The sequence below is a fragment of the Pinus tabuliformis genome, chromosome 9 (assembly GCF_031772625.1).
Source record: "Pinus tabuliformis cultivar Carrire ecotype Pingquan chromosome 9, CPIR1, whole genome shotgun sequence".
Lineage (NCBI taxonomy): Eukaryota > Viridiplantae > Streptophyta > Pinopsida > Pinales > Pinaceae > Pinus > Pinus tabuliformis.
In genome coordinates, this window is record NC_142307.1 from 1,477,430,334 (window position 1) to 1,477,565,012 (window position 134,679).

General features: G+C 37.0%; 1 protein-coding gene across 1 annotated transcript; it reads left to right on the forward strand.

The window, feature by feature from the left end:
- The first annotated feature begins 1,393 nt into the window (after positions 1 to 1,393).
- LOC149154203 (LOB domain-containing protein 1-like) lies at positions 1,394 to 105,975 on the forward strand. Its single transcript, XM_089444075.1, has 4 exons — positions 1,394 to 1,546; positions 104,634 to 104,696; positions 104,803 to 104,979; positions 105,599 to 105,975. Exons 1-4 carry the CDS (start codon positions 1,394 to 1,396, stop codon positions 105,929 to 105,931), a joined length of 726 nt encoding a protein of 241 aa, XP_089300201.1. The 3' UTR covers positions 105,932 to 105,975.
- Positions 105,976 to 134,679: the final 28,704 nt, after the last annotated feature.

Below are 134,679 nucleotides of genomic sequence, written 5' to 3' on the forward strand. Positions count from 1 at the left end.
TTCCATGTTATAGCATTTAGATTCAGATGTACATTAAAGATTGTGGAAAAACTTTAATAAAGATAACAACAACATGAGAAAATACTTGTCTGCACTTCGCTCTACACAAGAATCCTATGAAATATCTTGTCTTTATTCATCAATCTAGCTTGCTGGTCCAATCAGTGATACAATAGATTTACTATCTTTTGATCAAGAAGTCTATAGAAATGTCTAAGAATCCACCCTACATACATAGAACTGTGAAGTATTTATACAAAAGTTTATTACAAAATATCTCAAACTAACTTGAGATTTAATCTAGGAAATACAAATATCTTCTTGCAAGAAGATAGAGACAACTATTGAACTGCTTTCATGTTGTCCCATTTATTTTGGTGTTGCTAGCCTTTATGGTTTGGTTTGTAGCCCTTTATGCTCTTTTTTGTTTGAACTTTCACACTGGAGGCTTTAGTTACTTTTGGCTTTCATCTTATACTCTTTGGCACTGATACTCTTTGACCATGCTGACCTGCCTTTACCTTTTACCCTGCTAACTGTACATTAACCTTTTACTACATTTTACTATAGTAAATCAGTCAATTTTTCCCATGACTCAGTGTTAGGTAACTTGATTTTCAACATCCTTCTATATATCTCATCTGCCTCGGTATACTTAGCAAAATTAGGCCTAGTGATGAATAGGTGTTTCACCTCATGCTGGAGGAAAAACAGGTTTTCAAATGTCTGGTAAAGAACTTTGCCTGTTGGCAATGCTTTTATCGATGATGTACTGGCCTGTTCTTTAGCTAGCTCTCTAATTTTGTTGTTATAATCCTGTTGTGTCATGAGCTTGTCATTTATGACCAAGGGACTGGGTAACCCTTTCTCTCTCAAAATTTGAAACTTGGTCATAAATCTATCAACTATTACTTGCATATTTTGACATTTGTCATTCAAGTTTATCATTAAGTTTCTCTTGGAAAGGACCTTTCTTACCTCCAAAATTGTTTCTATCCTATCCTCTATATCCAATTATTGAATTTCATAATTTTTTTTACTATTGAGGAAGTGGATAAGTCTGCTTGCATCTTCAGGCATGTCTCCTAATTCTTCCTTGACTTTTTGGATATCTTCTGTAGCTACCTTTATCAAGCCTATCTGTTCAAAAACCACTTGAATGGATGGCCAAATATCATTGACTGAGTCAATGATATTGGCCCATAATAGTTCCTTGGCTTGCCCAAGGGGTTGTGTTAGATCTTTCACCATGGCCTTTAATCTTTCATTCATTCTGGCATCTTTCTGCACTTCTTCCTTGTGCATGATCTTGGCAAGCTTGCAATCTGTTTCCAAGCTTGTCACCTGTTCTTTTAGTTTTTTCATTTCTTTAGCCTGCATAGACATTTCCTCCATGGCTCAAACCAACTCTGCTGCTTTTTCTCCTGATGCACCTGCTGCTGATGTAGACTCTGTTGAAACTAGTTGTGCTGTAGGCATGGGAGCCAATGAGGCTGCCAATGTTGAAGGGACTGCTATTGAGACCGTTGGGATGACATTTGGAGATGTAGTGATAATATCACTTTACTTCAATTGAATTAAAGTTTCTTATTATTTCTCTATCTCCTTCAACTAATCATTAAGTTTTAGGACCAAGTCCATCAACTCTTCATGTCTAGTTTGGCTCTCTAATACCTCCTGTGTTTGCAGATGTTGCAATGGAGGTATCTTCAATTGTTTTTTTAGTGCTGCAATGTCTTCGTTCTTCTTCTTTATCAGTTGTTCAGTGGCTTTAATATCTTTGGGATAATGTCCCAATTCAATCACTAAGTCTTCCAAAGACTTGATTCTAGTATCCTTGGCATGTGAGGAGTCCTTCTCTAATTTATATTGAGATGAGATATTACTCAATGAATTTTGCAACTGATGAGTAGCTATGGATTTACCTGTGAGGGTGGAGTATATCATCTCTCCAGCTTGTTTGTGTAGTTCAATTTGGTCTATGGGATGAATATCCCTTGCCATCACTTCAAAATCAACTCTCTTGAAATATGTTGATGTCCTTGGCTATCGTGCAGTTGGTTTTATGAAGGACATCTGTAATTTTCCCTCTTTGATGTCGAAAGAAGACATCAACCTTACTTGATTGGTAGGTGTGAGTTTCAAATATTGAGCATAAGTTTGGGCCTTTAGTTTCTCATTTCTCATTTTGATCTCTTTATATCTGTCTTTTATATCCTTATCCTTATCAGCAGGCCTACTGAATGAGGATGCTTCTACACTTAGCTATCTTTCCAAAATCTGGGTCTGTGATGTATATGGCCCCTGTGTTTCCTTAGATAGAGTTGTGCCTTTACTTCTGTCTAGCCCAGTATCAATTATTTCTATTAAGCCTTTTGTGTCTTCCTTCTCTGTAAAAGGATTTAGCCTAGGCCTTTTGCTCTGACTGGTCTCATACTGTATATTTGATGTGCCTATTCTTGAACTTGAGGGTTCCTCCCTGGTCCTTTTTGGGGTTCTTTTCCTCATTCTAAGGAGTCTGCATGATAGGAGGGGTGCTCATGGCTGGCTCTTGTTGTTCAGGTACCTGCAAAAACAAGCTCTCATCAAACTATCTTTCTAAGTCACATAAGGCATTCTCTACATCTACCTTTGTACTGTCTCTGTCTACAAGAGTGTTTTCCACCCACTCAGATTGATTTGCATATCTTTCTATCTCTCGTATGGGGTGGTGAATATAAGGTGCGAACTTGGCCTTCTTTCTCAATTTGGTCATAAATTCTTGAGGATCATACCTCCACATGAAACTCTTTTGGAACTTCATTTGCTGCAAAATTTGGTCTGCCTCCTTCCCTGTCTCTCTAGAATTGCAGATGAAGGGGCCTAACTGGTTTTTTACTTTGAATTGTGATATTTTCTTGGCCGAGAAAAAATTTATCTCATCATAGTTCATTATTTGTCTATAGTACTCTAGAGCAAATAACATCATGGGGAGGTATTTGGGTAGTTTATATGGTGCAAGCTGGCAACCATAAATCCTTATCTCTATGTGGTTTTGGTAAAGGTACCAATATCCCACTTTTCTTTGTTTAGACAACTAAAGGACCCTTTTGATCTCTGGACTTATCCTGGGTGGAGGGCTCCCTTTTAGCATAGTCATGACTGAATGAACAAAATAATCTATGAAATCTGAATAGGTATATGGTGACTCAAACTTATGGAATAGTGGGGTCCAGAAAATGATAGACTTGCATTGGCCTCTGGTATCAAGCTTCTGGAGAGTGAAAGGAAAGCTGTTTGATTGATAATACAAAAATAGGTGGTATAATACAGATGAGTATTTGAATACTCTCTCATTTCTTATTCTAGTAAACTACTCATGCATTCTATCAGCTACGAACTAGGCATAATCATACATGGTTGCAGGAGGCTATCATGGGGTGTAAATGGATATGAAGGCAAGTATAAGCTCATTAATGTATTCACTTGTAGTGTAGCCCAATATACATGATATCATGGTCACAATATGCTTGCCCCTTGTAGAGAAAATAGCTGACATATATGGAGGGGGATCTTTAGGAATGTGTTATTATTCTACAATGAAGGTTTGAAACAACTGGGTCAATCTTGATGGACTTAACTTGGTGTAATGGTTTATCAAATATCTAATTGAGAGTGGGTTTAGGTTTGGTCCTGGTTGGAAATGTAATATTTCATTGATGGATTCAGTTATGATAGTAAACAAAACCTTTTGGTCATGAGACATTATGGCTCTATGGCTAGGGACGTAGCATGCATGGCACATATGGACAATTTTTGGGAAGATATGTACTTGGGGGAACTGATATCTGGGTAAACTAGATTCCCAAAGGCCAATGTCATCTAAATGGTTCAGGTATCTGTCTTTTCTCAAACAATGAATTTTGAGCAGGAGCTCTGATGCACTTGTATCTTTAATTTGGAAATCCCTGTCAGCCAAGGGAAGGTGGTCTAGGTCCAAATGTGGAGTTGTAATAGGTCTGACATTCATGGCGACAGGGGCAGCCATTATTCAGTTCTTATGGATTTGAATTAGGCACTGGGGGTTTATTCAAAGGTTTTAAATGGAAATTGGAAACTTTCAGAGGGTTCAACTACAGGTTTTTAAATTTAAAGTATTTTTCAATTAATTTTACTTAATGAAAATACTTGACAGGCTGAACATTTCCAAATTTGAACGGGGAGTAGTAATTCTTGGTAAAATACCTGGAATTGGGTGAATTATCTGCAAATCTGGAGTTCATGGTGGTTGCAGAGGTTCGATTGGAACTGGTACAGACTGACAAGTCAACTGGGATTTTTGCGGCTTCTTCAGGAGTGAATTCAGGGTTCAAATGGTGAAATCAGATTTTGCAGCTGTTGAATTGGCTTGCCGAGGTTAACAGAGGAAATGAGTGAAAAAAATGAGAAAAGGGGCTTCTTTGCCTTTTATGGCACAACGGTTACTTTTTGGCAGCAATTTTATGAATGAACAGTAGGTGGTTTGGCAGGTTGAGCGAGGAGGCGGTATTGGACGACCATCGCACCGCTTTTGTGGTGTGGGAAGTTCTTAGGAGGGGTCACCCGATATACTTTAGAGCGCGACACATAGCATTCAGGGGGTTAGGGAAAACTGCCTTATCGGGTGGGTAAAGGTTGGCTATCGGGCTCAGCCGATATGGCTGTGGTCTATTAGATTTGGGTGCTTGTGATTTGATGGTAGTCGGGTGGAGAAGATGCACGGAGGAAATGAACGGGAGTTGAGGGGGGGCCCAGGGGTTTTAATCACAGTGGTTTGGGATTAATTTAGGAATTAATCCTAGGTTAAGCGATCAAGCGGGGCTTAATCACGGGATTATGGAATCGGGTGAGGTTAATGACCAGATTAACTTAGGTTTACTGGGATATGGGTAATTTATATAGTTTTTATTAAAATTAAGGGTTGGGGGTATTTAATTTAGGGGTTTAATTGATATACGAGAAAAGGGTAATTATGGGGGGATTATATAATAAAATTAGAAATTAATATGAAATGAGCAGAGTGACTATTTCTTAAGCCTAAATGTAAAATATGTGCCTTTCATTTGATACATTTAGCATTGAGGATAAAGTGCTTTTTGTGGGTTTTGGAATGAAATAAAATTTACATGTTGGTTTTTACTTTCCCTAGGCAAATGAAATTTTTCTTTAGGAAAAGTGGTTTTATTAAGCTAATGAGGGGAAATGAAGGGATATGAATTTTATGAAGGGGATTCTAGCACTTGTGTCCATAAATCATTAAGCAGAGGGTCCGGTCCCTCCAAAAGTCAGAGAAATGCTCCGAGCCTCTTTGACTTGAAGGATTTAAAGTACTAGAACATAATTGTGGATAGGAAATTAGTAAGTAAAGAGGAAATATGAATGAGGGGGAATTAATCACATGAACTTGTAAACCTTTGCTTTTGCCTTCATAATTGATCATACATGTTGAAATATGTATCTAAGCATGATGCATGTGTTTTGATCCAATCATCTTTGTAGTTCAGCAACCTTTCTTCTACTTACCCATTTCTTACCCTAACATTTTTTCTTCATTTATTTGGGTGCATTTAGGCTAGCAAACCCTTATTCTATATTTTCTTTAATAAAACAACTAAATTTTTCTAACCTTATATCATCCAAGGGCTGAAATTAAGCTTATGAGATCCTTCTATTTTCTCTACCTATCTAATGATCTGCGAAGATTAAACTGTTTGGTCAGATTTTATTCTCTAACTATAGACATAAAATTCAAAGCATGATATAATCAAGATTAAACAGTTTGATTACCATGGATTTGTGGCATGAATAACAAGCTGCACACAATCATTACCATGCATAAAAGTAAATAGTAGTGGGATTTTGACTTGCTCACTTTCATGGTCTCTTTTTGTATTTTGGGGTTCATATATTTTCATTTTTTGACCTTTTATCATTCTTTTTGCCCTTTTATTTTTCTTTTAGGACATACCCTCTTTATATTTTTTAATTTTTTAATATGGAAAACATTTGCAAAAAGCAAAGGTATGTACAATATTACAAGGCTTAACCTTAGTCATTCAAAATTATGACTCCTATTGGTATAGGAACCTAACAAGAAGGAAGAGAAAGAAAGAAAGTACTGGGAGGAGATAGAAAGGAAGGCACGATTCTATGCACAAGAAGAAGAGACCATAACAGAAGCATGGGATGTCAGGGAGGCCACCAGGGCTATGAAAGATATGGATATTGATTGAGTTGCTCAGAGGATGAGCAACACTTTCAGTAGGGGGGTGATGATGAGCCTCATCATTGGGTAACTATATGGACCTTGATTCACCTCCTATCTTAGTCAAGTCAACTCTTCTCATAATTTATTACATTTTTTTATTATATTTTGTTTAATGAGATGAGTCAGAGTGAGATATTATGCCTAGTGGACTAATGTGCATTGAATGCAGGTTTGTGAGAGAAAATCAAGGAATTTTGGCAAGATTAAAGGCTGAAACTCAAATCGGACAAGGAAGAGAGATTGTAGGAGGTAAATCCTCCACATTTACTCCTCCCTCATTCGAATATTCCTCCATCAATCACACTAGCTCAGAGTACAAGCAACCAAGTCATGAAGATCAAAAGGCAACCGAGCAAGTGACAGTCAAAGAGTTTGTTTATGTCGAGCTTGGGAGACGAGCCTCCCTAGATTTAAGGAAGTCATTAGGGACAGTAGTTGTATAAATAAAGTGGCCTAGAGCCTCATTAGGATTCGAATTTTTGTGGTAAAAACACTAGTTATTTGTGAGCTCCAGACTTGTGGAAGACATTTCTTTGTAATCTTCTGTTTTGATAATGAGAATGAAATTTTTCTTAATCCAGTACTAAGTTAACTCATAGGGTTGAAGCTCTTAGGTTTGGACCCAACCCTAGAAGCAAAGGCTCCTCTTCTTGTATCTGTATGATTTGAGGAAAGGACCCCCATGCAGCCCCAAAAAGACAGAATTCTACTTTCTCATAGAATTTAGAGTTTATTGTGCTTAAGCCAGCATTTGATCAGTTTGCAAGTGTAGGATTTAGCTATCATTTCTTCCATATTTAGTCTTACATTGGATCTCATCAATTATTTCATCTTATTTTGCAAATTTTCCTCATACATGAAGCAGAAAGCTAGCTCATTAAACTTTGTTTTTCTAGCTTCTTGAAATTCTTCTTGGTTACATGATTTTTGGGCAAATATCATTATTTGATGCAGTGCAGGAGTTTTAGAAGTATAGATAGATATCATAGCAAGCAACCTCCTTCCAACTTCATCCATCCATGATCATTCCTCACTTTCACTAAGATCCTCACTAATTTCATCATTTTTCAAGGAAACTTCTCCAAACATGTTGAGAAAATCAACCATGTCACAACCTTGGTTTTGAGTTCTGAGTGATCCTAGGAATTTTCTAACTCCATTCCATCCACCAATCACCTTCCCTAAGTTTTCCATCACCTTCATTGCCCAGGGTTTTGCTCTCGACTGTATCCTGTAGAAATACAGGGAATCCTGTAGGTTTTTAGGACATCTTGTAGCGGCCTGTTTGAGGCCAAATTGAGGGAAAACCTCTAGGAAGCCACACAAGGTCACCTAAAGGTATCCCAAACCTTCCAACCATCCACCAGCATCTGTAAGACACCTACCACATCACCAAAAGAGATTAGTTTTCACTTGTTTTTCCATAAAAAGATAAAAAGAAAAAAATTGTTGAAGCTATTTACATGGACAGTAGTAGAATGTTGATGCTTTGAATTTACACGCTTAAGATAGTTGAATTTCATACATGTTAATCTAGCCTTCTTTCTTAAACATAGCCTCTTAGCAATTAGGCGGGAAATGGTGTGTTTTAGCATTGGATTTCAGTCTTTTTCCTTACTGCAGTAGACAAGATTTCTCTTAGAGTAGATTTCTCTTTCCCTCATCAGTAATCAAGCTTCTTCTGAATCCATATAAGTCTAGCTTCAAAACCCTACTGGTCTCTCGCCAGCTGAACAGTGATAAAAGGAAGAACCATCACTTTTACTTGTGTATACAACACTGTCACCTCCAAGTTTGTACAAACCCCGGGTTGATAAAGTAAATTTGATAGCCCCAGGAGTTGCAACATTCTTGCTACAATATTGGTTCTCATCAATAAGGTATCCAAATAGAGCATCAAAGGTAAAAAAGATAATATTTCCAACAATTTTCATTTTTCAATTTTTATCTTGGACATAAGTAGTCCCCCCTTATCATTGACATCAATGAAAACAATATTACCAACATAGTAGTGATTAATTCATGTGCTTTAACATATTTGAATAGAGTATATGTATTACAATGTGTCATAGGGAACTTTGTGTTTTTGTTGGTATGGGAGACATAATATCATATTGGAATAATCATGAGGAAAAATTTCACAATTGAAGGTGTCTTTAAAGGGTCTAATGGAAAATGTTACTACGCATCTTTGATTAATATGATATGGAGAGGGATTGGATTTGTGCGGGAAGGGAGTTGAAGAGTTGTATATGTTGCACAAAGTCATGAGAGATGGGGTTGTTTTGGATTCTATTATCAAATATGATAGAGTCTAGCTAGTCTTGAGTTTGGAAATTGTGAGTGAAGAGGAAGTTACGAGAAGGAATGGTGTTGTGCTAGGTTGGAAGGAGAAATCCATCTACTATTGTAATAACCACAATAGTTGAACAATTCTAGTGGTGAGGAAGACATATCCACAACATTGAATATATTGGAAAACAAATGCATTTATAATATCATATATATATACGTTTCTATTGAACCAACAAAAAAAATATTATTTATAAACACTCGAAACAATTGGAATCTAGTAATCCAAACTAAAGGCTAGGTTAGTTTGGATACTCAATTCCAATTGTCACAATAATAACTAGGGATTTTTATTTTCCTCCTTTCAATAAATTCCATGCAACATACATATACATGGAATGGTTGGTGACAGTTAACATATATTTTCTATGACATCTTCTTCCCTTTCTTCTTGCTAACGTTTCGTTGTTATATCACATAGAACCATTTTGAATCCACTACATAGAAACACATCAATGGCTAATAAAGAAACTATATTTTCAAAAATCAAATACCCCGCAACATATCTTAGGTGCTATATGTCAAAGCTCGAATCCAAAATGGGAAAAGGAAAAGATAAAAATAATGAAGCCAAGTTCATGGAGGGGCATGGCTAGGGAACTCCCTTACTAGTGTTCCACAAATTAAAATTTAAACATGATGAGGATTGGATGAGTGAGGCATAATAATTAAATCTAGAGGGAACAAAAGGTTGACATTTTATCGATCTCTCTCTTGTATATATATGAAGAGAAAATCAGCACACCAAAATATTTGAATAGAAATTATTGTAACTCTCTTGTACCATATATTAGATTTATTTCGACTTTTCATATGTGAGTGGTACAATGGTCAATATATATTTGACGGCACAAATGAAAATCACCTTTTTTTTCCTCATTCTAGTCAAACTTACATCTTGAATTATTGTTGATTTAGATCTTATTTCCACATGTTTCTTCTGAGGTTTTCCATAGGTATTTTCATGGTGGAAAGTTTGGTACTTAAATTTGATGGTAAGGTAAATATTGTCCTTTATATAAGAAAATTTCTTATAAGAGGTAGTCAAGAATTAGGAGATATACAATTTCAACTTTCAAGAACATTGTTAAGTTATTGAACCTCAATCTTCCATATTTAATATTTGAACTACAAAACATTTATTTGATTTTTATCCTATCATCTAAATTCATTTCATGGTATTCTTGATAAATATACAACTTTGTAAAAGTATTGATGAAGGAAATACAACATACATTTCATCAAGCATGTTCTAAGAAATTATTTCAACGAACATATTATGTGGAAATTATTACTCCTTTAATGTAGCCATGAGAGAAATTTTAAGGTCTAAAATGGGTCTCAAAAGAAAAATGTGCAACCAAAAATCAACTTTATAAGAACGAATAGGATTTATGATGATGATGCTAACCATGGGGGATGATTCGACCTTTTTGGAGTAAAAAAGTAAAAAGATTAAAAATAAATAAATAAATAAAAACTAAGTATGGGGGATTTACGCAGTGCATTATATTAGATATCATTTTTTTGGGATTCAACTGCGTTAAGTAAGTCATTCAAACGTATGACCATTTCCATGAGAGGTAGTCGTAAAGCGACTAATTTCTCATGATTTTTGAATAGTTCACTTAGCACTCATTGCATCGGGTGATGCTCATAGGGGTGAAGAAGTGGGATTGAAACTAGTGAAATGTGGAGAACGAATCACATAGCATCAATCATCACTTCCGGGGCTTGCACTCGGTAACCAGGACTTCCCAGGAGGTCACCCATCCCAGAACTCCTCTGGCTCAAGCGCGCTTAACTGTGGAGTTTTTCCCCACAATCAAGCCCACTTAGCTTGCTACCCCATTTGCAAAACCTTAGCAAGTATTGTGCCTCATGAACCATTCAAGTAGAGATCCCTTGACTCTTTTTGAATTTGGGATTTACGCAGTTAAGCGCGCTTGAGCCAGAGGAGTTCTGGGATGGGTGACCTCCTGGGAAGTCCTGGTTACCGGGTGCAAGCCCCGGAAGTGATGATTGATGCTATGTGATTCGTTCTCCACATTTCACTAGTTTCAATCCCACTTCTTCACCCCTGTGAGCATCACCCGATGCAATGAGTGCTAAGTGAACTATTCAAAAATCATGAGAAATTAGTCGCTTTACGACTACCTCTCATGGAAATGGTCATACGTTTGAATGACTTACTTAACGCAGTTGAATCCCAAAAAAATGATATCTAATATAATGCACTGCGTAAATCCCAAATTCAAAAAGAGTCAAGGGATCTCTACTTGAATGGTTCATGAGGCACAATACTTGCTAAGGTTTTGCAAATGGGGTAGCAAGCTAAGTGGGCTTGATTGTGGGGAAAAACTCCACAGTTAAGCGCGCTTGAGCCAGAGGAGTTCTGGGATGGGTGACCTCCTGGGAAGTCCTGGTTACCGGGTGCAAGCCCCGGAAGTGATGATTGATGCTATGTGATTCGTTCTCCACATTTCACTAGTTTCAATCCCACTTCTTCACCCCTGTGAGCATCACCCGATGCAATGAGTGCTAAGTGAACTATTCAAAAATCATGAGAAATTAGTCGCTTTACGACTACCTCTCATGGAAATGGTCATACGTTTGAATGACTTACTTAACGCAGTTGAATCCCAAAAAAATGATATCTAATATAATGCACTGCGTAAATCCCAAATTCAAAAAGAGTCAAGGGATCTCTACTTGAATGGTTCATGAGGCACAATACTTGCTAAGGTTTTGCAAATGGGGTAGCAAGCTAAGTGGGCTTGATTGTGGGGAAAAACTCCACAGTTAAGCGCGCTTGAGCCAGAGGAGTTCTGGGATGGGTGACCTCCTGGGAAGTCCTGGTTACCGAGTGCAAGCCCCGGAAGTGATGATTGATGCTATGTGATTCGTTCTCCACATTTCACTAGTTTCAATCCCACTTCTTCACCCCTGTGAGCATCACCCGATGCAATGAGTGCTAAGTGAACTATTCAAAAATCATGAGAAATTAGTCGCTTTACGACTACCTCTCATGGAAATGGTCATACGTTTGAATGACTTACTTAACGCAGTTGAATCCCAAAAAAATGATATCTAATATAATGCACTGCGTAAATCCCAAATTCAAAAAGAGTCAAGGGATCTCTACTTGAATGGTTCATGAGGCACAATACTTGCTAAGGTTTTGCAAATGGGGTAGCAAGCTAAGTGGGCTTGATTGTGGGGAAAAACTCCACAGTTAAGCGCGCTTGAGCCAGAGGAGTTCTGGGATGGGTGACCTCCTGGGAAGTCCTGGTTACCGGGTGCAAGCCCCGGAAGTGATGATTGATGCTATGTGATTCGTTCTCCACATTTCACTAGTTTCAATCCCACTTCTTCACCCCTGTGAGCATCACCCGATGCAATGAGTGCTAAGTGAACTATTCAAAAATCATGAGAAATTAGTCGCTTTACGACTACCTCTCATGGAAATGGTCATACGTTTGAATGACTTACTTAACGCAGTTGAATCCCAAAAAAATGATATCAAATAAAAACTAATTTTTCAACGTATCTCCTTACGGTTTTACTCAAATTTCCAGTGAGAACACTAATTAGATGTGGAATTTGATTCCTCATCCAAGGAGTACCCATGTTGCATACTTTCAATGGACCGAAAATTGAGAAATAGATGAAAAACATGATTGCAATCATGTTTTTCATGTATTTATCATTTTTCATGTAGAAATGTCTATCAAAACTATGCAACATGGGTACTCCTTGGATGAGGAATTAAATTTGTCATCCAATGTGTTCTCCCACTCAAAATTTGAGTAAAATCGTAGGGAGATAAGTTGAAAATACGAGTTAAAAAAGTAGTTTTTTCTATTTTCCCTCTAAAATTTGATGATGTAATCTAATCTTATTTTATTTTTTCTAGTATTATTTTATAATATTCCTTAGGAGGCCCATGTTATACCTCAAAATTTCTCTAATGTACCCCTACAATATTATATTTATCTTGTGAAAAAAATGCAATAATATTCTCATGCTAACACCCAATTTGGTATCATACATAATTTAATCGCATAGACATGTCTGATTATGACTAGATTAGAAAATATCCAAAATAAAACTAATCAAGATTATTCCTTACCCATGTGTTTTACCTCTCTCCTACAATGCACCTTTTCACTAGACCTATGCCATGGCTACTTGATTGTTTCTTTCCTTCTAAGCATACTTAGGAAAAACTTCTTTTCCTAAGACCCCTATATATGTGGCTCATAACTAGTTTTTTTGTGTTGCAAAATGTATCTTACATGGAGTTTACCATCCACTAATAAATATCCAAATCCATACTATGAGATTCTTTTTGAAGTTCAATTATTATTTAGGTAGGATATGTGTTGACACAGTTTCTACATCATATCCATACTCTTCTAATTTAACCTAAAACCTATGACCCCCTGTCTTGATTTCCCACACCCACACCCTAAACCATGAGTTTCACCTCCATTTATAATCTTGGTGATTTGGAATTTATATAGGATAAATAATGAAAGGTATTACAAACTCATGTGCATGGAGGTGCTTATGTTACTTATGCAACGGATCGATAAGATTGCTAGAATACATAGACACTGAGGCAATCAGAGAAAACATAATAGTCAAACATGTAAACAAAACAAGTTTAATAAGGAGTTCACCCAATGCTCCTGGGCTACGTCTCCTGGTCCAACCTTTCAGTGGTGGCCTCTCTATTATGTTTTCAAGCAGAGTTTTTACAACAGTGAGCTCGATTCGAGTCTCACTAACAGAATGAAGTTAGTAGGAATGGAGTGCACAAACTCTCCTTACTGAAACTCGACCTCTGAGGGTCACAGTAGTATGACAGGCCTATGCTGAGGAGCTTGCTTGAACCTCTCAAGCCTTCAATGGAGTACACAGACTCTCTGACTCTCTCTAGCTCTATCTGGCTCAATGCTGCCTTCAAGTGAGCTCAGCTTCTATTCTCTGTTCTCTACTATTGGCTTTCTGTGTCTCTATGTGTTGCCCCCTTCTCTGCTTCTATCAGTTCATGGATTTAAAGCTAGTCTGCTCTTTGACTGCTCGTTTCTGCTTCCCGACATTCTGGTTTCCTTTCCTCTGTCCATTCGAATTCCTCTGCTCTGCGTCATCATCACTAGGTAATTCCTCGCAGGGAGGTGGCCACCTGTTTGCTAACGAACTGGGTGTCAGATCCCCTGAATCATACTCGAATGGCTGTTAAATCTGTTAGGTTCAAGATTGCCCGCGAACACGAATCTTGCCAATTCATCATCCACGTCAGATGTTAAATTCCCGTCATCTTGCTTTTTGACCTGTCAAATCCAGTCATTCATAGGGACGTATTTCTGCCGTCAATCTGGACCCCCCAGATCCTACGGTCGTCCTTCATATCAGGCGGACAAGTCGCACTACGTTTACCCATCCGATGCAGGTGGTTTTCTCTCTCTTCCGTCGAACGTGTGTTGCTAGATGTGTGGCATCGGGCGGGACTCAGTCAAAACTGCTTACCACCTCGAAGCCTTCTAATATCCTGCCGGTTTTGGGGAATCCGTGCTACGGAACCGAAACAATTACTTTTTCGAGTTTTATAGCATTTTTGGGTCCGAGTGTTCTGGGGCTTTCCAACACTGAGGGGGATGCCCTGCGATACGTGATTAGCACTTAGCGCTAATCGCGTATCAGAATCCACCTCCGTTTCTTGATCTGGGTTCTGGTTTTTCCAATTTTGTGTCATTGCGCTTTACCATGGGGCAACGGTCTGCGCACTCTACCGAGGGTCCTCGTTGCTCCACTCTAGCCACAACTACAATTGTTATGAGGATTCCTTCTGATAGCTTCAATCTTTTCTAGGACTTGAATCTTTTAGCATAACTGAAATAGTCATAAAAACTTAGAGAGTTTTAGGATCCAATTAGGATCACGGCCTTCCAACTGAAAAAGCTTTTGGACCACAAAAAGTTGGTTTTCTTTCAAACATCAATCAAGTGAGGGTATTGCTTTCTCACTTGCTCAATTTCTATCCATTTTACACTGCTTGGCTTTGAACCTTCGTGTCCGATCCTGAGGTACTCAACGCCACCTATGCGTGTAGTTCTTACCTTCCTGTCTAGAACTACATCTTCCTGCAACTCACTAAGATATTGAGGTAACAGATCATTAATAGAAGGCAATTGATTCTGCTCTTCGGGATCTTCAATTAATGAAGGTTCAAATAGTCTCAAGCTGTCTACATTAACAACTGAGTAGATGTGCATGTAAGTTGGTAGATCAAGGTGAAAAGCATTCTCACCAATTTTCTCAAGTATCTTGAAAGGTCCATACCTTATTGGCTTTAGCTTCTTACCTTCACCTTGCATCCTATCTTTGCTAATATACAGCTATACTTGGTCACCAACTTGGAAACTATGTTCCATCTGATGCTTTTCATGCCTTGCCTTGTACTTGGCTTAGCTCTTTTCCAGTTGTTCCTGTACTGCATGGTGAATCTCTTGGATTTGTTCAATGAACTTGGTTGCCTTGTCCACATCACTGTGTTCATCAACTGCTATGTCTTTACCAAAGACAAAATCCAAGGGAGACCTTGGTGTGAAACCAAAACAGGTATCGAAAGGAGATCTTTGTGTAGAAGAATGTTTAGCTCAGTTGTAAGCATGCTGCACATAGCATAAATGTTCATCCCAAAGTTTGGGATGCTTGCTGCAATAGCCTCTGAGTAACTAGATCACAGTCTTGTTGACCACTTCTATTTGGCCATCTATTTGCGGATGAAAGTTATGCTTTTCTTCAACCTGGTGTCCATCAATTCCCACAAGTTTGACCAAAATTTCCCAACAAATCAGGTATCTCGATCAGATATTATGGAAGTGGGTAATCCAAAATGAACCCATACATGTTGAAAGAACAACTTTGTAGTTTGTTCAGCTATAATCTGTTTGTTACAAGGTATTAAAATACACATTTTGCTGAACCTATCCACAACAACATATAAATAGTCATGACCTTTCCTAGATTTAGGCAGTCCTCCAACAAAGTCCATGGAAACACTTTCCCAAGGATGAGAAGGAACTGGTAGTGGAGTGTACAAGCCTAGTTTTCTATTGCTGGGCTTGCTTTTAGCACACATGGTACACCCTCTTACATATCTAGAAACTGTCTCATTCATTTTCGGCCAATAACAAAATCTTTGCAGTTGTGCAACCATTTTACTTACACCAAAGTGACCTGATATTAGAGAAGTGTGTGCTTCTCGAATTATCTTTACCGTTTTAGTTTGTGGAATGCATAGCTTCCCACAATCATACAAGAGTTGGTCCTTAATACGATAATCCAATTCTTCTACTTGTTTTCCTTGAGTTAAAGTTGCATATACATATTTAAAATCTATATCTTGAGCATATTCTTCAATTTAGCTCTGATGCAATACTGAATTATGCTTAAGTATAGTAGATGCATTTATAATTGGTCTAGATAACATATCTGCAACTTTATTGTGTATGCCTTTTTTATATCTGATGACTAAATGAAACTGTTGTAGAAAACCCATCCATCTATAGTATCTTGATTGTTGCAACATAGTTTGGGAGTGTAGATATTGAAGTGGTTGATGATCAGTATGTATAACTGTCTCTTTTCCCATTAAGTAATGTTTCCACTTTTTCACACTCTGTACTAATGCATACAATTCTTTATCATATGTAGGATAGTTAACTACTGCAAAATTAAATGTCTTAGAATGATAACATATGGGTTTGCCGTGCTGCATCAACACTGCTCCCATGGCATAGTCACTGGCATCTGTTTCAATCTCAAATGGTCTTTGAAGATCAGGCAATGCTAGTACTGGTGCTGTACCAATCTTTTCTTTGAATGTGTTGAAGGCTTTTTGCTCTTTGCCTCCCCAGTGAAACACCTTGTTCAATCCTGTTAAAGCATGTAAGGGAGCTACAATTAAGGAAAAGAAGTAAACTTTCTCCAATGTTGTGCTGCTCCTAAGAATCTTCTAAGCTCTATAGTAGATTTGGGTTTAGGACAATTTACAATGATTGCAAGCTAAGAGGGATCTATCTTCAATTCACCACCCCCTACTATATGTCCCAAATAATTCAAAGATGTTTTTCCAAATTCACATTTTGAGAGTTTAACATAAAGTTTTTCTCTTTTCAAAACATCTAATGTCTGCTTAACATGCTTTAAATGTTCTTCCCACGTTTTGCTAAATATAAGAATGTCAGCCAGATATACAATAAAAAAATCATCAAGAAAATGTCTGAGTACATCATTCATTACTCTCATGAAAGTAGCAGGAGCATTAGTTAAGCCAAAAGGAATAACCAGCCACTCATACAATCCCTGCTTTGTTTTGAAAGTATTCTTCCATGCATCTTGCTCTGCAACTCTGACTTGATGATAGCCACTATGATAAGTCTAAATTGGGAAAATAAACAGCTTCATTTAATTGATCTAATAGATCATCTATGCGAGGAAGGGGATAACGATTTTTTATCGTTATCTTATTCAGTGCTCGGTAATCAATGCACATTCTCCATGAGGCATATTTATTTTTCACCAAAACGATTGGAGACCCACATGGTGATGTACTAGGTCTGAGGAACCCCTTCTCGAGCAACTCCTGTACCTGCCTCTTGATTTCTGCATTCTCTAAAGTGGAAAACCTGTACATTCCGATGTTAGGCAATGGAGCATCTTGCTGCAAATTAATATCATGCACTATTTCCTATTTGGGTGGCAGACCTTTAGGTTCTTGAAACAATACATCATATTCTGAAACAACTTTTTCTAGATCATCTTGCTGTTTAGCATGACAGCCCTCAAATACATTGGTTTTATTAAGTTTCCTTTCCTTTACAACCATCAGTAAAAATTGTTTGCATGAATTTATAATTCGTTTCATTTTCCCTGAGTTTATGAGAGTATAATTATTCTTGAGCTTATGAGCTCTTTCAATATATTCGATTCCATCTTTAACGAGTAGATACTTGTTCTTAGCTCTATAGAAAATAGCTTTTCTCTCATACAAGTAAGGACTTCCTAAAACAATTCCACATATATCCAAAGGAACTGTATCTAAATCAACCTCATCTACAAATTATGACCCAAAAGAAAACTTAAGTTTACATTGTCTAGTCACTTATAGCTTTGCTTTATCACATAGCCAACCTAATGGATATGGTTTCTTGTGAGGTGTGGTTAGTAATCCCAACTTATTTACAATTGCTTCAGAAATTAAATTTACTTGCGAGCCACTATCAGACAAAGTATCAATCTTTTGATGATTGGAAATAACTCAAATATGAAAAAGCTCACATCTTTTTCTCTCATTTTCTTCATTATCAGTAGATTGTGCAGAATTACTAGTAGATGCTTTAGAATTTTTACCTTTTATACCTGTGGCTACGATTGTTGCTTCATCTCCTGAGTCTGACCCCAAATCTTTTTGAATAGCTGCAACAGTCTTCTTCTTCTTGCCCTCAAACTTCTTAGGTTTCAACTCCAGATGCAGAATCCAACAGTGTTTGTCGTCATGCCCATCCTTCTTATAGTGAGTGCATGAGGACTTTCTCTTCTGTACAATTTTTGTCTTCCTCTCTTTCCAGTTTTGTTTTCCTGTCTCCTTATTTTTGCTTGCAGTGGGTTGGGATGATCCCCCAACTTCTGGGTTCCCATTCTTACCTCTAGCTTCTAGATGCGTAGCCTAAACGGATACCTCATCTATGCTAGTGGGATTAAACATGAGGATAGTGTGCCTCATGTAGCTGTGTAGACCACCTATGTACTTCAACAGAGTCTCAAGTGAGTCTAAAGAAATTCCTAGAATCAAAGCTCTTTTCCTAAATTCTTGAGTGTAACCTTGTACAATTTTCCCTTTTAGTTGTTGAAGAGTTTGCCAGCTCATCATGTCTTTCTACATGTAGGCTAGTGGATATAATTGCTTTTTAATTGTAGAAACAAATTCACTCCAGACAGAAAGAATCTTACCATGTTTCTTCATGTCAGCTTGTGTCCTGCCTTCCCACCATACCAAGGCAGTGCCTCCGAGGTGTAGGTTGGCCAGCTGAATCTTACTCTTGTCTGAGTCGATGCTCTGCACTCTGTAATAAACATCAATCTGTCTGATCCAATTATCCAGCTTCTCTACATTCAACTCTCCATCACATATTGGTAATTCAAATTTAACATCTAATTTCATCAAAGATGTCTTCATTTTATGTTCAGGGCTATTAGGAGGCATGAGGAATTTTTCTTCTCTCCCTTTGCCTTTGGAGTGGTCATGGAGGAGAGGTTCTTCTACTCCTTTGTCTTTTTTGGAGCTTGATGCATCTTCATCTCTATGTTTCTTATAGTCCCTATACATTTTTTCCACCATGGATTTTAGGGTCATAAAACTATCCATTAACTGGGGGTATGATTCCAAGGGATTTTCTTTTGACATTTTCCTCTTAGAATAGAATCTTCCAATTTCCAGGTTAGTTTCAGCCAATTCTCCTTCTCCTAATTTTAAGCTTTGATCTAGTTAGCATTCAACAACAAAATCCAGCACAAGCTTGTGTAACCTTAATAACTCTATGCTCTGATACCACTTGATCTGGAATTTATCCAGGATAAATAATGAAAGGTATTACAGACTCATGTGCATGGAGGTGCCTGTGTTACTTACCCAACAGATCAATAAGATTGCTATAATACATAGACACTGAGGCAATCAAAGAAAACATAACAGTCAAACATGTAAACAAAACAAGTTTAATAAGGAGTTCACCTAATGCTCCCGAGCTACGTTTCCTGGTCCAGCCTTTCAGTGGTGGCCTCTCTATTATGTTTTCAAGTAGAACTTTTACAATAGTGAGCTCGATTCGAGTCTCACTAACAGAATGAAGTTAGTAGGAATGGAGTGCACAAACTCTCCTTACTGAAACTCGACCTCTGAGGGTCACAGTAGTATGACAGGCCTATGCCGAGGAGCTTGCTTGAACCTCTCAAGCCTTCAATGGAGTACACAGACTCTTTGACTCTCTCTGGCTCTATCTGGCTCAATGTTGCCTTCAGGTCAGCTCGGCTTCTACTCTCTGTTCTCTACTATTGGCTTTCTACATCTCTGTGTGTTGCTCCCTTCTCTGCTTCTATCAGTTCATGGCTTTAAAGCCAGTCTGCTATTTCACTGCTCATTTCTGCTTCCCAGCCTTCTAGTTTCCTTTCCTCTATCTATTTGAATTCCTCTGCGCTGTGTCATCATCGCTGGGTAATGCCTCGCACGAAGGTGGCCACTGGTTTGCTAACGAACTGGGTGTCAGATCCCCTGAATCATACTCGAATGGTCATTAAATATGTTAGCTTCAAGATCGCCTGCGAACACGAATCATTTCCCAATTCATCATCCACGTAGGACATCAAATCCCTATCATCTTGCTTTTTGACTTGTCAAATCCGGTCAGTCATCGGGATGTATCTCCGCCGCCGATCTGGACCCCCCCCCCCCCACCCCGATCCTATAGTCGTCCTTCATATCGAGCAAACAAGTCGCTCAAAGTTTACCCGTCTGATGCAGGTGGTTTTCTCTCTCTTCTACCAAACGTGTGTTGCTCGATGTGTGGCATCGGGCGGGACTCAGTCAAAACTGCTTACCACCTCGAAGCCTTCCGATATCCTGCCGATTTTGGGGAATCTATGCTATGGAACCGAAACAGTTACTTTTCATAGTTTTATAGCGTTTTCAGGTCCGAGCATTCTGGGGGTTTCCTTCACTGAGGGGGATGCCCTGCAATAATCGCATATCAGAATCCACCTCCGTTTCTTGATTTTGCCTCCGGTTTTGCCATTTTTGTGCCATTGCGCTTTACCATGGGCCAACAGTCTCCACGCTCTACTGAGGGTCCTCATTTCTCTGCTCTAGCCACAACTGCAGTTCTTATGAGGATTCCTTCTGATAGCTTCAATCTTTTCTAGGACTTGAATCTTTTAGCATAATTGAAACAGACATGAAAACTTAGAGAGTTTTAGGATCCAATTCGGATCACTTAGTGAGGCTAACAACCTCACCCCTTCATGCAAAATGGCCTTATTTTCCTTTCCTTTTTAATATTAAATCCCTATTATTCATTAATTATTCACTTCGCTTCCCCTCCTTTTAATCGCTAAGAATTCACCATTTGAATCACTAATAATATTTTCAAAAGTCCCTTGAAATTGGGTAAATAATTTCTGAATTAAATCAACTATGACGTCTTTGTCAATTTTCCCTTGGCTTAATTCAATATTCAGAAGGATTGGTTATAAGGGGTTAAGGTCATCACATATTATTTTTCCATTAGAAATATCTAAATATTCTATACGAGGAATATACTTGTTTTGGTATGTGAGGGATTGTTTAGACTCAAGAACAAGGCTCAAATTCCATTAAAACAAAGCTCATCATGTCACTTGCTGGAATTGACCCTAGGTGGGGAGGATAATAATTATTTATCCCAACAATTGTAGATAAAAAAACTGGTTAAATTCATCATACCTTATTGTGCCCCCTAGTCCCAAACATTCTATAATGAGATACTTTAAACATCAATTGAAACTACGTGCTTCTATTAAGTTTTCAATGGTTACAGATCACATCAATTTGTTGGAAATTTGGAGATTATTTTCCTGGTGCCCTTCACAAATATGTAGTGACACATATCAAATACATTAAAGTGTAATATAATTGAATCAAATTCATATGACATGTTACCCATGACAAGTCTATAGGTTTATAGGTGTACTTCCATATTCTTTACATGTTTAGATAGAATAATTTGTAATTTAGGAGTATATTCTCTTCATCCTAGATGGTTCATAATCTCATCACTTAGATTACCTGTTACATAGACCACTAAAATTAAATAGAATTATATCATGGCACATGCTCATAAATATACGTTGTAGTCAAATATATCATGGAATACAAATTTTCTTACTCCCTTAGTCTTCTATATCATTTATTTTGGATTCCACAACATTCCACTTATTTAGTCAACACTAGGTCATATAGTTCACACTTCGTTACTATGAAAGCATTCATTTCATGACCAATACATATATCTAGCATATGTACATGGTTATCAATTCAATGATCAAGAATATCAATTACCATCCCAACAAAAAGGTACTTTCTACAACTTATATTCCTACAACATAATAAAAAAACATCATCACCAATCTCTTAAGTTCATTCTTGAATTTACCTCCTAATCCTTCTTAGAGAATAATTAGGCAGGGGGCGGAATTACGACTATGATATGGTTTGTTTAAATAAAAGATTATAATTTTGGTAGAGAGCATGGTTGTGATGGGAGCATATTTTAATGCTTTAGATATAACTTGACACTTTAAATGTTGGGAATCAAGAATTACTAAATAGGGGGGAGGGGTGGTCGAATTAGTAATTACAAATTTTCTTTGTTTTATATTAATCACTTAAAATTTTGATTGAAAAAATTCAATCAACACATGAGAGACCAAAAATCACATAACAATTGAACAAAAATGATATAACATGGAAACCCTTCCAGGAGAAAATTTACCAAAGCTTGTTTTTGTGTTATGATGTGAATTGAAAGCACCTACTCAAATGAAATCACTATTTTGTGAGAACCTACTGAATGGAGGCCCCAATCCACTAAAAATTAGCAAGCCCCAACTTTCCTAGAGGTGCCAACATCTTATAATTACAGGCCCCTACCTGCTTTAGCCACGTGCTCTACTTTTCATCGAATTTTCAAACTGAGAATAATGACCTACGTCTGTAATACAAAAGGAAACAATGACCCTACCTACAACTCTCTCTTCTCTTCTTCGTAAACACACTCAAATTTATTTGTCTCAATTGTTTTAGTTCACCTGCTCCCTTTGCTCCACACTACTCACGCTCAACAATGGCTTACAACCATACATATTCTTCTATGTAGCTCACTTTGTTGTTCCACTCTATTTTAGTTCATATGTAACTCACTCACACACAACCCCATCACAATTTATACCATCAAAACTCCCCTATACAAGAGTATCCTCTAACTTTTTCATGTATAAATGATTTATAGCTTAAAGTGAAGTATAGAGTGGAGAACAAAACCAATAATCATAACCACACAGTATGGTTTCTTGCATGATACTAGTGATCCTTGAATTCTCAATATGATTTTCCTTGCCAATTGATTTAACACAATACCTTATCATAGTTTTCAACAGAGATTGTATTCTCATTCTGAATTTATGAAGCTTGTCCTCTATTATCATTTTCCCTAGATCAAAAGAAACCCAATGTGCTACACCAACCGCATTAACTGTGATATTCTACATTCAATCAATGCAATTCAATTCCATGTATTTTTTTCTATTACGGAATCAAATTATGAAACAATATGATTGATTTAACATTTATGGTATATCACAAGCTTTTTAGTAGTTCCTGTAGCTATAAATCGAAAATTACCTAGCCACCAAATTTAGAGAATGCCATCAAATATGGCATTCTATGTCCCTAATTGCTTGGAATCATATGCCCATGGGGATAGGACCAAAGTCCTAACTAAAGAGTGCATAAGTCCACATCTCGAGGGTCATGAGGTCTTTTAGTTTACAGGTTGTCTGACTGCCCCTTCGCCAACTAGCCAACATATCATAAACTTGTGCCTTCTTATGATAGGTCCCACACTGGTTGAGAGTTCGGTGGTCGACCCACTTCCTTTCTGTGCACCAACACTTTCTCTCAACTAGCCTAAAGGATCGAGTAGCTTAGGACACTCAACTTTAGGCCATTTTTCTAATTTGGTCCCAAACAAAGATTCATTGTCAAAATTCATAACATGGGAAACCTCACCAAAACACGCCCTTGGTTTGAACCTTAAAGTATTTTCCACACCATCATGTTGGAATCATCTATCAATGTGTCACCCAAAAGTAAGCCACTTAGGCAGCAATAAAAGTCCAAATTTGCATGCCACATGTCCCATGCCTTGGGTGCCATGTCAACCTGTGTGAACACCATCTAACCACCACGGTTATTAGAAATTAATTAACAGAGCAATGAAATACACAAAATATTGCAGAAACACAAACACATAAACACATTAAATAGGAGAGACACAAATATATGTGGTTCACCCAATTTGGGCTACATCCACAAAGAAACAACCAATCCTTCCTTTTATATTATCAAACAGAATTAAGATATGCAACCTATAGCATATCCATTGTAACTCCCTCTTCACTCTCATACAACCTCCTCTCTCTCTCTCTCACTTAGAATAACAATACATGGCTAAATTAACATAACTTCTAATCTCATATTATCTACCTAATGAACAACTCATATTGACTATGAAATTAAAATATTTTACAAGGAAAATTTTCATCTATTTTTAGCTTCAGGGGTGCTTCTCCTGAACCCCTGCTAGCCCCTGGACTCCCCATCCAGGGGGGATGGTCCCCCATGAATGGATGGGTGTACAGTTGTCCTAGGGTATACACCCGAATGAAATAAGACCTAAGAATTAGGAAGATAATCAAGCTCCACACCCAACAATGGCTTATGCGTGGAACCCTGAGTTATCGACTGTTTAACCTATGGGACTTTGACTAGCCATAACTTTTGATCCCTTAGGATTTTTTCAAGATTCCTTATACCATTAGAAAAGGATATCCAAGATATATCCATATGAGCACATTGTAAAAGAAAATTAGTAGATCCATTAATACATAAATTCCTGCAAATCCTGGGCCATCCAACCATCATAATTAAAATATTTTTTAGCTTCCTCACTTAGTCTGCTATTATGTTGGTTCTCTATTAAAAACTATAGCTACAAGAAAACTACCCCCAAACTTGACACTTCTTGGAAAGCTCCATGGAACCACCACCTTTAAGATCAACGACAAGATTTTCCCCAACAATATCCCCCTTTAGCATTGATGGGAACATTGGAAAACATTGTTGTAACCTTGACGGCCCTAACAAATAGAAGACCTTCACCTCATATCTGTTAGACTCTTCTATTATTGAAAACACCCACCTGAACTGTTATACTTACATTTTTATGTTGTCAAATCATAATGTTTGGGCCATTTCTCCCCCTTTGACATCAATGATAAATGGTAGTGCCAACTCCCCCTCAAAGAATGCCAAAATTTGATGCCCTTCTCATGTAGCCTATTTGTTATATTAATCACCAACATAAGTAGTAGTAGAGAATTACCTGAGATGAGCCAATTGTTTGTCAGGGACATTGCTCTGAGTTTTTTCCTGATATATTCAATGGTTCCCATGGTAGGGACTTTGTAAATATATTTTCAACATGATCATCAATGGCCACATAATCAAGGAAAAAATATTAGTAGCAACCTGTTCTCTCAAGAAATGATATTTGATCGAATTGTGTTTTTTCTTTGAATGCATAACAAGGTTCTTGGAGATGTTGATGGAATATCATTGTCACACAATATTAGGATTGGGTCATTTATGTCAACCTTGATTTCTTTTAGGGTCTTCTTCATCTGAAGAATTTGAGTGCATCAAGAGGCTGCATCTATGTTTTCAATTTATGTTGTAGATAGATAGATTGAGTCTTATTTTTTTCTTACCCAAGGTACAAGACAATCCCCCAAGAAAAAATGTCTCACCAGAGGTACTTTTCTTGTCATCAATGCTACCAACCCAATTAGCATCAATATAAGATTTTAATTTGAAATATCTATCTATAGAACCCAATATATTTCTCAAACGCCCACCTAAAGGAAGCACCAACTCCATGATGTGTGGAAACAAACCTATTGAACCATGCAGATCCTGTTTTCATCCAACATCAAAATCAGATATACATGTGCTTTATTCATATTACACTTGTTTCTCTTTGCTACAACTCTCACTCAGCTTGATATTTCATAATACAAGTCAACATCATCTAACTCTACCTCTACTATGAAGCTCTCCTCACACTCATATCTAATCACCACTTTTCAAATCTGCTCCATCAACTCAATATTTCACATTCCCAACCCTTTCAACATTTATCTTTCATAGCTCTTGGCCTTCTTAACATGTTTTTCCTTCTCATACCTTTAGCCTTTTTAGTCTCTTGGCCTCCTTAGCCACTTCAAACACAAATTCACTACTCTATTTTAAGATAGAACCATCTTAGATACCTCAAACCAAATACATTCATTCTAATGTTGCTATTGTTTATATAGATTTTAGAGCAATTTCTGTATTTAGCTACCTTGTGAATTTTGGCTTTAACAAATAGTTTTACATTAGTTTAATTCTTTAAATTAATTGGTGTTTATTATGTTGTTTAGATTCTCTTTTCTCCAACTTGAACTAGTTTTTCACCTTTGTTTCAATATCAAGAATTAATTTCAATTTAACTCAACTATATTGATACTTCATTGTGTTTATGTGCACTATTATGATTTCCAGTATATCAGTCTGCTTTATTTTTGGCAATAGAATGCCAAATTTACAAGTCATAACAACAAGTTTACAAACAGTACCACTCCCTTATCTCCAGTTCTCTTCATCATGCGACCGCATGAGACCATGATCAGGAACGATGTGCTAACTAATAAAGAGTACCAAAATTCCTTGGCAGATAGTGTTCTACCCACATGGCCTTGAGTCAAGACCAATAGTTAAGTGTGGAGAGGGCTTATCTATTCCACTGTGATTTAAACCTATGCTCTCTTAACCTTTAGCCTCCTCAACCTCGCGTGTTTGAAATATTAAAACCATTCCCTATCATGAATGAATAAAGTCCAATGGAAATCTAAACCATTAGATCAAATCAATATCAACCGTTGGCTCTATCATGTTTAGTTAGGTATAGTAAAAATCACACATGTTGTGCACCAAATATTAATCTTGGGTATCAGATCAAGTCACTATCATCCATTGGATCCATTGGGTTGTGGATGATCCCTTGTCCTTTATGCTTATTGGTGTATGATATCAGGTCTAGACTATCCATACCAAACATACTTGGTCACTTAAAAATTCCCTTCCCTGGACCACCTATCGTCCATGTCACCTACCATCTCACTTTCCATGTCATTCGCTAATGTCATTTGTACCATGTGGAAGTCTTTAAGTGGTGCCACATGTCATATGGAAATACACCACTTAAGGACGAAAAAACCTGCAACATCACACGTGTGGCATTCCATGTCATCATATGCTGCCATGTCACCTACCACCTGCCATGTGTCCTCTTATGATTGGGCCACAATGTCTTCCTTGCTACATCATTGCCAACAATCATCTACTTGTCACCAGTACAGAGGGGGTCTCGGGTTCTACGTTTTGAAACATTTTTCTTTGTTAATTAAAATTTCCTTGGAGCATGAAATTCATGTTATTTGTTGTGTCAGGAAGGATTTCCATCTCCTAGAGTCTTTCTACCACGAAATTTATTCAACCTTGAAATCCCACAAACCTTTCTACTTTTTCTCTACGGTGGGATGGGAATTTTCATGTTACCTATTGGAGACATTCCCTTCTCTCAGGGTCCATCCACCATGCCATACTCCAAGTTTGTACCTCAACTGAAACCTCCACATTAGGATGTGAATTTTCTCATTTCCTAATGGAAAATTTATGGTTCCACACCTTTTATCAATCGTGTCATTATCTAGTAGTAAAACCTCCATGAACCTTTTTACTCCCACATTGTGATGACACATCATGCTATGTCATCAACATGCCACATGTCACTTGACTAGTGGTGCCATGTGTCACTTGGATTTGGCCCACTTGGGTACCTAAAAATGCCAAATACCCATGTTGCATGTCACCCTTCAAGTCATGCCATGTGTCATCATGTTGACATGTCCTGCTAACTCACTACAAACTCATCCTCGGCATCCAATCATATTATTCCATATATACCAAATCACTAGGTATGGAAGGACATGTTGACATGTCCTCACATTTTATGCAAACACCTCACAAAATATAGACCAACGACTAAAAAATTATCCTCTTTGAGGAGAAAGACTCCTTTACATTACATAAATGAACAATTCTTAGATGATAGAAATGACAAAACCTCCTTTGTATATATAGGAGTATAAGGGGTCATAATATAATCAAAGCCTACATAAAAATAATAATGTAAGTGCACAATAATAACAATAGTGGGCTTCTATGGGGCACAACAATAACAGTATGGTGGCTATGGGCACAACAATAATAATAAGGGGGATACACTAGTATTATAGAGACCTAACATGACCCTCTCCTTCAAAAAAGTATTGTTCTCAATACTTGAGTAGTTCTTGATGCTTCTGTATAAAATTATCATCCTCCCATGTGGAATATTCACCGGTTAAGTTATTCCACTTAATGAGAAACTCTAAAATTAATCAATTTCGTAGTTGTCAGGTTCTTGTTTCTATGACTGCTTTAGGCTCAAATATGATTTTTCCTTCTTCATCAAGTTCTGCCAGCATTGTTTGAACTGGAAGCTTGTCATTGATAACCTTCTTTAAGCATGAAACATGGAAAATTGGGGGTACTCGGGAATATGCAAGCGGCTCCAATTTGTATGCCATAGTACTAATGTTTTGTAACACCTTTTAAGGACCATAGTACTTGGATGATAATTTATTATCCTTATTAGCTTTCTTGAGAGACATTCGTTTATATGGTTGGAGCCATACAATTACGCAGTCACCTACATAAAAATTTATTTCACTGCGATGCCGATATGCCTCTTGTTTCTTTTGATTATGCACTAGAGTGAGGTTGTCCATTAAGAGTTGGAAAACTTGTTGTTGATGCTCGATGTGATCTTCCACTTCTTGAACCTTAGAATTTTATCTTAAAGATGATGTGATGGATGGTGGATGATATCCATAAAGTGCCATAAATGGGGTCATTTTTGTTTCAGTATGGAAGTGTTATACCACCATTCACCTAGAGGTAACCACTTGACCATTGTGTTTGTTGATCAGATACAAAGTTGCAATGAAGATATCTTTCCAAACATTTTTTCAATATCCCATTTTTCCCATCACATTGAGGATGATAAGATGAGTTATGAGCTAATTGAGTACCAAGACAAGAAAATAATTTCGGCCAAAAATTTCTAGTGAAAATGGGATCTCTGTCACTTTCTATAATATTTGAATTTCCATGAAGCTTTTGAATTTTTTCTATAAATACAGTAGCAATTGTATTGGCTTTAAAAGGATGAGATAATGTACAGAAGCGTTCATACTTGGTAAGTCTATCAGCTACCACCATGCTGACACTCTTTGCTTAAAAGTTGGGTAAAACTATGATAAAATCCATTAAGACCTCCTCCCAACGCTGACTTGGAATGGCTAAAGGTTGTAACAGACTTGGCGTCTTAAGTTTCTCAACTTTATTTTGTTGGAAAAGCAAAAATTCTACCACAAACTTCTAAAAATATTATATAAGTCCATCCCATAATGTTCCTTCTTTAACCTATGGTAAGTTTTTTAAAATCCTGAGTGGCCTCCTAAGGTAGAGGTGTCCAATTCCCAAAGAATATTTTGTTTGAGTTGGTAATTCTTATAAAGATATAAGTGATATTTGTACCATAATGAATCATTTTTCCAGCTAATTGTATCATATGCACTGGGATCTTGCTACAACAATTGAATGAGTGACCATACCTCTTCATCATTCTTCCATTCATCCCTTGCTTTGGTTATCCACTTAGGTTGGATAATAGAAATGGAACTTAGAAATTCTTCTGCATCCTCATCCTTTCTTGAGAGTGCATATGCAACAACATTTTTCTTCCCTTTTTTGTAGATGATTTTAACCCAACATCTTTGTCACCCATTTTTTCTTCTCTTATAAAGATAATCCTTTTTCCAAAAAGTATTTAAGGTATTTAAGACTATCATGATTTATTATTACCTTGAAGTGTCTTCCAATTAGGTAAGGTCACCATTTCTTTAGTTCATGTAGTTCTACCAACATTTACTTCTCATAAATAGGTTTCTGTAAATACTTTCTTTGATTGGACGACTTTCAAAAGCAATGTGTGTTCCTTCTTGCATTAAAACAACAACAATTCCATTTCCTGAAGCATCACATTCTAGAATATTTTTTTTGAATTTTGGCGTAGATAAGAGTAGTGTTTGTCACATTTCCTCTTTAATATGTTCAAAGGCTTTTGTTGCTTATGGAGTCCAAGAAAATGCATCTTTCTTCAGTAATGATGTTAGAGTTGCTGCTCTTCTCCCATAATTCTTAACAAACTTGTGATAATACTCTGTCAACTGGAGAAATCGTCGAAGATTCTTTATGATTGTTTGGATTTTCCATTCCTTAATGGATTTAATTTTGTTAGGATCTACCTTAAAACCCTCATGAGATACAATATTACCCAAATATTCCACCTCATGTACTCGAAATAAGTTTTTGGAGGTTTTTGCATATAATTACTTCTCCTCCAATAGTTTGAGAACCCTTTCAACATGTTGAACATGATCCTTCCAAGACTTGTTGTAGATTAGTATATCATCAAAAAATACTAACACAAATTTTCTAAGGAAGGGTTTGAAAATGGAATTAATCAAACCTTGAAATATGGAAGGTGTATTAGTAAGGCCAAAAGACATGCCCAAAAATTCATAATGACCCTCATGAGTTCTAAATGGTGTTTTCAAAATTCTCTTAGTCTTCATTCTAATTTGATGATATCCTAAATGAAGATCTAGCTTGGCGAATTAAATTGCTCCATCTAATTCATCTAACATTTCATTAACGATAAGAATGGAAAATTTATCTTTAATAGTGAGCTTATTGAGAACCATATAATATGGACACATATGCCATGATCCATCCTTCTTGCGCACTAATACTACTAGAGAAGAGAAAGAACTTTGAATAGGTTGAATTATACCAACCTCTAGCATTTCTGCAACCATACATTCAATTTCACTATTTTGGGCATAAGGATATATGTAAGGCCTGATGTTTGGAGGAACACTTCTTGGAATCAAGTGAATAGCATGATCATGACCACAAATAGGTGGGAGGCCTTTGGGAGTCTCAAAAAACATGGAATGATTGTCCAATACATTTTGGAGATCTGGAGAAATAGATGGTTTCAATGTTTGAACCTCTGGTGAGCATAATTGTGCAATTACACCCCGTTGTTCTTTATTCAGAAGTTTTATCATGCCATTAGATCTTATTATCTATCCTGGTTTCCCTACGATACCCCTTAATTCAATTTCCTTTCCTTCCTAAAAAATTTCAAGAAAAGTTCTTGAAAATTGAAATCTATTGTCCCCAAAGATTGTAACCATTGGACTCCTAGTACAACATCGACACCACTCGTTAGAATGGAAATCATTGAACTATTCAATACACATTCACCCATGGTTAGTTTGATATTATGGCACTTTCCAAAGAAATTTATAGTTCCTCCATTTGCAGCCTTCACTTGACACTATGGTGCTGGATATAGGAAGCGATTCAATTCCTTGGCTATCTTACAATGAATAAAATTATGAGCACTACCTCAATCAATCACCACTACTACCTTTTTCTTCTTGATATATCCTTTTATCATGAGAGTTTGAGGAGTGGTAATTCCATCCAATGCATTACAAGATAAGGTTGGATTAATTTATTCTTTCCCTGGGGTTGGTTCCTGGTGTATATCCTCCTCTTTTGATGTTTCTTGTTCTTCTTGTTCCTCCTCTTCACAATCTATGTAGAATAATTTATTATCGGCACACTTATGACCTTTAGTGTATTTTCTATCACAAATGTAACACAGCTCTTTTTCTCTTTTTTCCTTCACATTGCAATCTTCACAAATAAAATTCTATGGAAAATAAATAGCACTGGAAACTGAGAAAATAATATCACACACACAATAAAATGACACCTCTATTTTGGACAAATGTCCCCGAAAAAAACCCAACTTGGGAAAACTGGTGCAAAAACTGAGGGTTTTAATTATTATGCAACAATGATAAATTCAGAGTACAATAATTTGGATGCCGAAATTAGACAATCCTACAGAGAAAAATATTGGAAAAATTACTAGAGGGAAATTACCCTCACTCCAGGAAATTCTGGCGCTAAATTGGTTCTGAAAAGCAAGTTGTCCAACTAGGCGTGTGCAGGCTCTGCATCAACCTGATGATTCATGCGAAAACTACTGCCTGAACCGCTCGCTAATTTAAATATCTTTCCTATTGCTAGCTCAGAAAATGTCTCTCTGGCACTCTGGGACTCCTTCCCGACATCTGGAACTGAAAACATCTTCCCTCTTCAACAAATCAAATTGCCTTCTTAAGGCTTTGTGCTACCTTTATGCAGCCTCCTAGAGAAATATTTCCCTCTCTATAAATGTACTTGTTGTATCTGGAAAACTTCCTCTAGCCTCAGTGTCCCTACCCCTCACTGTCTCTGCTTCCTCACTGAAGCTCGAACTCTCCGACAACTAACTACTGCTACTCTGGATATTTGAATTCTCCAAGTGACTCTGGTGTATTCTCCATCACCACATCGATCCCTTATTATATCTTCATTTTGGGACTCCAACGGCAAAGATTAAATCTTAATCGATGGCTCAGATCATTTTGGGATCAATCCATGTGAGTTTCTAGAGAATTCACACCTTCACTTAATTAATTATGATTAATTAACCAGTTTTCCTAAGTTTAGACTTAGTAAAAATTAAAAATTTTGTTAAGAATCTAAACGATTTAAGGGTTTTTGAGATCACATGCATTTTAGCCTCTCCACCAAATTTCCTGGCTAGAACACATCCGATGCTACATAAACTAACATGGCTTTATCAGTGCTACACTAAGTTGGGATTGAATTTTTTTTTTATAGTTTTTAAAAATAGTAATATATTATTTGAAATATTCTTATAATAATAGTAATTAAAATGTAATTAATATAAAATTTTCTTTTGATCAGGGTGTTGTAATTCAAGGCAATGAAGGATGGGAACCCATCACCTTGCCACCACCCATCGCATTTAAGAGAGAGTATGGTATGACCAACCCACCTGATGTATTCACACATGCAAAAAACTATTCCTCCTTTTATAATCCCATGGCAGATTACTCTTTATTTGAGCTCTATTGGTTGGGCAAGAAGTTGGTTCCATATTTAATTGGTGCACCTACGACATATCCTCACCATAGGTGGGACAATCCCCCTATGGAACAAGATGTTTATGGCTCAAAACTAGCTACCATGGCTCAATGTTGTGTGACAATCTATGTGTTTCTGCTCTAGTGTAGAGAATGGTGTATTTTCCAAGGCTTGGTATCCATGCTAATTCTAGGAGGTTCTATCTCTAGGGATCTTAACCTCCAATGGATGTGCTGGACAATGAGCAGATATGAGGAGAGAATGTTAGGTCCCTTTCCTACTAGTGTAGCCCTTTATTGTTATTAGTGCAACCCCCTTATTGTATTTTTGTGCCCATGTAGTCCCCATGTTGCTATTATTGTGCCCCATAGAAGCCCACTATTGTTATTTTTGTGCCCCTATAATATTATTGTTATGTAGGCTCTGATTATGTTCAGACCACTTAGACTCCTATATATAGAAAGGAGGTATTGTCATTTGTATCATCCAAGAATTGTTCATTTGTGTAAAGTAAAGGAGGTTCCCCCTCAAAGAGGCTGATTTTGAAGTCGTTGATCTATATTTTCTTCTATTTTGTGAGCTGGTTACATAACATTTGGTATCAGAGCTTTGGATTCTAGGGTTTCGCTACTCCAAATAGGCCATCATGGAATTTTCACTATAACTTTTTCTCTACTAAGTTTCAGATGCTAACAAAAAAAACCCATTTGAGATGAAATCATTATAAACTTCGGGCCCAAATTTCAGATCTTGTATCACTATATTTTCGGAGATATGATCTCATGAAGCTAGGGTTTTTGCAAGCTCTAAAATTCCATCACAAATAGTTCATCGTGGCATGTTCACTGTAACTCTTTTCTATGAAGGTTCAGACTATGAAATTAAAACCCATTTTATCCGAAATCGTGATGAACCTCGGGTCTGAATTTCAGATCTTTTATCGCTATATTTTCAGATATATAATCCAAGTAATTTAGGGTTTTTGCAAGCTCCCAAATTACATCCCAAATAGGTGACCTTGGAAACATTATCATAACTTGCTCTCTGAGTATCAGATTGAAACTTCATAAAAATTCACTAAAAGAGGACAGACTTTAGTTTTCTGTGCATCATTTTCAGGTCTAAAGGTTGAAACAGTGACATGTGGCACTTCGTACAAGTTCGCTCTACTGAAAAAGTGTATAATCAAGTCATCTTGGGAGATTGGGCATAACGCTCTCTTGGAGAATCCAATTTTTATCAGACTGGTGGAATTGGAAAGAGGACTCATAGGTCTACCATAATTGACAATTTTAGACCTTAGAGATCTGAAATTTGAGAGAGACATCAGATTCAATATCGAGCTCCTACAAAGTGAAAAAAGTGTGTAGTTTTTTTATTTTATTTTGAAGAAGTTTGGTTTGAAAAATTAGTTTGAAGGAATTAAAAGGGCATAGTGAAGCATAATTATCATTAATTAATGCCCCGAAGAAAGAAAATGGAAACACCTAGTATGCAACCTAAAAGTGCTAGCATGACTCATGAAGAAGAGGAAGAAATGCAACATGATATATCAAAATTACGAGACCAAGTGCAACATATTTCACTCTCACAAAAAGTAACAGAAGCTAAGATGGATGGTTTAAAGAAAGACATGGAAGATAAGATGGATGGTATGAAAGATAATATTGAATATTGGAAGAAATATATGGAAGGCTGGAAGGAAGGTTTGGAAAAGTTACTGCAAGAAAGTCTTCGTAATGGCGAAAAGGTAGTAGAGAAAACACATAATGAGAAGAAAAGAAATGTTAATCATGATTCGAAGAATGAAAACATTGAATATTTGAAGAAATACGTGGAATGTTTGAAGGAAGGTTTGACAAAGTTGCTACAAGAAAGGCTTCCTAATGGCGAAAAGGTAGTAGAGAAAACACATGATGAGAACAAAAAAAATGTTAATCATGATTTCACAAACTCTAACATTGGAATAAAGACCCACCACATTCGAAAGATTGATATGAGGAAGTTTGATGGCAAGGATCCTGTAACATGGATACTACAGATGGAGCAATATTTCGATCTCCATAATGCGCAAAACACATAAAAGGTATGCATTGCAACTTTATATTTGGAACCCAATCAGTTTGTATCGTATCGATGGTTTTTCTCTCGTAAACAAATTGTCACTTGGCCAATTTTTAGGGAAGAAATGATAGCACATTATGAGGATACAAAAAGCAACACTTTTTTAGTCAGTGGAGGAGACCTCTGGGATGTTGTTGGTAATTAAGGAAACAAGTCGAGCAAGGGAGGAGAGTGACAAGAAATTATTTTTCCTTATGGCGACGTAGATTCAAGACCAGTGGGATGACCAATATAGGGGAATTCATCCCATGTCCAATTCCTCCTACTTTCTTAACACTTTCAATGGTTTAGATTTTGTTTGGTAGTTTTCGTTTTGTAGTGTTTGAAGCACAATGGGGTGACCATTAATTTTGATCACTATGTTTCTTTATTGCTATTGAACCCTACCCAAATCCCCTTACTCTCTTCCCCTTAGTCGCTCCATCTCATAAGAAGCCGTTGTGAAATCCCCTGTAAATTTGAGTTTTCAGGTGATTTATTTCTACTCAGAATTCTATTTTATAGTCCCTTTGGTTTCTTGGTTTTCTGGGAGATATTTTTATGTTCATATTTAATCACACGAGTGGGGGAATTTAGACATATTTTGAATTGATAAATAAGACTGTTGTGGAAGTATGTCTATAAGATTTATTTCTTGCAGTGAAAGATGCATATTTTTTTCTCAAGCATGAAACAAATCATATTACAAAAATTTGAGGGATGGATTGCTTTAAAAATTCACATTTTAGCCTACCTTTGGGATGGGTCAGTTACTATGGAATCATAAAGCACCTAAATATTGATTGTATGTAGGCCAACAAAAATAAATGTATACCAAGCTAGAGAAATCAAAGCTACAAGTACAATGTTGAGATTTGGATTTGAAACACCTTTGGACTATATAAGTTTTCAAGTAATTTCTGGAAAGGAAAAATCGTAGTCTTTTAGTTGTAGAACCAAGATATTATTGATTGTTTTCATAAAATTATAAAATTTGGAGAATCTAAATCTAAATTAAAGTTAAAGGTGCTTGATCTTCATACAAGTTTCGTTTTCATCATTATTATCCTCAAGATGTTTGGAGTACCGAACACATCACCTGGATTCCAATAGTTACCTAATACAAAATCAAATAGTAATTTAAGTCATGAAAGTTCATAATGTAAAGTCTGTCATGATACTCTCAGCAATGGTGCATGCAACATACCTCTTCCTTGACATGGCTTTTGTGGTCTCCATACAACTGCAATGCCTCCTCAATAGGGGTACCAGTGTATACAAGATATGCACATTACCATCAACCTATGTAGCCTTTACCTTCCTATTAGAATATCATAAAATGGGATCACACATCAGACATCAAAATTTTAATGCAGAATAGTGGACATAACTTACCAAGCACAAGACTCAATATTGAATATATTCATATATTGAGAGTACTAAACCAGATTGTCTTCAGGAATCTAGAGATGATCTTGTCCCAATAACTGAAGGTAATTAGACTAGAAGCAGCTTCAACGAATCTGAAAATGGCATACTTTTTGTGTGTGAACTAGTTGAGCCATGTTACAATGCCTATTTTTGCTTGTATTTAAGTATGTTTAGGTGATATGATTTAAAGATATGTTTTTTAATAGACTCAAGCTAAATATATAGACAAACTAAATATACACTATAAATTTATGATTTTTTCAGAAACTTGACAAGTTTAAGTAGGATATATTTAAACAACAATCTGTTGAACAAATCCACTAGTTGGAGATTGTGTAATGATATATTGGGTTCCCAAAAAATCACCAACTTGTCATTCTATAACACCAGCCTTAAGAGGGAAATTCCCTCATTTTTTGGGAGTTTGGGAAGCTTGTAGGTTCTCAGTTTGCCCTATAATTATCTATTATCTAGGGGGACTATTCCTAGTAACCCTAGTGACACAAATTTGCAAGTATTCATTGCTAATTTCCAGTAGCACACCTTGCAGCCGAGTTCTAGTCTAGATGTGCTTGCAGAGAATATAACCCCAACTTAGGTTTGGTTTCATTCCAATAATTTTCCTAGCGAAAACCCTGAGGACTTTGATAATGTAGGAGGATTTCATGAGGTTCGGTTGAGTAACAACCAACTTACTGCACCCACCCTCTTCAATCAATTCCAAACTATACAACATCTGGAAACTTTTCATAACCCTTGCAGAGCTTCCCAAAGTATTTATTAGTAACTACAGCTGACCCAGGGTCTTGTTCTGTTTGTTAGTAGTGAATTTGGAGTTACAAAAGAATAAGATTGATTTTTTTTGGATTTTTTCTTGGGTCTAATTTGTAATACTCTCACCAGGGTATTTATTAGTAACTGCACCTGACCCAGGTTCTTGTTCCGTTTTCTAGTGGTGAAATTTGAAGTTACAAAAGAATAAGTTTGAATTTTTTTCGATTTTTTCTTAGGTCTAATTTGTAATGCATTTAAGGCTGCACCATAATTGAATTCTTTTATCTCCCAAGATATGGTGAGAATGTAGGTACCTATAAGCATGCAGTTATATTGGAACCCTGAGGCATCTCTCCAAAGCAATTATTGGCATATTTGAGTCAAAGAAATATTTTCCACCTGGCTTATACATGTCTGGAAATGAAGCTACTGGGAATTGAGCGAGCAAAGAAGTGAGATAGGCTTAAGCAGGTAGATCAAGTCCTGTTGAGATAAACCAACATTAGATTAGTGTACCAATAATAATGCAGAAAAGACCAACGTTTCCTTGACGGGACAAATCTAAAATGCGTAGAGTGGATTAAGAGTTCCAGAATGGTAACTTGTGTAACATAACTCCAAATGAAGAAGTACAGTGATCAAGTGGCATTGTATCTAACGAATAGGTGAGAATTCGATTAAGCTAGTAAGATAGATGTCGGGTGATTTTTTATGACAACCCAAAGAGAAAAGTGATTGGTAATAATATGTTTATTGTATTAAGGAAACTTGCATGCTTTGATGCTACAAGGTAGGATGTAAATAGGAGAGGATGTCAACATGTTATCCAAAAAAATGTTGAGTGGAAGAGATAGTGCTTAGAGTTGTCAGAGGATTCCCTCTATTATTTTCCATCTAACCAATAAGTGTGGAGTGTGTACTCTAAAGTGTGCTTTTTAGTTGGTTAAATATCCTTTGGGGAATTATCCTCATTGGCCATAAACTTTTGGTTGAGGAGCTGTATTTGAGGGATTTTTATTCCAACAAAAGCACCCAGGGCTTGCACTTGGTCTTGTCTTCCTACATAGGACAAACCCCCAAGGCTCAGTTGACTATGAGGTATCACAAGATAGCACAAAAAATTGGCTGTGTTAGCAGAGCAATGTGTTTTTGGTGGGGTTGAACCCAAGTCTTTGTAAAGAAGACTCACTTGATTTACTGCTTGACCACAACCTACATGACAATGACTTGAGTATTTTGTTATATTTGTAATGTGTAAGGAATTTCATCCCTGGTAAAGTAAGGAATTTGATCCCTGGAAAAGTCTTGTGTTAACTAATTATCTAGACCTTGAGTCTTACTAGCTTCAGAGTGTACTTTTCTAGTGAAACTAGTTTTTCCAATTATTCTGATTACTTTCTTTACTAGCTAGAGTTTTTCTAGTTATTCTGATTACTTTCTTTACCAGCTAGAGTATTGTAAGTCTGACGATTGTAATGGTTGTTGAGAATTCCAATATTCTAGATATTGTATATGTAGATAATGGATCTTAAGGTTTGCTAGAAATGGTGTGGAACTTATATATTGGGCTCATTTCTTTTAGTACTCTTTTTATTTTTCTTCAGTACAATGACCAACAATAAAATGGTTGTCAAACACTTCAATATTCTATGAATTCGACAAGCACTCTAAATGCTCTCATTGATTTTCCCAATGGTAATTCTGTTTTTCTAGTTATTCTAATTACTTTCTTTACCAACTAGAGTATTGTAAGTCCAACGATTGTAATGGTTGTTGAGAATTCCAATATTCTATATATTGTATATGTAGATAATGGATCTTAAGGTTTGCTAGAAATGGCATTGGAACTTATATATTGGGCTCCTTTCTTTCAATACTCTTTTTAGTTTTCTTCAGTACAATGACCAACAATAAAATGGTTGTCGAACACTTCAATATTCTGTGAATTCGACAAGCACTCTGAATGCTCTCATTGATTTTCCCAATGGTAGTCTTGTAGTGGATTAAAAAATAAAATCCAAAAACAATACTCATGAATGATTGGTGTTATGAGGTGGCTTTAGGACCATACACTTTGATGGGATTAATCACTAATTAAATCTCTGGTAATTTGCACGATTTGTTAGAATTAGAATATTGGGTAAAAACCATTCGTATTTCACTAGATGTGTGCTTGTCTGATGTGGCTTTTAGGAGATGTAAAATCAATGTTGTAAGTTTTTGTTTGGTTGGACATGAGATGAATGAGATGGGGATTTCATAGCAACCGATGAAGTTTGTGCATTTGAGATGGGGATTTCATAGTACCATGAAGTTTTACTTCATGGTACTAATTGGAATTTGGATCAAGGACACACCACTCTAATAGTGTGACAAAAGTTAGACAACAAAGAGAAGTGCATTGAGGAATCATTGAGCATGGGGAAAGACTACTTAAGCAAACAAATAAACTATCAATCTCGTAAAAGAACTATTTTCAAGAGAGCATAGAGAAGTAATAGTCGATGGTTTGCCAAAGATGAAAAATGTAGAAACCCAAATATATTCCCAAGTTGAAGAGGCCATTAATCCCCGTGTGCACATGATCTTGAGTTTGACAAATAACTAACTCACCTGATCGATTGGATGAACTGAACTTGTTTTTGGGGATTAGCTGCTTGTTACATGGATTCTGTTGGACTTACCATGAAAGTGTAACACTAATTAAGGAAGAGTGGATAATTGTTTAAGTGGGAGAGAAATGGGTGTTCAATTAACCGATGGCATCATTGAAAAGGATAGGGCATTTTAAAGATTTTAACTTTGAATATGAGCACAAGGTTTCCTTGCAAAAGGAGTAGAATAACGAGGAGCTTAGACAAATAAAGTATAATAAGATAGAAGTGGTTGTAGAGGAGAAACAAGTAGGATTTTCTAGGTTTTATTCCATAGTAGCTATTGTCATCAGGTAATGCTTGAGGGACTTTGAGATTTTCTTTCAAACAAGGCTTCGTAGATGTTATGGATGCAATATGCCAAGTAAGTGCTCAGGGGATGAATAATGATCAAATTTCCATTGTGAACAAAATTGATGAAGGAATTGCCTTAAAGATGTATAAACTTATAGCCATGGAAACTTGGCTATAGAACTTCTCTGAGAGTGAAGAAAAGCTTGGGATTAAGGCCAAATGCTAACCTATATAGGCATAAAATTGTGTAATTATACCTAAGAGTTTTTGTGTCTTGCAATTTTTTAACTTTTTAGTTGTATATTTGAACCTGAAAAATCTCGGATTTTTGACTGGTTGGTTAATATGCAATCATAAACTGAGTACAAGGAAGATTGAACCAGGATTGAGATAGATAAGCACATAGTATAAGAGAGTGACGACTACATGCAGGTCACAGTGACTAATGCCAGTATAGGATGACATTATACAAGTATATATTATAATCTATTATTAACATAGGTTGTCATCAAACAAGTAGATTGAAAACTCTTGGAGCTAGAGTGTTTTATGCTGATTGGATTGACTATAGATTGAAGTGTGGAGATGCAGATTGACATTGTATTGTACTGTCTCGATGTAAGCATAAAGTTTGACTTAGAAGCTCAGGTCAGTGGCTTAACAAAGCTTATAAATTTTTGATTAAGAGTTGGGAGAGTGGATTGAGGTGTGATATGCTTGTGTCGGTATCATTAATAGTAATTAACTATTGTAAATTATGGATTAAGTAAACATATATAAGACGAATGGGTTTGTACCATGAAGAGTTGAATTCGTTTATGTGATAAAGAGATGATGTGAGAACAAAATGGAGATGGTATGAATATGTTAGGTTATGAGAAATAGACTACAAAAAATAATGGTTAGATCTGTCAGAAGATTCTGAGTATTATGATTTATCTAATATGTTAGTGATGGAGTAAACAGATTATGCCCTAGATGATATCTATATTTTGTTCTATTTTGTGTACAGACTCTATATTTATGGTGAAATCTCTATACTAACCAGTCGACAAACATCAATGTTAAGGGTTAAGTAAATTCGTGTTGGGGTCTTAACTGGTCAAGGAAGACTCCATCCTAATCCAAAATGAACTTGATGTTATTCTAACCTGAACCTAAGCAAAGATTTGGGAAATATGATGGAACTAAATGGTAGAAGGAAGGAAAGAGGATTAAATTTGTCGTTGGATTATGTTATGCTCTTAACCTGCAAGAAGATACAAGAATACCAAATATGCGAAGAAATATACCCAAAACACAGAACAATAAGAAATAACAGCATGTCTTTTATTATTCAGAAAGGAAAGCAATGTTTAGTTGCCTCTTAGAAGGGGCAACCTCCAATAGAGCTGGGTTCAATTACAAAATAAGACACAACCCTCCTTAAGTGGAGCATTTATCCTTTATATAGGATTCATACATGTAATACCATGGGTCAGTACCATGGTTCTTATTAATACCATCTATCTAATACCATGGCCCATTTGCAACTAAATGTGGTCCCTTCTTTAAATGCAGGTCAACCACTTACAATTATTAATATGGGCTTTATTGACACTTTAACTAACTATAACTATGACTCGACCCTATTACATAAATAATGGGGTTAGGGTTGGACCCTAACATGCCCTCCCCCATAAAAATAGCCTTGTCCTCAAGGCTAAAGCTGTGGAAACTGCTGAAGAACAATGGTTGGTTCCTAGGACGCATCTTCTAGAGAGCTGTATTTCCACTTGATGAGGACTTCCTTGATCGTGTGGGAGCGTAGGTGCCATTCTCGCGTGTCAAGAACCTGTTCAGGTTGGAGCCAAATTGAGCCTTCTTCATCCAATTCCAGTAGTCTATTGGTTTGAATTCTGCAATGGTTCCCAACCACTTTCTCGAGGCATGAGACATGGAAGACGAAATGGATTTTTGCAATTGGTGGCAAGGCTAGCTTGTAGACTACTTCTTCGATGCGCTAAAGTATTTGATACAATCCGTAGAATTTTGGAGATAATTTTTGACAACCCTTTTCATTGAGTGATGTTTGCTTATATGGTTGCAGCCTTAAGAATACCTGATCCCCTTCTTGAAATTTGTGCTTTAAACGATGTTGGTCTACCTATTGCTTCATGTGATTTTGAGCTTGATGGAGATTCTCTTTAAGGTCGGCCAGCATGGTTGCACGGTTCTGTAGGAGTTGATCCACTACGTGTACCTTCGAGCATCCTTGGATATAAGAAGTAGGTGAAGGAGGGAGTTGATCATAAACTACTTCATATGGAGTCATTTTGGTGGTGGCATGATAGTTAGTATTATACTACCATTTGGCTAGAGGTAACCACTGTACCAATAGATGTTTCTTTTCTGAAGTGAAACACCTGAGGCATGTCTCCAAACATTTTTTGACTGCTTCAATTTGACCATCAGTTTGGGGATGATAGGAAGTATTGAGTTGTAGTTGGGTACCTTGTAGCCTGAAGAGTTCCTGCCAAAAGTTACTGGTGAAGATTGGGTCATGATCAAACAAAATGGAAGTGAGCATGCCATGCAATTTGAAGATCTGGTCCGTGAAAGATTGAGCCACCAAAGTTGGTGTAAAAGGGTGGGGTAGGGCACAAAAATGAGCATACTTAGAAAGTCTTCCACAACCACCATGATGAATGACTTTTTGCCTGACTTTGGAAGACTTGTAATGCAATCCATAGAAACCTCTGTCCAGATTGAGGCAAGGATGGGAAATGGCTATAATGTGCCTCGGGATTTGACTGTTTCTCCCTTGTGGCACTGACACACATAACACTCAGCTACAAAGTTAAGAATGTCCTTTTTCATGCCTGTCCAAAAGAATGAACGTTGAGTGCGAGCATAAGTCTTCTAAAAGCCTTAATGTCCTGCAGTGGGAGATGAGTGCAACTCTGCCAAAATGCGGCTTTTGAGGGTGGATGTTGGTGATATCACTACTTTGTCCTTGTAGCAAAGAATCTCATCCTGCCAAGAGTAGCCCGCTGTCGAATTTGGATCCGCCTACAATTTATTAATGAGTGGGAGAGAAAAGGATGTGAAAACCATTCCTTGCGAGCCTCTTCAATCCAATTTGGAATGGGAAGAGGGATTGCTAGCTGGGTTCTTTCCTCCTCAAATTGGCATGATAAAGCATCTGCTACGACATTTTCTCACCCTTTCTTGTAAATTGTCACATAATCATATCCCAACATTTTGGCTAGCCATTTATTTTGTTGTGGCGAGGATAGGTGTTGCTCCAAAAAATATTTAAGGCTTTGATGGTCTGTGCGGACTTGGAAACACTGCCCCAATAAGTATGGTTGCCAGGTATCCATTGCATGTAAGATGGCCATCATATCCTTCTCATAGGTAGATTGTCCCAGATTTGTCCCACTTAGTTGTTGGCTAGTGAAGGCCAAGGGTCAACCTTCCTACATTAAGACAACCCCAATACTCAAACCTGAAGCATCACATTCAATAACAAAAGATTTGGTGAAGTTAGGTAGTGCCAATACGGGAGTGGAACACATGGCATGTTTGACAACTATAAATGCTTGTTGCGCTTCATCATTCTAGAGGAATGAATTTTTCTTGAGAAGGTGAGTGATGGGTCTAGCAATGTGACCATAATTGCGGAAAAATTTGCGATAGTAGCCGGTGAGACCCAAAAATCCTCTCAAGCTCTTCAAAGTCTTTGGTTGAGGCCAATCCTGCATTGCCTGGATCTTTTTGGGATCCACCCTGACACCTTCACGCCCCACAATGTGGCCCAAATACTCAACTTCATCCATGCCAAAAGAGCACTTGGAAAATTTGACAAACAATTATGCTTCCAGAGCAGTTGCAAGAGTAGATCTACATGCTGAAGATGTTTTTCCCAGGTGAGACTCTAGATGAGGATGTCATCAAAGAAAATAAGGACTAATTTTCTAAGATATGGTTTGAGCAGGTGATTCATGAGGCTCTGAAAAGTGGATGGGGCATTATCGAGACCAAGTGGCATTGACCAAGAATTCATAATGGCCTTCATGAGTTCGGAAAGCACTCTTTGGAATGTTTACTTCTTTCATGTGAATTTGGTGATAGCCTGAGCGAAGGTCAACCTTAGCAAAGAATTGAGCCCCATTTTTTTCATCCAGCAAATCATCAATAACCAAGATGGGAAATTTATCTTTCATCGTCAGCTTGTTGAGGGCCCTGAATTCTGGACACATACGCCATTCCCCATCTTTCTTGAGCACCATGACCACAGGCGATGAATAAGGACTAATGCTAGGACGAATGACACCGGCTTCCAGGAGTTCCTTCATGATTTTTTCAATTTCATTCTTTTGGGCGAAAGGATATCTATATGGGTGCACATTTGGTGGTTGTGCCTCTGGGACCAGAGTAATGCTATGATCATGTTCCCCTCTAGAGGGTGGAAGCTCATGAGGCTTGTCAAAGACTTGCAGATGGTTGTTTAAGACCTATTTCATCTTAGGATGAATATGAAGAGAAGTGGGTTCGAAGGCCTGGATGGCATTAAATTGGGCTATAACTCCATGGTGGCCCTCTTTTAACAAATTTTCCATCCTATGCGAGTTGATGATAGAAGGAGCACCTACCTGGAGTCCTCGGAGGGTATGTGTGTGGTTATTCTGCTTGAAGCTCATATATAACTCCTAGAAATCCATTGTGATTAGGTCGAGTGAGCGGAGCCATTCAACACCCAAGACAATGTCACACCCACCCATGTTGATGGCAAACATGTGGGTCTTTAGGTGATAATCCCCCATTTGAAATTTGACATTTCCACAAAATCCTTCACATTTCATTGTCCCCCCATCAGCAATCTAGACCTGGAAATTAGAGACTGCTCTGACAAAACAATGCACTACTTCAGCGAGTCTTTGATGGATAAAGTTATGCGTACTGCCACTATCAATCAACGCTACTATAGGGCGATGCTTAATAAAACCTCTGATTTTGAGAGTTTTGGGAGACGAAATTCCTGCCAAAGCATGAAGCGAGATAACTGGTTCTTCAGGTGTAACTGGGAGCTCATTATTCGGCTGGTTGTCCTCATCTTCCTCCTCTAGTCCCTCAAATTGGGGGGCTTCCTTAGATGAATTGTGATCAGTAGCATCCATTTGAAAGAATTTTGGTTCCTTGCATTTATGCCCTAGGGAGTATTTCTCATCACAGTAGTAACACAACCCTTTCTTTCTTCTTTCTGCCATTTCCGCTGCTGACACCTCTTGAACCTTAAGTGTTTGGGTAGTGCTCAAAGCCTAGGTGGGGTGTCCCTTGGCTATGAATTTTGGACAAGTCGACTGGGCCACTAACGTGCATTCTATTTCATGAGCTATCTTGCAAGATGCCAGCCATGAGACTGGGTGTTGTAGTTGGACGTTGTCTTGTATGGCATCTTTGAGACCACTGATAAAACATTCCAAGTAGAATTCATCTGCTAGACCTCTTGCGTGGAAGGCTAATTCTTCAAAGGCTTTAATATATTCTTGCACTGTGCCTGTCTGTCAGAGCTTAGTAAGATGATCCAAAAAGTTAGATTCATGGTCAAGGTGATCAGAAAGGGCTTTTGAGAATATGTGCCAAGTCAGTGGCATTACATAGTAGCATTGATGTCACTTCCAACATTGTAATCTTTCTTGGTCCAAGTACAGGCTTCCCACGCTTAACTTAGTCACATCATCTTTGATGTAATTCAATGTGAAATATTGCTCCATTTTTTCTAGCCATATGGCTAGATGAGAGCCATCAAATTTATACATGTCCAGCCTGGGTGGTCAAAGCTGGGACTGTTGGTGGTTTCCATAGAAGTGAAGAGAACGGCTAGACTCGCCCTCAAGGGTTTCATTAAAATTATATGCCTCCGATTGTTCCCCTAACTTTTCGTTTGTGATTATGTCAGCTAAGGTTTGGATCTGCTTCGTTAATGCCTCCAACATTTTTTCAAGGGTGTCAATCTTCTCATTGACCATAGCTTGAGCTCTGGTTTGTACCATGCACCGATTTGGTGCGCTTGTCATTACTGTGAAAAAAAATTGGGACCACCCAAAATTTTAACACTGACAAGTGAATGGTACCACCTTTCTCAGCCCATCGTCCTGATTCTTATGGGCTAAGTCTCCTATAAGCGTCTCGGGAGGGTCTTAGATTTTTATTTTATTTTATTTTTTCTTTACTCCAAAAGGAGTTTAACTCCTCACTTAGGAATACTACAGTAGCCAATTCCTAGAAAAGTTAATTCTGCCCAATGTCTTGCGAGAATCATGCCCAAGTATAGGAGCCACACAAATAGTCAGATCTGTCAGTGAAACCCTCAACTGTAAAGCATGAGTAGGAATGTGGCAGTGATTGAACCCCTGCTGCTAGATCTCAATGGCAAATCTGATGTTGTGAATGCTACAGAACCCAAACTGCTAGATCTGAATGGCGGATTTGATAGATCTGATTGGTGGATCTTATAGATCTGAATGGTGGATCTGAGAGATCTAAATGGCAGAACTGATTGTTGCGGCTGCCACAGAACCCAACCTGCTAGATGTAATTTGGCAAAGATGATGCATGATCTAGGGAGAGATAAGGGAACTATGGTCTCAAGGAGTGTCAGGTGCTACAGATCAAAATATACATAAGGGTCTGATGGTAGTACTTGGCCTAATATTTTAGGTCACTAACGAAGGAGGATCAACCATACCCTTAGCCGTACAACCCGACTAGCCTATTGTACATGCGAGTAATCTCCCCAAGTGCTGTTCTCGGTGTACTATAGCAGCAAGATGGCCGACGGTTTATCTATGGCGAGGTTTCAAGAGATCCTAGGGGGCTTCCAATATACCCAAAGGGTACTTTGGAAGACAATGAGTGCACGGTTCTGTCTAATGCACTACTACTCGAAGGGGTACCCACAGGGGTTCCAAGGGAGTCAAACAAGCTTGACCACCTCTTGTATTTCCTGCGTGCATGCCTCCCCAAATCTGCATGTTTATGCGCTCAACGACAGATCCCGTGGTTTAAAGATGCTGGAACATGTCTCTAGCCAAAAAAAATTCTGCTAAAAATGGAGATCCCACCGGCCCTGGAAAGTGATTTGATACCACTTGTTATGCTCTTGACCTATGAGAAGATACCAGAATACCAAATATGCGAAGAAATATACCCAGAACACAGAACAATAAGAAATAACAGCATGTATTTTATTATTCAGAAAGGAAAGAAATGTTTACTTGCCTCTTCGAGGGGGCAACCTCCAATAGAGCTGGGGTCAATTACAAAATAAGACATGACCCTCCTCAAGGGGAGTCTCTATCCTTTATATAAGATTCATACATGCAATACCATGGGTCAGTACCATGGTTCTTATTAATACCATCTATCTAATACCATGGCCCATTTGCAACTAACTATGATCCCTTCTTTAAATGTGGGTCAACCACTTACAATTATTAATATGGGCTTTATTGACTCTTTAACTAACTATAGCTATGACTCAACACTATTACATAAATAAGGGGGTTAGGGTTGGACCCTAACAGATTATTTGAAATTTGTACCAAATTAAATGTTTTGGCCTTTAGTATTTTATACTTTTGCACAATATACACTGTAGAAAAGACAAATAAAGAACACCTTGTTTGATAATTTTCACTCTCCTCACTCCATCCCCATAGGGGCCTAGTCTCTTATATTGTCTTTGACAATCCCTGGTTTGAGAAAATAGTTACATTTGATGCCCACATCCACTGAGGCAATGAAGTCTCCAAGCATCCATGACCAACAACCAACGTTGTAGTTGACTCTAAATCCAACAGAGGACTATACATGGAATCATCTTCATCTTCACAACTGAGAGGAATAGTACTTCTAGGGAAAGACTGCATGGGTTTCATTGACTCCCACTTGAATCCTAGTTTTCGCAATTCAAACACTTCGTGAATCAAACACCCTTGTACCAAATCCTGAAAATGATGCAGATGAAGATCTTTGTCAAATTATCACAATCTTCTACAGTAGCCATCACAGCCATGGAAGATGAAGCCTAGAATTCATAGAAGTAATGGCTACCTGTAATATCAACATTCGGCATGGATCTTGACTCTTGAGCCTTTCTTACTAGTGAAGAGAGTGGGGACACGATTTCACTGGTCTACCGCTTAGTCAGTGACCAACAGAGATGGTAGTTTACATTGTCCATATGCCACGTGGCCATTTTTTATTAGACAGAGGATGACGAAAATAAACACTGGCCATTGGTTGGGGTGAACAATGTCTCCTCACCCTAACCCTGTAGTGAAAAATGTCTTCATCATAATTATCATGGACACCATAAATAACAAGCACAAACCAAAGAGGGCCTACAAGGGATAACACTAAAACCATTGATGATGTTAATAACAGAGTGGAGAAGGATGCCATCACATCATACCGAGAACTTCCAGATTAGCAAAACTTAATAAATAAAATCAGCCTAAGACAGTGACTAAGAGTAAGACCTAAGAACTGTAATTATCATGGACACCATAAATAACAAGCACAAACCAAAGAGGGCTTACAAGGCATAACACTAAAACCATTGATGATGTTAATAACAGAGTGCAGGAGGATGCCATCACATCATATCAAGAACTTCCATATTGGCAAAATTTTGGGCACATGTAATGCCTTATAAACCACTTCGTCCACACACACATGATTAAAAGGAGAGTCTTAATGTGGAATCAAATCCCAACATAAATATAAGCCACTATATGGATGTGGAATTAGATGTCCAACCATGGATTCTTAAGATAAATCCAAATGAGGTTTTAGTAGTCAACTTTGCATTCCAACTGCATCACATGCCTAATGAAAGTGTGTCTAGAAAGAACCCATGTGATTGGCTTCTGAGGATGCTGAAGTCTCTCAACCCTAAAGTAGTCACAATAGTAGAACAAGAGGTTAACACTAATACTACATCTTTCTTCCCTCGGTTCATGGAAGCATTAAACTATTACTCATTAGTGTTTGATTCTCTAGATGTTACACTTAAAAGGGATAGCAAAGATTGTATGAATGTTGAAAAACAATGCCTTGCCTGAGACACAGTGAACATAATTTCTTGTGAGAGAAAATAAAGGATTGAGAGGTATGAAGTTAAAGGAAAATGGAGGGCTAGAATGAATATGGAAGGATTTAGTGTGTATCATCTCAGTGCTAATGTTAAGGACACAACTAAACCTTTTTTTTGTTAATCATACTGCAGTAGTTACAAAACTAAGGAGTAGCTATGTATTTATTATTTTGGATGGTTGGACAAAATTCATATTGCAACATCTCCTTAGAATTGAGAAGCAAGGACTGCACGAATGTTCTTGTGACATGAGAAATTCTTACAATTTGTCAATACCATTGAACAAATTGCATCTGACTTTCATGTGTGTTAGGGAAGAGTTCAGAAACCTCACACAATAACTTATTATAGGTGTAAACCATGAAACTAATTTAAGGAAATAGTGGTTTTTACCTGTCATGTTCAACCAGGAATAATAGTGACAATTATTCGTTTGTATTTTTCTTCCTTATCTAGGTAGAGAGGAAAATGATAAGGCTTGCTAATTAACTAAAAAGTATTGGACTTTTTTTCTTACGGCCTTGAGTATAATCAACTGGATGAGAAATCAAGTCTATCTTTCAAATGCTTGAAACAGGACTATATCATGGATATTACAACAATAAATGAAATAATTTCAGGCTATAGAAAGGTAGCATAGTAGTAACATACCTGAGTTTTCGAGGTGCTTTAGACAATCTTGTCCTAAAGATAGGATTCTAGGTCTTTTGCAGTTTTTAATTGGTGAAGTTGGATCTAATTTTGGAACTGCAGGTATCATTTCGCACCAAATATTCGCCAGGCCTTTTCGTTGGACTCACTAAAGGAGTCTCATTTTCTACATCTAGTAGGGGATAATTAGGAAAGATCTGGGTAAAGCATCCCAGTTGGTGATAAATATTGGAGAGATTTAATGGATTATGCTTACAATTCAAGCATTCTATTCATCCTTTTGGCCAATATGATGTCAAAGGGGATGAATTGGCTGAAACGAATAGCCTCCTGTGCTTGGGAGGGGCACGGGGATGTAACGAGAAAGCAACAAGGTGGGGCCTCTCGAACACTGGCGTGAAATCTTTGTGCATCAACCGAAGCATCAACACCTACTCGATGGGATGCAAATGATCACACATAGCTGGATCAATAACACTGATTTTCCAGTAGTTCAGAGTAGGTTATAAGACCTCCTTCTATAGCAGACAGAGGTAACCCCAGAATGTGGAAAAATTTCTCCACTTCAGCCGACGCTAAATAAAACAAAGAGCTTCTCTCTGAAATCTCTAACGACATGCTTGGATAGCCTATTCTGGCCAAAACTGAAAAAAAGTACCATGAGTTTTCCTCTACGCTGTTATAATTGCATCAGGACAAAGCTTAGAGGATTCATGATGAAAACAAGAAAAATAATGGCGCTTTACAGTTCTTGCAATCTCTTGCAGAAAAATACCTTTTCTGAACTCATGGCGAAGAAATGCAGATGAAATGTTGCAAGTCGTGGAGAGAGACCTGGTGGCTTGTGAATCGATTTTGGGGGAATTTCAAGGTGATTGCAAACCAAGATTGTTCAAATGCGAGCTCGTGAGCTTTTTGAGAGGGATACCCGCAATGGTGCCAAACTACCAAGAGGATTTGAATCTAAAGGCGGGATAGAATGTTTACCATCCGATCATGTCATCAATGACCATATATTTTTATTTCAGTGAAACGGTTTTTCAAAGAATTTGGAATATTACACATTTTATTATTTAAGCTGAATATTTTTTTACTTGGAAAAATAAATGGGCACATAAAATAAAATAATGATGTCACATAGAACAAAACAATAATGCACCCTTCTATTGATATAAATTAAATTCTACCTAAATCAATAAATGTATTATAAATTAAGTAATTATTCTTTATTAAATTGGGATTTTATATAAATTAATTAATTATTTATTAATGTTAATGTCAATTTATAATTTTATAGTAATTTTTAATATATTTTTTAAATTAATTATTTGAGCTATTGTTGTATTAAGATTTTTGTTGTGTTTTTCATTATTATATTTTAATCCACTTTAAACATGCTTAAAATATGCTTTCACCTTCATTTGTGGAGGCTATCTACTCGCATATTCAAAGAGTTTTGATGTAGCTTTTTCCTTTAAAAATGACTATTGTGATTATGATGGTGATAAATTACTCTATAAATAGTGTTAAGGGTTATTTAAAATAAATGGGAAATTATTTCTGCATATCTAAGACTAATGTTTGAGAGAATGGATATACATTCCATAATTATCACATAAACAAAGGGTTAATATTGCATTTAGTACTTTATCTCCATGGAGGTTCACTAAATAAAGGGTCCATGATAATTATAGTAATTATCTCCATGGAGGTGCTTTATCTCTTGGTTTCCATGATAATTATAGTTCTCAAGTCTTACTCTTAGTCATTGTCTTAGGCTGATTTTATTTATTAAGTTTGAAAGTCGATGAATATAAAGACAAGAGAATTTGATAGGTTAAGTTTGTGAATATGAAAGAGTAAAAGATATGTGTGTGTAACTGCAAGGATGCATTAGTTGAAATTCCATTTTTCATTGTTTTCATCATTATTATCCTGTTAGGTGAAGAAAGAAAATCCATACTTGATAATGATAAGGACTATATGTCCAAATCTAGGAAAAATGTTCAGGAAGAATCATATTTATGGTCACGGGCTGAGGAACATGAATCAATGGATGCCTCTTGCAATGGAACTTTACCAAAAAATGTTGGTGTGGTGGGGACCTCAAAGTCATCATTGCCACAACCAGATCTAAAACATTTAACATGAAATTCTATGGAAACACATCCTATATTACTGGCTTGAAAGTGGACTCGTGACGATGGTGGAACTGATATAGGTCAGTAAATACAAAAATAGTTTTTTTAATGAAAATACATGCATTTATATTAGGTCACGCAACCAAAACAAAATGAAAATGAACCCTGCACATGATGAAGGTAACTTTGTTAAAAATAATTTAGGAGAAACCCTCATAAGGTGGGCACTTCAATTGTATGTCAAATTGTTCGCTAACATAGTGGAGGGGATTGTTGGCCAAGGATCGACCTCATTAAACAATGGTCAGCATGTTTGGAGCATATACACTTTCTCTCAAATTGATGTTTACAGTATCAATCATGTGGTCTTCACCGCGTGCACTGAGTTCATCAACTAGTTTTCCTGCACCAAGTTCATCAACTAGTTTTCAAAAGTGAAATGAATCCTCATGCGAATGTATTAAAAGCGAGTAAAAAGGGAGTAAATGATAGTTACTGTTAGACCATGAGTTGTGAGTGTATAATCAATGGCAACATTGCCCTATTTTCACATTTCATTGCAATTCCCCAAAGAGAGTCTTTATTTTTTAATTCTTTCAACATCACTTATTTCATATCATATGTAACTCTCGGGGTCTTTAAAATAGGCTACCTAGGATATCAATACAATAAGCTTTAACTATTAAGAGGAGTGTAGTGGATGCTTGCGACAAATGACATTTACATCAATAGGTGGTCTGAAAGGCTATGTGAGAAAGAAAATGGTAAGAGAGAGAGGATGATCTCTACCAAAGATGAGGGCATCTAGTGTGAAGGACCTCAAGAAGATATTAATCAGGAAGATGGTGTCAAAATTAGATCTAGAAGGGCATATAAATTAAATGCATATGGACCCACAATCTAACCCAATGACCATACTCCTTCACTTGGTGAAAATTGAATGAGATCTATGGGATATGGAAGATGGAGAGATTGATCAGGTAACAACCTCAATCAATATTCATATTGAAACAAATGTCTCCTCTTGTTTCACCCATAACACTTTCCATATTTCAAACCTAAAAAATCCATGCCCTTGCTCCGTGACTTCTACTCTTTGCAATCTGGGTGATAACATTATGAATAATTGGACGCATATGAATGGGTCTAATTCCATGATGAATCACTGCCCTGAGGAAAAAATGGCCCTTGGTTTTAGAGAAATCATTGGGGATGATTTTTGCATTAGTTTTCCTGACCACATGTGCCTGGATGTAGAAAAAAAAATGATGAGAGAAAGGGATTGCTCTTGTATTTTCACCTAGGTGCATATATTTGATCAGCTCAACATATATTATCACATTAATAAAGTAGCATCGACAGTTGGTGGCATAAGCATCCATTGGAAAATGTTATGGAGGAACGTTGTTGACATAAATCTCTGGGATATAAGAGATAGAGAGATTGATCAGGTAACAAACTTAATCAGTAGGCATATAAAAACAGAGGTCTCCTCTTGTTTCACCAATGACACTTTCTAGCTTTCAATCCTATAAAATCCATGCCATTGATATGTGAGTTCTAATCTCTGCGATCACGGTGATAACATTATGACTAATTTGATGCAAATTAAAGAGTCCAATTCCATGATGAATGACTTCCCCGACAAACGAATGGCCCCTATTTTTAGAGTAATCAGAGGGGATTGTTATCGGGAAATCTAGTGTCTATGCAGAGCTGCTAGTCCCACTAAGGCTGGTAGCTACCTTAGAAACAAACAAACTAAAACCACTTTCGTTTTCCTTTATGAGAAGTAGATAAGAGGGGAACAAAGGAGACCAACCTCTGTCTTGCACTTGGTTCCTTGCTTGATTCCTCTCCCTTTTGATAGATCTTTGCCACTCACTTCCTCGTTTACCCAGCTTCAAAGAGCACCTGTGGAATGAAAGCAGCATAACACTATCCAAGAACAGAGATCTACTATCATAAACAATATAGGACTAGATATATATTGACCACACAAATGCATATATCATCAATCATACAAGAATGTGGAGGAAAACTTGAATAGCTTTATTAATAATCAAGAATAGAAAAGAGGATTACAACCAATTGTTCTGACCCAACGTCATCCTCTTAGCAAGAAAGCCCTTCTACGCCTCATGAAAAGCTTAGATCACCCAACACTATGATGTTACACCATGAAACCAGCCACACTTCCTTACAAGATACAAAATTCCAGCCTCTGGATCTCTGGGATGAGGGATCCATATATAGATGTTTGCAAGGGGGTTGAGTCAACTTCTGAGATTTGATTAGTGTCCTATCTCAGATAGTTCTTGATTCCACTTGCAGATTGATGATCTCTTACTCATCCCTGGAAAATGCAGAGAGGCAAGTGTCACATGAGAAGTTTATGGAAGATTCCATGATCTTCCACCTCACAAATTGACTCTTCCATTTGTCCACTCTCGCCCATCACACCCCATAGAAGGGATTTTAAGTATGCATCGCACCCCCCGTGTGAATTTAGGTGGGATGCAGTGCACTTTGACCATGGAGCAGGTGAGATGGTCCAGTTTTGACTAGTTCTGAGTAGTTTTTCATGGAGAACTTCTGGGAGATGATGTAATCAGCTGACCTTGTTCTTTTAGGAGTTGGAACAACACTTTTAGGGACTTAGGAGCCCTTCATTTACGGACATTTATTATTGGGGATGCAGTGCCCAAAAATGTCTATAACAGTTGCCCCCTAAAGCACGAGGTCGTTAATATTTTTGATGTCGGGTGAAATGCTTTATCATGAGGATCCGAAGTTTTTTTCGAGCTGGAAGGCGACCTGCAATAAGATACAATACAATACATTATCTTCATAATATTTTCATGATCTAGCTGAGGTGAGAATTCCCATGCTCAACTTTATAAATTCATTTTCATGTACATAAGACAGACAATCGTCTGTGTGCAGACTGATGATTCTGGTAGAGACATCATCCCTTAGGTTGGATGATTATCTGTGCAGCAATGATGTACATTTGATGTATTTATTTTCCTGAATATATATCGCAGCCCGAATGGATGAAACTAGATCCAGGGTCTTCAATCTTGTTCGATCTTCACTCAAATTACAAGTTGATCCATGTGAGAGATGTTCTGGAGTCGAACATGGAAAGACATCGCCTGATTACCAGCCAATGTTGTAAGCTATTAACAGGCACGAGAGGAATCACTGATAATGATGATGACCCTCAAGGTACTACAGTACAATTCATGTGCTTTTAATAAGGGACTTGGCATCGAACACCACGCAAAATCTTTCGGTCGAAGGCCATTGATGTAAACCTGTCACCAAAAGTGAGAAACTTGCTTTTGAGGCATGCAAGCTTTAAAGTACTGAAAGGGTTGTTCCTAGATCGACTTCCTAGATAATGAGCTGATGTCGACAAGAAGTGATCCGCCATAGGAGGGCCTTAGTGAATCCCACATCAATGACACGGAACGGAGCAAATGATTTTAATGGAGGTTAAAATGATCTGATGACATAAGGTTCAGGGTGGTGGTCATGAAAGAATGGAGCGTAAATGTATTGCAGCGGATGAGACACAGGCGAATTCTCTGAGCGACTTCTCTTGAACATATCAGCAACACTGACATGATGGATTGGTAGCGTTAACCCCAAATATGGATGGTTTGACGGACCAATGGTGATATGACCAGTGAACGGAACAACCCAATCCGACTTGGATGCGGAGTGAAAGTGTCATGTTCAAGAGCGACTTGCTACCAATAAAGTTTCTTCAAGTTTTCTTCCCAATTTTTCCCCAATCATTGCTGACCAATACCTCTTTATTTTTTGTCAAGATTGAGGAGGATAACATATTCTTGTTCTATAATTTATCCTTCGAGCAAACCCATCGCTATGTTTTAACGAGCCTAGCGATAGTGAAACTCATTCTTGTCGGTATGGACAAGTTTGTTGCTATTAGGTTTTAACGAGTTTAACGACAAAGACAACTCAGTCATTTTCAATTTTAGAGATTTTGGAAGGGATGTAAAGAAAACTCCAACAGTCCTTTTCCGTCATATAATCCCTTCAGTCCGAAAAAGTGTAAAATAATGCAAAAGGGATGAATTTTCGGTAATTTTAACGAGCCGAACAAAACAAGCGCTCGATCTTTTTGTGTAATAATCCCTCAGGTCCAAAAAGATTAAAATCTAAAGGAGGGATAGCACTTCCGGTCACTTTAACGAGCTGGAGAGGCCAATTGCTCGGCAATCTTTTCATATTTTATGAGTCAGATGAAAAGAGCTTAAAGGAGACTCGTTTTTCGAGGAACGAGTGATAAATTCGGGTAGCAGCTAATTCCAGGTAAGGTTTGGAATTTTCCAATCATGGCAGTGTCACAAGGATGGCTAACAGGATCACTCTTCATAGCTATTCCTCAAAAAGGGTAAAAAATCCAATGGGGGTGAATGATCGGCCAATACAGAGTGGAGGTGATGATGAGAACACGACCAAGGCTTCAAAGGCTGATGATAATGCATTCACGATGGTTATTTACTGGAAATTGGTTCATTTTTTAATGAGCTTAAACTCTGGGGGAACATTTGCTCATTGCTTATGTTTATTTTTTAACGGGCTTGAATTCTGCGTTAAAACTGCTCGATCCAGTCATATAATAAGGATGTCTCATCTATGACAACGTTTTTTCAAAGCTTTGCCCCACATCCTTTATTTATGCAAGTTAGGAAATGACCAATCCTACGAGTTTAAAGGGTTAGAGGACCTACAAATTTAAAAAGATAAATGGTCACTCTTTGCTTGCACGCCAAAAGGTTTGCATGCCCCCAGGTATAGCGAAAAATTTCCAAGTTACCAAAGATTGTTCTATCTGCACTGCGGACAAAACACTTCCTTGGCGATGTCTACCGAAATAAACAAAGGTGAGTGGTGCAACTGGCTCCACTCACATAACTTTGACGAAGGAATCTTATTCCAGTCTAATCTCATAAACCAGTCATATATCCTTCGCGGAAACCTACCCTATACCCAAGGTTTTCCTATCGAAACAAACCAAGGTGCATGCCCCCTGGGTTTCAGTCATTCCTCCGAATCACTCGCACTCATCAGGTGGACGGACTAGGGATTGATGAGACATTCCTTGCGTGAAAAGACCATTCAGGGATGGTATTTGACTATTTGCTATGTGTGAGCCAGGGAATGAAAGTTGGTCTACGAGCTTGACCACTCTTCCTTCATGCGGAAAACACATTACTCTAAAGAGTGAGGAGACAATGGCTCCCATGTAATAAATATAGTCGCATCCAAGGAGTAGATTATAATCTAGTGGTCCTTGGACTACCATTACGTTCATGTGAATGGTTTTCCTTCTCAATGTTATCGACACATTGGGAAGGATCCCTAACAATCGACTGGTTCCTTTGTCAAAGCTTGTTAGATTTCTCATTTCAGGCAAAAGCGATGGCGAACCAAGCGCTTTCCAAGCATTTGAGGAAAGGATACTCACAGAAGCCCCTTCATCTATGATGGTACCTACCATGACCATTCTATATATTTGAGCAATGATTCGAAATGGTACACTAGACGGTAAGCGGGGTCTGCCTAGTAGATTCCAATCGAAGGAAACAACTAGGTTGCTTGGAGGTGAGACCGAATAGATGGTCGGATATGACTCTGATGAACTTCCTTCCTACGGTAAAGGAACAGGTAGACTACCCCCATGTTCATCGGAGTCTGTGCTTATGAAGAGAATTTGGACGATGTCATTCTTGTTCTCTTCGGTGACTGTATCATCTGAAGATGGACCTTCTGAAGGCAAGAACGGGTCAACTGCCGCCTCGACATTTTGACTTTCGTCTGGTGTGGACTCAGAGGGTTCAACCTCAATGATAGATGCTTCAGCCGACCACAATGGCGTGTCGGCTGGATTTTCAACTAGTGACGAACTCGGCAAGAGTTTCTTGTATTCAGGAGGAAGCCGTAACGGTGAAACCGGACGGTTGTCCAAAACTCTTTTAGCCTCGTCTAAGAAGGGACAACGGTGGACGGTGTGATCGCCTTCACACAGTTTACAAGGAAATTTACATTTTCCTTTTTGTCTAGGGGTTTCACTTTCACTAGTTGACGGTGTATTCTCAACATGATCATTAGAGGTTGATGACACCGGATTGTGAAAATGAGGAGACCAGTCCCTTAAGATCTGAGGGATGCAAGGACAATCTCGATGATAGTGGTCTCCTTTGCAAATGAAACATGGCAATTTAGGCCTGGACGGTGCAGTGTGTGGATTTTCACTAGACGATGCATGGTTGCCCCTTTTCGCCTTTGGCTCCATCTTCTTCTTCTCTTTCTTCTTCTTCTCCTTCTTCTTCTCAGTTACTTGATTTTTGGCTCTACCAGCTTCATCAAGTGAAGAGGAAGGAGGAGAGGGAGAATTGGACGAAGTAGAAGGTTGGGGGGTAACTCTGGTATCACTTAGTTGTTGACTTGATTGTTCAGGAATCATGGTGTTCTGAATGACAGAGGTCGAGAAGAGCCATACGGGCAAGCCGATTTTCAATCCTGGAAGCGACAATGTGGCCATATGGGGTGCACCAACATCTCCCCAAGAGGAGAAAGGACTAGGATTTCCTCCAAGAGGAAATCCTTGGTTGGTGGACTCCATTTTTCTCAACCTAAGACCAACGCAGGAAAGGTGATGTTTATTCCGATTAAAATAAATTTTAGACGTTTTGACACAACTTGTTTTTTAATTTTTAAGAGTCAAGAAAAAACAAAATATGACTCTAGTCGCCTTCAATTTTAATGAGCTTGAAGTGACAAGTGCTCAGATGGACCTTTTCCTTTAAGGAGTCTGAAAAGGAATGAAAGAGACTACTCTGGAAATCTAGACAGAGGGATTACCAAACCAATCGCAAAACTGCAGAATACTTTTTATGGTACGGCAGTCAATCTTCCCGAATGTTGTGTTCAGTGCATTGCGATCGATAGGGCGGCAAACACGGCTTCCTATGGATAAAGGATAAAGCCTATTGTGGTCTCCCAATATATACTCGACGGTACATGGGAGCACAAGTCCGTACTGGCACTTATCGTCTCAAAGTGGAGGAATCACCCAACCAGCAATGAAAACAACAGTTACCAAGCTTTACGATGCCAGAATACGTCTCTAACCTAGACTTCTAAATGTTGTGCGTTAGGTTCCAAAGCATTTTTAGATTCATTAAATTTATTTTACAGTTGATCTTGCTTAAGAAATTTGCCTTTCAGGTTCACCGCGTGATGTAGATATACAATTCCTAAAATGCAATCTAAGATGATAAACAATCGTTTAATCTTCTTTTTGCAATGAAAATCCTAGCTACTAAGGAAAGAGAGACAATATTCTTTCAACATAGAGCAGAGAGCACACACTATATGCACTGTCCTAAATCAAACCAACAAACAGTCTAAATGCAAATGCACATGCATGTATTTTTTTTCTGCCTTCTTAATGTGTGAATGATAGAAAGAAAGCTAAGTGCAAATCTGAATTATTTTTCAAAGCGACATTACTAACAAGCTTCTTTTCAAGACAAAATGAAGACAATGATGACACTTTGTGATTCAGAATGGAAAACTTGCTTTCGTCACTTGAAAAACTACTAATTCAAATCAAATACAAGAGTAACAGTGTAATTTACCATCAAGAACAATCGGATTCTCTTCTATGACTGAAAACGACACTTGCGACACTTCCAAATCAAGAAACGACAGTTCAATTACGCTACTTCTTTGTAAAAGAGAACTGAAAATGGCTCACAATACATAAAAACATTTACAGTTCTTTGCATAATGGAAGTGGAATAATGGCAAGGAAGGGGCTTTCCAATAGAGGTATACTGACTACAGACAACAAAACTCCTGAATAGGGCTGAAAAGAGTGAAAAAACCAAAGTCTGGAGGCAAAATTAGCCCTTTCTGATCAGCCCACCTATTACACGGGGATTCCAGTATGCATCCGACCTACAGCACACAGGAAGTGCGATGCATACTGATATCCTTGAAGAGAGGGTGCGATGGTATAGTGCGAGACTTTTGATCCAGTTCTTGATCACAGTTTGCAACACAGTTCAGGGATTTAGGCCGAGCAAGTGGTAATCAGTAAATAAATCACAGGGGTAGATCTAAGGAGGTTACTAGAGCAACCACAAGGGCAATTAGAGAGCTTGTAAATCGATTGTTCAGTTCATAAACAAATCTCGGAGATAGACTGAAGCAACATTGATCTACTTTGCACTCGCATAGCAAATGCAGTTCGAAGGCTAGTTGGCTTGACTTCAGGCTACGTCTATAAGTTTAGAAAGAAAACAAATATAGACAAACAAACAATCTATTCGCTCCCTAGCGGAGTCGCCATTTTGTTATCAGGAAATCTAGTGTCTATGCAGAGCTGCTAGTCCCACTAAGGCTGGTAGCTACATTAGAAACAAACAAACTAAAACCACTTTCATTTTCCTTTATGAGAAGTAGATAAGAGGGGAACAAAGGAGACCAACCTTTGTCTTACGCTTGGTTCCTTGCTTGATTCCTCTCCCTTCTGATAGATCTTTGCCACTCGCTTCCTCATATACCCAGCTTCAAAGAGCACCTGTGGAATCAAAGCAGCATAACACTATCCAAGAACAGAGATCTACTATCATAAACAATATAGGACTAGATATATATTGACCACACAAATGTATATATCATCAATCATACAAGAATGTGGAGGAAAACTTGAATAGCTTTATTAATAATCAAGAATAGCAAAGAGGATTACAACCAATTGTTCTGACACAGCCTCATCCTCTCAGCAAGAAAGACCTTCTACACCTCATGAAAAGCTTAGATCACCCAACACTATGATGTTACACCAAGAAACCAGCAGCACTTCCTTACAAGATACAAAATTCCAGCCTCTGGATCTCTGGGATGAGGGATCCATATATAGATGTTTGCAAGGGGGTTGAGTTAGCCTCTGAGATTTGATTAGTGTCCTCTCTCTGATAGTTCTTGATTCCACTTGGAGATTGATGATCTCTTACTCATCCCTGGGCGAATGCAGAGAGGCAAGTGTCATAGGAGAAGTTTCTAGAAGATTCCATGATCTTCCACCTCGCAAATTGACTCTGCCACTTGTCCACTCTCACCCATCGCACCCCATAGAAGGGCTTTTCAGTATGCATCACACCTCCCATGTGCGTTTAGGTGGGATGCAATGCACTTTGACCATGGAGTAGGTGAGATGGTCCAGTTTTGACCAGTTTTGAGTAGTTTTTCATGGAGAACTTCTGGGAGATGATGTAATCAGCTGACCTTGTTCTTTTAGGGGTTGGAACAACACTTTTAGGGACTTAGGAGCCCTTGGTTTACGGACATTTATGATTGGGGTTGCAGTGCCCAAAAATGTCTATAACAGGGATGATGTTTTATTTAGTTTTTCTGACCAGATGTGCCTAGATGGAGGAAAAACCACAATGAGAGAAAGGGCTTTCTCTTGTATTTTCACCTAGGTGCATATATTTGATTAGGTCATCATGTAGTATCACATTAATAAACCAACATTGGTTAACTAGTGTCATAAGCATCTAATGGAAAATTCTGTGGAGGTAAACACAACCACCCATTCTAGTGGCCCTCATGTTTATGATTTGTCATGTAGAGGTGAAACTGAGGTGTTAGCTATATCTAAATCAAATACAAGTGGATTTATACATCAAGCCCAAAATGATGTTGACAATTTAGATATTGGACGAAAACACTCATTCAAACCTGTAATTGATGACATTGTTTCTATAGACCAATCTTTCCTTAGGGAAACAATTCAAATATGTGAAGATATGTTTATATGGAATATAGTTCATAAAATTCGAGCATTAATGTTGAGACAATAAATGGTATCCTCTTTTCTAGATCTTCATGGAAACCTATGAAAAACCTTGAGGATACCTATGAAATTATGATATATCCTTGGTTTCAATTTTGGTCTTCAACACACTTCTTTTTTGAGTTTTTCACAAAAATATATATACTTATATGACAACATAGTTTCATATCTACTTGGGATAAATTATTAGTATACTAGGTCAGTCCTCAAGATAGAGTTGGAAGTAAAGAAGGGAAATATTTTGCGGTTTGATTAACATAGCCCAATGCAAGGGTGGATAAATTTTTTTTGTATCATTTCATGTCAACATTTGACATAATAGAAGTTTTTTTTTATTGGTAGATACACGGGCTTATTCACAACAATGTAGTGACAAAAATTCCAACTTGAAACAATCCATATTTTGACATCTCACTATTTCACTCACTGACGGAGCACATACAAAAGGGATAGTGGATTGATGATGTATTGAAGTGGATGAAATGACTACCTTACTTCACCTAGCAGCTTAATAGAGAACCAATAATGGTTTTCTCAATCTATTGGTGTTGTCTTACTAGTTTGGCAGAAAAAAAACAAGGAATTAGAAAGGATTTTATCCATTCGCATTTGGAAGTTAGATCAAAAGGTCACCTTGCCTCTGATTTTGGGCCTAATAGGTATTTAGAAAGAAAAGTTAATAATTTGATAAGATAGTCATCTAGTGATTTAGAGGGCCTAACCTCTGCTCCAATTGTGCACTGTCCAGGTCCTTTAGTTTCAGCTATCCTAGGGCTTGAGGCCATTTGTAAGGGGATGCAAAACTCTTCTTGGGGTTTTCTAACTTTGAGGTTGGTTTCCCTTTCATCCTAGAGGTTGGAGAAAGACACATAATGTATTATGACTTTCTTAGGGTTTTCAAAAGTTTCAGAAGTTATGACTTTCTTCGGTATTTTTCTTGTCCTTCATATCAAGTGCCATTGGCCTTGCCCTCCTTGGACAAACTGGTGAAGAAGAGAATTGCCTCAATGATGAAACAAGGTCAAAATGATGTCGAGAATATCCAAATCCATTTACAGTGTTAAAATTTAGAGACTAAAGGGTATTTATAGTTTTAACACTGTAGATGGATTCAAAGACCCCTTTGTCTCTAAATTTTAACACAACATGTGGATTCATAGACCCCTATAGTGAAATGAAACACTTGAGTATCAAAATTGCAACTTTCCATTTCTAGAGTGACACAATTAAAAATTACTAACATAAATGACTAATTCACATACTTGTTGTACTTATTATTTGGTCATATTTTTATTCTTCGACTATAGTAGTCATTTACTTTAATCATTATTAATTTTTTCACTTATTATCTAGTCGTACATTTTAGTCCTAGACTAAATTATTAATTTTAGTTAGTCATTTTATCTAGTCATATATTTTATCTCTAAACTAAATTAGTCATTTAAGTTAGTCATTTTTAGTTCGGTCACTTAAAATTTCTCAAATTTAGCAGTAATTCACTTGAAATAATTCTGGCAACTAACTTTTTCAGTCACCTAGTCACTAATTTGATCATTTTCTACTAGCGTACGAATAATTTTGCTATTGTTATCAGAGTCAATACTCTGTTATGAGAATTGTGTGTTTTTATTGTTAGGTTAGGAATTGTACATAATATCCGTTTCTGAAAACATATAGAGATTTTACGATATCTGTATCAAGTACATTATGGTTCATTTGTTTTGTGACTATATACCTTGTTCATACACAAGAGTTTTAGGAAAATCAGTTATATCTATATCATTTTACTTATTTTCTTGTACATTGTTTATGTCTTGATTATCAATGAGCAATGGTTCATAGTGAAATTAAAATACTTTTTCTTCTTTTTGAAACGTAATTGTTGAAGAAACAATGAAAAAGAACGTTTGAATTAGCATGATTGTTAAAGCATTGATGGATAAGCATTTGTTTTCTATAGAAAGAAATGGTCCAAATCCAATACTAATACATCATAATCTATTTTGTTTGGACAATTTTGTATATGAGGTGAGAGATTTCATATTTGATAGTATGTGAAATTTGTTGCATTTTAGATACACGTCAATAGAATTGCATGAAGAAGCAATAGAACATTTCAAGAATTATTTACATGAAGGGAAGAGTGAAGCCATACTATCTTATGAACACAAATTGAATATAGATGGATTAATACATATGCATATTGTAGATAGCCCAGATGTTTACATGGAAATGATGACAAAATAAACTTCACATAGTATCGTTGTGGAGGAAAGAGGACTTTAGGGAGACATATGCTGTATAAATTGGTTATCGAACAAGCTGAAAACTCCCATAAGACTTTGGTCAAATATAACAATGAAAAAATATTTTCATTTTAACTCAAATTTGTGTGAAGAAAAGTTATGACATATTGTTCCATGATGAGAATTTTATTGTTGGACATTTTGAATGACTCCCCTACAAGAAAAAACGTTCAATAGGACCTGATCATGAACCTATAATAAATATAAACTCATATGAAGAAACTAAACATGGATGGATGTAGATAGATAAAAGCATGGGTAGTTATATGGTTAAGAGGTTTTTTGGATTTAGGAGTATTCATAGTGAAAGTTGTTTTGAAACAATGTGCCAATTGGTGGAGAATGAGTATGATGTTCCCCGTTTACAACACATAATTGCAAAAAAAAATTGCAATGCAATAATGCATAATGATTCATTTGCATTAAACTGTGTAGAAAAATACATGGACGAAGACGCAATTAAGAGATTTCCTAGAATAACAAATTGGTAAGGATACATTATACAAATAGCAATGCCATATCAAAAAGGGAAGATAGATAGTGGTCTTTTTGTTTATGACTAGATACGATATATTTTGAACACAAAATATATGTATATGGTCTGCTAATAGTCTGGCTATTGTGTTTTAATTTGCCCATTCCAGGAAGATAGACCGATATTCCATATTATACAATTTGGTACGGGTGCAGGTCATTTTCATTATGAATCTCTTAAAGAAATATTGCACCAAAACAACATTGCATGTACTATTGAAACAACCAACAAAAATCAATTTATAGAAAAAATCAATTAAAAACATAGTGACATTAATACATCTGACTTCAAAAACATCAACATGAATGAAATCATATAGAAATTTATACAAAATCTGTCAATGCAAACAAGAAATCATGACCATCAATGCATAGAATAAAAAAAGGTATAAGAAAAAAGGATGTAGTAGATCTAACTTACAAATATATTAAAATTGTAAATTTTCCCAATAACTACAAACAATCGCAAGATAAATACTAGAACAAAATATAGAAGCTTCAGATATTTATTGATAAAACCCTTGAGGTAGGGAAACTACATACAACTACTCATTAAGGAAGGAGAATACTTCATAATCCATATGTTTTTCAATACAATAATCTTTGACATCTCTTAATGGAGAGTCTCTAGCCTCTATATAAGGTTCATGCATACAATACCATGGGTCTCTAAATACCTATATCTAATGCAATGGACTTATCACAATATTCCCTAACTAATTGTGGTCCCTTGCATAATGTTGGTTATCCATTTTATTTATTAATTATGACCCAATTATTTATCATCCTTACATTATTATATTATATTATTCCTTTGGGTACCCCCCTCTGTACCCCATATTATCCCACCTAGGTATACTACATTCCACCCCCCTTAAGGATGTTTCATCCTAAAAACATGAGAAGAACAAAAATAATAAGATCTACTCAAAATATAGTTCACTGGTACCGTGCATGTACATCCAGCCATCTGAGAGAAACGTGAACACTCGATCGAGCTAGTGCCTCACTCAGTTGAGATGGAAGTTGGTTTTAGTGGTTCATCTATGTTTATGTGTTGTGGGTGGATCGCCACACCTCTCTGTGTGTCGCTGAGGGGTTGATTTCCTTGTTCCTTATTCGTTTTCATATTATTGGTTTTTGTGCTGTTGGGTGATGTAGGTGGTGATATGTTGAAGCTTTAACTAATGGTATGTTTTTCGTTACTTCCTCCACTATTGGTGCTTGGGTGTCTGGTGCTTTTTCTAGTACTTGGTTTGATGTATGTGTTTGGTTTTCTACCATCAAAGGTTCATCATCTGATGTGTCAGTGTCATTAGATAATTTTTATTCTGCCTCCACAATACCTTCATGGTTCCTAATGGAAATATCTTGTAGGGTAATTTTCTTCTTATTATACCATAGCTTCAGGAATTTCTTTTGTACATTAATATTGATGGTACCAACTAAATCCATCAGAGAATAACCCAAAACAATATCTTCCTCACCCATGTCTAAAGCATAAAAGTTAGCATGTAATACATATTTATCCATGATCACCTTCAAGTCCTTAAATATTTGAATATGTTCCCCATAAACCTATGTGCTTTCAATATGTTATGCTGGAACTTGCAAGCATGTGGCCAAATTTAGATTAATTAGATTTTTATTGCAACTAGGGTGAGTAGCTACAATGATATTCTTCTTCTGAATACATCTATGAACCTGTAATATGGAGATATTGAGTATGAGACAGTTTGATCAAAATGAATTTTTCAAGTTCTTCACTAGGAAGTAGTCTCACTGAGCTTTCAAGTGAGATCTACAATTTAGCAGCCTCATATTTAATATCAAGCCCTGAGGTGCATGTCCAAAAATATTGGGATTGAGACATGTGATATTGTATAAATTCTTCAATAGTTGGGCCATCACTTTTTCTTGTAAGCTTCATCTTGTAAGAACCCGTAAAATAGAGTAAGGGTTTTGAAGACAATCACTTTGGTGAAAATTTAAAATGGCCATAACTCAGTCAATATAATGAAAAATCATTATTATAAATCTTTTTCATAAATGGAATGAGAATTATGCATCTTCCTATTTGATTTAAATGACTATCTAGGCACTATGGAAACTTAGATTCATGTTACAGCTATCTGGTCATCACAATTTTTTTTTTTAAAGAGTTGATTTTAAACCTACAATATCTCCCTCATCTAGACTCCGATTCGACGGATTGTTTTTTTAAATGTGGTGTTTTTTCAAGAATATATAATATATGCAATTAGTTTTATGAAATTCTACACAAACACTTCAAAAAATTAGTAGAGAGACTCCATCCAAAATTTTTGTCATAAACATTTCTGCAAAACAACTAATTTTAAATCAATGATACCTTCCTCATCCAGACTCCAATTTGACCATTTTTTTTTCAAATTGGGTATATTTTTGCAAGGAATTCAAATCTGTGATTTATTTTTTCAATTTGTTTTCCATAATTTTCATATATGATTCACAAACACGCTGCCCAAAAAAATCTTGCAAAAAGGAAAAAATAAGTCTTTCCACTCTTCCCAAGAAAGTGCTCTAATACCACTTGTTTTCAAATCTGACTTGTAAGTATATTAAAATTGCAAATTTTCCAGATAACTAAAAATAATCCCAAGAGAAATACAAGGAAAAATATAGAAGCTTCAAATCTTTATTGATAAAACCTTTGAGATAGGGGAACACCATACAACTACTCCTCAAGGAACGAGAATACTCCACAAGCCAAAAATCCTTGAAATCTATCAATGGAGAGTCTATAGCCTCTATATAGGCTTAATTAATGCAATACCATGGGTAATTACCATGGGTCTCTTAATACCATACATCTAATACAATGATCTTATCACATTATTTCATAACTACTTGTGGTCCCTTGCATAATGTGCGTTAACTATATTATTTATTAATTTTGGCCCATTTATTTATGATCCTTACATTATTACATAAAAATATTCCTTTAGGTGCCTCGCTCTATACCCCATCTTATCCCCCCTAGGTATATTACAAAGGACATTTTTGAATCAAATGTTCTTAGAAAACTATGCAAGCCATTAGATTTTAGCTCTAAGAACATGAAAATTAATGAACATATTATGGAACTTAACACAAATTCTCTCAAAGGAAGGAAAAGACCACATTTTTCATTGTGTGAACTCAAAAAATACATGGGATACAAAATTGTCATTGAAAAAATTCAAATTACTAGAGGATCAAAACAATGAAATTCAATACAAGTTAGCGTATTTTCTAATGAACAAAAAGTATCTTCATAGTTATTCGATTACACAATGGAGACATTAGCTAAACAAAAATATTTTAAGAAAATATAGGATGTTCTTGTTTATGACTTGGAAATTTACAATCAAACTTCATTTAAAATAGATGTCATAGAAAAATAAATTAGTGATGTGTCGAAAATGAAATGCATATGAAAAAAATGCAAAAAGGCACTCAACAATGATAAAGTTATCAAATTTGTAGTTCCAGAGAAAATTAGTTGTAACAGGTAAATTTCCATAGTAAAAGAACTTTTGAATTTGAGGAACAATTGATATCATTATGATTTCCATTTTTCCAAATATGAGAACTTGGAAAGTGTTTTAGAAAACCACAATTGGCATCGAATGGTGGACTAATTAATGTATCTGCTAGCATATCTTGAATTCAAATTGCACTCCCTCGTGACATACATGAATTATTACCGTGGTCATTTCAATTAAAAAACGTTTAGTGTTTAAAGGCATATTTGTTGTTGGGAAAATATGGGTTCATAGAGTCATGAAGGCATTAAGATGATTGTAGAAAACTCCACTTTATAGACTAGAGAATGTGAGTATAACCAAAAAGTGGAAATAATTTTTTAATTAAAACAAAGATGCCTATGCATGTGAGATAGATGTAGATATAGAAAGTCATGATGATAAGGATTACTATGATGAAGAGTTGGTGACAAAGACAATGTTACATGGATTTAATGATTCATATAGTATTTATGATCTTTGCAATAATAAAATAAACATTGCTCCAAGCGAAGGGTATAGGCCTTTGGGCATATTCATAGATAAGTGGCATATCACAATATTGCTAAGTGGGAAGTTTTGCATCAAGATCATGATTTTGCGTATCATATAACAAATTTATTTTACAAAAAAGTGTGAAATATCCTCAATCAAGTATTCAATTGTATTTGAACTTGTATAATAAAATGAAATTTAAAATTAAAAAAACTAATAGTGAAATACATTAAATGAAGGATAATTTGAAACACATTCTTACATCGAACATTGCCTATATGGATCTTAGGCGAATATGGACAACGTCAAACTATGTTTCTCATTTGTGAAGGAAATTTTATGCAATGATTCGACAATTAGGTCTAGCCACTTTCTTTGTTTCATCTAGCAGTGTTGAACACCTTTAGAAACCTTTAGTAAAGGCTTTGAAACAAATACACTGACAAAAAATAAAGTGTACTTAAAATGAAGTAGATGAAGGTGATCTTGATACCTTGATAATAAATGACCCCACCACCTATGTATAGTATTATAGAAGCAAAATGAATTCTCTACATCAGTTAATTTCACTTGAGTCCAAGTACTTTGGTGATATCACTGACTATTTTTGTAATATAATTCCAAAATCAAGGAATCCAACATGAACATGGATTGATATGGATTAAAATTTCTCCCATTTCTGGAACAGGTATGGATACTGAAATCAAAAAATTCATTGATAAGTACGTGTGTTGTGATTCAACTAAACTACCTACAAATCTAAAAATTTTCCAACGTCATCATCACACAAGAAATTATAGAAAAGGAAAACAAATGCATTGGAAGTTTAACTTTCTGATACCACCGATGCCAAGAAAACGAATACTTGAGCCTATGGAATTTGATAATGTAAAGAAAAAAGGGAATACAAGAACGATATTTGATGCGTTAGAGCATATGGATCATGATGATACATATACATTTGATAGTTTTATGGAAAAAATAGGTATAAGCGAATCTGATTATATCCATGCAATTCAATGTACTCTGAGATGAAGAACAATTTTGTTGAAAATATAACCAACAGACACTTAGACTAATAGCTTTGTTCAACATATTTTGTTAATCTAGGATGCAAATACCAATGCTCAATTTATACTTGATTCATATGCTGCGGCTACTTATTATAATTCATACATGACAAAGCTAGGAAAACAATGATGTCAATTTTTAAATGTGTGTGAAGCGAGTATTGAAAAAATGATGGTGATATCATAAAACCAATTGCAAGACTTGGAACAGATATATTGAACTTACAAAAAATGTATGCACAACAAGTTGTATATATGGTGTTTTCAATTCCACTAAATATGAGTTCGAGAAAATCGGTATTTATTAATACTCCAGTAATAGATGATTGAAATTTTTTACTAAAGAAACCAAGATACCTGGAACGTGAATCAAATGCTTATGAAAACATAGCATGTTATGAATTATTGATCGTTATTTGAAAAAATCAATAAACATTGAACATGTATGTTTAGCAGAATTTACATCTTGTTATACACTACAAGGAAAAAAAAAGGAAATGTTGACAGATCATATGTTATAAGGTACATAAAGTATAATAAACATATTGATGTTGATAACTATTACAAAGAACAATTTATGTTTTATGTCCCATATCATAGAGATGAAAATGTATTTAGGGAACTATATTCAAGTTGGAAGAATGAATATTTCTTATTTGAGAAAACCATAAAATATAATGAGCGAAAATTCACCAATGAAACAATGAAAATGTGGATTGATATTGATAGCATAGTTACTGAGCTTGAAAACAAAGAGAGTTAATTGTTTGAAAGAAATTTTCTCCTTGTGATGAAATGGAAAAAGGAAAATGTTATCAATAATATGATATCAAATCAGATATACAATATTTGCAAAAGGCTAAAAATGCAAAATCAATTATTGAAATACCTTATGAACTTGTAAAGCAACCACAAGTATTAGAAGAAACAAAATTCTATAAAATCATGAGAATGCTTAATCCAGAAAAAAAAAAAATAGTGAAAGAAATAGTTGACGAGAATTAAAAAATATCCAAATGACCCATTGTATGTACTTGTAATAGGTGGCGCAAGGGTTGGAAAAACATTTACTATTATAGCAATATTCCAATCTCTAATTCTCTTATACAATAACATGTTCGGATATGACCCATGTCAATTAAAAGGAATCATCACAACATATACATGGAAGGTAGTGTTCAATGTCAACAATATAATATTTCATTATGCATTCCATTTACCATTTAACAAATCACAATATCTTTTGCTTAAAGGTGAAAAATTAGAAACATTGAAAAAACATTGCAAACAATTTTGTATTATGCTAATTGATGAAGCATCTTTGGTAGGCTCACCATTATTATACCATGTCGACAAACACTTGCACGAAATCAAGCATACTCCATTGGATTATTTTGGAAATGTTGATGTTATATTTTCAGGTGACTTGTTCCAAGTGCAACCGATCAAATGCTATTTTATTTTTCAGTAACCAATTTTAGTGGGCAAAAAACTAGTATAAAATTTTTGGAAAGAGAAAGTCAAATGCTATGAATTGCACATGAAAATGCGTCAAAAATATAAAAAATTCATTGAAATCCTTAATAAAATGTGAGTGAATCAACAATCTGATGAAGACATAAAATATATAAATTATAAGGGCTACAAACCTACCCCAATGGATCCATTATTTACATGTCTATTTTACATAAACAAATATTTTCAAAGCGTAATGAAAAAATGTTGTCACACATAAGTGAAGAGTTAATAGCTCTTCATGCAATTGATGAATCTCACAATAAGAAAATATAATTTTTTGCATATGAGAAGACAATGAGATTACCAGCCATAATACTTAGCAAATGTAATTTTCTTGTTGGACTATATGTAGGGAACTATAATACAGAAGATGGTATCATTAATGGCATTGATGGGATATGAAAAAAATATATGAAAAATAACAATAATGTTGATGTGTTATGGATAGATTTCATAAATCCAGATAGCGACAAACTTCAAAGAAATAAATATCATGAATTGTATGAAGAAAATGTTTCATCTCATTGGACTCCAATATTGCGTGTTTCAAATCCATTGACATGTAATAGAAAAAGCTTTACGACTATAGTGAACAAAAAAATTTCGATACAACTAGCTTGTGCTAGAACAATTTACCAATCACAAGATTAATGTTAAATGGACTTTCATTTGATCCAAGTGGCATATCAACAAATGGAGTAGTTTACACAACACTTTTGCATGTTAGAACGATGGAATCATTGTATCTTATTGAAAGACTAACACACAATTTTTTGTAAATAAGGATGTATTAGAAGAAACGAAAAAATTAAGAACTGAAGCATCATGGGAATTGCATTACGTAGAGAAGCCAATAACAAATAAAAATACTTTAATGATTGAAAGTTTGAATACACGAATTATACATGCTCATGTGAATGACATTATATATGATGAATATTTAATGAATGCTATTATTCTCTATATCGAGGAAACACATTTAAAATATCGACCGTCCAATACTAAATTTCGTAAATTCAATTTCAACATATAAAATTGTCTTCATGCAGTACTTATTTGCATACAAGAGAACATAGAAATCATATCAACAAAAATTATTTGCAATAACAGAATCAAACTTGTTTTGTTGGAAGTATATTTCCAATGTAAAATATGCACAATAAATTGATAAGTTTCACTACTTGTACCTATTTCTGCAATCATTAAAGAAATACCAATAACAAAAGAACAATTCACATTCGGTGATTACATTTTTATACTTATTGGATATTTCAATATTGACATTAATTAAAATAGAAATAGAAGTAATCAACTATTAAAATATATGTGGTTTGAATAGTTATAAGGAATAACAAGAATTTTTATTTATGGGAAAAGAACAATCATGGATAATTTTAGGGGCTAATATTCACAGGTGAGCTAATTTTCCATGATTTTTCCCATAAAAGGATTCGCTAATTTCCATTTTTTATAAAATTGATTTTCCTAAATTTCACAATATAAAATTAGTTTACCTTCAAAATCACCAACATTATATAGAGAGTATATATAAAATTGTTACAAATTTGAATAATTTTACAAGTACATCATAGTTTCCATATCAGGGACTAGTGAGATTTGCCTTTTTAAACTTCAAGATAATTTTCCATTCTTAAAATGTTTCCCGAGAACATTTATTTATCACATTTGGACAAATTTCCCTCCTGAGCAATGTCATTCTCGTGTTTCACATTCACAATAGAGTGACCGTGATGCAGAACATGCTTCGTTACCCTTTGAGTGATTGTAAGAATACAAAATCTATAAAAAAATATTTTTTATGAAGCAATAAAGTTCATAAGAAATTTTAAGCGCAATAGAGGGCACTTTTGCAAATTTTAGCTATTTTCGTATAGGAAATAACCATAGGTTTATTTATTTGTTGTGATTCATAGTCCAAAATGAATAGGTAATTAATGTTAATGAACAAATTTTCTTTAGTTGTGCAATTTGTGGCATAAATCACAAAAGTTAAGAAAGAGATATTTAGTCAAAGTGTCAAATTCCAATTATAGTTGTTTCTATGAGACATAGCATTAGGAAAAGTTAAAGAAATTATTTCAAGAAGACACAAAATCTAAAAATAGTTAATAGTTAAGCAATAATGACATATTCTTTTACATAGTGTAATTTTTCTTAAACTTTGTAGTGTTCATTTTCCTATTTACTAGTGATGAAATGTTCGGGATTTTTGTATATGTTATTATGAACTCATTTAATCTCTTAATGTAGTGATTTTTATTTTCGTTAAAAATGTATTTTTCATAGAATGTGTTATCACCTAGATTTACCTCAGGCTGAAGGGAGGCAACTTCTAGGGTAACCACAAACCAAGCTTAGCCTTGTAGCTAGCCCTACAAGGTCGGGAGAGGGCTCTCTCCTTTAAAATATCAGTCAAGATGACTGGATTAGGTAAAGTATTTTAGGCTAGGTATAGTAGCTCGAAAGTTTTTGATTGAATTTGTTGGTGTTTTGCTGGATCAGATGGAGTTGGGCAGTTTAGGTCTGGGAAATTAGGTCAGAAATGTAGGGTGTTCTATGGGGCAAGGTAGGCATAGGAATTTAGCACATTAGGCTTAATGGTGTGAGGTTTTTAAGACTAATTAGGAGCTGAGGATGGCATGAAAAAATCATGGATCTTTCTCAAACAATAGAAAATATGAAATATTGAATGATTTCCCAAGGCAGAGCACTGTTACAATGGATTCTACCTATCTAACTTGATAACATTCAATAAGAAGCAATGGAATGGATGATGGAATACATAAAACATGTAAACAAATGATTAAAAAACAAGAAATTGTGCTAAAACTCCATAGCACAGGGATCCCATAAAAATAGCTGCAAATCCTATTAATCTCCTTGCTAAACTGCTTACAATGATGTACAATCAAGCTCTGAGCATCCAAGTGAGTCCAACCTTTACAAATGACTAAGAAAATACATGATATAGACATTAGAACCACTCATCCTAGCCATCAGGGGTCGAATCCATGAGAAGAGGAGTTGTTTCAACAAATTCTAAACAAGGAACTGAATTCCAGGCTACCTAACAACTTGCCTCTAAAAGAGGGGAAATTGATTCATTACCCTCAAAACAACCTTTAATCCAATGAATCTACCCTCTATCACTATTTACCTACCATAATTACATGCAAAATCATCGTTTACATTGGTAAAACATCGATCATGAGAGAAAATCCACAATCATAGTGAAAATTTGGAAAAATAGGCGTCCTGAGAAAAATTTTCTCTACGTGCAACACCACTAGCTCAACGCATAACGCCAATTTTAGGCCCATTTTGGAGACCTTCCCGGCATCAAAATTGGGCCCATGATAGCTCATTGGAAAGGTCTTCACGTATGCTTTCTAGAACACCTAGAATTTCTTAATTGGCAGCTCATTTGACCCCTCAAAACTTGATTCTCCCAAGATTGCTTCTGTGTGTCCAAAAAGTAGCAGAAAGGTCATTTTTAGGGTGATTTTGAACCCTTTGGTGGACCAGTTCTGCTCCAAAAACTTTAAAACTTGCTAGGGTGCATGTCCTCATTGCTTTGAATCCAAAAATGCAAACCATTTCTCCATTGGGTTCCCCTAGGAAAAGTGCAATGCCAGTGGTTCTGCACTTCAGGGTAGTTTTCTTGTGTATTAAAATTCAAAATTTGCAAATGACAAAATTTGCCCAAAATTTGTGTGAAGCACCACCGTCATGTGCTCTGATGAGCCAAGGAAGCCTCAACCAACATTCTAAGTCTATCCTCCTCTTTCTTTCCCTTCAAGGTCCACCTTAACCTAGCTTTCATTTTCTTGATCCTCATGTCGCAAATCCTCTTGCGGGTCCTGTAATGATAAGCCATGTGTCTGATCATCTGATTATCTCTATTGGCCTTTTGTGGCAGCTTCTCAAGGTGTACATTGACTCTCTCAAGCCAAGTCTCCCTATCATCTTCAATCTCCAACTTAGTAGGAGTCAAAGTGATATGAGCATTTCTAGCTCCATGAGGACTTGTTTATCATTCAATTGCTTATTTTATTATTTCAAGTAGGTGATGAAAAATTTAGCCCTTGCCAGATTTTCCATCAACATTTGGATGTGTGAATCCTTTTCCATCATAAGCATGTTTTGGACTGTAGCCTCATCTTGGTTTTCTAAATCAATAATCTCCACTCCATGATGAGTATAATGCTGCTCCAGCTTATCATGCTCTGCTAGCTCAAATTCTCTTTCCTCCTCATTATCAAGGTCTTCCCAATCCATATTGGCAAGATTAAAGTGTATGGAACTGAGGAATGAGGGAATGGGGAAAATAGGCTTACAACTAGGAAATGAATGGAAGTGAGGAATGAGGTTTTGTGTCTTGATCTCTTGGGGAGAAAATGCGAAAGAGAATGGGAAAAAGGGAAAAGTGATAGGGTGATTTTATGACATAGGGCTGGGTTTTAAGAGGAGTAGGAAGGACCTAGGGTTTAGGTAGAATTAGGGAGAAATTATGGTTTCGAGGTCACATGACCAATGATGTTTATAAACCAAATTTAGCAACCCAAAACCAAGGTTAAGAACATGTACTTACTTGCAATCATGAAGAACCAAGAAAATTTGATGTCTGCTAGAAGATTTGGAGGTTTTTTATCACTTCTAGGAAAGGCGCAGTGCCTTCACTCAAAAGCGCAGTGCCACCCTCTACGGGTAGCGTCAGTGTAAAAATACGTTGGGAAATTTTTCCCGACAGGCAACGCCACTCCCTGAACACGTAGTGCCATTTTAAGCTCACTTTTGAATAACTTCCTGAGGTCCAAATTGGGCATGGGATAGCTCGTTGGAACGCGCGTCAAGTCTACTTTCTAGAACATCTTGAATTGTTCACTTTGGAGTTAATTTTCCCTGTCAAAAGTCCAATATCCCAAGACTAGTCAAAATGTGCATAATGAGGCTGCCAAAATGAAGTGTGTTATTTCAATCAATGTTTGGAGGTCTTCCTCAACTCAAAATTGAGCTCATGATAGCTCATTGGGAATATATTTGTTTCTAGTTATCATTTAACTCATCAAACTAGTCATTTGGTCATTTGAGATAGGAGAAATATTTATGTTCCCAAGGTCACTCCAGAAGTGCATCAACTCTCCTGAAGCAACTGTATTTTTGACATTTCTATAAATAGATGACACCTGTGTAAAAAGTGAAGGAGGTTTTTCTTCCTTGGCCTATTGTGGACAAACACGTCTCTCACTTTTTCCAAATTATTCCATTTTTGCTATAAAACATAGTTTGAAGAAAAACCGGCCCTATGCGTGGAAAATGATTTGTCCCTTGGAAAGACTTATTGAAAAACGATGGAGACATGATGTGTATGAGTTAGAATGGTCTCATACTCCCTAAAATGACCTCTCTTATGCCTCATATACTTAGATGTCTCTGATTTCATAGCCAACCATAGCTCAATGGGTGAGGAAATTAGGGTTTAGTGCTTGTGGAAAATGATGGTTTGGACACCCTTGGGAAAAAAACAACTCCCTTTGGCATGCACTTAGCCCTTTGAAACTTTACCCTTTAACTTGACTATTTCCTTTGAAAAATTGATCTTTTGATGGTCTGGCATCTTTGGAACACTGAGTTAACAGCTTGGGATGGTGAAATTATTACATTTGAAAGACATAAAATTACATAATGAAATAAGCATTTATATTTACAAATCATCTTCACATGGTGAAGGGATGTTATTTGATCACCCTTTACTTGCTAGTATTATGCAATGGAATGGAACCTTGACAACCGTAATGACCTAATGAAACGTTGAGAAACCTTGAAGACCTAATGAGACCTTGAAGAACTGAATTTCAAGATGACATAATGACCTCATGATTGATACAAATGGCATGATAAAAATAACTTTATGGATGATGTACAGTCAACAAGATATGAAACCATGCCAGCAAGTAATCACATTTAGGGAAGAGTGATGTTTTTGGACTAGGACTGCCATCAATGACTAATTTTTTGCATGACCTAGTGGAATGATAAAAAATTGTTGAATCAGACCCCTAAAATGATATGGAAAGAGGATTTTTTATCACTGATGGGAGGATGCAAATACTGACACTAACATTCACTCCATTGGGGATGGTAGCTCCTTGGAGGTGCCAAGAACACTGTAGACCAAGTATCCTTATCCATTGGGCATCGAGTAAAAAAAAACTCAATTTTAAATACATGACTCAATACTGATGACTCAAAGACACAAACTGACTTTTACTCAATACTAAAACACAACTGACAAACAGGAAAAGATGCTCAAAATGGAGCTTATTCAATAAAACCTACTATAATTTTTCCATTCATCACCTGATCAGGTGAGATGAAACAACCATTGCAACCAAGTAAGCATTTTGGCTACTATTTGAATTCTCCGCAAGTGCTTGTTTATGCGAAAGAAGAGAGCACTACTGAAATGCAACTCCCATGAAAACTTGTAAACATATCCAAATTTTCCCATATTGAATAATATGGATTCTCTATTTGACTCCAAAGAAACTGCATGAGGATCTTGAAATTCATGTGCACTGGGACTTAGCTCATCCAATGGATTACTTTGCTTCTCCTCGTACCATGAATGCAAAATTTCATTTGAGCTTTGTGATGAGAATCCTACTGAAAATGACAAAGAAACCCGTTGCTGGATCAACTTTGTATCAATACTTTTTTTCAAGCTAACAGTTAGCTAATGGAAAAGGACTTTGACTGCAGACATCATCCAACACATTAGCTACTCGATCGTGAAGAACTTGAAAAGACTGTTTCAAACCATTTTATATTGGTTCCAATGAGATTGCATGATTTTCTATAGGCTCCTCATTTGAAGATATACTATGCGAAATTCCCTTTCAAAAACTAAAATGATTCAAAACGTAATGGTACGAAACCATATTGCATCATTTGATCATATGTTTCAGCTTCCAAGTCTTCATTTGCAACCTGACATTCAGCAGAATTTTGGGGTTGCAAATCTAAATATGAGAAGTCTTGAACAAGGATTTCACTGCCCTCTAGATGGTCTAGATCAAAAATTCTCGACAGTTTATTTCTAATTGCACGAAAGTTGTCTCTGATGATCTAAAACGAAGTAAAACAAAAAGGCAAATATCCTTCACTTACTTATAAATTTGTTGCACTTTCCTCCTCACTTCCATAGCTCATATGCATCAGGTGATCATTATATTCGAGCTGTTGAAAGTGAACCTTCCACAAACCAGCTACTGATTTGTCTACAAGACAAGCTTCTGTTTGGAGAACATAATCATCATCATACTAATCAAACTTAGGTGAATCATCATTATAAAACACATCATCGAGCATACATGTCAGATCAACATATCTCTCTTCTACAAGATGATCTATAAAACAATAATTATCAGTTCTATGATAACTGGGATAAGAAAGAAAATGTTTTGGATCAACCACTTGTTTTTCTTCAATCAGTGAGCCATGGTCTTGAGCATCATACTCATTCCTTGTGGTGATCTTTTGCATCATCTCTTCCACTGAACTTACCAAAATTTTAAGCTTTACATCTAAAGATGTCAATTCCTCTCGATCTATGTTCTTCCTCTCTTCTTCCTTCAACTTTTCCCTTTTGATCAATAGATTAGCCTTACATCTACTGCACTATTCTACATCTCTTCAAGTGTTGCAAAGTTCCTTTCTCTCAGCTGAAATTTCATTTCCAGATCAAAGGCTTCTGAGTAGTGTAAGAGAGCAGATGCTGGAGGAGGCTTTATATTAACAGACATCTAACAATAAACTTGGTTAAATCTGGAAGAAAACTATCGTACTATCTCCCCTGGTAGTGTTTTTAGCTGGTTATACTCTTCTACAATCAAGAAAGGTTTTTGTCTGACCACCCACTCATCGAGGAAAACTTTGACGAACTGCTGGAAATCTGAGATGCTCGCATTAGGCAGGGTTTTGAACCAACTCTTGACTTTGCCTTGCAAAGAAAGAGAAAAAATCCTAATACTAACATCCTCTTCATCAACTTCAAAAAGCTCAAGAAAAGACTCAAAATTCAGTACATGTCTCTCAGCAGTGATGTTGTCACATTCACCATCAAATCTTGGTAGATATAGGTAATGATTTTTATGGAAAGCATGGGATATAGGAGGTAAAATCAGAGGCTTGTATCTATCTAGGATTTTACAAGGTATAGGGGTATATAGGGAAGGTGTAGAATCATTCTTGGTCTCTTGAGGCTCATCAGTTTGAACACAGTGATCATGAGATTCAGAAGAAGGGTCTTAATCAAGATCAAAGGCACATGAATATTCCATATTCACAATATTCAAATGGAAAGAATCAAATGCGGGTCTATGACCTTTCCTCGAATACAATATAATTTGTAAAGCCTTCTTGACATTCTCGGGAAAAGAGAAGAAATAATTTATAAAAAAGAACATAATTTCTTGGATGAAATTCCAACTTGAATACCTGATCCTTCCATATTGTCTTTTCATGTTTCTACTGGTCAGGTTCATCCTCCAGTGGAGTCCTTAGATCTGATCTTGACACTGATTTAGAGTTGCCAGGTGAATTATTTCAACCTTCCGGTGTCTGATCATTGTCCACCATCAACAATCAGATCTAGATATGAACCTCATACATTTTGCTGAGGAACATAAAACTACATTCCCTAGTATGGTCGCCACTATGTTATCACCTATATTTACCTCAGGGTGAAGGGAGGCAACTTCTAGGGTAACCAAAAACTAAGCTTCGCCTTGTAGCTAGCCCTACAAGGTCAGGAGAGAGATCTCTCCTTTAGAATTTCAGTCAAGATGACTGGATCAGGTAAAGGATTTTAGGCTAGGTATGGTAGATTGAAAGGTTTTGATTGAATTTATTGGTGTTTTGCTGGACCAGATGGAGCTGGGCAGTTTAGGTATGGGAAATTAGGTTAGAAATGCAGGGTGTTCTATGGGGCAAGATAGGCATAGGCATTTAGAACTTTAGGCTTAATGGTGTGAGGTGTTTAAGACTAATGAGGAGCTGAGGAGGACATGTAACAATCATGGATCCTTATCAAATTGTAGAAAACATGAAATATTGAATGATTTCCCAAGGCAGAGCACTGTTACAATGGATTCTACCTATCTAACTTGATAACATTCAATAAGAAGCAATGAAATGGATGGTGGAATACATAAAACATGTAAATAAATGATAACAAAAGAATAAACTGTGTTAAAACTCCATACCACAGGGATCCCATAAAAATAGCTGCAAATCCTATTAATCTCCTTGCCAAACTTCTTACAATGATGTACAATCAAGCTCTGAGCATCCAAGTGAGTCCAACCTTTACAAATGGCTAAGAAAATACATGATATAGACATCAGAACCACTCATCCTAGCCATCAGGGGTCGAATCCATGATAAAAGGAGTTGTTTCAACAAATTCTAAACAAGGAACTGAATTCCACGCTACCTAACAACTTGCCTCTAAAAGAGGGGAAACTGATTCATTGCCCTCAAAACAACCTTTAATCCAATGAATATACCCTCTATCACTATTTACCTACCATAATTACATGCCAAATCATCATTTACATTGGTAAAATATCCATCATGAGAGAAAATCCACAATCATAGTGAAAAATTGGAAAAATAGGCGTCCTGAGCAAAATTTGCCCTACGCGCAGCACCACTTGCTCAACACATAGTGCCACTTTTAGGCCCCTTTTAGAGACCTTCCTGGCATCTAAAGTGGGCCCATGATAGCTCATTCTTGCGGATAAGTCGTTCTTGCGGACAAGAGCGACCTCCCTAGTATATAATGATATCTAGCGACAAACAAACCAAACAAACTCTATCTTTCTCTAAATATGCAATTTATAAATAAAGGCAAACAAGTGTTTTAGGCCTACCTTGGGTCCAATGCAAGTTTGTGGAAGCCTCGCTCCGTTGATCCAAATGAGATCCATTATAGAGAATTTGCAAACACAAATAAGCACACACATTAAATAGCACCTGAAAAGCCAATATAATAAAGCATACTTATCATGATGATCAAGGAATTCACGAAACAAATCACATAAGACAATTTTTTGAGAAAAATGAATCTGATTGTATTAACTCAAATCAAAGAAGAACTTTACAACCTGTGCCTTAATGTTGTACAAGCTCCTCCCAGAGTCCATGTTATGAAACCAGCTCACAAAAAGATAGAAAAGAGAGATCCACGCCTTAGAATTCAGCCTCTTCGAGGGGGCAACCTCCTTTACATTACATAAATGAACAATTCTTGGATGATACAAATGAAAAACCTCCTTTCTATATATAGGAGTCTAAGTGGTCACAATACAATCAAAGCCTACATAACAATAATATTATAAGCCACAAAAATAACAATAGAGGGATTCTATGGGGCACAATAGTAACAATATGGGCACTAATGGGCACAACAATATAAATAAGGGGTATAACTACAATAGTAATGGGGTAATCACTAGTATTATAGGGACCCAACATGCCCCTCTCCTTCAAAAAAGTGTTGTCCTCAACGCTTGAGTAGTTCTGGATACTTCTGCATAAAATTCTCATCCTCCCATGTGGAATCTTCAGCGGATAAGTTCTTCCACTTGATAAGATACTCTGAAATTGATCGATTTCGTAGCTGTCGAGTTCTTGTTTCTGTGACTGCTTCCGGTTCCAATATAATTTTTCCTTCCTCGTCAAGTTCTGGCAATATTGTTTGAACTGGGAGCTTGTCGCCTATAACCTTCTTTAAACATGAAACATGGAAAACTGGGTGCAATCGAGAAGCTGCAGGAAGCTCCAATTTGTATGCCATAGTACCAATCTTTTGCAACACCTTGTACGGACCATAATACTTTGGTGATAATTTATTATCCTTCTTAGCTTGCTTGAGGGACATTTGCTTATATGGTTGTAGCCGTAGGAATACCCAATCACCTACATCAAAACTTCTTTCACTGCGATGTTGATCTGCCTGTTGTTTCATTCTATTTTGTGCCAACACGAGGTTATCCTTTAAGAGTTGGAGGACTTGTTGTTGATGTTCGATGTGATGTTCCACTGCCTGAACCTTAGAATTTTCTCTTAAATATGATGTGATGGATGGTGGTTGATACCCATAAAGTGCCATAAATGGGGTCATTTTTGTTGCTGTATGGAAGGAAGTGTTATACCACCATTCAGCCAGAGGCAACCATTTGACCCATTGTGTCTGTTTATCAGATACAAAGCAACGAAGATATCCTTCCAAACATTTGTTTACTATCTCAGTTTGCCCATCAGATTGAGGATGATAAGATGAGCTATGAGCTAACTGAGTACCAAGACAAGAAAATAATTCTGTCCAAAAATTTCCAGTGAAAATGGGATCTCTGTCACTTACAATAATCTTTGGGTTTCCATGTAGCTTTTGAACTGTTTCCATAAATGCAGTAGAAACTGTACTGGCTTTAAATGGATGTGATAATGCACAAAAGTGTGCATACTTGGTAAGTCTGTCAACTACCACCATGATGACACTCTTTCCCTCAGACTTGGGTAAACCTGTGATAAAATCCATTGAAACCTCCTCCCAACGTTGGCTTGGAATGGATAAAGGTTGTAATAGACCCGGTGTCTTAATTGTTTCAACTTTATTTTGTTGGCAAACCAAACATTTCGCCACAAACTTTTGAATATCTGATTTAAGGCCATCCCAAAAAAATTCCTTCTTAACCCTGTGGTAAGTTTTTAAAAATCCTGAGTGCCCTCCTAAGGGAGAAGTGTGCAATTCCATAAGAATCTTTTGTTTTAGCTGGGAATTCTTACAGAGGTATAAGCGATCTTTGTACCATAACGAATCATTTTTCCAGCTAAATGTATCAGAAGTACTGGAATCTTGTTGTAGCTTTCGAATAAGTGCCCACACTTCTTCGTCATTCTTCCATTCCTCCCTTGCTTCGTTTATCCAATCTGGTTGGATAATAGAAATGGCACACAACAATGCTTCCACATCCTCATCCTTTCTTGAGAGTGCATCTGCCACCACATTTTGCTTCCCTTTTTTGTAGATGATTTCAAAGTCATAACCCAACATCTTTGTGACCCACTTTTGTTGCTCTTCAGAGGATAATCTTTGTTCTAAAAAGTATTTAAGGCTATCATGATCCGTTTTTACCTTGAAGTGTCTTCCCATTAGGTAGGGTCGCCATTTCTTAAGTGCATGGAGTATTGCCAACATTTCCTTCTCATAAATAGCTTTGCTTAAAAACTTTCCCTTGATTGGACGACTTTCAAAAGCAATGGGTCTTTCATCTTGCATTAGAACAGCACCAATTCCATTTCCTGAAGCATCACATTCCACAATAAAGGTTTTTGTGAAGTCCGGCGTAGCTAAGACCGGTGCTTGGCACATTGCCTCTTTAAGATGTTCAAAGGCCTTTGTTGCTTCCGAAGTCCATGAAAATGAATCTTTCTTCAATAAGAAATCCTCGCAGATGCTTTATGGATGTGGGGATTTTCCATTCCTTAATGGCTTTAATTTTGCTAGGGTCTACCTTAACTCCTTCATGAGATACAATATGACCCAAATATTCCACCTCCTGGACTCCAAAGAAACATTTGGATCTTTTTGCATATAATTGTTTCTCCTCCAATAGTTGTAACACCCTGTCAACATGTTCAACATGATCCTTCCAAGACTTGCTGTAGATTAGTATATCATCAAAAAATACTAACACAAATTTTCTAAGGAATGGTTTGAAAATTGAATTCATCAAACCTTGAAATGTTGAAGGTGCATTGGTAAGGCCAAAAGGCATGACCAAAAATTCATAATGACCCTCATGAGTTCTAAATGCTGTTTTCGGAATGTCTTCAATCTTCATTCTGATTTGATGATATCCCGAACGAAGATCCAACTTGGTGAAGTAAATTGATCCATGCAATTCATCCAGTAATTCATCAATAACAGGAATGGGGAACTTATCTTTAATAGTGAGCTTGTTGAGCTCCCTATAATCTGGACACATGCGCCATGATCCATCCTTCTTGTGCACCAATACTACTGGAGCTGAGAAAGAACTTTGACTCGGTTGAATTATACCAGCCTCTAGCATTTCTGCAACCATACGTTCAATTTCACTTTTTTGGACATATGGATATCTGTACGGCCTGATGTTTGGAGGAACACTTCCTGGAATCAGATGAATAGCATGATCATGATCACGCATAGGTGGGAGACCTTTGGGAGTCTCAAATACCTTGGAATGATTGTCCAGGACTTTTTGGAGATCTGGAGAAATAGATGATTCCAATGTGGAAACATCTAGCGAACATAATTGTGCAATTACACCTCTTTGCTCCTTTTTTAGAAGCTTTGTCATGCCATTAGAGCTGATTATCTTTCCTGGTTTCCCTGCAATACCCCTTAATTCAACTTCCTTTCCTTCCACAGAAAATTTCATGAAAAGTTCTTGAAAATTAAAAGCTATTGTACCCAAGGATTGTAGCCATTGGACTCCTAGTACAACATCAGCACCTCCCATTGGAATGGAAAGCATTGGGCTAGTCAATACATATTCTCCCATGGATAGCTTGATATTATGGCACTTTCCAGAACAATTTATTGTTCCTCCATTTGCAATCATCACTTGACACTCTGGTGCTGGATATAGGAAGCAATTCAATTCTTTTGCTACCCTACAATGAATAAAATTGTGGGTGCTTCCTGAATCAATCAACACTATTACCTTTTTCTTCTTGATTTGTCCTTCTATCTTGATGGTTTGAGGAGTGGTAATTCCCGCCAATGCATTACAAGATATGGTCGGATTTATTTGTTCTTCATCTAGGCTTTGTTCCTGGAATATATCCTCTTCTTTTGACCTTTCTTGCTCCTTTTCTTCTTCCTCTTCACAATCTATGTAGAATAATTTCTTCTCAGCACACTTATGACCTTTTGTGTATTTGCTATCACAATTGTAACAAAGCCCTTTTGCTCTTTTTTCTTCCAATTGTTGTGGTGTCAACCTTGTAGGTTGTGGAAGACTATGGGCAACAACACTTCCGTCTTTATAGTTGTGAATGGTATGCTTCCTAGTTGCCATAATTTTGCTTTCCATTTTTCTTGCTAACCTGAATGCCTTCTCTAATGAATCAGGTTCCCAAAGGCGCACATCATGTTGGATATTATCCTTTAAAGACCCTATGAACACATCAATCCTATGCTCCTCTGGAATATCTTTTACCCTTATGTTCAATTTTTGGAACTCCTCAATGTGCTCCATTATTGAACCCTTTTGTTTGAGACTTATCAATTGGCTAAAAAAAGTGTTGCTTTTTGTATCCTCATAATGTGCTATCAATTCTTCCGTAAAAATTGCCCAAGTGATAAATTGTTTACGAGAACAAAGCCATTGATACCATACAAACTGATTTGGTTCCAAATATAAAGTTGCCATACGTACCTTTTGTGTGTTTTGCACATTATTGAGATCGAAGAATTGCTCCATCTGTAATATCCATGTGGCGGGATCCTTGCCATCAAACTTCCTCATATCGATTTTTGGAACATGGTGAGTCTTCGATCCAACATTAGAGTCTATGGAATCATGATTAACATTTCTTTTGTTCTCATCATGAGTTTCCTTTACTACCTTTTCACCATTAGTGACCCTTTCTTGTAGCAAATTCTTCAATTCATCCATCTTATCATCCATGCCATCAATTTTAGCGTCCATGCCATTCACCTTAGCTTCCATGCCATCCATCTTAGCTTCCATGCCCTTTATCTTAGATTCCACGCCATTTACCTTAGATTCCATGCCATTTATCTTAGATTCCACGCCACTTATCTTAGCTTCTGTTAGCTTTTGTGAGCGTGACATTTGTTGCACTTGTTCTTGTAATTTTGATATATCATGTAGCATTTCTTCCTCTTCTTCATGAGTCATGCTAGAGCTTTCAGGTTCCTTACTAGGTGTTTGCATTTTCTTTCCTCGGGGCATTAGTTACCAATAATAATGTTTTACTATGCCCTTTGAATTCCGTTAAACCAAGCTTACACAAAAATTAAAAAAAACTACACACCTTTTTTCACTTTATAGAAGCCTGATATTGAATCTGATGTATCTCTGTAATTTCGGATCCTCCAATTCTAAAATTGCTACCTGTAGTAGCCTTCTGTGTCCTCTTTCCAATGCCACAAGTCTGAGCCAAATTGGATTCTCCAAGGAAGAGTTATGTGAAATCTCCCACAGTGACTAGCTTTTAGACTGGTTCAGTACAGCGAACTTGTACGACTTGCCACGAGTCCCTGTTTCAACCTTTGAATCTGAAACACACATAAAAAAAACTACAGTCTGTCCTCTTTCTGTACCTTCTTACGAAATTTCAATCCGATCCCCAGAGAGAAAGTTATGACGATTTTCCCCAGGTCACCTGTTTTGAATGTAATTAAAGAGTCTGCAAGAAGACCAACTTCCTCAGATCATATCTCCGCAAATATCGCGCAAAAAGCTCTGAAATTCAGACCCAAGGTTCAGCGCAATTTCTTCTCAAATGGGTTTTTTGTTTTACTTCTGAAACGTCACAGAAACAATGTTATAGCGAAAATGCCACGATGACCTGTTTGGAGCAGCGAAACCCTAGAATCCAAAGCTCTGATACCAAATGTTATGAAACCAGCTCACAAAAAGATAGAAAAGAGAGATCCACGCCTTAGAATTCAGCCTCTTCGAGGGAGCAACCTCCTTTACATTACATAAATGAACAATTCTTGGATGATACAAATGAAAATACCTCCTTTCTATATATAGGAGTCTAAGTGGTCCCAATACAATCAAAGCCTACATAACAATAATATTGTAGGGCACAACAATAACAATAGTGGGCTTCTATGTGGCACAATAGTAACAATATGGGAACTACATGGGTACATCAATATAAATAAGGGGTATAACTACAATAGTAATGGGGTAATCACTAGTATTATAGGGACCCAACAGTCCAGCAAGAAGTCTCCTCTACTTTGACAAGTTTCACTCTATTCCTAATGAAGCCAAAAGGTATGTAATCTCTCCTCTCAAGCTTAACTAGGAAGTCTCAATTCCACCAGCATTTACCCTAAAAAAATTTCAGCTTCTAACCCCTCTAGCAACCAGCCCAATGCCTTAATTTATAGTGCAATGGAGGGAAGTTACTAGGTCCACCTTCAAATGGATAAAGCCCTCCTTCAAAGGGATAGCTCCTCTCATCAAGGGATTAGCTCCTTCACTTTTGGGATGCATGAACCACTTAGGAGCGAACCATCCATGTTAAGATTCCCTCTAGAATCATCTAGAATTAACCCAAAGTGAGTTTTTAAGAATAAACTTGTGCCTTTTTTACTTTCACAGAGTTCCGCACCCACTCCTTTAGAGACAGAGCGGGCAGGTCCGCAGGTAACACGAACAAAGGGTGTGGGACCACAGGCAACAGTGAGAGAAAGTGCAGAACCAGAGATTTATTGATTTTTAAGGTCTTTCTCTCATTTTCAAAGCTTGACATGAAGAGCTGAGGTTTGAGACTTGCTTAGGAGGACAGTATGAATGATGATAGACCCATACTGACTGCAAATAGTCATGGTGACAATATTTTGTGTAACAGATTTCCCCTTAAAGTGTGAATTCTGTAGTAGATGAGGATTTCATTTATCATCTAGGAAGAGTGAAGTACTTTATCATTTCGAGGATCATCTTGCGGAGAGCCCGGTTGGAACCTGTAAAAACATTCAATGCAAAATATATATATGAGATCATATCATTGCTGAGGTAGGCATTCCCATACTCAGATTAAAACTGACTAGAAAACTAACTACTGCTTTGATATAGGAATGATCTTGAAATACATCACAAGTATAGACACGTGTAGACACAATATGGACGCAGCCATCTGTTTATGAATAGTCCACTGTATAATGAATACAAAATTCCTCGCACTGTCTTAATCGATATTCTGCACTCTACAATAAACATCAATCTGTCTAATGCAATTATCCAGCTTCTCTGCATTCAACTCTCCATCATTTATTGGTAAATCAGATTTAACATCTAATTTAATCAAAGATGTTTTATTTTTGTTTTCAAGGCTACTAGGAGGTGTGGGAAGTTTTTCTTCTTTCCCCTTGCCTTTAGAGTAGTCATGGAGGAAGGATTCTTCTACACCTTTATCTTGTTTGGATTTTGATGAATCTTCCTCTCTACCTTTCTTAAATTCTCTAAACATTTCCTCTACCATGGCTCTCATGGTCATGAAACTATCCATGAACTGAGGGTCTGATTCCAAGGGAGTTTCTTCTGTCATTTTCCTCTTAGGATAGACTCTTCCAATTTGAGGGTTAGTTTCAATCAACTCTCCTTCTCCTAGTTTAAGCTTTGATCTAGTTAGCATTCAATAACAAAATCTAGCACAAGCTTGTCTAACTTAGTAAACTTGAGCTCTGATACCACTTGATCTGGAATTTATCCAAGACAAAGAATTTAAAGGTATTACAGACTCGTGCATGGATGTGCCTATGTTACTTTATGTAATGGATCGATAAGATTGCAAAATACATAGACACTGAGGTAGTTAGAGAAAACATAACAGGGAAACATGTAATACAACAAGTTTAATAAGGAGTTCACCCAATACTCCTGGGCTACATCTCCTAGTCCAGTTTTTAATAGTGGCCTTTATATTATGTTTTCAAAGCAGAGTTTCTTTACAACAGTGAGCTCAATTTGAGTCTCACTCAACATATATGAATTAGTAGGATTTGAGTACACAGACTCTCCTTACTGGTACTTGACCTCTACTGGTCACAGTAGTATGAGCCCAATCTGAAACTCATACATGACAAGCCTAAGCCGAGGAGCTCGCTTGAACCTCTCAAGCTTTCTCTGGAGTGCATAGACTCTCTGGCTCTCTCTCTAGCTCTGTCTGGCTGGATGTTGCCTTCAGGTCAGCTCGGCTTCTACTCTTTGTTCTCTGCTCTTAGCTTTCTGCGGCTAACTAACTCCTCCCTCTCAAGCTTTCTCTGTCAATTCATGGCTTTAAAGCTAGTTTGCTTTCTATCGGTTCGTTTCCGCTTCTCAGCATTCTGGTTTTCCTTCCCCTGTTCATTCGAATTCCTTGGTTTGCATCATCATCACTGTGTAACGCTTCGCAGGGAGGTGGCCACCTATTTCCTAACAAACTGGGTGTCAAATTCCTTGAATCATATTTGAATGGCCATTAATTCCATTTGGTTCAAGATCGCCCGTGAAATACGATTCATTTGCCAACTCATCTTCCATGTTGGACTTCAAATCCCCTGTAATCTTGCTCTACAACCTTGTCAAATCTGGTCATTTATCGGAATGCGCCTCCACTGTTGATTTGGGCCCCCTAGATCCTACGGTCATCGTGCATATTGGGTGGGAAAGTTCCATGACATTTACCCATCCGATGTGGGCAGTTTTCTCTCTCATCCACCAGACGCATGTCGCTCAATGTGTGGCATCGGGCGAGACTCAGTCAAAGCTGCTTACTACCTCAAGACCTTCCGATATCCTACCGATTTGTGGAATCCCGCACTATGGAACTGAATGCATTACTTTTCTGCATTTCATAGAGATTTCTGGTCCGAGTGCTTTGGGGCTTTCCTTCACTGAGGGGGACACCCTACGATACGCGATTAGAGCTTAGCGCTAATCGCGTATCATAATATAACTCTGTTTCTCAAACTAGCCTCCGATTTTGCCAGTTTGTGCCAGCGCACATTACCATGGGCCAATGGTCTGCGCACTCGACCGAGGGTCCTCGTTGCTCCACTCTGGACACAGTTGCAACTGTCATGAGGATTCTTTTTGATAGCTTGATTTTTCTAAGACTTGAATCTTTTGGCATAATTTGAGAAAGTCATGAAAACTTAGATAGTGTTTAGGATCCAATTCAGATCAATTATTTCATATGCCACTAGGATTCCTAATGTAGGGGAGAAGTGGTTCAAGCGCCAAGATCTAGATGAGTTCTATTATGAACCTTATATTAAACCCCAGTATAAAAATCAGGTGAAGAGACTATTTCCTTTTAGGTTTCTTGAGAACAAGTATGTCCCCATGATGAAAATCATCATGAAGTATTTCACTTGTGAGGGCAGGTTCTCCAGGCGATACACTTATCACATCAAGCTCCTCATGCATTTTACTAGGGTGAGGATGTTAAACCTCCCTTACTACTTGTTTAAGAGTATTAACAAGATGGCTTTTATTATCTAAAGGAATCCTTACCCTCAACAGATGAGCAACCTTTATCATTACTCTCTGATCAAGGTCATTGTGCTTCATCATCTCAGTCTCCTTAACATCCCTTGGGAGACCTTTATTTCTCATGAGATCTTCAGAGGTCCTCAAATTCCTTCACCAGTGCCTCAAGAAATAGGAGGACCTTCTAGCCCAGTGAAAACAGATGAGGAAGCCAAGGAGACAAGAACTACTGAGGTGCCCATCTACATGACATATCAGAGGGGCACTAGGAGATTATTTGCAGCAGATAGGCAAGTGTTTTCTCCACGGGATGTGGAAGGGGCCTTGCCTTCTTCATCAGTTCATAGGCAAGTGTTTTCTCCACAGGATGTGGAAGGGGCCTTGCCTTCTTCATCGACACAATAGGTACAAGTGCAGCAGCTACACAAAGGCAAGGAAAAGATGCCAGAGCAGAGTCTTGATGATGAGGAGGAAAGGGACTTTGACTTGACTCAGCATGACGATCGTCATGGGGTTCAAGTCATTGACTTAGAGGCTCAAGATGAAGAAACCATCAAAGACATCATCATACGGGAAAGAGAAGCTCAAGTACAAGCTTTGGAAAACAATTTGGAGACGACCAAATATGCCATTGCATACTTGGATCAAGAAAACAAACAATTGAGTGACAAACAAGTCCTCGTGGAGCTATAAATGCTCAAGTTGGAACGACAAAGTGGCAAAGAAGCACAAGTCACTTTGACTCCTATTGAGCAGGAGATTGAAGATGATAGGGAGACTTGGCTTGAAAAAGTCAACCTACACCTTGAGAAGCTGCTACAAAAGGCCAAAAATGATAATTAGATGATCAGACACATGGCCTATCATTATAGGACTCGAAACAATATTTACAATATGAGGGTCAAGAGAATGAAAACTAGGCTAATGCGAGCCTTGAAAGGAAAGAAAGAGGAGGATAGACTTAGGATGCTAGCTGAAGCTTCCTTGGCTAATCAGAGCACATGATTATGGTGCTTCTCACCAATTTTGGGGAATTTTTGAGAATATTTTGTCATTTGCAAATTTTGGATTTCAATACACAGGAAAACTGCCTATAGTGGCGCTGCGCTTTTCCTAGGGGTACCCATTGAAGAAATGGTTTACATTTTTGGATTCAAAGTAATGAGGACATGCACCCTAGCACGTTTCAAATTTTTTTGGGAAGAACTGGCCCACCAAAAGGTCAAAAAACACCTTAAAAGTGACCTTTCTGCCACTTTTTCGACACACAGAAGCAGTCTTGGGAGAATCAAGTTTTGATGGGTCAAATGAGCTTCAAGTTCAGAAACTCTAGGTGTTTTGGAAAGTAGACTTGAATACCTTTCCAATGAGCTATTATGGGCTCAATTTGGATTCTGGGAAGGCCTCCAAAAGGGACTTAAAAGTGGTGATGCGCTTTTGGCCAGTAGCACTGCGCTTTTGACAGTTTTGCTCAGGGTTTCTATTTTTCCAGTTTTTTTACTCTAATCATGGATTATCTCTCATGGTGGATGATTTGGTATTGTAAATGATTACTTGGAATGTAATTATGATAGATAAATAGTGATAGAGGGTAGATTCATTTCTTTAGAAGTTATTTTGAGCTCAATTGAATCAGTTTTTCACTTTTAGAGGCAAGTTGTTGATGATGCCTATATTCCTATTTCTTGTTCAGTATTAGTTATATTAGCTCCTCATCTTAGGTATTCGACCCTTGAGGATGGGAGGAGATTGAAATCATGTCTATATCTTCTTCTTCTTTCTCATTGTAAAGGGTTGGACTCAGCTAGATGCTCAGACATTGATTGTACACCTTTTGTAAGCAGTTTGGTAGGAAATTAATAAGATTTGCAGCTATTTTTATGGGATCCCTGTAGTATGGAGTTCTAGTACAGTTTATTCTTCTGTGATTATATGTTTATATGTTTTATGTATTCCATATATCATTTCGTTGCTTCTAGTTGAATGTTTTCAAATTTGATAGGTAGAATCCATTGTATCAGTGCTCTGCCTTGGGAAATCATTCATCATTTCATGTTTTCTGTAGTCCAGGAAGGATCCATAGTTGTCACATGCCCTTCTTAGCTTCTCACCAGTCTTAAAAATCTCACCCCATCAAGCCCAAGAGTGTTAAAGCCTCTACCTACCTTGCCCCATAGAACACCCTGCATTTCTAACCTAATTTCCCAGACCTAAACTACCCAGCTCCTCCTGATCTGGAAAAACTCCTTCAAAATCCAATCAAAATTTCGTGTTACTATACCTAACCTAAAATCCTTTACCTGATCTTGTCATCTTGACTGAGATCCTTATGGAGAGAGACCTCTCCTGGCCTCGTAGGGCTAACTACTTGGCTAAGCTTGGTTTGTGGTTACCCTAGGATTGCCTCCCTTCAGGCAGAGGTCAATCTAGGTGATAACACTTTCTTCACTAAAGGATCCATCAAAATGAAAATATGTATTATCATTTATATTAGTGAAACTATCTTGATCATTGTCCTTATCCTTGCCTTTTAATACAGTAGGTTTCCTAACCTCATCAGTCTAATGGATGTGAAATTGGCACAGACTACCTAGTTATGGTAAAGGTATATAACTTGGAGTTGTATCTTGGACAATCTGAGAAAGGGAACCAGGCAAGAAAACCCAAACATTGCTTCCTAGATACAATAATGTAGCCAACTTGGGCAAAAGAAGGATGTTTTTTGTAAGTGCAGGGAACAAGTTTGCATGAATCTCATGCTATGGAAGAGATGTTTCACCAACATCATGCTTTATAGAACTACCTTGAGACTTTTCTAATTCAATACCCTTAGGCCTAGGTAAATCAAGTAATACAATGTGTTCTCCTTCTTTCAAAATTTGTGGGGCATGATTTCCTTCATCCAAACAAACACCAAATAAATAAGGTTCTAAAATATTTTTGAGCATATGTTCTCGATGTCAAAAATCGTAGCTTAAGTCACATTTTCCCATGTCAAGTACACAGTTTTCCACCAATGATATAATGTTTCTATCAACAACTAGAGAATGCAAAATAACCTGCACAGATGGATTTGCTTGATGAGATGAACCATATATATATTACTTATTTAACATTCTATAGAAACATTACAACCAAGCTACCAAGTGCATTTGATAGTGTGAACTTGGACTATGGTATATAAACATTCAATAATGAAAGATTGATAACAATACATAGGATATACAAATCAAGAATATTAATGACTTGTTAAATCGCAAATGATTTTCCAAATCACGCATGTCCATCTTTCCAAATCTATCATGAGAGAATGTTTGAACACATACAAGAAAACTCTAGAATCCGGATGGTATAAAGACATCCATTATATTGGGTTCATAGAAAGGTACATATAAAAAAAACTCCTTTGTTTCCTATTGTTACTCTTATGTAAGAAAAAAGGGATGGAAATGAAAATGCGATTGGCCGAGGAACCATGCATGAGAGGTGCTACAAAGAACTTCACGTTGGGACACATATTGTAGGAACCTTACTTACATTTCTCACATCACCAGCACAATATTACATGCTCCAAATCTACATGATCACCAGGAGCCAAGTGTCTCACTTCATTTCCGACCTCCTCAATCATTCTAGCATACTCATGACCAATCACCATTGGTTGTTTTACAATAAATTCTACACACCATAATGTTTGCAACCAAAACCAAGAAAGCTAGTTTTTTAAGTAAAACTGTCGATTGCTAAAGAAACTTCCATGAGCTAAACACCCTAAAACTTAAACATATAACTACCCTAAGTAAAAAAATTAAAACTACCACAACGGATTATTATCCATAAAATCACAAATTCCTAAACAAGGTCTACCTTTCCAGCTAGCACACGAGGAAGTTAGAAGTTGGTAAAGAGAACGTCACACTGTAGAAGGAACATGCATGCAATAGCCATTGAGTTCCTTTGTCAATTGCCTTCAACCATCATGAATAGGCTTGGAGTCTCTTATAATAGGTTTCCATACATCATTCTCTTTGAAAATGATATATGACCAATCTAGATCTATCTTAACTTCAACTTCATCTTAATCAAGAAGAGGCATCAAATCTTTGGACATGTAAGCCCTTTTGATGAAGTAAAAATAGTTCTATAAAAAAATACACCTAAAATAATTCCATCCCTACTCCTACTTGATAAATATGGGATTAACTTTTGCTACTTGATAGATCTAGGATTAAGAAGTTAAGACATATCTATCTCTCTCTATATGTATTTAATGTGAAAAGTAAACATAACACCAATGTTACACTCATTCATGACTACACTTATAACTCATCCCCATACTATACTGTATATAAGACATCCCCATATTGGACTATAAAATGTGCATCTAGATACAAATAATGTTAAACCCATTTGAAAGAAAACTTCTCCTACTAGGCTACATGATACACCTTCTAGGACAACCAATGTTACAGTCAATCACTCCTGACACAACTCCCCCATACTAGGTAATATGATATGTCCTTGGGCATAACATTACACTCACTCAAGCGTGACACAGTTCCCCATACTAGGTTGTAGACTGGTCTGTTTGTTCTCTACTCGAATCTACGATTGGAGGATCTAGATATTTTTTTCCTCGCAACACCCTTAGACAGGCAAGCCTACCCGAAGGGGCCTCACGCCTAGTTGACAAAACTTTCAAGCCTTGACCCTGATATACCCAAGGATAACTGAACTTGCACCTCATGACAGAGGGGTAATGACTTGGTAGGGGCTTCATCCAACTAGGCTACCCATCAAGGCTAATTGGAGGATCTAGATATCCTACTAGTGAATCTGATTCTAACCCTATAGTGATAGATGTGACTCATTAGGAAGTCCTATCACACTATGGGATATATCCTAGGACTTTAGGGGTGGCCTTAATTATTAGACATATAGAACTAGGTACTTTTTGAATAGATAGGATGTAGATATCTACCATGATATAGGGTATTTCAGGATCTCAATCTTAAAGGAGTAGAATGTGCATATAATTTTAATTAGCAAATGTAGTTCCCCATGCTTGAATGTAGAATGTGCATCTAGCTGCAATTAGATGACATAATTCCCCATGTTGCACTGTAGAATGTGCATCTAGCCGGAATTAGTTGGAAAACATAATTTTTACTCAATTGATATTAGATCATCCAAAAATATATACTACATATTAGATCATCCAAATAATACATAGTACATATCCATTGATCGATTGATCCTTATTTTAACATGCTTTAATATCTACATGGCCTATATACAATTCCCCTACACCTTGGTGATGAATGTTCAATATCTGATACAAAGACCTTCATATTACTATTATGTGTAAAATGAAAAAAAGAGATACATTATCCCTTTCTTGTGGAAAGCACATCAAAACCCCTAAAACTAGTTTTATTGTGGTTATCTAACTATTCCCTTTATTTGCAGTGGGTGCAATGAACTGCACAAATATAACAACTACATTTAACATATCAATAAACAGAGGCAGGAAATCCATTCACAAAAAAAGAGTATATTATAGGTTGAAATTCCATTCCACAATTTGCAGAAAATTGGGGGACTATCCATTCATAACTAAGAAACTTATAAGTGATGTGTTCAACCAGACCTTAAATCCCAAAATTCTAGATCAAATTATGAATAAATTCAATTTTCTATTAGAGGATGTCCTATAGATCCGATGACTCTTAAACTATGTTAAAAGCATACATAAACAAAACATCATACCCTCAAATAGTGGAAATATCTACCATAGATACCCACATCCTTCATGCACACCTTTGCATCATGAGGGTCTACAACAACATGCATTTAAATATACATTAATTAATTAATCTCTCCAAGGTTCCCACGAGATAGAATGACAAGCCAAGAAAAAACTGAGTAGTGACTTACCAGGAGGCAAAAGTTTAAAGGGTTGGATGTGAAGAGTGTTTATTTCGGTGAGCCATGCAGCCATATTACCACCTTCCCCATTTTCATTACCTTGAAACATTTCTCCCTTCCCTATTTTTTCTCCTTTGGTTAGATGATCAATTCAAGATAGATAGGCACAAAAGATTATATCTGATCAAAAATTTATAAAAGAACCCTGGAAAATTTTCTCCAAAATCTAGCTAAATTGATTTGGGATAAGTATTTTTTCAAGTCCATCTCAGGCCCAGACTTCGCAAAAATCTAGAAGCACTGACTGAAAATAGACACTTGACTTACTCTGGACTAGAGATTTCTCCATACACTCTCATACTCCCACAAATTTCTCCATCATTCCTATTTTTTTCCCTCCGCTTGTCCAGTTTATTATATAAATAATTCCCTATAATACACATATTGATAAATAATATATAAAAACCATTTACCCTCTATTATATGCTCTGTAGAAATTTTGAATAATTTAACACATATTCACAGAGATTATCCTGATCATACAATTATAAGCGGAACATGTATAATACATAATCTCCTCTACGTTGATCATCAATTTACAGAAGCAGAAACATTCACAGGCGCACATAGAAGCATCAATCAAACTCATAAACACAGTATGTATCCCAGGGAAAGCATCTCGCTAAAAACCCCACACTATCTGTATATTATATTGATTGAATCATGTAACAATACAAAGCATAATACTTCTCACAAGTATCTCCACCTGTTACACACAATACAGCTCAGATTTGATCTCCAAATCTCTTCCACTGCTTGCCTGCCTCCACTGCTCAATACCTGCTCAAGAACTGATGAGAATGGCTTCCCAAACTCGTTTTTCACCTGCAAAATAGTCACTCACTCTTTGTGGACGTGAGCAAAGGCTAAAATGTGGGCCAAATACGTGAGCAAACTCATTGGCATACTCAATCCCTTGATTGTGCAAGATCTGATGCACAACTATAGTCACAACTGATAGCAATCTGATTCTCTACCACTTGTCCCTGTTGAACTGAACATGCACTGACATGCAACTGAGTTAACTGATGTATTCTTTAGTTGTATTATGAGTTAATAATTAGTTTAACAACTCATCATTAGTCTATCTGCAGTTAGACTAACTACAACTAGTTTAACTAAGTCAAACTGAACACAACTCCATCAACTGTACCTCCAGTCCACTAAACTCAACTCACTTGAGTTCTAACTGAAGTCATGCATGCAACAACTCAACTGACTCATAAGAAAAGCGTATTTCCTTCTGACAGCTGCATGTGCCACCTCTGTAGCTCAAACTGAAGTGCTCCAAGAGAATAAGATCAAGTTTATAGTCCAAATATTATTGTGAGATAATAATATTTGACTTTTCTATTTTTGACAGCCAGTCTAAAAATAGACTTTGATCACTCACACTGTGATCACTCACACTTTCATCAAAACTAGAAGTCCATCTATTTTTCCCAACTTGATCAATCATCCATAAACATAGACATGATCCATATGTCTAAAAATAGACATAGTCTAAAAATAGACTTGCGCCAAAAATAGCATGCAGGCCCACTTAGTGAAGGCAACTCTTTTCACTAAGCTCCATCATCTTGTTGCAATCTCAACAAGAATTTCTTGTTGCACACTTTTCAACACTCCCTCTCAACAAGAAAGGCTTCCTCTCAAACCCGATCCTGTAACTCTGGAATGTTCTCCATGCAACACATCTGGCCGGTCCACTTGCTCTGTCATCAAAGTCTCTAACTGTTATTGCCTCTGTCGACTGAAACTCTGCATCTCTGTGCTCTTCAGTATCTGACTGCTCTAGCCTCTGTCACTTTGATCTCTGACTGCATCTGTGCTGCTGTTGGTTCTATCTCCCAGCATTACATCCGCACTGCACCTCCCAACTGACCTCCCTGTTGGGATAGAAACATCCTCTAATGTTGAAGCTCTACCTGCTGCTGACAAGTGCTCCCTCTCTGACATCTGCGCTACTGCAACATCTCCATGCATCTCGCACCATTGCACACCTCTCTGTGCCACCTAGCACTGTGCAAAACACTTGTGCCTCTCGCATTGCTATAGCCTGCTAGCTATGCGCTGTCCTGGGATTCCCTGCACTGTCGCTCTCTCTGCCGCTCCATCCGCATCTGTCTCTACCCAATCAGTCAGTTCCTGCTACTACACATCGGGGCTCCCGTAGCAAGGTCTCATCCAAGAGGTTGGGTACCTCAAGGATCTTGCCCCTCCTCCTTGGGACAATCAATCCACATCACCCCACCTCCTACCTGGAGGTATGGCTGCATGCGATCCCTCAGCCCACCTGGCTCGAAGTTTCCCCCTACTGGAGGTCTCTGGATGAGTAGATGTCTCTACTCTATCTCCTCTCAGCTTCCCCTGTTGTGGCTCCTCCACAACCTCCTGAAGCTGTTGTACCAATCGTGGCTCCTCCACAATCGTCTGAGACTTCTTCTGGCTTTGCATGTTGAGAGGTAATATACACTCCCTCTCAACCACCTAGTCTCCATCAGTTGCCTCGCTGCTCAAGGCTTCGCATGCATCTTGAACCTCAAGAGCATACAGGTTCCTGACCCGTGAACCAATCTCATGACAACGAAAGCATCGCACTTTCGATTTGTCAACCTTCTTCCCACCACTAGAAGAACTGGATTTGAAAAGAGAAACCTTCTCCTTCCCCTTCTTCGCCTTACTCGCTAAGGCACAGTTCTCCTCATCCTGCATGGATGAAGAACTGTCTCTGGTGCTCCGTTTGATCTCCTCCTGCATCAAATCTGACCATAGTCGTTCACAATTTGGCAGTTTCTCCCTTCCATTCACCGAGTCCTGGCAGCTATGCCAACTCTTAGGAAGGTCAAGGAGTCCTAGACTCACCATCCCCATCCGACAGTCACCCCCACACTTCCTAGCTCATCCCGGCATTGGGTGAACTTCGTGAGATACTGGGGCATACTGTCTCCATTCTCGAACTGAATGTTTTTGAGTTTTATCTCTTGCTTTGGAATTAAATTCGAATTCCACCAGCACAAAACTCAACTGCTTCCGATCTAGAATTCGTGAGAACAAAATATTTCTCGTACAGAGATTGACTGTATAGGCTTTTACCGGATATTTCACCTTCCAAAGGAAGGATGAATCCAGAGGCTACCTGGCCCGATTACAGACTCTACCTGAAGAAATAGAATGTAAACACTTCCTGAATAGTAGATCTGATGATCAATCCTCGCTTGATATCCTGTAAAAATCTCTTCTACAAATCAAGCTGCTCCGATACCATGTAGAAACTTTTTCTACAAATCATCTAGCTCTGATACCATGTAGAAATTTTGAATAATTTAACACATATTCACAGAGATTATCCTGATCATACAATTATAAGCGGAACATGTATAATACATAATCTCCTCTACGTTGATCATCAATTTACAGAAGCAGAAACATTCACAGGCGCACATAGAAGCATCAATCAAACTCATAAACACAGTATGTATCCCGGGGAAAGCATCTCGCTAAAAACCCCACACTATCTGTATATTATATTGATTGAATCATGTAACAATACAAAGCATAATACTTCTCACAAGTATCTCCACCTGTTACACACAATACAGCTCAGATTTGATCTCCAAATCTCTTCCACTGCTTGCCTGCCTCCACTGCTCAATACCTGCTCGAGAACTGATGAGAATGGCTTCCCAAACTCGTTTTTCACCTGCAAAATAGTCACTCACTCTTTGTGGACGTGAGCAAAGGCTAAAATGTGGGCCAAATACGTGAGCAAACTCATTGGCATACTCAATCCCTTGATTGTGCAAGATCTGATGCACAACTATAGTCACAACTGATAGCAATCTGATTCTCTACCACTTGTCCCTGTTGAACTGAACATGCACTGACATGCAACTGAGTTAACTGATGTATTCTTTAGTTGTATTATGAGTTAATAATTAGTTTAACAACTCATCATTAGTCTATCTGCAGTTAGACTAACTACAACTAGTTTAACTAAGTCAAACTGAACACAACTCCATCAACTGTACCTCCAGTCCACTAAACTCAACTCACTTGAGTTCTAACTGAAGTCATGCATGCAACAACTCAACTGACTCATAAGAAAAGCGTATTTCCTTCTGACAGCTGCATGTGCCACCTCTGTAGCTCAAACTGAAGTGCTCCAAGAGAATAAGATCAAGTTTATAGTCCAAATATTATTGTGAGATAATAATATTTGACTTTTCTATTTTTGACAGCCAGTCTAAAAATAGACTTTGCTCACTCACACTGTGATCACTCACACTTTCATCAAAAATAGAAGTCCATCTATTTTTCCCAACTTTATCAATCATCCATAAACATAGACATGATCCATATGTCTAAAAATAGACATAGTCTAAAAATAGACTTGCGCCAAAAATAGCCTGCGGGCCCACTTAGTGAAGGCGACTCTTTTCACTAAGCTCCATCATCTTGTTGCAATCTCAACAAGAATTTCTTGTTGCACACTTTTCAACATGCTCAATATATGATTTTATGTTTTCCTCATTTTTTGTGCCCCAATATGGATGCACATGGTATGGTATCTCGTTGTTAGTGAAGCCCTCATGGTGTCAGGCCATATTTGACATATAGAAAACTAAGACTTGAATACATCATAAAAGCATAAGCCCTTTTCACTGGGCTGAAGCAAAATTGAGTAGATAGAATGAAAGAAAGCTAATAGATAATACATTTTAATCATTTTTAGAGAAATACATTTGCATGGGATCCTTTTGCCCGAACTTGACGGGTCTGGTGGATCCTCATTATCAGATTCGCATAGGATATGCCCCTTAACTTGAGAAAGATGACCATCAATTTTTTTCCAAGCAAAAGCGTTGATTCCTTAACATTCTATTGATATCTTCTAAGGTGGTGAAGACATTATACCACCCCACTTGTTTTTCCTTTAAGACAAGCCCCAACATGGTTTTCATTTGTCAATGTAAGGCCACAGAGTTTATATATTGTTTCTTCCTTCCCCTAGTGTGCCCAAGGTTAGGAGTAAAAGTAGACATATCCTCTAATATTTTTGAATCAGAGTGGGATTATTTCTCCACCCCAACTTGAGTTTCTAATTTACGTGTCTCTTTCCTTATTTCTAGCAGAAATACATTAAAGAGTGTGACAACCAATTCATGAGCAAAAATCCTTTCTCCTTTCTAACCCTATGGATTGTTGCCCCCTCCCTGATGCCTACAGTGCATTTTCTGCCTAAGAGAGATGTTTGAAACTGGGTGGGCACACCTGGAGCAACTATTATAAATACATCTACATGCAAAAAATAAGAAATGAAACTAGACACATCCATGTTAGAGATAGAGCCCCAACCCACTAAATCATCCCTAAAACTCGTGACATGGACCTTAGACCCGCGGGAATCACTTGGGTGTTGTATAATAGTCACAGAAACCTCTTAAAAGGTCCCCTTCCCCAACACCATTAAATATATGCCCAAACACACACATTACATTGAACCGAGGTCGTAGAAAACTCTTAGACACCTAGGAAGCCAAAACCAAAAAATCTTCTAGCCCAAACCTTACAATTCATTAGACAATGCTCACTAAATTTATCACAAAATTTAGCAATAGAACCAAACATTACAAATGTAAGGAGATTCCTAAGAAAAAGATGAAAACTTGTTGCCAAAACCTTGTGAATCCAACAAATAGACTAAATATAAAGACCCCAACATATAGAAATCAAACCTATAACCTGAGACCTTACCCAAACACATAAGTCAAAAAAAATTGTCAGGCAATGGGAGGAATCAACCTGAATTATAGCGCAGGGGGTTGAAAGTGAAGTCCACACCATCCCACCACATGCTAAGGTTCCAAGCTTCAAACTAGAGACCTGAACACCAAAGGCAGTTCATTTCTGCCACCAACACCCTCGCAAGACGAAGAGCCATATCTTTGTTTCATTACAACGGACACAAACTAGAATACGAAGCACCATTCACCACCGACTAGGTCAGAAAGCACCCATAAGGAGGCCAAGGACCTAGCCTCGCCTCCTCCCCTCAATCCACCACTAACTACTCTGCAAGACATCATTTGGACAGGTTTATAATAAGTTCAGGCCATTTGGGGTTTTGCATGTGAATGCATGCAAGGGGGTGGTTGCAACCCCTCCTTGTAAATGCACATCACGTCTAAGGGTGGTAGGCACAACCCCCCAAGTCTCGTCATTACTCACATTAACACTCCCATAGGGGAACGTTATTACACAACTAATAAAATAAACTATTATAGATATTCTAGGGTTGAGTAAATAATGTTTGGAAAAAGAAAAAATAAGAATATATATATATATGGAAAATCTATTACAACTTAGTTGTTAAACTAGTAGTGGGGATATCCATCACTCGTTGCTATTAGTGAATGCAATTTGACTCATCATTGTTATTCAAGGAAAACCACACCACCTAAAATTACACTCTAGGCCAAATAAATATTTATAATTATATAACTATTGTTTGAAAAGTAATTTTAAATTATTAATATTAAAAAATAATGTTAAGAAAATATACTAAATTCTTAATTTTGATAGATATAAAATTTCCAACCATATATATATAGGTTAGCTAGAATTATTTAAATCATTGACTTTGTATACCTAGAATATTTATAAAAAAGAATAAGTAATAAAATTGAGTTGTCTATAGTTCGATTATTTTTTGGAGTTTCTGTTGCGGAAATCCAGTGGAAAAATTTGAGGTGAAATCTTGATTTGTGCTATTTAAACTAGTTTTTTGACTTTATATATGGATTCAACACCATAAAAAACCCTTAGGGCACTTCTATTGTGCAGGGTTTATCCATCGAACTTGTGATTTCAATGAATTCCCACCCAATTTTAAAGAAATTAAGCTAGAAAAATCCACAAAAAGACTTCCAAAAAACACACTAAAAACATCAATAAAATCTATCCACACTTACCATTTAAGTAACATATTCTAATAAAAAAACCAAAACAGAATTTATAAATGGACGACGTATTGGAAACTTTAGGTATCTAGGTATAACCACAAGGACGGTAGGTCCATTATCGAAATTTTGTATCAAAACTTTGCCATATACATATTTGGTAGATTAGCTGGACCCCAGCCTAATGTTTTGATATAATATATATTCACATTTTCGATTATTAGAAAAAAAAATAACGTGATATAAAAATTCTCCGAAAAAAACCATTTATCATTTAGACAAATTTTAAACCTAAAAATACAAAACGTCAAAAGTTGAATTGACTAAGTGAGAGACTCATCAATACCAATAAAGGGTACGTGATTTTTCCTTTGGTTTTCAATGTACTATCAACGAATTTAAGACTCCTAGTGTAGCGTACATTACTACTAGCTGGCCGGTTGCCGACCAATCTCCTCCTTTCAATTGCCTTCTCCGAAAATACAGGTTGCAACTGGCAAGCGAGATTGAACATGCAGCTCATAACGCCGCCACGTCACTGTCTGTTCTCCTCATGGAATTTCCATAACAATTCCGCGCAGTGGATGGTCAGTTTCAGATTGCCACACCGACCACGGTTGGCACCGTAAGACTATTTGACTTTCTAAATAATTATAAATTATAAAACTATTTATTTATCTTTTATCATAAAAATCGAACATAAACCTTAATCATTACAACTATAATACCAAAAATATATCTAATAGCTTTTGAACCAAATTTACTTGTATGACTCCACAAAAACCTAAACTCCAAAATGCAAGGACCTACTCAAAAATATCCCCTTGGAATTTAAATCCAGGTAAAGTTTATGCATTCAAATTCAAAACTAGTCAGGTAGGTCAAGATACATTTAATGTCGTCGTCATGTCTAGGACCTCCATCCCCACAGACAGACCTATCTATTTAGCGCGCTTCTTCTCATCTGCTTATCATTGTCTTTGCCTTCCTCCTTTCAGGTCCAGGATCCACAGGTTTCGAGATCTGCTGCACGGACCGTGACAACAAATATTAGCGGCAAGGCAAGCAATAATAAGCTGAATTACTCGTAATATTATAATATCATATTTCGAAGCTAAGAGATGTAGTGTGAGAAGAAGTCTGATTTGGTGTGCAATTGTTGTGCAGATGAGCGATCTGTCTGGTTGGAAGGAAGAGACCTCTGCATGCAGTGGTTGCAGGATCCAGAGAAAGAAATGTTCAGATAAATGCGTACTCGCGCCATATTTTCCGCAGAGCGAACCCCAGAAGTTCATATCGGTACACAGAGTGTTCGGACATGGCCGCGTCGTCAAATTACTACAGGTTTGTTACGGCACAACATTGCATATTTGAAATGCAAAAATATTGTTTGGACTATTATCAATTCCCTAAAGTTAAATTAATCTCCCACCTTGGTCCAACTTTTGAAATAAATTAGTGGAATCCCTAAGTGTGGGAGGAATCATGGTATTTCTATTGAATCTCTAATTTTGATTCAGGGGATTTTAGTTATTTGTTTGGAAAGTTTATTAATATTTAAGGGTTTTGGTGTAACTGTAAATTTTTTTATTATTAATTTTCACAATAGAGATATTAGAATTGGACGAATCAGGACATCTCTATAGAATCTATAATTTTCACTCTGGGGATCTACTATAATTTTTACTCTGGGATCTACTTACCTAATTACAATGATGTAACTGCAAATCTCTTCACTAATAATTTTTTCTTTGAGAACCCTAAAAATCCTAATTAAGGATTTGAAAAATTTACAGCCAACTATAACTTTTGGTGTAACTGAAAACCTCTACACTAAGAAATAGTAAACTCATTGAGAGCGTGCTCGCAGTTTCTACTTTTGTTCTCTTACAATCTTCCAGCTTTAAAATTAAATGTAAAAAGTATATGTGATTAAGTGGTTGATTGTGTGAATTTTGGATAGGAGCTTCCGGCCGAGAAGAGAGGTGATGCTGTAAGCAGCATGGTGTACGAAGCAGAAGAAAGAATTCGAGATCCTGTCCATGGCTGTGTAGGAGTTATCAATGATCTCCAGAGAAAATTAGCAGAGCTGCAATTGCAACTGGAGTCCACACAAGTAGAGCTCGCTAACATTATCGCCGAACATGGCAATCTCTTAACACTGCTTACAGGATATGAGCCCTATGGTTCGTATCCCAATTTTTACAGCGCCCCACTTCAAGAGTTTGAAGACACGATTGTGAACTCCAGTGCTTTAGACAATGACGATCCAGTGCCGTTATGGGAAAAATTTTGAGGTGATGACGGTTGTATGTTTTAACAGTCGAATCGCTGAGTGATGCTGTGTGGAGGTGGGATTATGGATCCCTGATCAGATAAATAAACGAGTAGTAAGTAAATTAGTTATATGAAAATCTTTAAATTAAATAATGGTTAAAAGTTATATCTTAAATTAAAAAAACTACTATATTTTGTTCCAACCAGAAGGATAATATATGCTTGTTTTATTGATGAATGTCTATTTATTCACCATTCATTGCAAATCCAAACTTGATTGTAGATTTAAGTTTTTGCCAGGCTTGGCCATAATGCTAACAATTTACTATCAGTCATTGATTTTCACTATGCGGTTAACCTCTCCACTGATTTGAATCTACAAAGTTTACACATTACCAATTACGTCGCAGCTGGGCTTTACAGTGATTGGAATCTACAATCGCAGTTGGGCTTTCTGGTGTTAATATTTAGATGTAAGATTATTAAAACAAAACAAAATCATTCTTTATTTCTAAAAATAAAAAAACAAAAAAATTTATATAAAAATAATAACTTATATCATTTCATTACATCAACGTTCGAGACCATATATATCTTAAGATTTGGTTTTTTTGTTTTTTTTTTTTCCTTTTCACATTAATTCATTTGATGTATAGGTTTTGAGACAATTTCATTTATGGGGTTCTACAATATTTGTTGTTTTCTTATTACTATCCAAGTGATCTAAGTTCTCGTAATGTAATCAATATAGTTCAAGACTATATATATATATATAAAGATTTTGTTTTCAATGTTTAGATCAAGAATTTGTTTTTTCTTCTTTTCTTTTGCACATTATTCTATTTGATGTATAGGTTTTGAGACAATTTCATTTATGGTGGTTCCACAATATTTGTTGTTTCCTTATTACTATCCAAGTGATCTAATTTCTTCCAATGTTTATGCCTGCTCATTGCATAGTGAAGACCAATGATGTGCCTCTTACGTCTCCCTTCAAATGTTGGTCCTATCCAAGTGATCTAATTTCTAGCAATGTTTATGCTTGCTCATTTCATAGTGAAGGCCAATGATGTGCCTCTTACATCTCCCTTCAAATGTTGGGCCCCGATGTCTCAGGGATGACATGGGGCTACCTAAGGATGAAGGACTTGATTTGGCTATAGAAGTCTTTGGTTATTGCATGTGGGTTTGTTTTTCAACTAATGAATTCATAGAACCATTTCATATTTTGCATCTTGCTAGGCATGGACCTTATGCATGGGATTCAGGGGGGAGAGATCACTTCAGAAGGAGGACAAGAAGTCTAGAGATGATTGAGATGTTGACAAATCCTACAACAAGAAAGTTGTGTTTTCGTAGTCTAGTGGCTGTGAATAAACTATGTTGTTTCAATTGATGAGGATTTTTTCCAACAACTCTTTAGTGAGATCTATTTAACCATATATGCGAGAAAAGGCAACAATAACCTTCTCAAGCCTATCTATATCTACCTTAATGAAATGGCTAAGTGAATTACCCAGATCAGCTAAGGTGTTGAAGAGTCTTACCCCAACTAGAGTGACCAGATCTGACACAGAAAGAGGGTTAAAAATAGGAAATCATTGCCTGAAGAAGCGCTAAGAATAGCCCCAAAAGATCATTTAATGATCTTGAATATTTTTGAAGTGTACTACAAACAAACACTTTGAAAAAAAAAAGATCAATATTTGGTGACTAGGTTTGGTGCACCCATTCTAGAAGCGCACTTGCCAAAGGCCATAATCCATTAAAATGAAAAGTAATGGCATGTTGCAAATAATCTATGCGAGTACTAGTAGGTTGAAGACTTTTCACTTTGATAGTTGGATTCTCTTCTTCCTAACCCACAATGAAGGCTAGAGTCGAGAGATCTTTAAGAGTTGTATGTGAAAACCTTGGCTTTAAGACATCCTCAAAGGATCTACCATCCCAACTTCTCGCTCCACTGTTTAATCTTGAAACCAAGAAGAATGTATTATCCTTGGCTATGTCATAATCTTTAAACGATTTCCATTCTTAAACCTATCTTCCTCTATGGACGAGTTGCATAAGGTGTAGGGGATTCCGGTTCAATCATGGTTTATGTCTATGAGCATAGAGACAATATTGGAAACATTCTCCTAAATTTAGAAGAAATCCCCAGAGATTGGCCTCACAAAGATGGAAAAATTCAATACATCTAAAACAATTGCTAGGTCCCTATAATACTAGTGTATTCCCCTTATTTTTATTGTTAGTATAGCCCCCTATTGTTATTGTTGCGCCCATGTATTCCCCATGTTGTTATAGTTGTTCCCCATAGAAACGAAATATTGTTATTGTTGTGCCCTTACATTATTATTGTTATGTATGCTCTCATGATATTGTGACACCTTAGACTCCTATATATACCAAGGAGGTCTTATCATTTGTATCATCCAATAATTGTTCATTTATATGATGTAAATGAGGTTGCCCCCTCGAATAGGCTCTTTATCAAGTTGTAGATCTATCTTTTCTTCTATTTTGTGAGTTGGTTGCATAACATTTGGTATCAGGGCTTTGGATTCTTGGGTTTCACATCTTCAAACGGGTCATATTGGAATTTTCACTATAACGTTTTTCTATGAGGCTCCAGAAGCTAAAATTGCAACCACGTGGAGCCGAAATATTCATGAAAGTTGTGTACTAATTTCAAATCTTTGTTCGATATATTTTTGGAGATATGATCCAAGTTAGGGTTTATGCAGACTCTAGAATTCCATCTCAAATGGGTGACCTAGGGAAAATAATCATAACTTTCTCTCTGGGAATCGAATTTAAATGGACTATAATTTTTGGGGTATCATTTACAGAGTCGAATGTTGAAACAATGACACGTGACACTTTGTAGAAATTCTCTCTACTGAACGAGTCTATAATCAGGTCATCGTGGGAGATTGGGAATAAAGCTTTCTTCAGGAATCTAATCTCGATCTCACTTGTGGCATTGGAAATAAGACTTGGAGAGCTACTACAAGACAAAATTTCAAACCTTGGGAGGATAAAATTGTAGTGATAAAATAGTTTCAATGTCGTCCTCCTAAAAGCAAGAAAAATGTGTGTTTTTTTTTTTTTTTTTTGCATAACTTTTGTTTAAAAAAATTGTTTGAAGTGATTCAAAGGGTATAGTGAAGCATATATATCATTGTTTGATTTGAAAATTCCTCTAAGGAAAAAAATAGATACACCTTGTAAGAAACCAAACAACTCTACTATGACACATGAAGAAGAGGAAGAAATGCAACATGATATATCAAAATTACAAGAGTAAGTGCAACAAAATTTGCTCTTGCAAAGAGTAACAAAAAATGAATTGGAATCTAATATGAATGGTTTAGAAGCAAAAATAAAAGGCAACATGGATTTTTTTAAAGTATACATGGACACAATGAATGTCGAGTTGGAAGGGTTGACAAAGTTGTTGCGAGAAAGGCTTCCTAGTGGTGACAAGGTAATCCTTGAAAATCACGATGAGGACAAAAGAAATATGAATTATCATTTTAGAGACTCCAATGTGGTATTTAAGAACCACCACATTCCAAAGATAGATATGAGGAAATTTGATGGCAAATATACGATAACATGGATACTACGAATGGAACAATATTTGGATATACTTGATGTGAAACACACATAAAAGGTACACATTGCATCTTTATATTTATTACTCACTCAATTTGTATGGTATCGATGGATTTGTTCTTGTAAAACACTTGTTACGTGGTCATTTTTTACGGAGGAAATGATAACACATTATGAGGATACAAAGTGCAACACCTTCTTTAGTCAATTGATAAATCTCAAAAAAAATGGTTCAATGGTATAGCACATTGAAGACTTCAAAAAAATTGAATATGAGGGTAACTGATATTCCAGAGGACCATTGAATTGATGTCTTCATAGGGACTTTGAAGGATAACATCCAACATGATGTTTGCCTTTGGGGACCTGATTCATTGGAGAAGGAATTCATCGTGGCAAGAAAAGTTGAAAGCAAAATTACAACAACAAGGAAGTCTACCACTCATAACTATAAACATGGAAGTGTTTCTTCTCCTAGCCATCCACAAACTACAAGTTTTACGCCACAAAAATTGGAGGAAAAAGAGAAAAATGGGATTTATTATAGTTATAAGATCAAATACACTAAAGGTCATAAGTGTGTTGAGAAGAAATTATTCTACATAGATTATGAAGAGGACAAAGAAAAGGAACAAGAAACATCAAAAGAGGAGGATATACACCAGGATACAACCCCGGAGAAAGAAGAAATGAATCTGACTATATCTTCTAATGCATTGGTAGGAATTACCACTCCTCAAACTCTCAAGATAGAAGGATATCAAGAAGAAAAAGGTAATAGTGTTGATTTATTTGGGTAGTACCCATAATTTTATCTATTGTAAGATAGCCAAGAAATTGAATTGCTTGTTATATCTAGCACCAAAGTGTGAAGTGATGGTTGCAAATGGAGGGACTATAAATTTATCTAGAAAGTTTCACAATATCAAGCTAACCATTAGGGAATATGTATTGAACAATCCAATGCTTTCCATTACAATGGGTGGTGTTGATGTTGTATTAGGAGTCCAATGGTTACAATCTTTGGGGATGATAACTTTTAATTTTCAAGAACGTTTCTTGAATTTTTTTTGGGAAGGAAAGGATGTTGAATTAAGGGGTGTAACAGTGACCCCAGGAAAGATAACCTGCTCTAATGGCATGAAAAAACTTTTGAAGAAAGAATAATGGGGTGTAATTGCACAATTAAGCTCACTAGAGGTTCAAACATCGAAATTATATATTTCTCGATATCTCCAAAAAGACTTAGACAATCATTCTAAGGTATTTGAGACTCCCAAAGGCCTCCACGTATTCATGATCATGATCATTCTATTCATTTGATTCCAGTACATCTGATACATTTAGCTGGAAAAATGATTAATTAGGGTCCAAAGACCGCTTATATCTTTGTAATAATTCCCAATTCAAGTAAAATATTCTTTTGGAATTGCACACCTCCCCCTTAGGAGAGCACTTAGGATTTCAAAAACTTACCACATGATCAAGAAGGAATTTTTTTGGGATGGCCTTAAATCTGATATTCAGAAGTTTGTGGAAGAATGTTTGGTTTGCCAACAAAATGAAGTTGAGACAATTAAGACCTCGGGTCTATTACAACCTTCAGCCATTCCAAGCCAGCGTTGGGAGAAGGTATCAATTGATTTTATCACATGTTTACCCAAGTCTGAAGGAAAGAGTGTAATCATGGTGGTAGCTGATAGACTTACCAAGTATGTATGCTTTTGTGCATTATATCATTTTTTAAAGCCACTATAGTTGCTACTACATTTATGGAAACATTTCAAAATCTATATGGAAACCCAAAGATTATTGTAAGTGACAAAGATCCCAGTTTCACTGGAAATTTTTGGACGGAATTATTTTCTTTCTTGGTACTAAATTAGCTCATAGTTCATCTTATCATCTTCAATCTAATGGGAAAACTAAGATAGTGAACAAATGTTTGGAAGGATATCTTCGTTGCTTTGTATCTGATAAACAAACACAATGGGTGAAGTGGTTACCTCTAACTGAATGGTGGTATAACACTTCCTTCCATACTGCAACAAAAATGACCCCATTTATGGTACTTTATGGATATTATCCACCATCCATCACATCATCTTTAAGAGAAAATTCTAAGGTTCAAGCAGTGGAAGATCACATCGAGCATAAACAACAAGTTTTCCAACTCTTAAAGGATAACCTCACCTTGGTACATAATCAAATGAAACAAAATGTAGATCAACATTGTAGTGAAAGAAGTTTAGATGTAGGTGATTGGGTATTTTTAGGGCTAAAACCATACCAACAAATATCCCTCAAGCAAGCTAAGAAGGATAACAAATTATCACCCAAGTACTATGGTCCTTACAAGGTGTTATAAAAGATTGGTACTGTGGCATACAACTTCGACTTTCCTGCATCTTCCCGAGTACACCAAATTTTCCATGTTTCATGCTTAAAGAAGGTTATCAGTGACAAGATCCCAATACATAAAGTTTTGCCAAAACTTAACAGAGAAGGAAAAATCATATTTGAGCTTGTAGCAGTCACAGAAACATGAACCTGACAACTACAAAATTGATTGATTTTAGAGTATCTCATTAAGTGGAAGAACTTACCCGCTGAAAATTCCACATGGGAGGATGAGCATTTTAAACAAAAGCATATGAAACTACTCAGGTGTTGAGGGAAACACTTTTTTGAAGGAGAGGGGCATGTTAGGTCCCTATAATACTAGTGTATTCCCCTTATTGTTATTGTTAGTGTAGGCCACTATTGCTATTGTTTTGCCCATGTATTCCCCGTGTTGTTATTGTTATGCCCCATAGAAGCCCACAATTGTTAATGTTGTGTCATTACATTGTTATTGTTATGTAGGCTCTGAGTATATTGTGGTCCCTTAGACTCCTATACATACCAAGGAGGTCTTATCATTTGTATCATCCAAGAATTATTCATTTATGTGATGTAAAGGAGGTTCCCCCCTCGAAGAGGCTATTTCTCAAGTCTTTGATATATCTTTTCTTCTATTTAGTGAGCTAGTTACATAACAAAATTGGCATTAGCTTTAGAGCTGGGAAAACCCTTCTACAAAAAAAAATCTCCCCTATTTTCTGAATTTTCATCTAGTGCACTAGAATGAGGGGGTTTCTAACAAATATCATAGTCTTGAAGCAAAAGCTCTTCCAAAACCAAAGCGGCGACTGAAGACATTAGGGTTTCCATCATGATAAGAAATTTTCCATTATTGATAAAATTAATTAAATGATAATGATAAGATATGATTTCTTATATTTAATTAAGATTTTATATTAATAAAAGAAAATCATTTTTATCAATGAAATGTTTGAATTGAAGAACAATCAACCCACCAGACCAATAAAATATTATTGAATCTCCACACATTTTGGAATAGTTAATTTTCTCATAGGCCCTTCCTTTATAAAGAAATAGATTGTTAGAAGATACACTCCAAGTATAGTATATCTAGTAAGATCCAATATAATCCTTGGGAAAATATGAATCCCCGTTTTTGCAAAACATTTATATGAAATTCTACCCATTAGAGCAGGAAATTATTAGGCTTATTGGTGAATTGGCTTGAGCTCACTCCCTCAACCAAAAATTCAACTCGGACATGTTATGTAGTGTGACATCAAGATCGATAACATCTCTACACAGTAGCAAAATAAGCATGTAATATACATAAGTAACCTTAACATGTTTAAATGTGCATGTGACTTCAGCCCTAACAAATGTCATTTATAGTGAAGCAGTATCATTAAGTCGACTCCTATAAGAAAGGTTCCTTCACACCTAATATATCATCGTTTTCCATAGAAGTATCATATTTCTTATGAACATGTGGGACATTACATTTTTTACAAGAACAAGAAGCATAAGTCTCTCTTACTTTCTTTTATTGGAAAATGTTTCCTTTTAGTATTTGAAGAATTATTATGTCTCCTAACACCCAATAAGTCACTTTCCTTTAGATAATATATGCCTCCTTAAAGAAATGATTTTTTTTTTAATATATGCATGGGATCTAGTAAATATTAAATCTTAAATCTCTCTCGATATGAAAATTCATAAAATACCAATTTTCTCTTGATCCTAATGAGTGTTTTCTTGACAAAGGTGTCAAAAAATATAGAATTATCAAACATAGGTTCTCCATTTGAATAGAACAATTGTACAATTTGTTTCCCCTTCCCTCTTTTACACTCCCTAATCCAATATGTTGGTAACAATATATCATGTCTTAGTGCTCTCTAGTTTACCATTGAAAGTTAGATGCTAATCTTTCTATAATGGTGGCCTATGGGAGGAATAATCTTAATTAGTTGTACCATAGCTATCATCTAATCACCTAGCCTTAATATAAGGCTCACAATATTTACAATCATGATGCCTTTTGTCATAAATTTTTTTATGTGTATAAGTATGTCAAATAATGTTGCACATATAAACAATCGATCAAAATGTTTACTAGACCAAACTCTTAGGCCTAGATAATTACGTGTGATTTATGCACATACATAATACAATGTAAAATATTTACATATTGGAGCAGGTCTTGATACATCATACATGTATCCCTTTCCATAATTGCTTCAATTTATGGTTAGTGGTTAGAGGAAGTCATCACTTCCCTTCATTTGTATTATACCATGGACTATAAGAACTAAGATAGAATGTTCATTCTTAATAGTCAATGATGGGGGTATTGCTATTTGATCACTACCATTGGAGTTGGTGTTCCTAAGGAATATAGCTTAATCTATTACATGACTATGCTCAATTGATGTCTTCATATTTCATCCTTGAATTTGTTGGGCCATGTATCCTCTATATGCTTCATGGCTATTGAATTTGATGGTATCCATATAACTCGTGGTTCACTCTATATGAGGCATGCCACCCCCACAACATCACTAGTTATTTACAACAAAAGAGTGAGCCTTTGAATCCATGGGATTATAAACATGTGCCTCAATATCTTGTCGGGAGGGCCCTATGACTTTTCCTCATTTCTTGATTTTTATACCTATAATGCCCACATTCTGACATGTCTATTTATTGTCATATTTGTTAATATATAAAATGCAATCATCTAGACAAGGGTAATACAATATGCACTCAACAGTCAATTTTTCAGAATTTGATTTTCCTCTTTGCAACTACAAAGAATGACAATGTCACTTGGAAGTTACTTATTTTTTACTAATCTACAATTAGTAGGAAATATAAATGGGTATTATCATCAAGCATGCATGAACACTCTTTTCATTAGTGAAAGAGCGTTGAGTGACATACCACACATTTGTTTCAAGTTGTATAGTAACAATGTTGTCCCTAATTGGATAATAAAACCTTATCCATTTCCAAAGAAAGGTGTAATGGAAATAGATTTTTGGTTTATAAACAAAGTATCAACCATATGAACATTATCCCCTAATTCATCTGGCTACAATAAATGTAACAACATCCCTCCATCCCTCCATAACATAAGTATTATTTAAAAAAAATCCATATCTACCCCTATAATATTATTATAAAAAATTTCCAATAATGACACATGAATTAGTCGAATTTGAATAAGTGATTAATTCAACCCATATGCTGGCTCTCTTAGTTGTGTTCATCTAATACACTTATTTTGATTAGACACATAGTGGAGTGAGGTTATTAGGCTTTCTTTTTAATTAGACACATAATGGAGTGAGAGCCATATACATGTGATATATGTATCACTCATCATCATAAGTTTGATTATTAAAATATTAAATTTTAAATCATTGATTTTAGTAAATGTGATATGAATTTCTTTCCAATCTTTCTTTCCCATATAAGACAATCCATACAGGCAACTTACAACCATCATGACGTTTCGCTCCAGTGATTTGTCTTGTCCCTGCAGGTCGGTGAGATTTGATTCAACGCAACTTTGAAAAATTGGGTTTTTTGGTTTATTTTCTTGTTTAATTGTCTAATCACAATTTTTAGTTATGAATGGTGAATTTTCAAGTTATTGGAAATTATTATCAAGTTTGGACCCTTTGAAAAGAAAATGCATGTGATTTTTCTGATGTTTGACTTTGCACTCTCATCAGGCTTACGATTTTCCCGGAAAGATTCATAATAAGAAAGTTAGGAACAGTCCGGGCAAAATGTTTATTATGGAGTTTTAAATTGCTCACCCCTTTTACATTAATAGGTACTTCATCATTTAAAGGGTTGGGTATAATTGGGACACGCCTAGTAGTAGAATATACATACTCGTATTTGTTTTGTGGTACTTCATCATTTAATGGTTTGGGTATAATTGGGACACGCCTAGTACTAGAATATACGTACTTGTATTTGTTTTGTGGGACGTAAATGTGATGATTGAGAGGTTTTTTAAAGTCTATATCAAATATTTATTAGCAATTATTTTTAAAGGTGTAAAGTATATTGAAAAATTATAAATTTGGGGAGATTATCTTGTTAGGAATAGAATCACTATTTAACACATGAGCATCAAGTTCGCCAAACTCTCAAATATATCAATTTTTTTTCTATTCTTTGTCATGTCATGTCCTTAAAGGCGCAAAGTTACACCGAAGGAATAAAATATTGGAGAATATTATCCTAAAAAACTAAATCACTAAATATAAAATCTCTCATTTTTGTCAGGCCAGGCAATAACTCCATAAGGCAAAAATGATTCGTGTGTTATTCCATCAGGTAGGTCTTCATTATATACATGAGGGAGAGACTGTTTAGTTCATCTCCCGATGACTGTTCATATTTCTTATTTATCTATTTACATATATTCACCCAATCACAAGGATTAGGTGTCAACATTCCCCCCCTTAATCTGAAGGGATGTTCGTGAGTCTAGCATCATTCTGAATCGTTCAAGCTTTTCTCTTCCAAGCGCTTTGGTGAAGATGTCTGCAATTTGCTCATTTGTGGAACAATGACGGAGATGGATTGTTTTGGCCTCAACATGATGTTGAATCAGATGATATTTAGTATTGATGTGCTTCGTTCAATCATGGAACTTTGGGTTCTTGGCCAACTTTATTGTAGAGGTATTGTCAATCATGAGTGGAGTTGATTGTACTTGTTTTACCTACAAATCTTCAAGAATTTTCCTGAGCCACACAATTTCTTTTGTTGCTCCAGCTGCTACCACGTATTCTACTTCTATTATGGAATCTGCTGGAACTGATTGTTTGCGTGATCTCCAGGAGACAGCTCCTGATCCAAGACTCATAGCATATCCTGAAGTAGATACCCCAGTTTCTTTGTCTCCATCGAAGTCTGAATCAGAGTATCCAATCAAGCTGAAGTCGTCCACCTGTGTATACTTGATTCCAAAGTCTTGAGTTCCCTTCAAGTACCTTAGAACTCTTTTTGCAGCAGACCAATGTCCCTCACAAGGCTTTTGCATAAACCTGGAGAGGATTCCAACAACAAACGAAATGTCTGGTCTGGTAGTAGTTAGGTAGTTGAGACTTCCTACAAGCTGTCTATACTTTGTTGCATCCTCAAATTCTTTTCCTTCAATAGATGTGAGCTTTAAGTTTTGTTCCATTGGAGTAGTAAGAGGATTGCACTCTGTCATGCCAAACCTGTTCAACAGATCTCCAATGTATTTCTTTTGAGAAAGAAATATGGACTTCGGATGTTGGGTTACTTCAATGCCAAGATAGTAATGAACATAGCCCAAATCAGTCATTTCAAAACTTTTCCCCAATTCCTTCTTTACAGATGCAATGTAGCTTTCATTGTTCCCTGTCATCAAAAGATCATCTACATATACCACAAGATATACAACTGTTTTGCCAACTTTCTTGACAAATAAAGTTGCATCATCAAGATCATAATGTTTGAAATTGAGTTTCAGAAGATGCTCAGTTAGTTTTTCATACCAGGCTCGCGGTGCTTGTTTGAGGCCATACAAGGACTTTACTAGTTTGCATACTTTATGTTCATGTCCTTTCACAGAAAATCCTTCAGGCTGGGACATAAAAACATTCTCTTTTAGATCTCCATTTAAGAAAGCAGTTTTTACATCCATTTGGTGGACTTTCCAACCGTTCTGAGCTGCTAGTGCAAAGAGTGTTCGGATGGTAGCGCATTTTGTTGTGGGGGCAAAAGTCTCCTCATAGTTGACCCTTTCCTTCTGTGCAAAGCCTTTTGCCACAAGCCTAGCTTTGTGCTTGTCAAGTGAGCCATCTGCTTTATACTTGTTCTTGTAGACCCACTTGCAACCAATTGGTTTGGTTCCTGATGGAGGATCAACCAGCGTCTAAGTGCCGTTATTTATGAGGGCATCATACTCCTTTTGCATCGCTTCTTTCCATTCATCATGAGAAGCAGCTTCTTTGAAGAAAGTTGGTTCAAAATCTGTAGAAAAGTTCAATTCACAATCATAATAAACATCCATATCAACAGGTGAATTAGAGTCATCCAGATAACCTCCATTTTTCCAGTTTGAATTTCTAGTTCCTGTCTTTCCAACCTCATCAGGATGAATACTTTCAAGTGAATTTATCAGCCACTTTGGGGGACCTTTCTCAGATGGTCCAGGCTGCTCCGTTGATTGAGTTGGGATTGAATCAAGATTGAGTCTCCCAATTCTATCAATTACATGAATTAAAGCATCATCTGTTGTTGGAGTTTCATGCGGGGGAGAGTGTTCTTCAGAAGAAGATTCCACATGTTGATCTAGTATAGGAATCCCCCCTTCAAGATGTGGAATCTAATTATCAAATTCTTGAAATGATTTTGCTTTTGCGAATCTATCCAAGCGATCAAGTTGCCGCTCAACAACATTGTCAGTTTTGGATGATTCAAGAAAAATTACATCTCTAGATACAACAAACTTCTTATTTACTTCATCATAGAGGCGATATGCTTTGGAGGTGTTTGAATACCCCAGAAAGATACACTTACGACTTCTAGCACCAAGTTTGTTTCTATGTACCTTTGGTATCAAGGCATAATAGGTGGAACCAAAGACCCTGAGATGCTTTACCGAAGGAACATGTCCATACCACATTTCATATGGAGTCTTGTTTCTTATAGCATTAGATGGACATCTATTCTTTATATATGTAGCACATAGAACAGCATCAGCCCAAAACATTATCTTTACATTTTTGAAGAAGAGCATGGATCGTACCATATTTAAAATGTCATATTCATTCTTTCAGCTACACCATTCTGTTGGGGATTATAAGGCACAGTTGTTTGATGTTTGATCCCATGTTGGCGAAGATAGTTTTCAAATTCATTTGATGTGTATTCTTTTCCATTATCAGTGCGAATAGACCCAATATGAGATTGTGCATCATTTTCAATCCATTTATGAAAATTCTTAAATGTTTGAAAAACATCAGATTTGTTCTTCAATAAATAAACCCAACACATTCTGGTGTAGTCATCAATAAATGTCATGATATATTTATTTCCATTTGCAGAAGGAACAGGGATTGGAACACATAAATCTGAATGAATGAGTTCAAGTTTTCTATGTGCTCTTGAATGTGAATCATGAAAAGATTGTTTTCTATGCTTTCCTAGAATGCAAGCATCACATTGCTTAAGTTTCCTAGGAATTGTAGGCAAACTAGCAACAACATTTTTCTTCAACAAGTGGAGACTGTCATAGTTCAAATGTCCAAATCTAGCATGCCATAATAAACTTGATGGAAGTGTACCTTCTTCATGATGAGAATTGTATGAGAAATGTTGTGCACGAGCAGAGGTTCCTTGTAGCTTGATAAGCCTTTCTTCTTCTATTCCCCTCATGACAAGTGAGTGGTCAGATGCTTTTCTTACCTCAAGCTTACCATCAAACATATGAATGGAGTGATCTTGCTGGCGGATGTGGACCAAGGACAACAAGTTTCTCTTGATTTGTGGGAGATATAGAACATGGTGTAGAAGAAAGTCTGGAAGACCAGGCAGTTTAAGCCTGATTGTGCCAAGCCTTGATGGCTTGATTTTTGATTGGTCTATAAAGTATACTACTCCATCAACATTGTCAGTGAAATCTTCAAAAAAATCTTTTCTATGAGTCATGTGGCAGGTTGCTCCTGAATCAAGCAACCAATCATTTTTCCAAGAAGCAAGTGAAGCATTAAACAAATCTTCATTTACTTCAATGTTACATTGTGCCACAACATAGTGAGCAGATTCAGGTGCTTTGCCTTTGTCTGTATCATCAGTTTTATCTTTCTCTGTGTTTCTTTTCTACTCAATTTTGTCCCATGGTAGCTTGCATGTAGAGGCATCATGTTATCCATTTCTTTTGCAGCGAATGTAGTGCAAATCTGCCTTTTCTCCTTGAGAATGTCTGCCCCCCCTGCCTCTGAAATATCTTCCTCTTCCTCTTCGACCACCTCTTCCTCTTGTAGAATCTTGAGCAGGATGCTTTTCTTTATGAGCAAGGCACACAACTTCTTCAGAAGATTCAGGGGCTGTCTTCTTTCCAAAAGCTTTCTCTCTTTCAACAAACGTTTTCACAAGAGAGTCAAAGGTTATATCTTTGAGATTTCCATTTGCTTGCAATGACTCAAGATAATTGGAGTAAGTAGGGTAAAGTGCCTTGAGAAAAGCAATAAGAGGAATATCCAATTCAACCTTAGTGGATTTGATATCATGCATTATAGACTTTACTTCATATGCAAGAGCAAGAGGATCATTATTTTGCAGTTCAAGAGTGAAGAGTTTAATCATGAGTTGAACAACTTCAAGTGCAGAATGTGAGTCATAGAGTTCTTTCAGCTTTTGTAAGGCTTCAAAGGCAGTTGAATATGACGAAATATGGCGACTCACCTCTTCATTTACAGATGTTGTGATTAATGCATAAGCTTTGTTGTTCTTCTTTTCCCAAATGACGAGCTCTTTATCTGAGGTAGGCTGTACTAGTTCATTGTCTCCGTCTCTGACACACACTCCTTTCCACAACTCATTGAAAATGAGGGTGTGTTTTATCATCCGGGACCATTCAGGATAGTTCTCCTTGCCAGTGAGAGCTATTCCCACCATGGATATGATTGAATGCATTCTGTAAAAAATTATTTCTACTGATAGAAACATACTTATGCTAGCAAGAAAAAATCTGTGTACTGTAAAAAATACTTCTATTGGCAAAGAGCAAAACTATATTTTATCCATATAGAATATCACCATTTTTATTTTCAACCTTATTTCATACGATATATCAAGCATCCATGCCCTTGACAAAAAAATGAACTGCTCATTGCACCATTATCAATATATATTGTATTCCTTAAACCCAGAATGACTAATAAAATAAGGAAAAAACCTTGAGAAAAATTGTTTCTTTCCAATATATTATCATGCTCAACGCCCTTTTTTTTTTCTTTAGTGATACCAAGGCTAGTCAAACACCTTCACAGTCTCAACATTTAGCACACAAAAATAAACTACTACTCCTTTCAATGCATACGAACCAACACCATTCCAAGACTTAACCTTAATGCCTCTGCACTGATACAATCATAAAAATATGAACCAATTTTTTTTAGGAGCTCACGGCAGTGGTGGTCGTGGCTTACGGTGCTTCTGGTTTTGGCACACTCACTTCTTCGAAAACGCGACAATGGTGGTTCACGGTAGCTGCGACTGCTCTTTAATATTTCTTCTGTTTTCTTCAAACAGACTCCTTTAACAAACAATGAATAGAAAACCGCTATGCAAACTCAGCTCGACCCGGTTGCTGTGGCAGCTAGACAAAGGGCAGTTGGGAGTTTATCAGTGGCAGTGGTTGTGCCAACAATGGCTCTTCACAACGCTTTATTAAAGCCATGGCAGAAAGTCCCTTTCTCTAGATTGCAGGTCATAACTATTTCGGAGGAACACATCAAAGGAATCTGGTAAAACTATTGGCACGCTGATGTTGAGAAACAAAATCGCCATAGGTTCAGATGTTTAGCACAGAAAATTTGATGAAGAGATGGCGTTGAGGCTTGCTGGTGGTATGTGTAGTAATGAAAATGCAGTGGGTATTCAACCTTGCAGAATACAATGGCCGGAGAGTAGAATCGCAGGCCCTTCAAAAAAATTTAACGCACATGGACAGTATGGACAGCGCTGGACAGTGGGGCAGTATGGACAGCGCCTTTTATGAAACATTTAAAGCAGCGTTTAGACCTGGCAGCGTCAGTGGAGGGGGCAGGTCTAAATACATGGAATATGGCAGACAGAGGGCACAACTAATTGTATGGAGGAGCAGCGCAGGTATATGGAGAGCAGACAAGGGAGTTACAAGGGACATAAGAGCTAAAAAAAGGAGTTGGCTCTGATACCATGTCAGGCCAGGCAGTAACTCCATAAGGCAAAAATGAATCATGTGTTATTCCATCAGGTAGGTCTTATTATATGCACGAGGGAGAGACTGTTCAGTTCATCCCCCGATAACTGTTCATATTTCTTATTTATCTATTTACATATATTCACCCAATCACAAGGATTAGGTGTCAACAATTTCTAAATAGAATAAATATTATACAAAGATTAAATGGGTCAGTTTTCACACCGGTGCTTTTATGAACCAGGTCAATACAACTCACAAGCCAACTTCAAAGAGCTAGACAAAAAGTTGACCAAGCAAAGATTGCCCGGGAGAGGTTGGAGCCACTCTTGAGTCTCCAAATGATTATTCAAGATATCACAAGCTTGCCCATGTCCAACACTTCTCTTCTTGACAAAAGGAAAGACGCATCAAATGCCATGTCAATTCAAGTAGGAACCCTTGATATGAAGATATGAATGTTGTTTCAAAGGATTTTGATTATAGTAATTCCAAGGATGTCTACGGGGTGTTGGTCTATTATCCTGGAATCAAAGGGGAGGGTTGGGATTACTTTGATTTTGTCAAAAATTCACACACTAATGGTGTTAAGGTTATCATGGCCATATATATTAGCTTTGCCAATATCGAAGTCTTTGGGAGAGTTTAGAGAAGATATGACTTTTAGATATGCTTAGGGGTTGGGGTTTTGATGGAATTTGGAGGGCCTCATGCCACTTTTCTAGATACTTTGCAAAAATATAAGTGAATCATGCCCAATAGGATTACATGAGTGAGTGTCGATTTAAATGATAAGGAAAATCTTGAGATCTAGTCTGTGAGACTGCTTCCCAGCTGACTTCTTCTGGTGTTCTTGGAAAGTTCTGCGCTAACCGGGTCAGAGTAATCTAATTCTAAACTCATAGACAAGTCAGACATCAAATTGGTGTATGTGACCTCGTTTGTAGGAAAAGAGATCGCCTTTGTGGAATAATTAGACTACTAAACCCTGCTAGACTTTATAAAGATATATACACACCTTACCCTGTTGGGTTTGAAGCTGCAACATTTTAAGAGGAAAGACATGTTCTTTAAACAATAGACCCACTCAAGTTGTAATATAAAATTCTTTGTATATGCTAGACACCAAATTGGTAAACGAAAACCCTTTGTTTATGCAACAAGGGACCTCTTCCACACATAAATTTGGCTATTAGAGTCTACAATGATACACATGAGTTTTCATGTGATATACACCTTTTGGCCATGGGAAGTTGTATTGAAACCTCATATTTTTGTATCAAGTAGCTTGTAGCTTTGGAATGTTTTTGTGTAATTTGAACTTTTTTTTAGCATTTTGAAAATGAAATCAGCATGCATGAACAATTTAATAGATTTTTTTTTTAAGAAATAAAGATGGTGCACAGATTGCTCAAAACAATTTGTATTATTCAACCACAAAGCCTAGATACATGCCACATAAATAGTGCTTTATGAGATCCAACAATTTCTAAACGAAGAGATTATTGCTGAGAAAATATCTCAACGATGCAATGCACTCAACAAACCAATCCTAGCTATATACTAATGTAATAATTATTCCAAGTCCCCCTTGAATACTTACATTACATCATTATAAAGATTAATACAAAAAATGAGAAATTACAATTCACATGTCACATATGTCTGACTGGACTTCCTCAACACTTATCCCCACTTTTAAGTCCCCCAGACAACTCTCTTTTCGCCACTACAATCTCGGAGCTTCCCATTCAACTCATTTAAGACATAACTTCTCTAACCATCTTTGATGAACTTGCATGATCAACAATGTTCACATAATTTATTCTACCAAATTACATAGCTTGTTGTAGCTGACATAAAAAGTAGCCAAGTAATGAACCATCCTATGGGAAAGCTCCCGTCTATCATACAACATAGCTCACTATATCTAACCGTTATCTAGGATAGTTGTCTAGGTATTGAATGTGTTCAAAATTTTACCATAAAACTTGACCTATCTCATGCACATGGATCTCATAATATGAACTTGTAACGGATGCTCTTGAAGCCTGAAGCACAACAAGACCCGTGAGTGTATAACATACTCACATAATCAAATTAGTGATATGTTCTCTCTACACCGAAGAACGTCGAGAACCAGTAATTTAATTATATTCCTATATTCAATAATTGGTCTTGATATATAATAACTTTTACACACAAATAAAAATAAAATATAAACTAATTGAAACAAAATGAAGCTACATGCATAAAACCACCCAATCATGTAGCAAACAACGAGTCTAGAAGTCATCAACGTTGGAGCATATTTCCTTCCAGTCATGTAGATATCGATTGCCATAGTTGTTTCTTAACTATGCTTAGCCCTAAAGTGAGAAAAATTGGCTCTACAATCCATACAATAGCACACATGCACAAATTAAAGAAAGATGCATGAAAAGATTGAAACAAAAATACGATGAGATCAATCTATAAAACAAATTTTACAACTCCATCGAGGATTCTAATATACAGGACCATAAAATCCATATCAAGAGAGTAACTAAAGGATTAATTGGGTTTTAGTTAATTCATAGTATCCGACACCATTCCTCGCTTCTAGTGGGTTGACCTCCCATTTCTCGGATATTGATACATAAATGAGCTATGTCAATCTTGTCTTGATCAGGCACTCAAAAAATTCTCCCAACAACAATAATAGATACACAGAACATATGCATTCTATAATGAGCGAATTCATGTGAAGACTCCTCTAGTCGCATGCCAAGCACACTGACACACTATATAGAACACTGAAAATCAATAGTGAGACTGTGCCAACTCACTTTAGCCTTCTAGTGAAAGATTGGTAGCATCCGTTGCCAAAGCCTGAGAGTAAAAAAAATTAGGGAAATACTACACGATTCTCTACCCACACAACCTGGGTGTTAAGCTCATGTATTGGGTATGTGGTTTTAATTTATGGTAGTGAAGATGAATATCTAATTTGAATACATGAGATTCTCTTGCGATGGTTTATTCCTTTTTATTTTTCCTCATCATCATATGTGTAGAAATTGAACATTACCTTTGCTCATAATTTGGTGTTCCTTTCTGGTATCCTAAACCAGAGTCCAACTAAAGAGAATCTCACAAATATGCTCTCTATGCACACCAACCCACAACATTACAGTGGTCCTTTTTTGATTTAGGTGGCTCCAGAGAGACACACAAGACAAAGATGGCTCAAAAATCAAAGTGCTTAGAATGATGTCAACCTAGGACTAGAGCATAGATCTCATCGTCCTGATTCCAAAAGCATGAATGGCACTTCAATGCGATTATGGATGATGAAGTTATTGCGAAAAGAAGGATGCTTTATTCCTTAAGAAAATGAGGCATTTTCCTTTAAAAATGGGTTTTTAAGCCTTTATAAGGCAAATCGCAATTGGAGGGAAGCGATGGCCAATATCAGCGCTATTCAAGTAGTGATCGTTGATATCGGCACTTGCGAATCAGCGATGGAGTGTCGGATCGACGGATCGGGTTGGTGAAAGGTCTAGGACCAGGACCCCGGGCCGTAGCAATTTCTGATATCAGCGATCGGTGATTGGAATGATCGACAGATCGACGATTGGCCTATTGATGAATTGGAGATCGGTGATCAACGATCCCTTGATATGTAGGGCTATTGGCAGAAGCGATAAGCACGGGCCCAATGGGAATTATAAGCCTAATTTGATAAAATTTGAGATCCGGGAATTCTGACATTTCCGTGTATTTTGATTTTGGCCAAATCCGTTATGCGATGCGATAAGTGACTAAAGTGGACCCGATAGGGTTTATAGGGATGATTTAATATATATTGAAGTCCGGTCTTTTATGTTTTGGTCAGATTTTTCAGTTTTATAGTGTATTTGTCTATTTTAACAGAAAAAAGGCATTTTTGTGGTTTTGTTACATCGGTCGAACTTTCCATTCAACATTATTCTATTCCTAAAAAACAGACCTTTGATTTGTATGCGACATTGTCCTAAACGTGTTATAAAACACGATGGAGGCAGAGTGCCTAGGAGGCTACATGCCAGAGGAAGAGAAGAGGTCGAGAGCCTGTGCTAGAGTGTCTGCAAGAGCTTGAGTGCCAAAATCATCGCAATGAGGAGGCTGCACTTGATGCAGAGCCACAGAGCATGATCGAGGCAACATGAGAAGGTAGCCAACGAACTAGATTGGTCAGGCAGAGCCACAGAACTGTAGCGACATAGCCAGAACGCTGTGAAGCCAGATAGACAAAGAGCTATGGAGCCCGAGGAGTCTAGAACAGTCTCCCTCTTCAAAGTGATGTTGTGAGATGGATGGCCGAGCAAGCTCCATCACTTTGACAATAGTTGTTTTAGATGCTCGGATTGCGATAGGCCAGAAAGCTATCGATGCATGGGGAGTCGAAGTCCAGATCGGTATCGGGCTATGCCGGCGCATTGACAATGTGAACAGCATGTTCACCGTGGATTGTTTTACCCACTTCTTCATCCACTTCTTTAGATGGCCCATGGTGTGAGGTATATGATGTGTTTATATACTTCTTCTTTATATATGGTGCTGCACGGATCCTCAATTGATATTGAGGTAAGATCTTGTTTATTCCATGTTGTCATGATTCCTTGTTTGATTTGATGTGGAATCTTCTATATGATGTACTTGCTATCATAACTCTTCACATTATGCTTTAAGATCCCTTGTTGTATGTTGTTGGGATACTCTTTTTGTCGTCATGCATGTGTTTTTCTTTGACATCCCTTTAGTGCCATGTTGGTGGGATGCTCACCATGCATGTTTTGTGTCATACTGATAGGAGTCTTTTGATTGAGAGTTCTAGTTGTGGAACATCTCTTAGAGCCACTCCTGTGTGAAGGCATTTTTCCTTGTATGATCGCGACATCATCTCTTCTGTACATCATCTTTATTGACAGCACTTAATGCAGTAGCCTACACCATCTTGACACCGGGGCCCGAAGACGTAGTCCCTCCTAGATGAACTCCATTATCAATGCTTATGTTTTCATGTGTTGATGATTGATATGTTCCTCTTCTTTACAGCATGCAAATGTATTCATTAATGTTCTTTTAAAATGCAATTTTAACACATCACGAAAGTAAAAGGTCTGGGAAGGCTCCTCCTTCACACCCGGACTTGGATCAAGTGGTATCAGAGCGGTCATTACATTGATGTGAATTGGAGTGTGAACAATGGAACATGCAATGACAGAGGATGAAAGAGCAATGTACGAGACCATGCTCGACATTTCCAAGAAAGTAGAAATTATGTATGAAAATCTACAGAAAGAGACAAAGGAAAAGGAGCAGTTACAACTTCAGTTGAAAGCCACAGAAGAGGCCATGGAAGAACTGAAGAAAAATAAACATAATCTTCAAACAGAGAATGATGAATTGAAGATGCGTCTACATGAAGAGAAAGAGGAGAAGCAGAGTTTGCTACTACAACTGCAAGCAAAGGATGAGGCCTTGGAAAAGCTGTAGCGAGACCCATGTGAGGTAAAAAGTAGTTCTCCATCTTCATGTATGTTTCCTGATGATGATTTCGCTATGTTTGAAAATCACACCACAGGAATTGGCTCCAAACTGTTGAAGAGAATGTGGTATGAAGGAAAAGGCTTGGGCATTAATGGCTAAGGCATTGTCAACCCCATCCAAGTAGAGGAATTACCGTTGCGAGCAGGACTTGCATATGTCAGGAAAGAAGTTGGGGAAGGCACTAAGATAGTTAGCGAACCACCAACAACGGATGATGAGCAGCCCTCATCAGTTCTCGCCAAATCAAAAGAGAAGATAAAAGATGTTGATTTCCTTTCGATTTCACCCTCACATAATATGATGTCTGTTGGAGATTTGGAGATCCTGGTTACAGGGACAAACATGAGGCTCCTTATAAAGACGAGGCATTAGGAGAAAGAAGAACTTGGTGTTAATAACCAAGATATGACTCAACCTTTGGAGGGTGTGCATGAACATCGATTTGCAGGTTCGAGATACACCAAAGGAGAGTGCAAAGGTGTTAGATTTTTCCGAGACTTCGTCGAGGAAAGAGAATGATGGTAAAGCATCCCCATCATCACATGGTAGTTTCCATTGCAGGGAGAGAGCTGAGGCAAGTTCTCATCACCATACTGACATCAGTGACAACAAAGAAAGGTATAACCACTTTCGATGTTCGAATGTTCATTTTGATTATGATCATGTTGCTAATAATGAATGAAGATTAAGGCATAAAAAAACATGCACCTTTTGTGGATTCCATGACCATACTTTTTCTAAGTGTTGGAAAAGAATGGTAACACTCATGAGGCGTGAAAGACCCTCTCAACAGCATGAAGATAAATAGGTTAAGCAGGGATGGAGGAAGAAAGCCTACTGCAGTCATTGCGACAGAAATGGCCATCAAAGAGCCACTCGCTGGAAGCTCCATCCAAAGCAGCGCCTTAAAGACAAAGCATTGGTGTGTGAAGCAGGAAGAGCAGTTGTTCAACAAGCAAAATCACCTCAAGGAGGTGACCCATTCACATTGATGAGTGAGAAATGGTTTCTAGAAATTTTGTCATTTCATGGTCATTCTTTTGTAAATCATTTGTTGCATTTTAAAGTGTAAAAGTGATGATGTGTTTCCATCACTTGGTCAGCAACAATGATGTTTGGTCATGTTTTGTGTCGTATTTTGAGTTGCATGTTTACACTTTGAAAGTGATGTTATGTTTCCATCACTTGTCAAAACAATAGTGTTTGGCCTTATGCATGTAAATCATGTGTGCAATGATGATGTGTTTTCCATCACTTTTTGAAGCAAGATTGATAGGTTGGCCTTGTTGTCATAGCCGGGATATTACATCCATCTTGTTGTAAACTTGACCATCAAGTATGTGATAGAAACTCGTGGCAAGTGTGAGACATTGGGTCATTAGTTGGTCATGTCATTCAAAGCATGTAATTTGTAAATCAATGTACTACGGGTTGCAAAAGTAGCAGGTGTCGGCTCGTCGCTTAAGGCTTCGAAGAACAAAGGTGAAGGAGATGTATGCGAGACCTTTTCAAGACACTTGTGATGCAGACAAGGTACAGAGAGAGATGTAGATTATTTTCCATGCTTTGGAGGACCAAAAGCTCCTCAGTGGGGAGGATTGATTGAGGTGGCTCCAGAGAGACACACAGGACAAAGATGTCTCAAAAATCAAAGTGCTCAGAATGATGTCAACCTAGGACCAAAGTGTAGATCTCGTCATCCTGATTCCAACAGTGTGAACGACACTTCAATCCAAGTCCGGATGATGAAGTTATCACGAAAAGAAGGTTGCTTCGTTCCTTAGGAAAATGAGGCATTTTCCTTTAAAAATGGCTTTTTAAGCCTTTATAAGGCAAATCGCAATCAGAGGTAAGTGATGGCTGATATCGATGCTATTCAGGTAGTTATCGGTGATATTGGCACTTGCGAATCAGTGATGGAGTATCAGATCGGGTCGGCGAAAGGCCTAAGACCTGGACCTCAGGCTTTAGCGATTGCGATTAGTGATTGAAGATATCAATGATCGGCGATCGAACGAACGGCAGATCGGTGATCGACCTATCAGCGAATCGGCGATCGGTGATCAAATATCCCCTGATATGCAGGGCTATTGGCAGAAGTGATAAGCGCGGACCCGACGGGAATTATAAGCCTGATTTGATAAAATTTGAGATCCGGGAATTCCGACATTTCAGTGTATTTTGGTTTTGGCCAAATCCATTATGCGATGCGATAAGAGACTAAATCGGACCCGATAGGGTTTATAGGGCTGATTTAATATATATTGAAGTCTAGTCTTTTATGTTTTGGTTAGATTTTTCAGTTTTTCAGTCTATTTGTCTGTTTTAACAGAAAAAAGGCATTTCTGTGGTTTTGTTACATCAGTCGAACTTTCCATTCAACAACATTCTATTCCTAAATAACAAACCTCTAATTTGTATGTGGCCTTGTCCTAAATGTGTTATAAAACATGATGGAAGTAGAGTGCTTGGGAGGCTACGTGCTAGAGGAAGAGAAGGGGCCTAGAGCCTGTGCCAGAGTGTGTGTGAGAGCCTGAGTGCCAAAATCATCCTAATGAGGAGGTTGTGCCCAATGGAGAGCCATAAAGCTTGATTTAGGTAGCGCGAGAAGGTAGCCAATGAACCAGATTGGTCAGGCAGAGCCGCAGAACTGCAGTGACATAGCCAGAATGTTGTGAAGCCAGATATCCAGAGAGCTACGAGCATGAGGAGTCTAGAATAGTCTCCCTCTTCAAAGCGATGTTGTGAGATCAATGGTCAAGCAAGCTACAACGCTTTGACAGTAGCTGTTTCAGATGCCCAAATCACGATAGGCCAAAAAGTTGTCGATGCATGGGGAGCCGACGTCCAGATCGGTATCGGGCTGTGCCAATGCATCGACAATGTGAACATTGTGTTCACCGTGGATTGTTTTATCCACTTCTTTAGATATACCGTGGTGTGAGGTATATGATGTGTTTATATACTTCTTCTTTATATATGGTGCTGCACAGATCCTCGACTGATATTGAGGCATGATCTTGTTTATTCCATGTTGTCATGATTCCTTGCCTGATTTGATGTAGAATCTTCTACATGATGTACTTGTTATCATAACTCTTCATGTTAGGCTTTGAGATCCCTTGTTGTATGCTGCTAGGATACTCTTGTTGTTGTCATGCATGTGTTTTTCTTTGACATCCCTTTTGTGCCATGTTAGCGAGATGCTCACCATGCATGTTTTGTGTCATACTAATAGGAGTCTTTTGATTGAGAGTTCTAGTTGTGGAACATCTCTTAGAGCCACTCCTACGTTAGGGCATTTTTCCTTGTATGATCGTGACATAATCTCTTATGTACATCATCTTTATTGACAACACTTAACGCAGCGGCCTACACCATGTTGACACTGGGGCCCGGAGACATAGTCCCTCTTGGACGAACTCCGTTATCAACGCTTATGTTTTCATGTGTTGATGATTGATATGTTCCTCTTCTTTACAACATGCAGATGTATTCATTAATGTTCTTTTAAAATGAAATTTTAACACATCACGAAAGTAAAAGGTCTGGGAAGGGTCCTCCTTCACACCCGGACCTGGATCAATTTCCCTGCAAAGAAAAGCAATGTAGTTTCCATTAACAACAATCAAATAAACATAACAACACATGAGCAACGTTGTAACACAACAAAACATACAAATCTCACACTCCTATACAATCTATGTATAAAGTATAAGAATTCAGATCTCTGCCATTTTCCTCATCCCTCCCTTGAGGGAGTTAGGCCCATAAAATCTCTGATACCAAGAAGAAATTTTGAGAAGTAAACATGGTGCACCGATTGCCCAAAACAATTCGTATTATTCAACTACAAAGCCTAGATACATGCCACATAAATAGTGCTTTATGAGATCCAACAATTACTAAACTAAGATATTATTGTTGAGAAAATATCTCAACAATGCAATCCACTCAACAAACTAATCTTAAATTGTTTATCTCTAATGTTTCTTTATGAACAGAAACTAATGATGAAAATGCCTGATTCATTGATTTTGGTGCTTCAAATCACACGTCATGTAAAATGGATTGGTTTGATACATATCATCAAGAAAATAATGGAGATCATATCTATTTAGGAGAGAATGGATCACATGAAATTAAATGGCATGGAGATATAAGTGTTACTCTACCTAATGGATAAGAAAAACGAATTCATAATGTAATGTATGTTCTAGAATTAAAGAAAAAAATAATTTCAGTTTCTACCATTACATATCAACATTTAAAAGTTGAATTTGTTATATCACATTGTGTGGTAAAGGATATGCAGTAATAACTACAATTATTTTGCAACAGGTTTTAGAATCACAAGATTATACAATTTGGATGTAACAAGGAAAGGTCATCAAGAATTGGCATCAACAAACACATTAAATGAAGAACTTTAGCATCAAACGTATGGACACTTAAATCATAATGACCTAATATTACTACAAAAGAAAATTATGGTTGAAGGTATTCAGAATATTAAAAGTGAAGACATTGGATGTGAAGGATGTGCACTAGGAGACAACATAAGGAAGAATTTATTGTGCTTACAGATAGAAGAAAACATAAAATTCTTGAACTAGTGCATACTAATCTATGATCCTATGCAAACAAGGTCACTTGGTGGAGCATATTACTCTCTTCTATTTATTGATGATAGTCCTTGATATACCTAGGTATACTTTACAAGAAATAAAAGTGATGTATTTGAATACTTTAAAGAAATAAAGAATATGGTTGAAAAAGAATAGGAAGGAGCATTAAAATTCTTTGATCAGATAAAAAAGGTGAGTACACTTCAGGAACTTTCACTAAATATTACAAACATTATGGAATTTTGCAACAATTTATAGTACCACATACACCTATTGTGGCAGCTGCAACACCCTCCAAAATTTTGTCCTGCATCCAATTTCGAAGCCTTCCTTGGTTTTTCCTTGATGATTGCAAACACTTGAGCTCATATCATGATCTCTTATCAAGTCTTTACACCCTCTTTGCTTCATTGATCACCGGCCATCTTTTAGCATGTTGGTTGCAATGTCACGCTTGTAGTATTTTTCTAGCTATGTTGAAGGTCATTATTTGTGTGTACGAGTTGTGTTCGCTATGTAAACATTCGTCGCACTCACACATAAAGTTGTAAGAAATATCACACAAGTTTCATCACAGTCATTTAAAAATCTATCTCAAGTGTCACACTGGTCACTCTCACCCTTCAGTGAGTCACACTGAGCATATGTTGTCTTGTGGTTTGAGGTGTCTTGTCGTCGAGTCATGTCGAGTGTGTGTTCACAAGGTCATGTATACACGAGTTCAATCGCTCACATACTTAACCATTTTTCAAAATATTTGACGACTGGATCACCCTCCATCAGCCAGACCTCCACTGAGCTTCACTACGCAGTCTCAACCCTTAGTGACCAAGCATTGTTTCTCAGAAATACACAGAGCTTGAGGCAGCCCTCCAGGTAGTCTTCACTATGAAATTTTGGAATTAACCTAGATGATTGTCACCCAGAACAACATAGAAGTTTCCCAAGAAGCCATCTCAATCTGTAATTCCCATAAGCCTATCCACCAAGCCTCTCGCTGGTCAATGAAGAATTTGACTTGAGTAGTGACCTAGGGCTGCACTCATCTCCAAAACTACATAGAAGCTATCGAGCCTGCCTCCCTGAACTGCCTGAAGAAATTGTGCAGATGTGAAGGACAGGCACCTGTTGCCTGTCACTGCACTGTCCCAGAAAATTGTGCAATTTTGTTAGGGAGTCCCCCTGTTGGAATGCTCTCCACCCCTCCTGAAAATTGAGAAGTTTTCATGGACAGTCAACTTGATACCTGACACCCTACTTAGCTCGAAAATTGTGAAGTCATGTCTTGCTTGAATACCTCCCAGATCTACATAGTTCTAACCAGCAAGCTCCTGTAACCCTATCCTAACCTCCTTTGAAAATTTGCATAGTTTTCACTAGCAGTGCCTCTTGCTGCATGCATTGCCTTCCCTAGAAAATTGCGCAATTTTTCCTCCCAGCTGAGCCATATCCTGTAGATTTCATTTTTGTCCCAGAATGCTCAACCTGGCCTCTTAGTGATCTCTGTGCAATTTTTTCTGACGTGCCCCAGAGCCTCGCATGCTAGCTTGAAATGTGCTCTGTACAGTTTCAGAGTCTTTTTCTCTCTCCCTGTCACCTGCACCTAAAAACGAAAGATGGTGCATCATGGTATACTAGTGGATTTATATATTTGATGTCATCTTGTCATAAGTGATTGCAGAGACAGGTACATGGATGAGACATGGAATGACGATGACCGGGATGAACAAGGAGCACATGCTAGGAGACTTGTTCGTGAATGGATGAACACGTGAAGCATGCCAAGTACCATCGAAGGGGACATATGCACATGAAGCATCAAGCAAACACCAAGACCATTAAGGACTCCACACACCTTGTCATGTGGAGGTGAAGCTATGATACACCAAGAACACACTCATTACACAGTAGCATAGCAACTCTACATGGACACCACCATTAGCATGTACATACTAGCAGTATCATGTCGAGCCATGTCATGTGTCGCCTCGGCCACATCACTACTATGGGCTATACTACTGTAATCAATGTAATGTAATGTGGAAGTCCAAGAGACCCACATATGAAGTTGAAGATTCATGTCAATTAAAGAGTCATGTAAGTCAAATGGTCATGAGGGAAGTCAAAGAGTCACAAGGATCAAGTTCACCCTTGGCTATATATACCCCTCATTTGTACGTGCAAAGGACTCTTCACCTTGGCTCCTCCCACATAGCTTTGAGGGTCTGTAATATTTTCTTTGAGGAGTGAGCAGTGGCTCCAAAACCCCACTATTGGGTTTAATGATGTATGGTGTACGAATGTGTCTTGGAACTTTTGCTTAATTCAGAAACTTGTTAACATGCCAACACATTTTGACACATGTATTATATTTGTTTGTAAGACTATTCTTTGGACGCTTGTAATGCATGTTGCTTTAACTTGTACTAAGATAGTTAAACTATTTCATTTATTTTAGTCCATACACTGTTGGAAATGTGTTGTATTAGTTGTTATCATTGTCTCGCCTATGTGGACTACTCCGTCGGATGCTAGACAAACTCTTTCTTGTAAACTTATTATAATGACCATCGCACTCATGTGGACTACTCAGTTGGGTTTTGTGCGTGCTATCTG

Coding starts and splice junctions, on each gene's coding strand:
- LOC149154203 (XM_089444075.1), top strand. CDS start 1,394: ATGGCTCAAACCAACTCTGCTGCTTTTTCTCCTGATGCACCTGCTGCT. Junction 104,697..104,802: donor CAACAAATATTAGCGGCAAG/GCAAGCAATAAT, acceptor ATTGTTGTGCAG/ATGAGCGATCTGTCTGGTTG. Junction 104,980..105,598: donor GCGTCGTCAAATTACTACAG/GTTTGTTACGGC, acceptor AATTTTGGATAG/GAGCTTCCGGCCGAGAAGAG.